Raw genomic sequence first — 144,179 nt, 5'->3', positions numbered from 1 at the left:
GCGACAACAGGTGAGGAAAGGACACTGCCCGAAATTACTTTAGTGGCCTGGGCAGGTAACCGGAACACTAACGGTCACAAGGCAGAAAATTCCGCTGGTACACTTCAATTTGAAATAAAGTATTATAGTTAACTCAACCAAAAGAACACTGCCTGAATTTATGTCAGTGGCCAGGGCAGGTAACCAGAACACTAACGTCCACAAGGCAGAAAATTCCGCTGGTGTACACGAATTGTAGTGAACCAATATAGTTAATTCCACCACACGGTGGCTCGATTTCACCACTACAAACACTCGGTGTTGCTCACAGGAAAAGCTCCCCAACAGCGAACCACCGAAACAAACGACACAACATGAATGGACGTAGCTTGGGTACTTAACACCACTCAACTTTGACGTCGTGGGTCAGTGAGAAACAAAGCTCGTACCGATCGGGCAGCTCCAGACACGCTCCGACACTGTGCAGGGACCGCCAGCGGACCCAGCCGACTGCGCCGCACGGAGATATCCTCCCTGGTCAGCACCAACCGACCGACTCCCCTCAGAATGCCGACAACATCTAGAATAGTCATCAGTGGAAATAACGCCAACTACACACACAACCTGACAAACACTTGCACTAAGACCTGAACAATTCCCAACAGTAACTAAGCACACACACCAAGACAAATCAGGAGCTGATGCACATACACACAGCCGACTCATGAACGACCAGCATGCCAAAACCCGTCGTTCGACTGACGATCCACCAAGACCGTGACCCGGCTCAAGTGATGCAGGGCAGCAATGGTCCGGCAAGCCATGTCAAAGCAGACCTCACAGCTCCAACCTGACTGCACAAGTGCCACATTGCAACTCCCCGACTGGCAGGTCCTGATTGCACTCCATACGAGTTCCAACTGACTGGCAGCCAGAACTCGTGACCCGAACTCGCTTAAGACAGACAACGATCAGGAAGTAATAGCAGTCCAGCAAAGATACTATGGGGGGGGGGGGGGTATATTGATATGCGCTGCTAGCGCCGCTCACAGTCAAGCAAAGCAGCCACTCAGTGACAGTAGTAATTTAAATTAACATAGTGAGGTGGAAGTACGTTAAAAAGAGCGTGTAAAGTACAGGATGGCGGCAACATGAGCTACGCACTGCTCAGTATCCAGTCACCTCCACGTTTGGAGAGCATTTGCTCTGTTTTCTGTATGTCTGTGTATATGAATGCGTTGCGGATGGCCCCCAGGAACCGTAGTCGTCCCGAGTTAGCGTTCGGAGGTGGACCTGCCGTGCATTATATCTGGAGCCGTGTCGGGAAGCAGATCCACAATATGCCGTGCAAGGGATAGGGTTTGAAGGTGGACCCGTCGTGCACAATGAACGAAGCTGTGTTGGGGAGCAGATCCACAATATACTACTTCCGAGTTAGCATTCGAGTGGGGATCTGCCACAGACTATATATCCGGACCGATGTTCAGAGGTGGATCCACCACACGTCACATCTGCGATAGGTTCACAGGTGGAGCATCCACGCATTACGTCCAAACAAGTATTCTATGTTTGAAGTTTGGTCCACCAGTGGAGGCGATGGGTCCTGGGAGCCATCTGCAACACATACATATACACAAACATACAGAAAACAGAGCAAACGCTCTCCACATGTGGAGGTGACTGGATACAATCGAATACAGTGCTATATTAGGCCTCAAAATCAGTGCATTTGGGCTCGGTGTTGACATCTGTGCTACATTTACAAGCAGTTTTGTAACAGAACGAGAGGCTATGCCATGATCGCATGGATAGACCTGACTTTAAAAAGAATCGTTAGAATTGCGAAAAATGATGAGGAACAGGTATAAATTGACCGAATATATACCAAAATGCGGTGAAATAGGGGAAGCACTTGCGTATGTTCTGGTTCGCGCAGAACAATGTGTACATGGGGACAAGTACGCGGCAGCAAATGGAATCCGAGAAAATGTCGACATGGAAGCGAATGGAATCAGGGAAGTGGTCAATTTTTTTTCTGTCGAAGTAGCATTGTACTGTACGTCTATTAATGTGGAAGTGATAAACGCGAGTTGAGTAGTGTATTTGACACTTTTCTGGAAGACAGAGAACCATCCACCTCTAAACTTACTTGTGTCTGCGTTAACGATAACAGAGAGTGGACTGGATGATCGATTGAGATGGAGCTGTAACGAGGTACCATTTAATGGTAGGCTGATGATGAATTCTTGAGAGGCAGAAGTTGCTACAGATCAATTTTTCCACTGTTCTGTCAGGATTCATCAGTTACGTGACATAGCCTGCGTTCGACTCGTATACAGTAACGTGTTCTGTATGTGATTTACAGAACTGTCTACTTGCGACCGTTAACGGTAAATATGTCGGTCAACAGAGGACTTCCATCTCATGTGTGATGAAACTTCACACATTTCTCTAAAATGGCTTTCATTTATGCAATGTACTCCATGCCCCTTGTCGCATTTTGGGTGTAAAATAGAGATTTCAGCGTCATAATTAAGTTAGCAATAGGATGCTGCAATCCCCATGCATATATTTGTGCTGTTTACAGAATTAGTGACAGAATGACTTGTAATCTTCACATGTCGGACGCTGCTGCTATGCGTTTACCTGTTTCCTTGTAGGAGGTATACCCCTCTACTAACGATCATTTTATATTGGCCTAATGCAGGCATCGGATAATTTCTGAACCGTGATAGGATGTGAACAGTGGACACTATATGTATCTGAAAAGCTATATTGTGCTCGTATCATGCAGAACCGATGTTTCAAGGCAGTAGTTTTTTCGTTTTACGGTTCGGTAACATAGCTTATCGTAGAGAAACCGGGGAGAAGGATATATGTCCTGCGCTTGAAATATTTTTCTTACACTGGAATATTAACTGCGCTACGTTCCATACTACCGATAGGTCAGAAACACAATCGATCTAGCATTATAGCCCGTTTTAAGCGCAGGACGCTGTAGCCTTAGGAGAGCGTGTGTTTATGTCCTCTCTTACCAGTACCTTCCAGGTACTGGTCCTAGATTCTGCAATAATACTTTAAAATTGATAGCTTGTTTGATTTACGTAAGAATGCGTCAAACTCCATCAACCTGGAGCTCCATCGCGCATACGGGGGGCGTTTGAAAAGTCGGTGAAACTACTTACGTGTTTGGGGTAAACCTTTTTTATTTTTCTGTATAGTCTCCCTTTAGACTTATGCACTTCGTCCAACACTGTTCTAATTTGTTGATCCCTTCCGAATAATATGAATTGTCCAAGTCTGCAAAATAGCTATTAGTTGCTGCTATCACCGCCTCGTTTGAATAAAATCTTCGTCCCGCCAGCCATTTCTTCTAATTGGGGAACAATAGTAGTCCGAGGGAGCCAAGTCTAGAGAATAGGGAGGATGTGAAATGAGTTGGAATCGTATTTCCATTAATTTTGGGACCACAACTGATGAGGTGTGTGCTGGTGCATTGTCATGATCGAAAAGGACTTTTTTGTGGTCCAATAGCCGGCGTTTTTCTTGCAGCTCGGTTTTCAGACGGTCCAGCAACGATGAATAATACGCACCTGTAATGGTTTTACCCTTTTCCAAATAGTGGATGAGGATTATCCTTTGCGAATCCCAAATAGACAGTCGCCAAAATCTTTCCGGCCGAGCCGCGTGGGATTAGCCGAGCGGTCTAAGGCGCTGCAGTAATGGCTGCTCCTGGCGGAGGTTCGAGTCCTCCCTCGGGCATGGGTGTGTGTGTTTGTCCTTAGGATAATTTAGGTTAAGTAGTGTGTAAGCTTAGGGACTGATGACCTTAGCAGTTTAGTCCCATAAGATTTCACACACATTTGAACTTTTTTTTCCGGCCGAACGATTGGTCTTCGCCTTTTTTGGTGCATATTCTCGCTTGGTAACCCATTTTTTAGATTGTTGTTTAGTCTCAGGAGTATAGTAATGCATCTATGTTAGATCTTCAGTGACGAAACGACACTTAAAGTCCTGCAGATTCTTCCTGAACAGCTATAAACCATCGTTGCAACACTTCACATGATTCCGTTTTTGGTCAAGCGTGAGCAATCGCGGAACCCATCTTGCGGATAGCTTTCTCATGTCTAAATGTTTATGCAAAATATTATGTACCCGTTCAGTCGAGATACCCGCAGCACTATCAATCTGACGCACCTTACTTCTTGTGTCATCCATTATCACATCATGGATTTTATCAATGATTTCGAGAGTCGTAACCTCCACTGGGTGTCCCGAACGTTCAGCAACACTTGTGCCCATATGGCCACTCCGAAAATTCTGAAACCACTTATAAACTGTTCTAATCGAAGGTGAAGAGTCACCGTAATGTTTATCAACCTTCTCTTTAGTCTCCTGAGGCGTTTAGCCTTTCATAAAGTAATGTTTAATCACCGCGCGAAATCCTTTTTCGTCCATTTTTTGACAATCACCCGACTTCCTTGATTTACACGAATGCCAAACACAAAGAAATAGACCAATATGGCTGAGACTTGGTGTGCGTTCTTTCCAAAGATGCTGCTAACTCAACATGACCTCGATACGCGCCGGAGGTGCCATCTCTCGGACTTTGCAACGACATTTGAAACTCCCCTAGTAAAAATCATCCGTTTGTTGTTCTTCTCAACCGTCAGCTATTACATCACGACACTTTCAAATCTGTTATTATACATCGATATGGAGTGATAACTTACTAGGTGTGAGCACACCTCGAGAAATCTTGTGCACTTGGATGGGTGAGGACCCGGTAAGCTCCATTTAGTTACGAGACGTGGAATGTAGCGGTCTACTTCTGGTCGGTTGCAGATTAAATCGGCGACGGTGCTGCAGGGCGGGTCGATCAAAGACAGTGTGAGGACGGTCTTCCAGTCTCTAATATTTCCCTAAGGATGCGAGAATGCTCTGTGACTCCCATAAGCAGAGAGATAGATCGTAAATGAAGCACTACGCTCGAGGTGTTAGAAATATCAGAGTGCTGTCTGATATAGTTTGATGATGTATGTGTTAGAGAATTACCAATCCACATTCGCAATGATACAAAGAGAAGAAGGGGTGGTTTAGCTACGATACTGGAACTGGGAAACACGCTGTCACATTATTGGTCGGTGTTGAAATTATTCTAAAATTGCTAAAATTTTTCGCGCTATGAACTGTGATGCTTATTACTAGAGTACATCGATGGTGTCTTTTCCACCTCATCCATCTACTGGCACGCTGTTGGTTACCACGTAATGATTGACTGATGTCGCTTGTTTGAGTTGGAGAAAGAGTTTTGGTGGGAGTGACAATAGCGTCTGGGGTGGATAGCACCGAAACAGTGATCGCTTACATGACTGCAAGATGAATTAGTCGATACGGAGCGTAGAATCATTAGCTATTCGGTCACTGTGACAGATGAGTTTAAATGTAGAGCTCGTGAATCACTTTCTGACTGTAGTTTGGAAACCATCCACAACGCCGCCAAACGCCCCCAATTTGCTTATGTTGTAACTGTCTTTTGTTTAAAGTCATCCAGTCGCTGTGGCGTGTTATGGTAACAGCAGTAACAATATGATTTACACAGTGCGACGTCTAGAAGTAGTCCAATTGACTTATATTCCCTCCAAAATTCAAACTTCCCGCCAGGGGGCTTGGCACTTTCCAGCCACTTCGTGTAAAGGTACTCATGTCATCACCTGACGTCATAGCAACCATATTGAATGACGTCAATCGCATCACAGTGCGACGTTTTGTATAACTGTACTTTGGGGTGATGTCTGTGAGAGGCCGTGGATCAGAATGTCTTAATGATGTCAATCAAATCATTACCTGACGTCACAGCAGCTATCTTGAATGACGTCAATCGTGTCACAGGCAAATGTCTTGGATAGCAGTACTTTGGGGTGGTGTCCTTGTTGTCTGTGAGAGGCTGTGGATCAGAACCTCCTAATGTCAGTTTAGAACCTGACACACACCTTGAAGTCGTGGCGGAAAGAGAAAATGTCTGGCAGTGTACAAAGCGTGTTAGAAAATATTGTTCCAAACAACTAGACAGGCACACAGGGGGCGTCTCTCGCGACTTACGATATAGTCCGCGGGGTACGATCATCCTCCGAGAGTATGGGCGATGGAACTTTGAATTGGCCTGTGCAGTTGGTCAATATCTGTATATTTAATTGGATCGTCACATGTGAACGATGCCAGCATGCATGCGATATTTGTTTTTGAGATATGGGAGGAGGGAGACGTGGTAAAATCTTACCTAGTTATCTATCAGATGAAGTTAGTTGAGATTTTAAAGTTTGTATTTTTCCTCTGATGGATGGTACACAATAACGAAGATAGCGTGTTGGGGAGATAGATGTGAATGAACGTGGATCTTAGTAGTACTTGTAGGTAGTTTGGAGAAGGACCACAATGCACTAGCAAACTCCATGTCCTTCCCAAGTTCCTGAACTGTCTTTTATACTGCCTTGTGTTGCAGGAGCAGGCTTCGTTTCGGTCGAATGTTCAAAACACAGTTCTGTCGCAGTATCTCATCTTCTCCTGTTTCTTCACAGTTTGCAGGAGGTGATAGATACAGTTTCCTCAGAGCCCTGCTCAGCTCCGACTTACACTGGAGCGACCACGTGCGCAAGGCTGCATGGGTGGGAGCGTAGAGTCTGAGGGGCTACCTAAAACAAGGCGGGAGTTTTACTGCAGCAGATAGGTCCGAGAAAGGTGACTCGTATCGAGATACCAGAGTGCCAGAAATACGATTCACTATAGATCTGGAAAGCTAGTGTACATTTCTTACCACCCCAGTCATCACACCATCTACTACTGTTTGTGACCCTTCTCAATCAACCACTGCCTATAGCCTACTGGTTATATCACCGAGCCTCTGACATTGCATCGAGACAGAATATATTACAAATACTGGAGAAATATCTAGCGGCAGTGGCATGAAGAAGTTGCAAATACCGCTTTCCTACCATGCTCCTTAGCCGAATCGATTTCAAAATGCGATAATTTTATTAAGAGGCTGCACCGTAGGTGTCATTTTGGTCTGATACTATACACTATGGCGATCATCGTCTCGGTATTTATCTAGAAAAACCAGTTCATTCGGAGGTAATGCCATACGTCGATTTATAAAGCCAGTATAGCTTTTAACATGGATGCTTGTGTGCACCTGTAGAACCAAGGACGCTTGTGACAGTAACATACAGAAGTTCTTTGGATCAGGTTTTCTAACATCTGGCGGTCTGTAAGACGATTAAACCTCTCTTTCTAAGACACGGTGGTAGCACTCGCAAGAAAAACTTATGAAACATGTCCACCCATCGCTGATTTTCGGTCAGTATTCTACATCTACATACACACTCCGCAATCCACCATACGGTGAGTGGCGGAGGGTACCTCGTACCACAACTAGCATCTTCTCTCCCTGTTCCACTCCCAAACAGAACGGGGGAAAAATGACAGCGTATATGCCTCTATACGAGCCCTAATCTCTCTTTTCTTATCTTTGTGGTCTTTAAGTTGGCGGCAGTAAAATTGTACTGCAGTCAGCCTCAAATGCTGGTTCTCTAAATTTCCTCAGAAGCGATTCACGAAAAGAACGCCTCCTTTCCTCTAGAGACTACCACCCGAGTTCCTGAAGCATTTCCGTAACATTCGTGTGATGATCAAACCTACTAGCAACAAATCTAGCAGCCCGCCTCTGAATTGCTTCTATGTCCTCCCTCAATCCGACCTGATAGGGATCCCAAACGCTCGAGCAGCACTCAAGAATAGGTCGCACCAGCGTTCTATAAGCAGTCTCCTTTACAGATGAACCACATCTTCCCAAAATTCTACCAATGAACCGAAGACGACTATCCGCCTTCCCCACAACTGCCATTACATGCTTGTCCCACTTCATATCGCGCTGCAATGTTACGCCCAAATATTTAATCGACGTGACTGTGTCAGGCACTACACTACTAATCGAGTATTCAAACATTACAAGAATCCTTTTCCTATTCATCTGCATTAATTTACATTTATCTATATTTAGAATTCGCTGCCATTCTTTACACCATTCACAAATCCTGTCCAAGTCATCTTGTATCCTCCTACAGTGACGCAACGACGACACCTTCCCGTACACCACAGTATCATCAGCAAACAGCCGCACATTGCTATCCACCCTATCCAAAAGATCATTTATGTAGATAGAAAACAACAGTGGACCTACCACACTTCCCTGGGGCACTCCAGATGATACCCTGACCTCCGATGAACACTCGCCATTGAGCACAACGTACTGGGTTCTATTACTTAAGAATTCTTCGAGCCACTCACATACTTGGGAACAAATCCCATATGCTCGTACCTTAGTTATGAGTCTGCAGTGGGGCACCAAGTCAAACGATTTCCGGAAGTCAAGGAATATGGCATCCGTCTGATACCCTTCATCCATGGTTCGCAATATATCATGTGAAAAAAGGGCGAGTTGCGTTTCACAGGAGCGATGCTTTCTGAAACCGCGCTGATGCATAGATAGCAACTGTAAATTTGAGGATCCGTTCTTCTACCTTTCTTATATACGGGCATCACCTGCGCTTTTTTCCAGTCGCTCGGGACTTTACGTTGGGCAAGAGAATCGCGATAAATGCAAGCTAAGAAAGGAGCCAATGTAGTAGAGTACTCTCTGTAAAACCGAATTGGAATCCCATGAGGACTTGGTGATTGATTTATTTATTTTCAGTATTATTTTGTATCACCAGCGATGAGTTATTGAAGTATTATACTCAGTAGTAGGGGGTGCAAGATAGGTTCACCTTGAGCATCAGGCTTATAAAGTGTGTGTTTTTGTTCCGACGTGTGCAAAAGGGAATGACTACATCCATTCGTAAGGAAGGTATGGATCTGACGTCGAGTACTGTGATAGCAAAGGGGAAAGTATGTCAAGTCATAAGAATGGTATTAGTATTTCTATTTCCAGAGCCACAGCCTTCAACAGGGTGTCTTTCAGATACTTTGCTCATAGTCGACTGTCGTTCAACTGAGATCGCGATTGTAACATTTAGTTGTAAGTACAGGGATAAAATATATATGGGACAGATTTCTTAGGATAAACATTCTACCTGTACGTGCTCGGCCTCCAGCGTCGGTGTCCTGTGTGGGGGTGATTCATGATTCCCATTAACGGTAATATCTGTCAGACTGGAGAGTTCTGTTGGAATGTAGGAATGGAGATGAATTAACTGTGTTGTCCTCTAGACGACCGAATAGCGAACTACTACTTAGTATGTGTTGGATAGCTTTCATGATTGCGTGGAAATTTGATAAGATTGAATGTGTAGGTGCGTTGTTCCCTCCCATGTAAACTGATCGGTCCACTGCTTCTGCAGATTTCCCACCTTCATTTAGTTGAGTGAACATGGATTGTGATGTGTGCATCTAGCAGGTGAAGGACACGTTTGCTGGTTCTCTAGAAATGGGAAACAAATTAGTTGACTTTGTAAATTATAGGGATGGTGGGAATCAGTATTCGTGAGTGGAAATATCAGTTTACTCTAATTGTTTCGAGTTCTGACATAAAGGTCATCGCAGGCGGGATAAGCGCTAAAGTTTTGGGTTTGTAGAGAAATAATTTCCAGTCTATATCTTCGGAATTATGTTGCGCGAGCAATCGGTAGGCTACTGCTGATTGCTTGATATCGAGAAATACCGCGAAAATTGTATAAGAATGTGGCAAACCAAGGAAAAATACATGTGTTCTTGTAATCCCAGTCTGGAGATGGATGTAGAAAAGCAAGCAAACAAGCTGGTCTGCACCAGAAACTGTAACGCGTTTGTGCTGAACACAAGTGAGCTCGAATTTGTAAAACAGTTCTGAGAGTGACTTCGTTCTACTGAGGTTGCTCTAGTCACCCATTGGGTGTGGATGACTGCCAACCTTGCAGGGAAATATCTAGTGCCTGTGAGGGTATATACAATGCTGTCTGTCTTTGTGGCATATATATAAACGATTTAAAAGGGATGATTTTGTATGGCGCAGGAAGGAATTTGTATGTTTGCTACATCAACACGGTACACGGTGATAAATTGCCGGGTTGGAGATCGGTTTCAATATTCAAGCTCCTGTCGTCAGTGGGAGAGCAGCGTAATTGTCTTTCCGCATTTGGAGATATGTATGGTACTAGTAGGTTTCAATTGTGTGTGCAGCATGGTGATCTGTATAAAATAGTTTTTTCCTGCTGAAAGTCTCGTCTGCAGAATGAAAAATAAAAGAAAACGGTGGCTGGTGCTTCAATACTCTAGGCATTTGTAATTCAGCGGGTAAAGTCGATAGGAGCCAATTATAATGCACGATTCATTCACAAGACATCCTTTTGTGCTGGGATAGAGGTGTCTCCATATAGTTGTGGTATCGTTTGTGTGTGTTGAAAGCAGGAAGTGTACCATGTGATGGATGGGATACCACGTTAGGAGAGCGAGGAAGACTGCATTCGATGTTATTCTGTGCTATTTTCTTAAACAAGTTCTGTTAGGGGAAGAATTTCCATGCTTACAAGCTCAGACATCACGAAAGCGAGCGTTAAATAATTCTGGGACACTATACAATTTCGGAGAGGTTGTCTCGGTTCTGATTTTACATAGACATGTGACATCAGTATAAGAATGAGAACATTGTTTGATGCACTTCCAGTGGTTTGTAGCTACACGCACATTTTGCAGCTTTACGTCTGTCACACTGCGGCAGGTACACACGGCTGGACACAGCTTGCATGTTCCATTAGGATCGCTAGCGAGAAAGCAGCCTGTGTTATTCTGGAACAGATTTCTATAGCGCTGTGGGATCTGGCCAATGTGAGCGGCCGGATTGATATTTTGTTAGCCTGAGGAAGGGTGGCCCATGGACGCAAGAGTGATGTTGTTGTGTTTGCGTCCGGGGTGGGCTCGAGCCGGGGCAGCGGTGATGGCGGCGGCTGCGGCGGTGGTGGGGGCGTCTGCGGTGTCACGTGTCGAGTGGCGGGATGGCTTTTTTACTTGCGATCTTTTGTGTAAACTGTAGTCCATCAATTTCACTGACCGAAAGGATGCCACAAATTAAAAAAAAACTACCACATACATGTGAAAAATATCGATTTAATTAATTTGCATAAATTTATTGTACCAGTGTTTTGTTAGTGGTACAATAGTTAATGGGAGGGTGTGTGTTAGTGGGTGACATGGAGCAGAACAGCAGGTAATGCAGAAAACTAGGTTAATTTGAGTAACTTTTGTGTAAAACAGAGTACAAATGTTTAAGGGGGTGGGTGACAAAGAAGAATACGCCATAAATGGCGTTCAGAATCATTTGAAATACGAAAAGCGTACCAGAAAATGATGGTAGGACATAACTGATTACTTAATTTGGTATCAAAAGCCGTAGAATAGTTTAAGGAAATGGGGTGACCTGTAAAACCACTTAAGAGAACAATAGGTTAAGTGCCAACAAAGGGCTCAACATTAGGTCAAGACACCCAAGTACAGTGCTGAACACTAGGTTATCTATCATGTTTGCCCCAAGTTATTACTTCCTACAAGGCTTACGTGTTTCCAAACAGCAGAGAATGATGATCAAGAGAAATCCAACCGCCACAAACTGATTTTTTTTATAAATAAACAATATACCACTGAAAATCCTGTTATGAGGCCCTTCCTCTCCACCTTCAGACCGCCATCGTGGATTATATCATGGAAGGGTCGACAACACCCTCTGGTGGTGGTACTGTGTTCTAGACCCAGAACCTGTTGTGAATACACTTGATGGTGGTACTGCCTCTAATTGTTTAAATAAATAGTGCATGTAAAATAAAGACTTATGTCCAGCACAAGTCGGGTCCTCTCCCCACTATGTCTTAGGATGAGGTTGCAGTTGGATGACTTAGGTTAGTGGAGGTAGTTCAAATGCCCTTTCTTTCCTGCCGTTTTCTTAGGTTAGTGGAGATAGACCAAGTGACCTTCCTTTGCTACCAAAATTCAAATTTCCTGCCAATTCCTAGGAAGAGGTGGCAGTTGGATGACTTAGGTTAGTGGAGGTAGCCCAGATGCCCTCTCTTTCCCATCATTTTCTCAGGTTGGTGGAGTTTGGCTGGTTGACCTATCTTCCCTCTAAAATTCAAACTTGTTGCCAGTTCCTAGGAAGAGGTGGCGGTCAGCTGACTTAGGTTAGTAGAGGTATCTCAAGTGTCCTTTCTTTCCCACGATTTTCTTACGTTGGTAGATGTTGCATTGTCTTGATAGAATTATAACTTCCTACCAGGAGATGTGTGGCAGGGGATTATGGCACTTTCCTGCCATCTTGGATGTCGGTACGTGCATCATCAGCTGTCTTCATGGCCGCCATCTTGGATGACGTTATCAACTGACGTCAAATGCCCATGCAGCCGGCCGAATCTTGGAGCAGATTTACACAACTTTCACGCCTGACAGAGTTGGCAGACGTCAGTCTGGTCGCGGCCCTAGCTGGTCACACAGGTTACCTGATCTGTCAGTGTGCGATTACTTTGTATGGGGAGCCCTCAAGTCTAAGGTGTATCGCAACAACCATCATAGTGTTCAAGAACTGCCGCAGAACATTTCGGATGAGACTGCAGCAATTCCATCAGTTCAGCTTCGGTCCACCTTCAGCAAATTTCTAACCAGGGTCCAAAAGTGCCAAGAGGTGAATGGTGGTCACTTTCAACATCTGCTATAGTCAGGTTACTACTGTATTTCCTTTCTTCCGCTGTGTTTCTTTGTACTCTGGAAATCTGTTCTCCGTGTCACTTTTATTTGACCCACCCTGTATAAAGTGGTCAGCGTGAGGTATAGCGATAAAAAATCACGATAAGCCCACCGAAGCATTCTTACCCCAAAGTGCAAAAACATTGTGGTGGACTAATACCTGTTTTCGACTCTAGGTGGGGCGAACAACTTTACCTGATCATAAATAATAAACAAACAGAGAGTAAGCAGCTGTGAACGTTGCAAGAGGAATCTTTAGTGACTGTATTGCGTACACTGAATCTTTTACCACGACGACGAAAAGAACTGAAAAGTGTGTTGCAGTTGCTCTTAACTCGTTATAAAACTTAAGTAGTTTGTCATTTGTGTGTCATGTGGCATCAAAAGCCTGTTTGTGTGCTCTGCACTGATAACTTGAGCTCCTCTCAAAAGACGATGCCCTTATATAGTGGTTGAAATGAAGTTCTTGTTCGAAATACGTCGTAATAACCCCACCGAAAACGACACCCGCTGACACGTTTGAGTTGTGCATCCGCCTTCAGAACCTTCCAGGGAAATCAGTAATTTTTGAGAACATGTAGGAAAACAGCGGCCTGGCAAAAACACTTTAAAAAGGTATTAAAAACAGTCTTCACCGCAATAAAATATTTATTAGCAATGGTTACCAGTTTATGTCAGAACATAACCATCTTCAGACCATTTGTACCATGATGGTAGGTGAGGGTGAACGGAGCAGATGTTGTGATTCCACGAAGGTCATCTGACGAACATGGTTACATTCTGACCGAAACATGTAACCACACCAAATAAATATTATATTGCGGTCAATACTGTTTTTATTCGATTTTTTTAAAAAAAATTATTCCATGGAAATGTTTATCGTTTCTCTTCAGGCAATTCCATCTATTGCTTGAATTCATACTAACAAAGGAAACTCGATAAGTACCCTATATACCTGCAGCGTCGCTGGTACACAGAGCGTAGTAAGGGAGAGTGGACATTTTGTTGTGACTTGTCAAGACAGCCAAGTCACAATGAGAGGAAGCCGAAAGGCACGCGTTAAGCTCACGCAGATTGGCGTGAGGTCTGGAACAGTTAAGGGAATTAATAGTAGCAAATAAAGTACGTAGTTGATATAATACTTAACTTTAATCCATAATTGTAGAACATCTCTCTTGACGGTACATGTTATAACCACAATATAAAATAATATCCAATGCTATGGCGCCTTGCAAGGTCGTAGCAAATGACGTAGCTGAAGGCTATGCTAACTATCGTCTCGGCAAATGAGAGCGGATTTGTCAGTGATCCATCTCTGGCTAAGTCGGCTGTACAACTGGGGCGAGTGCTAGTAAGTCTCTCTAGACCTACCGTGTGGTGGCGCTCGGTCTGCTATCACTGACAGTGGCGACACGCGGGTCCGACGTATACTACCGGACCGCGGCCGATTTAAAGGCTACCACCTAGCAAGTGTGGTGTCTGGCGGTGACATCACACATTTTAGCAGAAGCTAGATGGAAACTGCAGCGGCTTCTGTCACAACAGTAGTGCTCAACTCGACTGACACAGAAGATGGATATAATTTGTACTCGTGCCGACCTCTGTAGCACGATTCATTTTAAAGCATTGTTCTTAAGCAAAGAGTAAACAGATAATGGAATTACGTTAAAAATAACACGAACTATTGTGTTTGTGAATCGCTAGGTCTTGGCGTTACAGTTGGTGTTTTAGCAGTCCTCATTGTGTGATAAACTGTGTTTTGTCTAAGTTTTAGCAGTTTCTTTTGAAATATCGATTTCTTTTTCCCACTGTTGCGCTGCATAAACAAACAAAACCGGTATTCCCTTCTTGTTTTCTCCAGCAACAAAACCACACTCTGCTATGTGGAAATGCAGGACACCACGTCTCCTTGTGTCAGTCACCAGACGAGGACGCACAAGCCGATTCCCTGCGGCAGCAGTGCGGCAGTCCTGTCCTCGCTACGACGCATCTCTCGTATCGGTCACCACAGCAGCATCCAGTGCCCTTTAGTCCTTTTTTAACACTTTCTCTTCTGAAATGTCGGTTACCTTCGATGCGTTTGTTTCTGCATCTGATTAATTGCTTATCGGTTCCAACGCTCACTGTCATCGCATATCGTAACATGAAGTACTACTACACTTGTCTGTGGTTCTGTACTTAGAAGCACAGGCACTCTACAATATTTAACGTGGTTCTGTACCTGGAAGCACAGGCGCTCTAAATGTTTTTGAAGCTTTGAAGCTTCGTCTATTAAAATTTTAATAAAATTTTTTCTTTGTGTTCGGGGTTTCTTACGCTGCCGCACGTCTGATTAATATACCACTGGCCATTAAAATTGCTACACCAAGAAGAAACGCATATGATAAACGGGTATTCAGTGGACCAATATGTTATATTAGAACTGACATGTGATTACATTTTCATGCAGTTTGGGTGCATAGATCCTGAGAAATCAGTACCCAGAACAACCACCTCTGGCCGTAATAACGGCCTCTATACGCCTGGGCATTGAGTCAAACAGAGCTTCGATGGCGCGTACAGGTACAGCTGCCCATGCAGCTTCAACACGATACCTCAGTTCATCAAGAGTAGTGACTGGTGTGTTGTGACGAGCCAGTTGCTCGGCCACCATTGACCAGACGTTCTCAATGGGTGAGAGATCTGGAGAATGTGCTGGCCAGGGCAGCAGTCGAACATTTTATGTATCCAGAAAGGCCCGTACAGGACCTGCAACATGCGGTCGTGCAATATCCTGCTGAAATGTAGGGTTTCTCAGGTATCGAATGAAGGGTAGAGCCACGGGTCGTAACACATCTGAAATGTAACGTCCACTGTTCAAAGTGCCGTCAATGCGAACAAGAGGTGACCGAGACGTGTAACCAATGGCACCCCATACCATCACGCCGATTGATACGCCAGTATGGCGATGACGAATACACCCTTCCAATGTGCGTTCACCGCGACGTCGCCAAACACCGATGAGACCATCATGATGCTGTAAACAGAATCTGGATTCATCCGAAAAAATGTTTTGCCATTCGTGCACCCAGGTTCGTCGTTCAGTACACCATCGAGGGCGCTCCTGTCTGTGATGCAGCGACAAGGGTAACCGCAGCCATGGTCTCCGAGCTGATAGTCCATGCTCTTGCAAACGTTGTCGAACTGTTCGTGCAGTTGCTTGTTGTCTTGCTAACGTCCCCATCTGTTGACTCAGGGATCGAGACGTGGCTGCACGATGCGTTACAGCGATGCGGATAAGATGCCTGTCATCTCGACTGCTAGTGATGCGAGGCCGTTGGGATCCAGCACGGCGTTCCGTATTACCCACCGATTCCATATTCTGCTAGCAGTCATTGGACCTCGAGCAAGGCGAGCAGCAATGTCGCAATACGATAAACCGCAATCGCGATAGGCTACAATCCGACCTTTATCAAAGTCGGAAACGTGATGGTACGCATTTCTCCTCCTTACACGAGGCATCACAACAACGTTTCACTAGGCAACTCCGGTCAACTGCTGTTTGTCTATGCGAAATCGGTTGTAAACCTTCGTCATGGCAACACATTGTCGGTGTCGCCACCGGCGCCATCCATGTGTGAATGCTCTGAAAAGCTAATCATTTGCATATCACAGCATCTTCTTCCTGTCGGTTAAATTTCGCGTCTGTAGCACGTCATCCTCGTGCTGTAGCAATTTTAATGGCCAGTGGTGTATCTTCTTAGTTTTCAAGCCACGTCAGTTCGAAGAAAATTCTCGAGCTTTCGATGGCCAATCGTCAAACCTCCATTCCTGAATAAAGTAATCTACACCCTGCAGTTTCATACGATCAGTTCGGGTTACTTTACCAAATTCGTAGTCTGAGGGACAGAAAATATAATAATTAGCAGGATTTATTCAAGGTTATGGGGCCCTCTTGTCAACTGAAGCTATTGAATACTCTCAAATACTTGAACAATGGGACTACGCTTTCCTTGCTAGATACTGATCGTAAGGTACTCAGGAGCGATTGCGTCAACAGGTTTTCTACCCTGAGAGGTACAATATTAAGAATATTAATTTAAGGAAATATTTTGAGTTGTATGTAAATAAGTTAAAGTACTGGAGTGAACCCACTTTTCAACGAACTGTACTGAGGACACTAAAAACTAATTTACCCGTAGATATCAGGGAGAAACTCGTCAGTGTACCCATAACCAATGTGGAACATTTTTTTTCTCTGCTTGACTCCCTTGATGGGTATTATCAAAATTTCAAACGTGTTCAGATTGGTGATTCCACTAATGTTAGTAGTTTAGGTTATGAAAACGATGTTCATGTCCACCACCTAACATCCAGGAGAGGCAATATTTCCTCAGTGTCAACAGCAGTTGACAGGGGTTTTTGTCCGCCATGGCAAAATTCAGACCCCCTTCGATTTAACCCAGGGAATCCTAATAAATAATGTAGATTTGACAAGTTTTCAACCAGGATACCACAACACGGGGGGCAGTTCCTGGTATAACAGTAGTAACAATGATAATTATGGTCGAAACTGCACTCTTCCTGGAGTAAATCCATCATGTAATAATAATAATAATAATAATAATAATAATAATAATAAAATAATGATAATAATAATAACAACTTTCACCCAGTGACGAACAACACTTACTATCAGCACCAGCGACCTGCCATTGCAGCCATGAACATAACTGAAGTGGCTCAGGAATCATGTCCTCAGGTGGATAACTTGACAAACTAAGGTTGGCCACATCTTGCCCTAAAATGTTGGTGGTGTAAGGAAGTGAGAGCAAAATTCTTAAAGACGTTAATCCTTTGTGATAAAGTTCTGATACCGATATGAGAGAGGAATTATTGGAAGAATAACTGTGTAAACAAACCCAAAACTACAGTTCATGCAATTATCAAAGCAGTGGTAAGCGGTATCCCTACGGTTCGGTTGTCATTCTCGATACAGGTGTGGCTACCAGTGTGGTTTCCCAGGACTTATTTGATCAAATAAATAATACTAAAAAGTATCTGGTACAGAACTGTCGAGATGTTGGTGTTTTTGACAGCGGGTCTCAATTTGTATAGTGTCAGATGTGATCGAAGTAGAAACTGGAAATGGTGTAACTAAATGCCCATTCCTTGTAGAAGGTAATTTAATTACAGGCTGCATTTTCAGGCTTGATTTTCTTAGAGAAAAGGAAACAAAGATTGATCTTTCTTCAAGTGAATGATACTCATTAGCTAAGGGTCTAGAAATTGTAATTGGTCTTTTACATACCAAGGCTTTACAAAGGAAATATTGTCGAGGAATAAAGATTAAATTTGAAAATAATTCAAACGATATCCCAGAGGCCTGTACCTGGCAGCAGCAATGAAGTAAAGGACTTAAAAATGACGCACTTGAAAAGAAAAAAAACAGGTATCATAAAAACTTATGTGTACCATATGGATGTAAGCCCATACCAGAGCTATTTAAAATACACTGCTCCATTCCTTGGTCGAAATGTGAAGAAGTAGATAAATAAATTAAACAAATGATTGAATGGGGTATTATGGAGCCTCTTCTGTCCCCTTGCTGAGCCCATTACTGGCAGTAGCAAAACCAGAAGGAAAAATTCGACTGGTCTTCGATGCTAGGGACATCAATAGAATTATAGTACCTGTCTGTAAAAGACCTTAAAACTTAGAGGAGCAGTTGTAAAAGCTTCATGTCATACAATTTTTGTCTAGTATGGATTTGAGGACCATCTACTGGCAGGTGGCCCTGTTGCCTGAGTCTAGGAAATATACAAACTATATATTTTCTAGAAGGAGTTGCCGATTTCGAGTAATTCCTTTCGGACTAAACATCTGTGTCGGAGTTTTCGTCATTGCATTATATAATGTGTTGGACCTTGATTTGTTAGGAAAAGTAACGGTTTATGTGAATGATTTGTTGATTGCCACACAGACTTGGGAAGAACATGTTAAATTATGGACAAGAACTTTAGAAAAGTTATGGGGTGAACAAGTGTACAAAGGAAATGAGCTTGTATTGTTATTTTTCAACAAGAGAAGATACACACGAAAGCTTTTGAAAACCTTTTTGTTTGTCAAAATATTAAGCCCACCAGTACCAGCAGGCATACTGAACTGCACCCTCTTCTCCCTACAAAACCATTAAATATAGTATCAGTAGACCTTGCACGACTTCTGACTACAAGCTGGGTTCAAGTCTTAATATATCATAGCCATTGTTAAACTTTGTGATGACAAATCTTCAGAAGCAGCTTCTATTATTAAGTACCTGACGGATAACTGTTTTGTAACTACTGGGAAGCCTGACATCCTAATGTCAGGTAATGTGGCCAATTTCACTAGTCGAAAATGGAAGGATTTTTGAAAGAACAAGGAATCAAGCATTAGCTATTCTCAGAATTTCATCCTTCAGCAAACCCAGTTGATGGGTTTCAGAAATTCACTCATTTTATTACAACTTATGCAGCCAGTCACTTCATAGAATAGGTAAAGTACCTTGGTCTTTTTGAAGAAATAGTAAATCAGCTACCGATTAGCTCAATTACACACACTCCAGCCGAAATCGTAGATAAGGTAAAAGAGAGTAATGAGAGTGTAGACGCACTGCTGGAGCTTCCTAGGAATAATATATTCTGGGAAGACAAGTAAGGCAAATTCTAGTTGCATTTACGATGTAGCAAAGTTGCACAAAGATCACGATATGCTTCTTGGTCAAACACACAAATATGTCATAGGTGACTTTGTACTCTTACAGACACATTTCAAGTCTTCTTTCTGGTATCAGAAAAGTGAGAAACGGGAATTACTGTAGACGGGTCTGCATGAAATTGTACAAACACTACATGGTAAGAGCTACTAGCTCACTTTACCAAAAACCAAGAAAATAAAAAGACTATATCCCTTTCAAGACCTTAAGTCATATTACTGATAATGCAGTGTTAAGCAATGAGTGATTCTTACTCTTTCATATTACACTCCTGGAAATGGAAAAAAGAACACATTGACACCGGTGCGTCAGACCCACCATACTTGCTCCGGACACTGCGAGAGGGCTGTACAAGCAATGATCACATGCACGGCACAGCGGACACACCAGGAACCGCGGTGTTGGCCGTCGAATGGCGCTTGCTGCGCAGCATTTGTGCACCGCCGCCGTCAGTGTCAGCCAGATTGCCGTGGCATACGGAGCTCCATCGCAGTCTTTAACACTGGTAGCATGCCGCGACAGCGTGGACGTGAACCGTATGTGCAGTTGACGGACTTTGAGCGAGGGCGTATAGTGGGCATGCGGGAGGCCGGGTGGACGTACCGCCGAATTGCTCAACACGTGGGGCGTGAGGTCTCCACAGTACATCGATGTTGTCGCCAGTGGTCGGCGGAAGGTGCACGTGCCCGTCGACCTGGGACCGGACCGCAGCGACGCACGGATGCACGCCAAGACCGTAGGATCCTACGCAGTGCCGTAGGGGACCGCACCGCGACTTCCCAGCAAATTAGGGACACTGTTGCTCCTGGGGTATCGGCGAGGACCATTCGCAACCGTCTCCATGAAGCTGGGCTACGGTCCCGCACACCGTTAGGCCGTCTTCCGCTCACGCCCCAACATCGTGCAGCCCGCCTCCAGTGGTGTCGCGACAGGCGTGAATGGAGGGACGAATGGAGACGTGTCGTCTTCAGCGATGAGAGTCGCTTCTGCCTTGGTGCCAATGATGGTCGTATGCGTGTTTGGCGCCGTGCAGGTGAGCGCCACAATCAGGACTGCATACGACCGAGGCACACAGGGCCAACACCCGGCATCATGGTGTGGGGAGCGATCTCCTACACTGGCCGTACACCACTGGTGATCGTCGAGGGGACACTGAATAGTGCACGGTACATCCAAACCGTCATCGAACCCATCGTTCTACCATTCCTAGACCGGCAAGGGAACGTGCTGTTCCAACAGGACAATGCACGTCCGCATGTATCCCGTGCCACCCAACGTGCTCTAGAAGGTGTAAGTCAACTACCCTGGCCAGCAAGATCTCCGGATCTGTCCCCCATTGAGCATGTTTGGGACTGGATGAAGCGTCGTCTCACGCGGTCTGCACGTCCAGCACGAACGCTGGCCCAACTGAGGCGCCAGGTGGAAATGGCATGGCAAGCCGTTCCACAGGACTACATCCAGCATCTCTACGATCGTCTCCATGGGAGAATAGCAGCCTGCATTGCTGCGAAAGGTGGATATACACTGTACTAGTGCCGACATTGTGCATGCTCTGTTGCCTGTGTCTATGTGCCTGTGGTTCTGACGTTCTGTCAGTGTGTTCATGTGATGTATCTGACCCCAGGAATGTGTCAATAAAGTTTCCCCTTCCTGGGACAATGAATTCACGGTGTTCTTATTTCAATTTCCAGGAGTGTATATGTGTATTTTTTTCCTTTTGAACTGTTTACCTAATTTAATAAGAAATGGTGTAGCACAAATATGCCGTAATATGTAAATATTCCTTGTAGAACAGATTTTTTATTATGCATAAAATAGCTTTCTCTTTATTTTTAAGATTTTATTTCGTAATAGTAGAGGAAGAATCAGGAAAATCATGGTCCTCACTGGAAGCTGTATATAGTAATTTTAAGAGGGAGTCATAGATCAACCATAACTTAAACAACGTCATAGGAATCAATGTTCCATGAAAAGTAGGAAATAATATCTTGTTGCGCATGCTTGGACTTGACTCTTAGACATTCACTAGAAGATACACACTTGAGAGACTTAGACAAAGAGCACTATAACATCACAGGGATGTACATTGAGGAGCAAGAGAAACTGGTATAACTGGCTATCTCGAGCAGGGCCCCCGCAAGCACGCAGAAGTGCCGCAACGGGGCGTGGCTGGACTCGACAACCTTTCAAGTACTGCTCGAGGGAATTGAAACCGTGACTCCTGCAGGGCTATCCATAAATCCGTAAGAATACGAGGGCGTGGAGATTTCTTCTGAACAGCACGTTGCAAGGCATCTCAGATACGCTCAATACTGTTCATGTCTGGGGAGTCTGCTGGCCAGCGAAAGTGTTTAAACTCAGAAGAGTGTTCCTGAAGCCGCTCTGTAGAAATTCTGGACGTGTGGAGGGTCGCATTGTTCTGCCGGAATATCCCAAGACCCTCGGAATGCACAGTGGACATGAATGGATGCAGCTGATCAGACAGGATGCTTACATACGTGTCAGAGTCGTATCTAGACCTATCAGGGGTCCCATATCACCCCAACTGATCACGTCTAGAGCTTCCTCCAGCTTGAACAGTCCCCTGCTGACATGCAGTGTCCATGGATTCATAAGGTTGTCTCCACACTCATACACGTCCATCCGCTCGATACAGTTTGAAATGAGAATTGTCCGACCAGACAAAATGTTTCCAGCCATCAATAGTTCAGCGTTGGTGTTGTCAGGCCCATAGAAGGTGTAAAGCTTTGTGTCATGCAGTCATAAAGGTTACACGAGTGGGCCTTCGGCTCCGAAAGCCCATATCGACGACGTTTCTTTTGAATGGTTCGCGCGCTGACACTTATTGACGGTCTAGCATTGAAACCTGCAGTAATTTGCGGAAGGATTGCACTTCTGTCACGCTAAACGATTCTCTTCAGTCGTCATGGGTCACAGAGATGTCAGAGATTTGATGTTTTACCGGATCCCTGATATTCACGGTACACTCGGGAAATGGTCGTATGGGAAAGTCACCACTTCATAACTATCTCTTAGATGCTGTGTCCCATCGCTCGCGCGCAAACACCATGTTTAAACTCACTTAAATCTCGATAACCTGCCATTGTAGCTGCAGTAACCGATGTTACAACTGCACCAGACACTTGTCTTATACAGCGTGTCCCATTTATCTTGACCACCCTAAATAACTCTTTGTACAGATGCAAATTGCAAAATAATTCAGGCAAATGTTCTTTAGCCATCAGGGGGACACCAGTCAGCATGATTGCCTTCGTTGTAGCTTTGTTTCTTACAAAGATATGAACAGCGGTATGACTTTTTTAAATGGCACCCTGGATTTTTTATTCGTTAACTCATTTCCTCTCCTAAAGACCTATTCAAAAATGTATCACAGAGTACCATTCACTGAAACACAACGTTATTAATTACATAACACAACGTTGACTTTGAGCCCAGGATCACAAACTCGTCCATTTGCTGGAGTTGTCAGAAAACAAATGAAAACAAAGTAAAAAACATAACACAAAATTGGCTTTGACTCTCCTGTACCATTGCTCAGGAGTAAAACATTCAAAGGTGCTCAAAGTGGTCACCCTGGATGCCGATACACTGATGCACTCGTTGAATGAAAGAATTATTTACTGCTTCCAGTGTTGCTTGCTGAAGAGAATTACAACCAAGCACGATACGTTCCTGCACGTCCTCTGGAGTTGTTGGAATATCGCGATAGATAACGTCTTTAATGCATCCCCAAAGAAAACAGTCCAGAGGATTTAAATCAGGAGACCAAGCAGGCCAAGTAACTTTTCCTCCTGGATCAATCCATCTGGCAGTATACCTTCGGGTCAGAACACGACGTGCACGCAAGGCATTATGTGCTGGACATCCATCGAGTTGATACCACATAAGCATTCTGGTTCTTAGCCTGATTTCATCCAGTAGAGGAGGAAGAATTCGTCTCAGGAAGTTGGCATACGCTGTGCCGTTTAAACTACTATTGACGAAATAAGAGCCAATAATTGTAGTTACAAGCATCCCACAATAGACGTTGACTCTCCATTGATGCTGATGTTCCACTTGTCTAAGCCATCATGAGTTGTCGCTGGACCAATAATGCATGTTCCTTGTATTTACCTGACCTTTGTTTGACAAGAAACATTCATCGGTAAATAGAACGGAGTAGAAGTTCGAGTTGGCGAGAATTTGTTGCTGTGCCCACTGACAGAACTGAACACGATTCTGGAAATCATTCCCGTGCAATTCTTGATGTAGGTGTACATGGTAAGGATGGAATCGGTGACGCGTAAGAATACGATGTTCACTGGTTTTAGGAATTCCGATCTCGTGTTCAAGCTGTCGTGTGCTCACATATAGATTTACAGTAACGGAAGCTTCGTCTGAGAGAGTGCCGCAGCGATTGCGTTGTCGTGGGTTGAAACTTCCCGTTTCCTGAAGCGTTGCAACAAGACGAGAAAACATCCGTCGGGAAGGTGCGTTCTTGTCAGGATAACGTTCTCTGTACAGTTCCGTTGCCTGCATAGCATTTCGCCTACCTTCAACAACAACAACAATTAAAGAAACGTTATGTCGATGCAGTTTGTATGCCTACTCTATACAACAGTTTTTAAAAGGACTAAACTACTGTACTAAATGTACCTGCACATAAGAAAACAGTATTGCAATTACTATTCTGCTATCTCACATTCCCCATAGATGAGTAGCATTTCTACCTTCTCCTCGTTGGTGTACATTCTACAATGAATGTGAGGTAGATGAAGATGTGTCTTGTTCCAAAGGGCTTCCTTATATTGATGTGTGCAGGGGTTTGCAGTTATTTCCTACAATTGAAATTGACAGAGTGGAGAGTATTATCGCCACTGATGAATTTCGCCATCCGTGGTCCATGCTTAGAAGAACTGTGATAAGAGTAATTGGTTCATGTCACATCGCCTTTGCTCATGGCAGGCATGAGAGTATACTCTTGGCGATGCAAAGATGAAGTAATTCTTACATTCAGCCATCACATTCCATAATTAAAACTGCATAAATCATACGTTAACCTGGTATAAAAGATACCAATTAAACTAAAGAGTCTGATGATAGTTAATATGGTGAGTGAAGCAGATGTAATAGAGAAAAATAAGTGATCATTATGTATACCACGAAATCGTGCTTGAAAGCTGTAAATATTGTTAATATGTAGGATTTTGCTTGCTGCCTGGTCATAAGTACACAGAAAGTGAACTAAAAAGATACTGAAGAGTAAATGGTCTGGACCACTTTATTGCGGTGAGAGAAGTGGGACACTGTAAACGTGCTAAACGGAAAGTGACAGATGAGTAGTGAACACATACTGGAAGTCTGACACGGGATACAATTATTACTGTGTATTTGATAACTGCCTAAACGATATTTTTCGTCCTGATATACCAGTGAGTGTGCATCTATATTGGTGATTGCGGTGCGCTACACTTTTGTCACTAACTGCAATGGACGTGGTGAAGCACAGCGAAGATAGATCAAGGTGACTGTTGGCAGAGTGTTTTCGGAGAGTGCTAGCAAGAATAATTCAAACTTCACGACCAGCCTGCTGGGGGCCTACTCGCAATATATCTTGTAACCTGAACTATGTACATTTTTGGATGAGCGTGCATGTTAGCATAAAATGAACTTTCCTTAATGCATAACTATATGTATAATCCATCTAAAATATAGGTAATTAAAATTCTCACACTAGAACAGACTATGCCAGGAATGACACAAATTAATGATGTTGTATGTTGCGTCTATGTGTCTTAATGTGATAGCACATGTTCTCTTACAGACCATAATATGTTGTAAAAATTCTGTACGTGTATTAATGCTCTTGTGTAATCTTACATGTACTCTATGGCTGATGGCGAGCAGCAACGGCAGCTAGTCATAATCTGGGTAAATATGCTGAGAAGATATGAACTATCAGTGGGAGGGAGAGCTGTTCCAGCCCATGGTACGTGCAGACTGGTGAGCCCATGCCACGTACCCCCTGTGACGCTAGGGTCCCACGGTGCACAGCTCTAACTGACCATCCACCTGCTCCATCCATTTCCCTGAGAAGCCTCCTGTCAAATGCGACCGGTTCCACAAAAGTAAACTGTTAAACTCAATACGTTAAATTATGTACTCATAACTGTCCACTATATTTGAACAGAAACTATCAGAGGATCTCATGGAAAAATATTATTATAAGATCTATTAGACGATCGTTAAAATCACAGATTTTAGCGGTAACTTTATGAACCCTTTATTATAATGTAAATTTGATCTATTTGCTGAGCGAAAATTTTTAAACATCTGTAGTAAACGTGGTCTTGCATAACTGTGTTACTAAAGTAAATTACTTAATACTGAATTTCAGAAACTTGTCTCAAAACACACCAATGAGATAAAGTAACTTGATTTTATCTTTACCAAGGTAAATTGATGTATGTGTGACGAAAGAAATTAGTACTATCATATCTGGAAGAAACTTCATTGCTGTATGAAAAGATCTGTAAATCTACCCATCTTCATTGGTAAAAGCCCAAACTGTAAAATATTCCTGCAGTGTAAAAACCTAATTCCTATGTAAACCCAGGCAATAATTCTCTGATTTCTGTATGCTGCGTTTATTATAAATGGTCTCACTTACCCTATGTAATCTAATAACTGATGATGCATAATTTCTTATTTGGAGGTAGAAACAAGCTAACAGGATAAAACCATTGTGGTTTTGTGAATAATTCTGGATAACGAAGAACTAGCTTATAAAACTGAATTAGAGATACATTTTCAGTGCAGCAATATTCTTGAGTTTTAACTCAGTTGTAAGGGAGTATAGCTCTATATAAGACTACAGTACTGATATTTGTATAATGTTTTGAGAAAACTTGACGGAAAATTAGAGTAACTGTCCCTTCTAAAAGTGTACTAAATGTTGTGAAAACCTTTATGCCCCAAATGGACTTGGAAATTTCTCTACAAAATCATAGATTATGAATACTGCATTGGAGAGTGATAATTATTAGTTTTATTATTTTTCCCAAACATGAATTGTAATTCTCTGAAAATCAAAGGAAGGATAATAATACGATTGCGTATCAATATATATATATATATATATAGTGTATAATTTTATTGATATAGTCTCAGTGAACTTCATAATATTTTAATGCACTGTAAGAAGGTACTACTGACTATTGTTCTAGACTGAATTATTTCCTTGCACATACTTAAGTGATGCATTCACTGTGAATTGCGGATTGCTATAAGCGTGGAATTAACAGCAACTAGTGGCACCCAGTGCTTTCATGAATCTGCTTATGTATCATATCTTGCAGTTAATCAATCATCGTCTTTACTTACAGGAAAGTATGTGCTGTGTATTAGTTCTTAAAGTTTTGTTTCGAGTCAGTTAGACTCAATAATCTTTTCATGACCATTGAAATCTTCTTCATATATATCACTAAAATTTCAGGTCACATGTGTGACTGATTTATGCTTAAACAAAAATGTTTGTACTTTTCATGGTCTCTGAAGCGAGAAATTCTTTTTTAATTTTTTAAACAACTCTTTATTACAAGAATGGAATTACACACGCAAGTCATAAACAATAATAATCTGTGACGAATAATTATAAAAACTGTACTGAAATTTGCTTCATAATTTTACTGCAAACTAGGAAATACTATCTGAACAAAATACCTACTTCTTTAAACAAAGTGTCGTATTTATGCACAACCAAGACCAGCTGATAAAATAAACTTCTATGCGCTACCAGTTTTGACAGAAACGATCGTCGTAAGGCTAGCTGTATAGCAATGGAGAGAACACGTTTGAAGAACTATCAGTGGAATCATATGTAACGAACTTATCATAATATAAACATAACATTCATAAAATTGTTATGGCCGCTTATAAGATTCCATTCTGTAGTGACAATGCAAATAAAATTAAATCGACACTGCATAGGAAAGGAATTGACAGTCTTCATACATATAAACGAAATATCCAAGGTTAAAATGCATTTATGGAAACGTATTTTCTTATAAATACAAGTATATCGTGTGAAAGCGGCATGAGATATAGCGATCACATGTGGTCAACAAAAAAATAAGTGCGTTATAGAAGCTTCCTGGAAGATTACAGCAGTATGCCAGACGGAGATTCGAACCTGGGACTTTTGCCTTTGGCGGGCAAGTGCGGCTACATGTGTGCCTACTGGCAGGACTGGTGCTCTGCCACCGCGGTCCACCCCCGCCACGCCTGCTCCTGTATCTTCCTGTCTTCACGAACATTACCCTAGCTTCCTGCCTTCACGAACGTTACCCTATCTTCCTGCCTTCACGAACATTACCCTGTCTTCCTGCCTTCACGAACGTTACCCTAGCTTCCTGCTTTCACGAACATTACCCTGTCTTCCTGCCTTCACGAACGTTACCCTAGCTTCCTGCTTTCACGAACATTACCCTGTCTTCCTGCCTTCACGAACATTACCCTGTCTTCCTGCCTTCACGAACGTTACCCTAGCTTCCTGCTTTCACGAACGTTGCTGTCGGAAGTAAAGTGAAGCGGTGGTCGTGAGTTCTAAGTCGATAGAGCACATGCCTGTGACGAAAGGCGAAGGTCTCAAGCTCGAGTGTCGGTCCAGCACACCGTTTTAATGTGCCAGGTAGTTTCTGATCTACCGACAGTCCTGTGAAAAGTGAAATATAAGTCTGAAATTGTGAGGTATGTGAAAAATCTTAGCATTTATGTGTTCTGTGCTGGGCTGCGGAGAGCTGTTCCCTGCTGCCACGTGGCACACTGAGGAACAGGATAGCAGATTTCTATTTACAAGTCGACGTAAAAACAAAATATGGAAAGAGCTTCTAACTGTCGATAGTTAAGCAAAGAATGCAGCAACAGTTGTGTTCACGATTTTCTTCACACATACAGGCTGCGTAGCAATATGAGAACTACCATCATTTTTGACAGAAATCTAAACAAGTTTCTAGTAAATGCTGCGCAAACACTGTCTCCACATACGCGTACAGCGTAATTACTCTACCACGCAAACATTTTGGGTTACACTCGTCTGGTATGAGACGTTACCGGGGTGGTCAAATGGGGGCCGAACCGCACAATAACCCTGGGTTCGGTGTGGGGTTGTGAACCACTGAGGGCTGCGACGAAACGAAGTCTCCCCGTCGTTTCTAGGTCCCCGGTTCAGTAGACAATAAACAATACACACAAATGCTTATTTCATCAGCAGTTGTCGGTGATACATAATTATCCTTTTTTCAGATATCCAAACACGCACAACATGCAGAATATAAGAAGGCCTAACGTTTGTTAACTACTAGGAGGCACATACTGGGTGTATCAATCACTGTTTATCATGAAATTTGTTGCAGTGATAGAACAACCGTGGTCGCCTATTGCGTCCGAGCGAAGGTAAAAAAAAAAAAAGAACACTTTTGTGTCGAATGCTGTCTATTATTTCACGACTGCCAGTTTCCGGCACTGTCGACCATCATACTCGTGGTTACACAGAGACCATCTTACACAAAAAATGTCAATTTCACATTGATATACGTATGTCAGTGTCTCTCTTTGTCCCACTGTACAGGATCTACTGTTTCGACGCCACAGTGCTCAGTTAGTTTAAGGGAGAGAAGTTGTGTGCTCCATCCGTTTGAGAACCGAGTTAGCAATGAAATGTCTGTTACGTATTATAACTGTTTCGGCGCCGGGCCTGCGGTATAGCATGCCTGGCAACCGAGAAATTGGGGGATCGAATCCCGGTAGGACAACAGCAATTTTCAGTTTGCCTTTACCTCCCAGCAATGTGAGAAGTCTCCACAACCGACACACAGTTGAGAATCCACGTTAAACAGCGAGGAAACTGTGTCGGCTAAGTGGGTTAGGTTAGGGACACATGACAGCGAACTGAAAGACTTCCTCCACCGCATGGAGCCAAACGAAATTCTCTGTGTATCGAATTTTGTAAGGCGCAAATTTGGTATGAGTTTAAGAGTTGCCTAATGGAGGGTGCAAAACCGACTAAAAACTACGACCAGCACTGACTTGTTCGAGCAGGCTAGATCCTGTACGTAAGAAACGTAGTTTTCTCGTGAGACCGGCTACAGCGCCACTACGAATGGGGCCCGAAGATGGGCGACTGCCCGAAACCGGTGATGTCCGCTGAGCGGGCGGGCCGGAGCCGCGCCCTCACAGCTCCTGCTTGGGCGGGCGGGCGCCGGCGTCGCGCCGCCGCCAGTCCTCTGCCACCATGTGGGCGCACTTCTCGCCGATCATGATGGACGGCACGTTGGTGTTGCAGCGCACGACGAGCGGCATGACGGAGGCGTCGGCGACGCGCAGGCCTTGCACGCCGTGCACGCGCAGCCGCGGGTCCACGACGGCGTCGGGGTCGGCGGCGGGCCCCATCTTGGCGGTGCCGGCCGGGTGGTACAGCGTGGTGGTGAGCTGCGGCAGCGCGCACCGCCAGTAGTCCTCGGTGGCGGGCCGGCGGTCGGCGCACGCCGCCAGCGGCAGGTCGCGCACGGTGAAGCCCGCGTCGCGCAGCGCGCGCGTCCCGCCCATGCGGTGCGCGAACGCCACGCCGGCCACGTGGTTGTCGAGGTCTCGCGGGTCCTGGTAGTAGGCGGCGTGGACGAGGGGGCGCAGGCGCGGGTCGGCGCCCGCCAGGCGCACGCGGCCGCGGCTCGTCGGCGCCAGCAGCGTCGGGATCACCAGCAGCGCGTCGTCGCGCTCCGTCAGCCGCGCCAGCGCCGCCGCCGCGTCCTCGCCGAAGTTGTAGTCGTGCGCCAGCGTGCCCACCAGCTCCTTCTCCACGTAGATGTAGTGCATCTGCATGTCCGGGTAGGTCGGCGAGTCCACCTCCGGGAGGCCCACCAGGTTGGGGGGCGCCTCGTCCGTCCGGAGGAACCCGGTGAACGAGCTGACTCTGGTGGTCGACAACGGCCCCGTCCTGTTGAGCAGGTACTGGAAAGCGGTCTCTTCGGGCGACGTCTTCGTCGGCGGCTTTCTCGTGTAGTACAACCCGGTGTACATCAGGTGGTCCTGTAGGTTGTATCCGACCTTCAGATCCTTTATTACGGGTATTCCGAACTCCTCCAGATGATCTTTCGGCCCGATTCCGGAGTGCATCAGTATGTGGGGCGTGTCGACAGCTCCCGCCGATACGATTACCTCCTTCTTGACTCCGACTTCTTTTACCTCGCCGTCTTTCACGTACCGAACGCCGTAGGCCGTCCGCGTCTCCGGGTCGACGAGTACTTTGGTGACGTAGGCGAACTTGGCGACGTGCAGGTTCTTCCTGTCCCTGGCCGGCGCCAGGTACCCTCGGGCGGTGCTCCACCTGGTGCCGTTCTTGATGTTGCAGTGCACCCGGCCGAACCCCAAGTTCGGCTCGGCGCTGTAGTCCTCGATTATCTTAAACCCGAGCTCCCGGGCAGCCTCTACCAGGGATTCCGTGTAGGGCTCGAGGAATTCCGGCATCGTGGCGAATATCGGGCCGCCGCGGCTGTGCACGGACTCTGTGTGCGGCCTCTTCTTCAGTTCCTTCTCGTCGAAGTCCTCGAGCTTCTTGAAGAACGGGAGCACGTCCCGGTAGGCCCAGCCGTCGTTTCCGAGCGCGGCCCAGCTGTCGTAGTCCTGCGGGCTGCCCCGGATGTAGACCATGGCGTTGAGCACGCTGGAGCCGCCCAGCACCTTGCCGCGCGGCCACGAGCAGCGGCCGCCCTTCAGGGACAGGCACGAATGCCCGTCCGGCTCCGTCAGGTAGGCCCAGTCTGCCTGCAACCAGAGGAGGCCCGGGCGCGTTCGTAGTAACAGAGGGCAAACCATCGAGTAAAACTGAAGTGATAGCAGGTGTTCCCCGGGGAAGCGTCCTGGGACCTCTGCTCTTCCTGATCTATATACGAGTAAATGACCTGGGTGACAATCTGAGCAGTTCTCTTAGGTTGTTCGCGGATGATGCTGTAATTAACCGTCTAGTAAGGTCATCCGAAGAGCAGTATCAGTTGCAAATCGATTTAGAAAAGATTGCTGTATGGTGTGACAGGTGGCAGTTGACGCTAAATAACGAAAAGTATGAGGTAATCCACATGAGTTCCAAAAGAAATCCGTTGGAATTCGATTACTCGATAAATAGTACAATTCTCAAGGCTGTCAATTCAACTAAATGCCTGGGTGTTAAAATTACGAACAACTTCAGACCACATAGATAATATTGTGGGGAAGGCGAGCCAAAGGTTGCGTTTCATTGGCAGGACACTTAGGAGATGCAACAAGTCCACTAAAGAGACAGCTTACACTGCACTCGTTCGTCCTCTGTTAGAATATTGCTGCGCGGTGTGGGATCTTTACCAGTTGGGATTCACGGAGGACATCGAAAGGGTGCAAAAAAGGGCAGCTCGTTTTGTATTATCACGTAATAGGGGAGAGAGTGGGGCAGATGTGATACGCGAGTTGGGATGGAAGCCATTAAAGCAAAGACGTTTTTGTCGCGGCGAGATCTATTTACGAAATTTCAGTCACCAACTTTCTCTTCCGAATGCGAAAATATTTTGTTGAGCCCAACCTACATAGATAGGAATTATCATCAAAATAAAATAAGAGAAATCAGAGCTCGAACAGAAAGGTTTAGGTGTTCGTTTTTCCCGGGCGCTGTTCGGGAGTGGAATGGTAGAGAGATAGTATGATTGTGATTCGATGAACCCTCTGCCAAGCACTTAAATGTGAATTGCACAGTAATCATGTAGATGTAGATGTAGATGTAGATGTCGTCTACACTCGGACCACGGGTATGGTTTGTTTTTGCTGGATTAGTTTTTCCCTCCACAATCGTCAATCTGCAGGTTACTGCCAACACCACAGTGTTTTACTTGGACTGGCCTCATTGGAGGTGCATGCCGTGACCTTTGAACTAGCAGTGCCACAGGTGAAAGAAATGATAATTGTGGCATAAAAACCCTAAGACTGCCTGCTGCTCGAACACCACACTTGACATCCGTACTGACCCACTTCTCAATGCATACCACTCTGAAAATAATTGTTCGGCGAGTGTTCTTGTGTTCGATCGAGGCTAAAAGGAAAATTCTAAGAGACTCTCGTCCCAGCAAGATCTTTGTTATTTGACCGCAGCACGCAGTGGTGGAAGACGAAACGTGTGTAAATTCTGAGATTAAACTGTACCGATATTTTGATAGAGATAATGCGAGTACCCCAACTGAAACAGAATACAAAACGCTGTAAAATACGAATATGTGTCTCTTTTACAACACGTCAAGATTATTTATCCTTGATCTTCGTATTTGTGTACAATCATAGTAAATGAAATTATATTAGTCATAAAGCAAAATATTGCCTCGAAACAATATATGTCAACACATAGAGTAATTAGTCGTATTTCCAAATATAAAAATTTCCGCTTTGTTGTACGCGCTTCCTATGTACGTCATCGATGTATAAACGCGGAGTTTTAATGAAATGATTAAAGCATAGAGGGATACCACAGCTCTTCGCAGACTCTGGATAAAGTCATCACAGTGGCTTTTGATGCTGGATTACTGCAGAGTGAATACACTGAAAATGGTCTAGCATGCCGACATTGTTCTCTTTTCATGTCTGCACGCATTTCACTCCACTGTATTTTAATCATTTCATTGAAACACTACCTTCGTACTTCCATCACGAATAAGGGAAGAAAGACCGATAACACAGCAGCTTCTATTTGCGGAGTATGACTCAACAAGTGCTGTATGTGTTGACGTATTGATCCCAGCAAATCCTTGGGATTTGTAAAATAATATCTCATTTATTATACTTGTCATAACTGTTTCTTCAGTGACTTGTGCTTCTACAGCCATTACGTTTGTTAACCTTCAGACATCGAATTGCTACTCAGACGAATGATCTCCAAGTAATTTGTAAGAGACAGATGTTATATTTAAAAATAATCTTATTCATATTTAGCTCTTCGAGTTGGAGTACCTCCTCCATCTCCATGTCTAATACCTATTACAGGATCCCGTCGTTCCGATTAATTGGTACAGCGAAGAATGACTGAGGAGGCCAGGTTGTAGTACTGACTGAAACAAATAGGCATCAAACTAGTATCTAAGTGGGACACATCACAATTTTTATAACGCGTACTTTGAAGCAGCAGCATATTGTGCACAATGTATATCGAAACCCAGCGGCAAAACGTTTACAATGTATTAATCCTGCAGAGAAAACAAAAAAATGTAAGATGAAAACGTATAATAACTATTATGAAAAAGCGAGGAAAATGTTCGTAGATAGCATGTATCTCTTTCAGACGTTAGGGAAATGTCCGATGAGAGCGTGGGTCGTTTTCAGACGTCACCGTGTGGCTATGCGTTTGAACATGCATGTACAGCCCGTAAGCTAACATTCTGTGGTCGGTAGTACTTTGTACTTCAGTCGCTTTCTCAAACACTGGGAGCACAAATGTTGCGAGGAGTAAAGCTTTGTCTGTTTCCTTCGGTACGCGCACTCTGCAGCAGCCTTATTTTCGCAGTCTGCTTGCGAGGTATACGGTAGAGGCAGCAGAGTTCATCCACTGTCTTGCTCGAATAGCAGTTCCCTGCATTTACCTGAAAATGACTTCGAGTAATGACATCGTCTTTCTTTCCATTTCAGTTCTTTAAACTTCTATTAAGTAAACGAAACACGTTTTTTAACCTTATTTCACAATCTTTATTGTTACTATACGACCCAGGTTTCGGGTTATAGTCGCATTTTCTAATACACAACTGATGCCAACGATTGTAACCAAACACAGATCAGTAAATCACGTTCTTAATCTATCGATTCGGGACTTGAACTACAAAAGTTTTCTTCGTCGACAAGTCTGACACAGCTGCAATGGTAATCTACAACATTCACAGCGTTTACAACAATGCATCCAGGAATGGGAATTTGTGTCGTCATCTATTTGTAGGTTGTAACATTGTCTAAATGGGTGAATAACTGACTTGAGTTTGCTCACTAAGAGGTAGATGTGGGGATACACACATCTGATTTTTAATTTCTAATTTTTCTAACCCCCCCCCCCCCCCCCCCCCCTCCATGAACCATGGACCTAGCCGTTGGTGTGGAGGCTTGCGATACAGATAGCCGTACCGTAGGTGCAACCACAATGGAGGGGTATCTGTTGAGAGGCATGACAAACGTGTGGTTCCTGAAGAGGGGCAGAACAGTAGTTCCAGGGGCAACAGTCTGGATGATTGACTGATCTGGCCTTGTAACACTAACCAAAACGGCCTTGCTGTGCTGGTACTGCGAACGGCTGAAAGCAAGGGGAAACTACGGCCGCAATTTTTCCCGAGGGCATGCAGCTTTACTGTATGCTTAAATGATGATGGCGTCCTCTTGGGTAAAATATTCCGGAGGTAAAATAGGCCCCCATTCGGATCTACGGGCGGGGACTACTCAAGAGGACGTCGTTATCAGGAGAAAGAAAACTGGCATTCTACGGATCGGAGCGTGGAATGTCAGACCCCTTAATCGGGCAGGTAGGTTAGAAAATTCAAAAATGGAACAAGACTTTTGGTCGGGTGAATACAGGGTTGTAAATACAAAATAAAATAGGGGTAATGCAGGAGTAGGTTTAATAATGAATAGGGCAATAGGAGTGCGGGTAAGACACTACAAACAGCATAGTAAACGCATTATTGTGGCCAAGATAGACACGAAACCCACGCCTACTACAGTAGTACAAGTTTATATGCCAACTAGCTCTGCAGATGACGAAGAAATTGATGAAATGTATGATGAGATAAAAGAAATTATTCAGGTAGTGAAGGGAGACGAAAATTTAATAGTGATGGGTGACTGGAATTCGTCAGTAGCAAAACGAAGAGAAGGAAACGTGGTAGGTGAATGTAGATTGAGGCTAAGAAATGAAAGAGGAAGCCGCCTGGAAGAATTTTGCACAGAGCATAACTTAATCATAGCTAACACTTCGTTCAAGAATTATGAAAGAAGGTTGTATACATGGAAGAACCCTGAAGACACTAGAAGGTTTCAGATAGATTATATAATGGTAAGACAGAGATTTAGGAACCAGGTTTTAAATTGTAAGACATTTCCATGGGCAGATGTGGACTCTGACCACAATCTATTGATTATGAACTGTAGAATAAAAGTGAAGAAACTGCAGAAAGGGGGGAATTTAAGGAGATGGGACCTGGATAAACTGAAAGAACCACAGGTTGTACAGTTTCAGGGAGAGCATAAGGGAACAATTAACAGAAATGGGGGAAAGAAATACAGTAGAAGAAGAATGGGTAGCTTTGAATGATGAAGTAGTGAAGGCAGCAGAGGATCAAGTAGGTAAAAAGACGAGGGCTAGTAGAAATCCTTGGGTAACAGAAGATATATTGAATTTAATTGATGAAAGGAGAAAATATGAAAATGCAGTAAATGAAGCAGGCAAAAAGGAATACAAACGTCTTAAAAATGAGATCGACGGAAGTGCAAAATGGCTAAGCAGGCATGGCTAGAGGACAAATGTGAGGATGTAGAGGGTTGTCTCACTAGGGGTAAGATAGATACTGCCTACAGGAAAATTAAAGAGACCTTTGGAGAAAAGAGAACCACTTGCATGAATATCAAGAGCACAGATGGAAACCCAGTTCTAAGCAAAGAAGGGAATGCAGAAATTTGGAAGGAGTATATAGAGGGTCTATACAGGAGCGATGTACTTGAGGACAATATTATGGAAATGGAAGAGGATGTAAGTGAACATGAAATGGGAGATATGATATTGCGTGAAGAGTTTGACAGAGCACTGAAAGACCTGAGTCGAAACAAGGTCCCGGGAGTAGACAACATTCCACTAGAACTACTGACAGCCTTGGGAGAGCCAGTCCTGACAAAACTCTACCATCTAGTGAGCAAGATGTATTAGACAGGCGAAATACCCTCAGACTTCAAGAAGAATATAATAATTCCAATTCCAATGAAAGCAGGTGTTGACAGATGTGAAAATTACCGAACTATCAGTTTAATAATTCACAGCTGCAAAATACTAACGCGAATTATTTACAGACGAATCTAAAAACTGGTAGAAGCCGACCTCGGGGAAGATCAGTTTGGATTCCGTAGAAATGTTGGAACACGTGAGGCAATACTGACCCTACGACTTATCTTAGATGAAATATTAAGGAAAGGCAAACCTACGTTACTAGCATTTGTATACTTAGCGAAAGCTGTTGACAATGTTGACTGGAATCCTCTTTCAAATTCTGAAGGTGGCAGGGGTAAAATACAGGGAGCGAAAGACTATTTACAATTTGTACAGAAACGAGATGGCAGTTATAAGAGTCGAGGGGCGTGAAAGGGAAGCAGTGGTTGGGAAGGTAGTGAGACTGGGTTTTAGCCTCTCCCCGATGCTATTCAATCTGTATATTGAGCAAGCAGTAAAGGAACAAAAGAAAAGTTTGGAGTAGGTATTGAAAAGCATGGAGAAGAAATAAAAACTTTGAAGTTCGCCGATGACATTGTAATTCTGTCAGAGACAGCCAAGGACTTGGAAGAGCAGTTGAACGGAATGGACAGTGTCTTGAAAGGAGGGTATAAGATGAACATCAACAAAAGCAAAACGAGGATAATGGAATGTAGTCGAATTAAGTCGGGAGATGCTGAGGAAATTAGATTAGGAAATGAGACACTTAAAGTAGTAAAGGAGTTTTGCTATTTGGGGAGCAAAATAACTGATGATGGTTGAAGCAGAGAGGAATAAAATGTAGACTGGCAATGGCAAGGAAAGCGTTTCTGAAGAAGAGAAATTTGTTATAATCGAGTCGTTTCTGAAAGTATTTTTATGGAGTGTAGCCATGAGTAGAAGTGAATCATGGACGATAAATAGTTTAGACAAGAAGAGAATATAAGCTTTCGAAATGTGGTGCTGCAGAAGAATGCTGAAGATTAGATGGGTAGATCACATAACTAATGAGGAGGTATTAAATCGGTCTGGAGAGAAGAGAAGTTTGTGGCACAACTTGACTAGAAGAAGGGATCGGTTGGTATGACATGTTCTGAGGCATCAAGGGATCACCAATTTAGTACTGGAGGGCAGCGTGGAGGGTAAAAATCGTAGAGGGAGACCAAGAGATGAATACACAAAGCTGATTCAGAAGGATGTAGGCTGCAGTAGGTACTGGGAGATGAAGAAGCTTGCACAGGATAGAGTAGCATGGAGAACCGCATCAAACCAGTCTCAGGACTGAAGACCACAACAACAAAAATTTTTCTAATTGAGTGTGCATTGCACTCTTTCCCTCTGTGTGTAGGACTTCTAACATCTATTACATGTTTGTAGTTTAAGCTATTTTCAGCAAAGGATAAATCTGTCTCCTTTGATCTGCAGCTGCCATGGTATTCTGTGGTTCTGCTACAGGTTGACTTCCCATTCCCTCCTATACAGCGGGACTGACACTCCTGACAATTATAAACCCTAGTTTTCATGACGGCCCGTTGCTTATCTTTTGATTGATGAAACATTTCAAAATCAAAATGTGTGTGAAATCTTATGGGACTTAACTGCTTAGGTCATCAGCCCTCTGCTTACACACTACTTAACCAAAATTATCCTAAGGACAAACACACTCATTCCCGAGGGAGGACTCGACCCTCCGCCGGGACTAGCCGCACAGTCCATAACTGCAGCACCCGAGACCGCTCGGCTAATCCCGCGCGGCGATGAAACATTTGCCCAGTGTCTCTGGGACATAGAAACACACAGAGAAAGCCTTTGGTCTTAAAATGCATTTGTTCAGCATATGAGAGTATACCGAAGAGCATGCACTCCCTTTAGACTTAGTTTCAGGTTAGCGAGGAATTCAGAACTGAGAGAGGAGCCATGGAAGGAGATTACACACTTTGAACTTCTTTATGTCTCTTTTCGCATGAGCTGCAGAGACCTTTTACGTTTCTACATCTACATCTACGCAAGCATCTGTCGGTGTGTAGTGGAGGGTACTTTATGCGACACTGTCACTTTTCCCTTTCCCTGTTGCAGTCGCGAACGTTTCGCGGGAAGAACGACTACCGGCAAGCCTCCACGTGCGCTGGGATCTCTCTAAATCTATTTTCACGATCTTTTCGCGAGATGTACGTAGCAAGTGGCAGTATACTTGTTGACTCCACTAGACCGTACGATCTCGTCGGACGTTTAACAGTAAACCACGCCGTGATGCAGAACGCTTCTGACGCAGCGTCTGCCACAGGAGTCGGCTGATCATCTCCGTGACGCCTTGGTGCTTGCTAAATGAACCTGTAACGAAACGTGCTGCTCTTCTTTGGATCTTCTCTACCTCCTCTATCAATAGTGTTTGGTTCAGATCCCAAGCGTGACGAACGATATTCAGGTGTCGGTCTAGCTAAGATTTTGTAAGCTACCTATTTTCTTCAAGGACTTCATTTCCTGAGGTTTATTCCAATGAATCTGTTGGGCCTCTGCCTTTTCTGCAATTAATTTTACGTGGTCGCTCCAGTTTAAATCGGTCCTTACAAGTACTGATGCATATTTTATGGAAGTAGCCGCTTCTAGTGATTGTTTTGCAGTCGTTTTATCATACACTAAACCGTCTCTCTGTCCGTGTATATCCAGCACGCTATAATTGTTAACGCTGAGGGTCAACTGTCACCTTTCTACGTGTCGCTACAGTTTTCTGGCGTAGCAGCTTCGTGCAGAATAAATAGCATCGCCGCGAAAAGCCTCACGGAGCTTCCGATGTTGTCTGTTCTGTGATTTATATCTATATATCTATCGTGAAAAGTAATGCACCTACAACATTCCACTGCGGTACGCCCGAGGCACTTTTACGTCTGAAGACTTGTCTTAATTGTGAATGACGTACTGTGTTCTGTATGTTGGAAACTCTTCAGTCCAGTCACGCAGCTGGTCTGATATCCCATACGCTCGTATTTTGTCCATTAGGCGGTGGTGCGGAACCGTACCGAGCGCCTTCCCACGTCAGGTCGCCGGTGTCCACCTCCTTCCGCGTCACCTGGACCAACACAGCCAGCTGCGTTTCACACTACACTTGATTTGGATCTCATGTTGAGGGAGTTTCGGTCTCCAGAAATGTCATAATACACCAACTATAAAACAGGTTCGAGAATCTTACGACTGACCGACGTGAGAGATATAGGGCTACAGTTTTGTGCGCCTGTTCTACGATCCTACTTGAAAAGGGGAAATGCCTGTGCTTTTTCCAAATACTACCTCGGGCATGGATGTGTGTGATGTCCTTAGGTTAGTTAGGTTTAAGTAGTTCTAAGTTCTAGGGGACTGATGACCTCAGAAGTTAAGTCTCATAGTGCTCAGAGCCATTTGAACGATTTTGTCCTTACGTTAGTTTCGGCTCCGTTTAGTTTTTGTTCGTCTGTGAAGCTTTGGCTGAGATTAAATTTACAATGAACATCTCTTAGCTTTCGTAGCATATTTATAACACGGGTGTCGACGTAAGGCGCGTCTTCTCCATCCCTCACAACTCGGATTGGCACATACCTGTCTAAAGCGTATTGTCCAGTGTTCTTCAACTTTGTCCATTGATACTCAACGTTGTTAGTGCCAGAGACAAAATTTCCGTGCTGACCGTTTAGATAGTCTGAATTCTGTCTTTTCTTCGCTCTTGCTAAGCAGAAAGGTCTCCCTAACTTTGTTTTTATTTACATGTACAGCCGCATTCAGTGACGCTGTAACGGCCTTATGATCACTGATCCCCTCTTGAACGCTGACTCGAAGTGTTCGGGTTCATCACCAGCTGTTAGCTTCACGAATCGATTCTCTGATTAATTTCTCAAGGTAATTTTCGGACAAGGCATTTAAAAGAATTTCAAACATTTCCTTGTCATTACTACAACCCCTAATTACTTGAATCTCCTAGAATATAGGGGTAAGTTGAAATATCGACCTAAAACTGCAGCATGACCAGAAAATTTACTGAAAGATTCTCCAAGTTTCCCGTCATATGTTTCGCCATTACCGGTCCTTCTCTTGATCCACCACTAACATTTGTCTTCACCCGAATTATTTAGCACTCGGGATCTGCACTAATCTCACTACATGTTATCGTGTTTTTATCACGTCTCCGCCACCAGCATTCAACCTATCTTTGCGATTCACAGTCGTGTCTGAATTTAGAAGGGCCGGCTGGTGTGGCCTAGCGGTTCTAGGAGCTTCAGTCTGGAACCGCGCGACCGCTACGGTCGCAGGTTCGAATCCTGCCTCGGGCATGGATGTGTTCGAAATCCTTTGTTTAGACAGGCTTAAGTAGTTCTAGGTTCTAGAGGACTGATGATTTCAGATATTAAGTCCCATAGTGCTCAGAGCCATTTGAACTATTTTTTTGAATTTAGAAATTTACTGCTGTTGACATCTGATTTCAAAAATGGTTCAAATGGCTCTGTGCACTATGGAACTTGACTTCTGAGGTCATCAGTGCCCTAGAACTTAGAACTACTTAAACCTAACTAACGTAAGGACATCACACACATCCATGCCCGAGGCAGCATTCGAACCTGCGACCGTAGCGGTCACGCGGTTCCAGACTGAAGCGCCTAGAACCGCTCGGCCACTCCAGCCGGCCATCTGATTTCACTCATCTTTCTATTCCTAGTACAATGAAGGCAATGTTACCGTTTATAAGTGAGACTAGTTCTGCGACTCTCTTACAGTTAAATAATACGAAGATGAAATGTCATTCCTGCATCTGGACTCGCAACGCATTTTACCGGGCGTCTAGAGGGTATCCCCTCTCCTAAAAATCCCACTTGTAAAACCGAGTAGCCGCTTCCTGCATGTAGCTCACGCCTGATCTATTAAGGAAGGTCCTACAATTTGTTCAATGTGCCAATGGATTACTGGAACGTCCACTGTCAGGTCTACTTGATGACGACACCACTCTCCGGGATAGGCCGCATCAATATGTTGTATTTGGCTTCGTCAACAGTGGACTTAAATTTCCAGGAGTTTTGCTAACAAAACTGTCTTCCGTTTGCCTTGCCTTCTGGTGATACCTCGAATTTGTTTTACCTCATTTGTCTTCGTTCTATGACGACCAGAGATTTAAACGATGAGCGAGGCTACAGAAGTTTACCGCTAATGATTTAGTAGTATAAAATTGACCTCGTTCTCTTGTTTAAGACAATTCTTGTGGCAGAGAGGTTCTAGGGGCTTCAGTCTGGAACCACTACGGTCGCAGGTTCGGATCCTGCCTCGGGCATGGATGTGTGTGATGTCCTTAGGTTAGTTAGGTTTAAGTAGTTCTAAGGTCTAGGGGACTGATGACCTCAGATGTTAAGTCCCACAGTGCTCAGAGCCATTTGAACCATTTGAACCTTGAAGATAATACAGTAAGTTGGCAAAATCGATCAACTACAACAAATTCGATGTATAGGTGCTTTAAAAAAAGCAGAGATTACATATAACCGAAAAAGTGAACCGGAATTGTGTTGATCGAGTGCGAATTTAAGATAAAGAAATAAGCACTGTATGAGAAACTGAACTTTCAACTCAGAGAAGAATCCCTCAATTGTTGAGTGCTGCAGTGTGTCGCGTCACGTAATGAGGAAAAGAATGGTAGCAGACAGAAGGAAGCTTAAGCCGTGCCGCGTGTAGAGCAACGCCTGGGGCGGAGAGCTAGACAGCAGCGCGACTGGGGAGCACCAGGGAGCGGCAGCCCAGCCGACGCCGCTCCTCGTGCACACTGACTGGCTGGTGTGGGCGGCGCGGAAAGTCCGCAGCCAGCAGGGCGTGGGCGCAGTGGTCGCCGTCAGAGGGGGAGGGGGGGGGGGGCCGCAGTCCGCAGCCAGGAGCGCTCGCGGCGGCCACTTCTCTGACTTGCGCCACGTCACTGTGACGTTCGCAGGTGCCGAGTTGCGGCATCCGCGTTTTTAAAACTGGAACATTTACGGGTCTCGAAGAAGACTTCAAAGACATAAAATATATTGGACTAGTTCAAATAATGGGAAGATAACAAAGCACTGTCTCGTCGTCAGAAATGGGTGTACTACTGCAACAACTGTAAGCATGCTTGACAGGCTGTTGCGGTTCGTTAGTTTATTAACGTAAATGTCATGTCCAGTTCGATGTCCTTCGCCACAGTCGCATTCCGTAAACAGCTCCACTCACACAACTCAGCACGTTGAGTTATCGCAGCCCCGCGCCGCATGTTTATTTCTTTTATTTCATCCTTTGATTTATTTAATCTGGCAATATTAGGGCCATTAGACAATCTAACCACGTGTTCTACATATTACATACTTTACGATAAGTATGATACAAGTTCCATCTCATACACAACATCATAAAACAGCTAGTCGTTGCTATTGCGCAAGGGGAAAATAGACACAGTTTGCATTCGTTGTTGAAAAGCGACAAGTTATAGGAAGGGACAGCAATGGGTGCCAGAGAGGGATCGATAAAAAAGAGGACGTGATAAAACACAGTTAACAACTTTGGCGGAAGAGGAACTGAGGTGAGTCTCTGAGAAATCAAAAGAGGAGTAACGACAGAAGATGGGAGCATTTGCTCCGCTGTCTGACAGGCGGTTAAGTGGCCACGTACGTGCATTTTGGGGAAACATTAAGAATGTGGCAGTAGGGCTTCCTTCTTGAATGGATTTATGAGGAACACTTCATATAAGAGGCGTCCGGCGGGTAGGGATAAGGTATTCGCGAATGTGTCTGTTTCACAGACGGGGACACCACGGGAACTACACAAGTGAGACTTTGCGAAGTTTTACATAAGTTCGAAATTTAGCACGAACTTATACACACGCATCAAGAAAAGTATTGCATCACCTCGGTTCCGAGAGTTCCGGAACCTGTACAGAAAATCGGAATACAGATCAACATAAACATCATTTCCGCCCTTTTTACTGATCATGAAAACCACACATTGCATGTTGTACCACCATACAGCGAGACCTTCAGAGGTGGTGGTCCAGATTGCTGTACACACCGGTACCCCTAATACCCAGTAGCACACCCTCTTACATTGATGCCAGCCTGTATTCGTCGTGGCATACTATCTACATGTTTATCAAGGCACTGTTGATCCAGATTGTCCCACTCCTCAACGGCGATTCGGTGTAGCTCCCTCAGAGAGGTTGGTGGGTCATGTCGTCCATAAACAGCCCTTTTCAATCTATCCCAGACATATTCGATAGGGTTCATGTCTGGAGAACATGCTGGCCACTCTAGTCGAGCGACGTCGTTATCCTCAAGGAAGTAATTCGCAAGATGTGCACGATGGGGGCGCGAATTGTCGTCCATGAAGACGAATGCCTCGCCAATATGCTGCCGATACGGTTGCACTATCGGTCGGAGGATGGCATTCACGTATCGTATAGCCGTTAGGGTGCATTACATGACCACCAGCTGCGTACGTCGGCCCCATATAACGCCATCCCAAAACAGCAGGAAACCTCCACCTTGCTGCACTCGCTGGACAGTATGTCTAAGGAGTTCAGCCTGACTAGGTTGCCTCCAAACACGTCTCAGACGACTGTCTGGTTGAATGCATATGCCTGAACGTGACGCCAATCCTGAGCGGTCAATTCGGCATGTTGTTGGTCCCATCTGCACCGCGCTGCATGGTGTCGTGGTTGCAAAGGTTGGACCTCGCTATGGATGTCGGTAGTGGTGTTGCGCAACGTGCAGCCTATTCCACACACTTTGAGTCGTAACACGACGTCCTATGGCTGCACAAAAAGCATTATTCAACATGGTGGCGTTGCTGTCAGGGCTCCTCTGAACCATAATCCGTAGGTAGCGGTTATCCATTGCAGTAATTGTCCTTGGGCGGCCTGAGCGAGGCATGCCATCGACAGTTCCTGTCTCTCTGTATCTCTTCCATGTCCGAACAACATCGCTTTAGTTCACTCCGAGACGCCTGGACACTTCACTAGTTGAGAGCCGTACATGGCACAAAGTAACAATGCGGACGCTATTGAACCGCCGTATTGACCTTCTAGGCATGGTTCAACGCAGACAACATGAGCCGTATACCTCTTTCCCGGTGGAATGACTGGAACTGATCGGCTGTCGGACCCCCCTCCGTCTAAAAGGCGCTGCTCAGGCATGGTTGTTTATATATTTGGGCGGGTTTAGTGACTTCTCTGAACAGTCAAAGGGACTGTGTCTGTGATACAGTATCCACAGTCAATGTCTATCTTCCGTAGTTCTGGGAACCAGAGTGATGCAAAACTTTTTCTGATGTTTCTAGTTGCCACAACGATACATTGTCTCGAAATCTGACAGAAAACGTAAAGACATTCTGGTCCTATGTAAAGTACACCAGTGGCCAAAATCAATCTGTGCTTTCATTGCACGATGACAATGGTGATATTCTTCATCACATTGCCACTGAAGAGAGTTACTAAACACGGTCTTCCAAAGTTGCTTCGCAGAAGAAGACGAAATAAACATTCCAGAATTCGAATCAAGAACAACTGTTGAGTAACTTGGAAGTGGATATCCGCGCTGTACCGAAGCAGCTAATAACACTTACAAAAGCAGGGCTTCCGGTCTAAATAGTATACCAGTCACATCAATACCCAAGAAAGGAAATAGGAGTAATCCGCCGAATTACAGACCCTTATCGCTGACGTCGATTCGCACTAGGATTTTGGAACATATACCGTGTTCCAACATTATGAATAACATCGAAGGAAACAATTTATTGACAAGCAGCAAACACGAACGCAGAAAATATCAAAAACATGGTTCAAATGGCTCTAAGCACATCTGAGGTCATCAGTCCCCTAGACGTAGAACTACTTAAACCTAACCAACCCATGGACATCTCACTCATCCATGCCCGAGGCAGGTTTCGAACCTGCGACCATAGCAGCAGTGCGGTTCCAGACTGAAGCGCCTAGAACCGCTCGTCCACAGCGGCCGGCCAGGAAATATCTTTCTCGTGAAACGCATCTAGGTCTTTATTGCAACGAAGTAATGAGTGCTATCGACAGGGAACGTCAAACTGTTTCTGTAATTTTAGATTTTCAGAAGACTTTTGATACCGTTCCTCACAAGCAACTTCTAAGTAAATTGCCTGTCCCAGTACTCATCCGTGTGACTTGATTCGTGAGTCTGACGGAAAGTCGTCGAGTAAAACTGAAGTAATATCTGGTGCCCCCAAAGGAAGTGTTATAGGCCATCTGCTGTTCCTGATACATATAAAAGATTTAGCAGTCAGTCTGAGCAGCCCTCTTATAAAGTCATCAGATGATCAAATGCAATTTGAAAACAATTTAGACAAGATAGTTACATGGCGTGAAAAGTGGCAACTGACTGTAAATCATGAAAAATGTGAAGTCATGCACGTGAGTACTGAAGGAAATTTGCTAAATTTCTGTTACACGATAAATTACAATACCCAAAGGTTGTAAATTCAACTAAATTTTTAGTGATTACAGTTACGTATAACTTAAATCGGAATGATCGCATAGATAATGTTCTGTGGAAAGCTAACCAATCACTAATATTTATTGACAGAACATTTAGAAAAAGGCAGCAAGTCTACTAAAGACGCTTCTACGCCTTCCTCTGGAGTATTTCTGTGCGTTGTGATATCCGCATGAGATGGGACTGACGGTGGACATCTAAAAATTTCAAAGAACGGCAGCTCGTTTTGAATCATCGTGAAATAGGAGAAAGAATGCCACAGGTATGGTACACCAGTTGTTTTGGCAGTGATTAAAAGGAAGGTCCTTATCCGCTGCTGCAGGACCTTCTCGTGAAATTTCAGTCACCGGCTTTCTCCTCAAAGTGTGAAAATATTTTATTTGCCCCTAAGTACATAGGGAGATATGATCATTACAATAAAATAAGAGAAACCAGAACTCGCACGAAAAGGTTTAAGTGTTCGTTGGAATGAGTCGCGAATCAATATCCTAAAATATTATAAATAAGATTCAAAAATTATTATTTTTTGCTTGGGCTTGACTGTCGAAGGGTGGTTTCATTAAACGACAGAGTCTGTCTCTTTGAACAATGTAATGATTCGGTGCAGGAGAGAGGAGCTGTAGTAATCGCCAGCGGAGAGCATCGGCTGAACCGAAGGGAAGTAATCTTGAAGTGGGAGTTTCTAGAGATTGCGCAGAACAACGAAGAGCTTGAGAAATTCTTCACACAGGTTCTTGGTAGATTCTAAAAAAATTGACCTTACAGATTTAAACCGATTTTATAAAGGACTGATAAAACTTGGTATGCGAACAGACAGATAACTGGTGACGTGATGTAAAATATAAAAATGATACTCTAGGTTTATTTTACTTGCCTTGATGTTACAATTTTAAAAGCTACGTCATTTAGTTATAAACGTAAAATGAAATGCTTACATTTTTGTTTTAATATTAGTTCACCTACTAATTAATGTATGAAGTTCACTGAAATTTTATACATGTTGTTATTACGTGTCGCAACTTGGAAACAATTTTCGTAGCAACGTACTAGTCTGGTGAATCACGTCGCCGTAAAGCAGTGCAGGTGAGTTGTGAGTAAAGTTCTGCCACTCTGCTTCCTCGTGACGAAACATCTGAAAGCGACTCTAATGCAGCCGTGATTGCATACGCTCAAATAGGGACAGTGTGGACTTGATGTTTAACGGCGAGTAGTCAGTTAGAAGGAACCGGCTAACAGTGTCGCCGAGTTCCTTTATCACTGTTGTCCCTAGCTGTGATGGACGGGCGCACTACGTAACAGCTAGAACTGTTACGAACTTATCATGCTTTCCAGGAGGACGTGATAACTTTATATGCTTGTGGCTACTTAGGGTCACATCACTAAAACAGGGACCGGAGATAAGTTCCTTGAAAACTACGCACCACGCGAACACTGATCAAGGTCGTTGTTTATAACCTAGCGATGATTTTCAACTGTCTGATGGGCATACTGTGAAGACTGATTTGCTAGTGAATTGGTAAAATTCTTCATCCTTAAACCAAATACTGCACGGGAACGCCACATCAATTTGCATCTTTCCTAGACACCATTCGGTGAATTTTAACAGACTGGACACGAAGCCTTTAATGGTGCGAAATGTGGAGTAGATGGAATGCATTGCAATTTAGTAGCCGGAGAACATTTCTCTTGCTAATCGCGATCGCACTTTGAAGCTGTCTTGGAGTGACCGTTTACAGTGTGTGTTACCGCTGCTAAAATAACTTGCAGCTTACAGCGACCCCGCTGCTCCAACAGTCTGGTTATATTCGCCATAGAGACGGTAGACGTGACGAAAATGTGAGTAATTTAAAGAGCAAGTTGTGTTACATCGCTGCAACAGCAGAAGTCAGGGGTATAACCACCTGTCCTAAAAATAGATGACCGCTCATTATGAGCGAACGTAGGTGAAACAACAAACACCCTCAAGTAGGCGCCCCCAGGGGCTCAGCATTCATTTGCTGGGTACGGGCTTGGCGACCCCGAGGTTCCTGAGCTGGGGACTGGTAAGCGCCACCTGTCCCCCGTCACCGTAAGCTCTGAGTACACTTCAGCGACCACCGTGCGGCGCGGCGGTGGAATGTTGTGTGTCTCAGGGAATGGGGATCTTGGCTTGGCCGCCCGGATCGCGAGGATGGAACAAACCTCTATAAAAAACCCCTCAATCTTCCGGAGTGCTCCGCGCCTATGAGATGCATGGCTGTTGAGGTGGAACAGTCGCAAGCGGGCAACCTCTGGGGCACCTGCCACACCCCAGTTGTATACGGCTTACTCAGGCACGCGGGGCTCTGTCTGAGCGGACCTTTAGTTCCCTAGCTGCTCGTGGGACCGCAATGGACCCTTCGACTTCTACATTTCCCCCTACCAGTGGATTGGGTGGGCCGCTGGTAGGCAAACACACCCCTTCGAAAAAGCGACTTCGTGCTTCGAGTCCTCCAGCTCCTGGTGTTGCTAGAGATTTATCAGACTGTTGTAACAGAGCACATGCTGATAATCAGAATGTGTTTTTGATTATTAAACGAAAGGAGGGTAGCTTTGAGAGGGTTTCTCCCTTTTACATCCACAAGGGTCTTGAAGGAATTGCAGGTACACTGAAATCTGTTAAGCGACTGCGCAATGGTACTCTCTTAGTTGAGACTTCTAGTTCCCGTCAAGTCGCTTCTCTTCGGAAAGCACCCTGTCTCGGAGAGTACGCTATCGAGACCGAGCTCCACTCCACACTCAACTATAGTAAGGGTGTTGTGACATGTAGGGACTTGGCGGATATCTCCACAGACGAGTTGAAATCTGAGTGGGCTGCCGAAGGTATTGTTGATGTGCAGAATATTATGAGGCGAGTCGATGGGGACCTAGTAAAATCCGACTCGTTTATTCTCACGTTCAGTTGCCCGCGACTTCCAGAGCATGTTAAAGCGGGGTTCTTACGTTTGCCAGTACGGCCATATTTCCCCAACCCAATGCGCTGCTTTAAATGTCAGCGCTTTGGGCATACTACATTGGGGTGCAATGGGATAGCCACTTGCGGTAAATGTGGTCAGCCTGCCCATGAAGGAGCTGATTGTTCGTCGCCTGTGAAGTGCGTGAATTGCTCTGGGAGTCACCCTGTCTGGAGCCGGGTCTGCCCCATCTATCTCGACGAACGGAAGATACAGGAGATTAAAACATCTAAGCGCATACCCTATGGTGAGGCCAAGAAGCTCTTTAAGGCCATGCAACCTCCTGTGTTTACTACATCTTTCGCTTCCGTTCTGAAAAAACCGGTACAAATGGCCACTGTTGCTACGCAAACGGAGGTTGCTAGTGTTAGCACTAATACCTGCGTTTGCCAGTGCACTTGTGCTGCTGCGGTTGTTTTGCAACCTGCAGCTCTCCCCGCAACGTCGGACAAGGCCGTGGTTGCTGACATTGGGGTACTTCCTGCCTCTTCCCCTATGGCGCCTTCTGCCCAGGCGAGTAAAGCTCCAACTGCTGACAAGGCTCTGCATTCTAAGCCCCCTAAGACCAAGACGCCGAAGGTGAAGATTTTGCCACCTGCGGAGACTGATCAGGGTCGGTCCGATGACGAGACCATCGTACTGTCTGACATCTCCCGTGGGTCGTCATCGGAGCTGATGGACATTGATGTCGACCGGGGGCGCTCTTCTCGCCCCAGGAATAAATCTCCGGCCAGTACGGGCTCTCCTCCAAAACACAGAGGCAGGGTGAAAGTTCAGCCACCCTGATCACTGGCTCCCATCTTACAGTGGAACCTGAATGGGTTCAGGATGCATGTGGCCGAACTACAACTCCTTGTACGAGAGTTCCCTTTGTGCTTATGTCTCCAAGAGACACATTTTCGGGCCACTGATGCTCCTTCTTTACGGGGCTATACCGTCTATCGGAAAGATGATCTGACGGGGGAAAGGGCAAAGGGTGGTGTTGCGGTTTTTGTCCGTGACATGCACCCCTCATCTGAGCTCCCTCTCGTTACAGACTTGCAAGCAGTTGCAGTTAACCTTCTTGTGGGTCGGAGGCTCACAGTCTGTTCACTTTACTTACCTCCTCAGGATGCGATAGACTCTGAGGCTCTCTCAGACCTTATTGGCCAACTTCCCCGCCCCTTTCTTCTTCTGGGGGACTTCAATGCTTATAATGTCTTATGGGGCTCGTCGACTACTTGCCCCAGGGGTCGCATTCTGGAACGCCTCATGGTGTCTGAAGAACTGTGCATCCTCAACTCTGGTGCCCCCACTCATTTCTGTACTGCTTCTGGGTCGTCGTCAGCTATTGACCTTTCCTTTTGCTCTCCAGCACTAGCGGATTCTGCTGTATGGGAGGTTGATGCTGACCTCCATTCTAGTGACCACTTCCCCCTTTGGATTCGCCTCCTGGATGAGGCTCTGGCATTTCCGGTACCGCCCCGGTGGCACCTCTGCAGGGCTGACTGGACACTTTTTAGCCACCTGGCCGTTTTGGACCACCGTGACAGCGTCCACGAATGGGTAGACCATGTTACAGCTGTGATCTCCCATGCTGCTGAATTGTCAATCCCACGGTCATCCGGTCATCCCAAGAGGCGTCCTGTCCCTTGGTGGACCCCTGAGTGCCGCTCAGCCATCCGAGCCCGCCGTGCCGCTCTGCGCCGCTTCAAGTGCCGTCCCACAGCTGACAATCTTGCAGCCTTTCGGGTGGCAAGGGCTAAAGCGCGACGCGTGATTAAAGAGAGCAAACGACGGTCATGGCAATCGTTCTTGAACTCCATCTCCCGCTCCACTAGTTCTACGAAAGTATGGGAAGCCATCAGGAGGATTTCCGGGAAACTCGGCCAGCTACCCGTCACGGCCTTGCTGCATCAGGGAAGTCTCCTCACGGCGCCGAGAGACATTGCCCAGACACTGGCCATGCATTTTGCGGAATCTACCGCCACTATTAACTGTGATCCAGATTTCTGCCGCTACCGCACCGCCATCGAGAGGGGTCACTTGGATTTCCGGTCTCCTAATTCTGAACCCTACAACTGCCCCTTCACAATGTGGGAACTGGATTCGGCGCTGTCTGTGGCTCATGATACTGCGCCTGGTCATGATCAAATCCGGTATAGCATGCTGCGGCACTTGTTACTGCCTTCCAAGGAAGTTCTCCTGAATTGTTTTAATATGATATGGTTATCCGGCACGTACCCTGACTCGTGGAGGGAGGCGATTTTGATACCCCTCCTCAAACCAGGGAAGGACCGAACGCATCCCAGTAGTTATCGAAGTATCGCCTTGACGAGCTGTGTCGGGAAGACGTTGGAACGCATGGTCAACCGTCGCCTGGTTTGGCTGCTCGAGACCAGGCAGCTCCTTAGCCCCTCTCAGTGTGGCTTTCGGAAATGGCGTTCCACTATAGACAACTTGACCCTGCTTGAGGCGGCCATCCAGCAGGCCTTCCTACGTAACCAGCATTGTCTAGGTGTATTCTTTGACATTCATAAGGCGTATGACACTACTTGGCGCCGCCATATCCTCAATCAACTCCATGAGTGGGGCTTTCGTGGCCGTCTCCCCATCTTCATTCGGTCCTTTCTTTCCCACCGCCTCTTTCGCTATAGGGTTGGTAATGTGCTATCTGATTTGTATGTGCAGGAGAATGGTGTTCCTCAGGGAAGCGTTTTAAGTGTCACCCTCTTTGCCGTCGCCATTAACAGCATTACGTCCACTATCCGGAGTCCTGCCCAATGCTCCTTGTTTGTGGACGATTTTGCTGTTTTCTGTTCTTCCTCCAGTCTTGTCACTGCTGGTCGACAGTTGCAGCTTACGATACGGCGATTAGAGGCATGGACTGCGAAGACGGGTTTTACCTTTTCTGCAGACAAATGTGTGTGTGTTCATTTTAATCGTTCTCGACGTGCTTTTACCCCCCCTGAATTGCGTCTGAGGGACACCATTCTTCCTTTTAGCGACACTGTGCGGTTCCTGGGCCTCACTTTTGATTCAAAGTTGTCGTAGTTGCCTCACCTTAAAGACCTCAAGGTGCGGGCCCTGAAGGCACTGAATATTTTGAAGTGTCTGAGCCATCGGTCCTGGGGAGCAGATCGGGCGCGTCTGCTGCAGTTTTATAGGGCTTTCGTCCGATCGCGACTTGACTATGGTTGCACCGTGTATGGGTCAGCAAGGCCTTCGTATCTGAAGATTCTTGACGCAGTACACCATGAGGGTATCAGGCTGGCCACTGGTGCCTTCCGTACTAGTCCCATCCCCAGCCTGTGTGCTGAGGCAGGGGAACCGCCGCTCGCCATCCGGCGGAAACTCCTCATGGTGCGACGGGTGTGTCAATTCCTTGCCTGTCCTACCTCCCCTGCGTACCCTACCGTTGCCCGACCGCCTATGGAACGTCTCTTTTCCAGTCGTCCCAGGGCAACGAGACCATTTGGGATTCGTGCCAAGCATTTGCTTGAGTCCCTTGGTGTGGAGCGTGTGGCCCCCCAACGACAAGGTTTTACTCGCCTGCCTCCCTGGTTGCTCCAGAGGCCCAGCGTCGTTTTAGACTTGTCGGAGTACCGGAGGAGCTGCACTCCTGCGTTTGTTTTTACCGCCTTATTTTACGATATTTTAAACCAGCATCCCGACCATGTACCAGTATTTACGGATGGCTCTAAACAGGGGGACTCTGTTGGTTGTGCTGTTGTTTTCCCTGATCGAGTCGTCAAGTTACGCCTTCCTGCGGCGTTTACCATCTTTGATGCCGAATTGTTTGCGATCTTGCGGGCTTTGGAGCAGATGAGATGTGTTCCCAGTCGTAAGTTCCTCATCTGTTCTGACTCCCTGAGTGCCCTTCAGACCATGCAACACTTGTACCCGGCGGATACGGTCGTCCAGAACATCCATGATGCCCTCCTCCACCTGCAGCGGCAGGGGAAGGAGGTTTCCTTCTGCTGGGTGCCGGGGCACGTAGGTATTAGGGGAAACGAGCTGGCGGATGTGGCTGCCAAAGATGCATGTTCCCTCCCTCACGTTGTTGACTGTGCCGTCCCCCTCCATGCTGTTACCTCCCTCCTGCGTCTTCGCGTTATGCGTCAGTGGGAAGAGGAGTGGCTGGCAGTCAGTGAAAATAAGCTACGTCTGGTCAAGGCCACCACGCGGCCATGGCGTACGTCCTACCAGTCATGCAGGCGGGATGAGGTTCTCCTCACTCGCCTCCGCATCGGGCACAGTCCCTTCACACATGGTTTTTTACTCCGGCGGGAGGATCCCCCAATCTGCAGTGCTTGTGGCGTCCAGATTACTGTCCGCCACATTTTACTTGACTGTCTTTTATTCTCTGACCAGAGGGCGGTGGTTTCTTTGCCACCGGATTTGCCCTCTATTTTGAAAGACGACGCAACGTCTGTGTTTAAGGTTTTACGGTTTTGTGTCCTGTCCAATTTGTTGCCACGGCTTTTAGGGAGAGGTTTTTAATGTGCAGCTAGATGACTGGCTCACCCAGATTTTAGGTAAGAGGTCAACCAGTCACGTCTAACTCCTTGTTTCCTTTCGGTTTCTGTCCTCCTTTCTTTGTGTTTCCTTTCCTTTTTTAGTGCACTCCTTCTCCTCTTGTTTTGCCTCGGTATGTGCGGATTTGGAACTGCGTCAGGTCTGTCTCTTTTAGCTGTTCCCCTTGTTCGTTGTTCGTCTTAGTCCCTTCACTGCATGTGTTCCTGTTTTTTATGCGTTTGGGCGCTGATGACCCTGCTGTTTAGCGCCCGTAAACCTCAAACACACACACACACTCAAGTAGGCAAGTTCGGGTGGCAGCACTTGGCCGGCCTGGAAGGCACGTGGAGGCTCCAGGTGGCTGACCCCGCCTCTCCAGCTGTGCGGGCGCGCGGTCCGCCGTTTCGAATCCGGATACTGAGAAAGGCCTTCAGAATTTCAGCCGTTCATCGTAACAGAAAATATTACTACGAAGTAAGGAAAGAAGATTAGGTTTAAGGTCCCGTCGACATCAAGATAGAGACGGCGCACAATCTCGGACTGTGTCAAGGACGGAAAAGGAAACAGGCCGTGCCCTGTCAAAGGAGCCGGTACTTGCCTGGAACGATTTAGGGAAATCGTGGAAAATCTGAATCCAGGTGGCAGGACGCGGATTGAAGCGTCGTCCTCCCGAACGTGAATTTTGCACCGAAAGGATGAGGAATTTCCTATCGTTAGAATGGAGGAAAACGCCCGCTCTTTCTAAAAAAAGCAGGTTGACGATTGGTCATGGCGAGACAATTTATTTGGGGCGCGAACGGAACGAGTCGCAGGAAGCAGTCGCTGCTCCGTGATTAAGTGCGTATTCCTGTTTCGATGGTAGTTACTTCGATTTTGGGCCAGATTTATCTATTAGAAGTAAATTCATTGGTTAGGACAAGAACGGAATTCTCGCTAGCGGCATTTGCCGTACCGTTTTACGTTAACTTAGATGGACCCGAACGATGACAGTGCACTTCGTGTACTGTGTGCCCAGTCAATTGTCATGGCAGTTTTCGCTCTGAATCACGAGATGGCTTTGACGATTCATTCAGTACTGTAAAGTAGCAAACTTTGCTTCAGAATCTTTGCGTGTGTAAGAAATTTGAGCGTCCATTCTGCGTTTCCTTAGACCACAAATGGTTGCCGACTAACAAATTAACGGTACGTTCTTATCGTTTGCTCATATGCGACCGCAAGGTTTGTGCTTTTAGGTTTGTTCCGTGTAAATGCACTTTCAGGAGCATGCTCCATCTGTTGAATAAATCATGCATCTACTCAGTACGTTAAACTATTTCGCAATGAGCATGCGAGCACGCTTTCCCCCATCCCGTAGTCCCCAGTCACATGTAGACTGTGAGATAGAATTGCGGGAAATGGTTAGTTAAGTGTAATACCTGATCGGTTCTTCTGGAGTTCATTAAATAAATTTTCATTGTAAATTTTTCTGTTTAGGATAGAGACTACGGCTAACGTGCAACAGACAGCACACAGCCACCCATAGTGCTCGTCATAATACGATTTTAACTTCCATCTGGCGACACCTTCAAGACTCTTCTAGACGCTGCGGATCTTTTGGGAAGCGTTAGATAGGTAACACTTAATGTGTAATTTTCCCTTACTGAAATAAGCAGCTTCTGCGTTGCAAACAGATACAGCGTTTAAAGTTTCCAGCGTTCTAACGGCATCATGCTCTTGAAATTTTTAACGTACATTTTTAGGACCTATTTTTTATCAGTGAATAATGTATGTGTGTAGATAAAAAAGCGAGTGTTTTCGTCGAGTTATCAAGGGTTATTAAATCATTTTCTGCTTCACGATGCTGGTTAATTGCTCAGTTTGAGCCGGTGTGGCCCAGCGGTTCTAGGCGCTTCTGTCTGGAACCGCGCGACCGCTACGGTCGCAGGTTCGAATCCTGCCTCGGGCATAGATGTGTGTGATGTCCTTAGGTTAGTTAGGTTTAAAAAGTTCTAAGTTATAGGGGACTGATGACCTCAGATGGTAAGTCCCATAGTGCTCAGAGCCATTTGCTCAATTTGTATATTTTTTATTGCTGGTATGGGGGAGGAAGGGTGATGGCCTTTTGCCGTTTCAGCAGCACATGCTTACCACAAATTAGGACGACTCGCATCTGCCGCACTATGGAGAAAATTTTGCTAACGTGGTAAATCTCATGTTTACTAGACAGAGTGTTGGTTAAGGCAGTCCATAGGTGTGACTAGGTGTTTGATGGAAATGCCGAGACGTTCTGTTTTACATAGCAAAAAAAGAAGAAACATCGGCTAGCTTTCAGGCCCTGAGGTCGGTGGACCGCTTATATGAATATATATATATATATATATACACTCCTGGAAATGGAAAAACGAACACATTGACACCGATGTGTCAGACCCACCATTCTTGCTCCGGACACTGCGAGAGGGCTGTACAAGCAATGATCACACGCACGGCACAGCGGACACACCAGGAACCGCGGTGTTGGCCGTCGAATGCGCTAGCTGCGCATCATTTGTGCACCGCCGCCGTCAGTGTCAGCCAGTTTGCCGTGGCATACGGAGCTCCATCGCAGTCTTTAACACTGGTAGCATGCCGCGACAGCGTGGACGTGAACCGTATGTGCAGCTGACGGACTTTGAGCGAGGGCGTATAGTGGGCATGCGGGAGGCCGGGTGGACGTACCGCCGAATTGCTCAACACGTGGGGCGTGAGATCTCCACAGTACATCGATGTTGTCGCCAGTGGTCGGCGGAAGGTGCACGTGCCCGTCGACCTGGGACCGGACCGCAGCGACGCACGGATGCACGCCAAGGCCGTAGGATCCTACGCAGTGCCGTAGGGGACCGCACCGCCACTTCCCAGCAAATTAGGGACACTGTTGCTCCTGGGGTATCGGCGAGGACCATTCGCAACCGTCACCATGAAGCTGGGCTACGGTCCCGCACACCGTTAGGCCGTCTTCCGCTCACGCCCCAACATCGTGCAGCCCGCCTCCAGTGGTGTCGCGACAGGCGTGAGTGGAGGGACGAATGGAGACGTGTCGTCTTCAGCGATGAGAGTCGCTTCTGCCTTGGTGCCAATGATGGTCGTATGCGTGTTTGGCGCCGTGCAGGTGAGCGCCACAATCAGGACTGCATACGACCGAGGCACACAGGGCCAACACCCGGCATCATGGTGTGGGGAGCGATCTCCTACACTGGCCGTACACCACTGGTGATCGTCGAGGGGACACTGAATAGTGCACGGTACATCCAAACCGTCATCGAACCCATCGTTCTACCATTCCTAGACCGGCAAGGGAACTTGCTATTCCAACAGGATAATGCACGTCCGCATGTATCCCGTGCCACCCAACGTGCTCTAGAAGGTGTAAGTCAACTACCCTGGCCAGCAAGATCTCCGGATCTGTCCCCCATTGAGCATGTTTGGGACTGGATGAAGCGTCGTCTCACGCGGTCTGCACGTCCAGCACGAACGCTGGTCCAACTGAGGCGCCAGGTGGAAATGGCATGGCAAGCCGTTCCACAGGACTACATCCAGCATCTCTACGATCGTCTCCATGGGAGAATAGCAGCCTGCATTGCTGCGAAAGGTGGATATACACTGTACTAGTGCCGACATTGTGCATGCTCTGTTGCCTGTGTCTATGTGCCTGTGGTTCTGTCAGTGTGATCATGTGATGTATCTGACCCCAGGAATGTGTCAATAAAGTTTCCCCTTCCTGGGACAATGAATTCACGGTGTTCTTATTTCAATTTCCAGGAGTATATATATATATATATACTTCTTTACAGTCGTTGCATTGATTCGTATATAAGCATTTGAGGGCAATATGGTGAATGAACGCGTGTAGTTGCATCGTTTTCTGTTAGCTTAAAAAAGAAAAGTGATCGGCGTCGCTGAATGCCATGCCAGAGGAGCGGGTTCGATTCCCGGTTGGGTCAGATATTTTATTCGCTCAGGAGTTGGGGGTTGTGTTATCCTCATCCTCAATTGATTATCATCGCCATGCAGGTGGCAACAAATAAAACAACTTTCACTTGGCGGTCTAATTCCACAAAATGCGACTCACGGTCAAAATATGCCATACACCGATTGCATTACCTAACCATAAGCTCAAACTTTTCGTAATATGACCGAACGGTACGAATTGTTCTTAAAAAACAATACGAGAGAACTTATTTTCAATCAATCAAAACTATGTTTGTCCCTTTCAAACTACCCCTCATAAGGCACAATAAACTTCTGACAGTACAAATCTTAAAGCTTTAGTGGAGGAAAATGTTCGCCGTTACCTTCACCTCATTCAATCCTAAGTTTACCGGTTCAGTAGGGGTAGAAGCTCGTCCTTGGGTGATTATCTTCAGATCCGTGAGTAGGAAATAATCTTTGGAGGCTTTGTTTCGGCTAAAATTACATTCACGTACAATGATAAGTGCGCGGGAACATTGTCGTACTGCTATTTCCATGAATTTTTCTTCCAAAACCCCGGCGGCAATTTCTTTGGGGTAGCACTTTCAGCTCGAATCCTTTATACATAACATATCGTGTTAAAAAACAGGATGGAATATTCTGAGATGTGGAAATAATCACTGAAACAAGAAAAACAATTCCAGTAAATTTGGGTAAAAAAAAAAAAAAAAACGGTGAAGGTGTTAGAAAACCAAACTGCTTGTCCGTGTTCGATTCTTGATTGTGGCCCTTTTTTTATTCGATAAAATTCTGGTTATCCAGATACTTTACTTTGCTTTTATTTAAAGTAAAAGATCCGAAGCTATGATTAACAGTCAAGTAAGTATATAATGTAATGTATTGGCAGCTATCTTCACGTACCTCACTTTGTCAGACGTGTGATGTTTACTTTTTCCGATACATGCAACTTCACAGCAGAGCAGAGAATTACAAGACAGAGAGAGTGGCATAAAAATTCATGCTTTGGTTCGTAAGCAGTTGTCAACACCTGTCTTACAAGATTTTCTTTTATACGCTGGGCACGGACCTGACGCCTGATAGGTCTGTTTTTAGCAGCATGAACCACATATGTTTTCCACGAAGAATGAACCGTAAAACATGCCAATGCGACGATTTTTGTTTGTGTATTGCGCATGGTTCAAGAAATATTTATGTTTCCCTGTTTCTACGAAAAATTTCGTGCCACTGGTTGCGAGAACGCTGACAATAGAAGATCAGTTAGCATTCCTCGATAATATACTTTAGGTATACTTTTGTCCTACGTATCACGCTGAAAATAACTGTCAATAAATTAAATATTTACTTATTTGATAGTTAATCCAATCTCCCGATGTTTTAGTTTTAATAAAAGGCAAAGAAAAGTATTTCGATAATCATAATATTATCCGATGGAAAAAAAATCGAATGAAAGAAACGCCACCTCCAAGAATCGAACGCGATCCAGCCTTCACCGCTTGGCGGCCGGCCTCACGCTGCTGGGGACCCTGAGTCACTGGTACCCAAGATACAGCATGAAAGCACAAACAGCTTAATAACCCGATCATTAACTTTGGACCCCATATTGAACTGATAAGATTTTTTAGACGATCTTTCGATGCTTAGCATTAAAATATGATTTTCCGTCATCAAATCTGCCCTTGATTGTTTTCAAAAAGTACGGAGTGTCTACCACAAAGCCGATATTCGTGCCTCTTTTTATTTTCAATATGGGAATTCCTTGCGAAATTTGATGAAAACCGGTGAGCCACACGTTAGACCCTCTCTTTTAAGTTTGGGGGTGATTCTGAAGAGAAGTGAAATGCGGACAACAGAGGGACGAGAACGGTTTGCCACAAGGAGAACCAGCTGATATGTATAATAACTAACAGCTGCATACCAATGTCGGTGTTGATGATCTTTGTGTCTTAAATAATCATCTGTATTTCTACCACATCTGTTCATGGGACGGGTTCAAAAATCGTTCAAATGGCTCTGAGCACTATGGGACTTATTATCTGTGGTCATCAGTCCCCTAGAACTTAGAACTACTTAAACCTAACTAACCTAAGGACACCACACACATTCATGCCCGAGGCAGGATTCGAACCTGCGACCGTAGCGGTCACGCGGTTCCAGACTGTAACGCCTAGAACCGCACGGCCACACCGGCCGGCCACACGATGGGGTCTTAGCGAGAAAGAATCCAGGGCGATCTCTCTTCGTTACATGTTAAGATGTATGGTCCATGATAGCAAATTTTTTCTTTACTGGTGTGCGTCACAGGTAAACTAACGCTGCATATTCCGGCAGAATACATGGTTAACAGTTGGCAGTTCTAGTCAGGAATCATAACGATGCATTTCTTCCGTTTATTATTGCATAGTTATTTTTACTGTTCAAATGGTTCAAATGGCTCTGAGCACTATGGGACTTAACATCTATGGTCATCAGTCCCCTAGAACTTAGAACTACTTAAACCTAACTAACCTAAGGACAGCACACAACACCCAGCCATCACGAGGCAGAGAAAATCCCTGACCCCGCCGGGAATCGAACCCGGGAACCCGGGCGTGGGAAGCGAGAACGCTACCGCACGACCGCGAGATGCGGGCTATTTTTACTGTAATTATGTCTTTTGTGTATGTACCTCTCGTCGGAAGAACACTCGCGTGTGAGTGCTTTTCGGTACAAGATAACATTGGAGATACATCAGCTAACTGAAATATTGCACCAATCCAGTTCCTTACCCTGTAACTGTTTGCCATTTTTAAGTCCTTGTTATAAGGTGAAATGAACTTTTAACACTTGTTAGATACATTACAGTTAACCAGTTTCGACACTAATGGTCTTCATCTGCATCTATTTCAAAACTCAGCAAGCCACGTTCAAGGGTATGGTGGAAGGTGGTTCATGTACCTCTGGCAGTTCACCGTCTTTCCTGCTGCGGTCGTGAGTGGTTCACAGAAATGATAAGGGCCCGTGTGAGCTCAAATCTATCTAATCTTGCACTCATGGTCTTTTCGTCAGATACATGTAGCAGGAAGCAATATATTGAATGGTTGAAATACATTAGGCGCTGTTGTGCTCAGGAACTGTGAAAATGTTGTAACCAGGGATGAACACACCTGTGTCCCTACATCTACTCTCTCCTCTCTCTCTGTCTGTTCTCCTTATACTCCCTCTCTCTTTGTCCATCTCCTATGGCCCCTCACTCCGACAATAATTTCCTCCCTACGTCACCTGCCAATTTCCTTCTGCCACCCTCTCTCTTTCTTCCTTCCCCCTCTCTCTGAGCATCTCATTCTCCTTCCTTCCTCTGCCCATCTCGTATACCTCCATTTCGTTGCCTACTTTCCCCTCCTCTCTCTCTCTGTCCATCCCATCCACCCCTATATCCCTACAACCATTCCGCCTCTCTGCCTATCTATTTCGCCCTCTCTCTCTCTCTGTCTAAATTCCCCCTCTGCCTGTCCATCTACTCCTCCCCCACTTTCTCTGTCCATCTCCTCCTGCTCCCTCTCCATATCTACCTCCTCCTGTTCCCTTTCCTTGTGTTCTTCACCTCCTCCCCACCTCCACCTATTCATTTTCTTCCGCCCCATCTCCCTATTCATCTCCTCGATCCCCTTACACTATCCACCTTTTTCCCCTTCTTCCTATCCATGTCCTCCTGCTTGCTGCTCTCTGTTCATCCTCTCGTATTAAGCCTCTCTCTCTCTGTTCATCCCCTCCTCTATCCACCTCAACCTTTCCCCAGCCATGCCGCGCGGGTAGCCGCGAGGTCTAGGGGGTCTTGTCACGGTCTGCGCGGTTCCCTCCGTCGGAGTTTCGAATCCTCCCTCGGGCATGGGTGTGTGTGTAATCCTTAGTGTAAGTTAGTTTAAGTTAAGTAGTGCGTAAGCTTAGGGACTGATGACCTCAACAGTTTGCTCCCCTAAGATCTTACCACAAATTTCCGCTTTTTCCAATTCTCGCAGCCATGTCCATTAGCACATGTGGGCTCAGAAAAAATGATTATTGAAGTAGGCCGACACTTTTACCATACACCTGTCGTGCAGGACAGTCTATACGACAAGATCTCATAAAACATATTGCTACCTGTATTTCCACTCCTGTCGCAGTGCGGCTCTTAGCGTCGCTCAGAAAGAACTCCAGTCGTCAAAGATGGCCATCCTATGCACCTTCGAAACGACTGCCTAACTCAAAACAGTTTGACAAAAATTAGGAATATTCTAAAAATAAATACAAAAAATATATGATATATTGAAAAATATGGAAATGTTCCAGGCAATAAGAATTTAAGGTCCAGTTTTCTGTATCTGCCATCGTTTTTCCACAAATAATGTTCTTGGGGCGTGATATTGCTTTCCCCGGATTTTTGATCTTAACATAAGTAAACAAATAAAAATACATAATTACTCATATACCTATTTAAACTTTAGAATGCTGTCGCTAGTTTCGTCTCTTTATATTTATTTATTGACAGAAACACAGTTTTCCTCAGTCGAATCCCATTTTCCGACCTCTCATTCAAAAATGGTACAGATTATGCTAAATCGGCTATGATTTGTCGATGCAGCTCTACTAACCGCATCCGTAGACACTCTGTTCATATTAATCGGTCAAAGCATTGCCGAGATATTAGCTTTTGAACTTTCAAAAATTTACAATTTTTAGACAACAGTAACCTTTAAAATATTACATATTTCTGTGGCGCGTCTAGATAATTTAGTTTTACATATTTTTCTGTCCATTAGTGTCAACTCACACCTCCGTGTTGCTCTGTCTGTTTTTATCAATTTTTCGGTGGCCTATAAATTTCTCCAAGAGCGAAAACAAGGCCACATGCGCCCCTGTCGAGCGTCCACTCTGGTTTTCCCGACGCCGCGTACCCGCTAGCCGCTCGCCACGGCCCCGTAGCAACCGCCAGCCACGTGCTCTGCGGCGGGAAACTGCCGCCCTGAACTCCTGCCACAGTTTCTGCGTTCACACTGGCCAAATGGAGAAAATCGGTTGGTTCTTTTTGTATCTGATGCAGTCTACGGTGGGTCTGATAAGTCTTACGGAGGAATCATCAGCTCATAACTGGTTCCTCAGAAAATCGCAAAAAAGGGTTTTTTCAATATCTTCTCGCCCTCAGAAGTGGACCAAAACACAGCATAGGACTTCAAGATGGCTACGCACAGAAATTGTTAATGTATATTCTTAAGATCCGGATCTCGAACAATCTTGAAAATTTTCTTGATGTCTTTACTCCTTTCCCAGGTACATGTGTTCAAAGCTACTCTACTCGTACACAAAAATATACACGTAAAAAGTAAACAGGTTGACTGATGATGGGCACACCACGACAAACCCAAGGTTTAAATAAGCTGACGGATACACCCCGAAAGAATGAATGAATAAATTAATAAATGGATGAATGATTAACTCATGCGTATGCGTAAATTCATGTGCGTAAACTCAGGTCAAGTGAATACAACTCTTGAAGTGTAAAATTAGATTTACGTTATTTCTATCAAAATTTACTGACTGAGCCGTGTGTGGCTCGCCTTGGTGCCGTTGGTAGGTTGGCATCATGTAATAGGGAGAGTGGCGTCTCGTTTTCTTCTTGTATTTACTGGCGCCACTATGTTTGCTAGCATTGTCTGTCTGCGAGTGGCAGCAGCAGCGTTAGCGATATCTAGTACCGCGGTACTATCTTTGGAAGGACGCGAAGTGTTTTCCGGGTTGGGTGAGTCAGTGAGTTCGGTTGGGATGAATCAGCAGTGAGGTCCAGCGGCAAGAGGACGTGTCAGGATCGAAGGCGGCACGCAGGCATTGCCGAATCGAAGGGCTGTAGTTGCGATGGCCACAAACTCGTTGTCCACCCGACCCAGGACGTTTGAGTTGAGTGAACATTAACCCAGTAGCGAACCCTCCACAATTTTGAGAGCACGCCACTTGCTGATGCACTGCTGCTCGCAGGGTCGCTGAGACGAAGAGCAATGAGTGGAGTGTTTGGAGTTGGCAAAATTAGTTAGCCGTCCTCCGCTTCTTATTATTAATTATTGAATTCCTTGTGTTTACTGGTGAAGTTGAAACAGCGGTATTTTTCTGCCTAGTGGCCGCTAACACCGCAGTTAACTGCCCTGGAGGTTTGCGTACTTCGGCGGCAGTGTACCTTTCCTCGCCTTGCCGCTGCTGTCCGGTAAGGCGTGTAGTTAGACAGCCTCCTTGATTGGATATGTTGTTCCTGTTGGACTGCTTTGGTCGTAGTGGTTCCTTCTGCTTCTGGATGTTCTAAACACCGGATTACGAAGAGACAGTGCTGTTCGCCGGTTCCGCCTTGCCTGGGTTATTCCATCTTTGTGTTGGCTATCACACGTTAGGTAGATTTTGTAAGAGTATTGGTCTGCATTTAAGCTATCACTAGTTCAAGTTGCCATCAGGTCAAGTGAATACAACTCTTGCCTGTCTGTCTCATCGGTTGTGCAGTTGAGCGACTTTCCCAGGCTGATCCTTGGAGCACTGTCTGACGCCCACTTCTATCTTGGTTTGATCAGATTGTGATGATTGTCAATAAGGCCTTCAGCCGTGAATGCAATTTGTCTTAAGAATTTTTTATTATTATCTCTTAACATGATAGTCCTTTTTTATAATATTTTAGTAAGAATTTCCTATCTAGTCCTTAAGCCATCAAATTTTTTTGAGTAATTACTATTGGGGCCTTCAGCCGACAAATAATTTGAATTTCTGGCCCTCAGCTGTGAATCTAAGGACTTTTTAATTAGATATTGTCTTAACAGTCATATTTGATAATTGTTCCTGATGGTTAAACTTATATCTAATTGGTTCCAAACAAAGTGGACGTGATTTTTAAAAAAATCTGAGCAACCAACGGTGAGTGAGTAAGGCCCCGTCCACACCAAATCCTGCCTTTCCCTAAGTCCCGTGTTTCAGTGGTAGCAGCGCGTGGTTGCGATTCTAATATTGCCACCACAGTTACCGTTGGTCTGAATTGTAGCTCTGTTGGTGTTACACAATATTTGTCTTTGCTATTTGGTTGTTTCAGGTGACCAGTTCTATTGGCGGTCAGGCAGTGCCCCCGGATTATGAGCTGGCGATAAGGGGCCAGCCTATTGACGGTTGTGTCCCAGACTTAGCCGTCTGTTTGCGTGCTACCATTCTTCAGCCAGTTGAAATCACGCTGGATGTTGTGGTGGCTCTGAGCACTATGGGACTTAACATCTATGGTCATCACTCCCCTAGAACTTAGAACTACTTAAACCTAACTAACCTGAGGACAGCACACAAAACCAAGTCATCACGAGGCAGAGAAAATCCCTGACCCCGCCGGTAATCGAACCCGGGAACCCGGGCGTGGGAAGCGAGAACGCTACCGCACGACCACGAGCTGCGGACGCTGGATGTTGTGGGCGAGACAGAAGCAGCGACTGAGTTTTTGTGTAAGGTTGTTAGGGAGGGCTTTTTGGAGGGCACTCAACCTAGTGGCAGTCAATTACACAGGATGCGGGCACAGTTAATACATTTAACCAACCGGATAGCGGATTTAAGGAATAAAGGTTAGAGGATCGTTATAAGGAATCAACCGCTGAATGGGGATCTTTGATTAAGACGACTGGGGAACAGGACTTGCTTTTTTCAGGGTGGCGCGCGAGCCAGCCCGCGAATAATGTATTTATGTCTTCCGAGAGGTTAGGCGCAGCGTTTGCTAAATTGTGTAATCCCCTGGTGAATGTGTTTAGAGACGTCACTGAATTAGCTGTAGACCGACTTGAGCAAATTGAAAGGATGTCATGGTTGTTGGTTCACTTTGAGCAACACGCTGATGCGTTTGGTGTTGTCTCTATTGTATATTTTACCTAGAGGCGAATTGAGGACTCTGGTATCCAGGGCTATGCCAGAAGGGTTTTCATTGCAGCAGTTGAGGAAGCTTGTGATCAGCGAAATATTGACCACGGGAGTTCGTAAACAGCTCGAGTGTCGCTATGTTTGGCAGATGCTGCAAGATGAGGAGGACTTGCATCAAATACGTGGAAAGAATTAAGACGGCCTGTTCGGCCTTGTTAATCCACTTGCCAGAAGGGGAGTTAGTTTCAGTTGTCCTGAGGGGAATGCTAGCGGTGGATAAGTCACATTTTGTTTTTCATGGTCGACCCTCCACTTGGGAAGAAGTTCGTGCCACCGTTGTACCGATATCCACATTGCCGCTCTCGGACGATAGACATCGTGAAGTTAAGGTTCAGCCTGTGGGGGTCACCGATCGGAACTTCGCATTACCAACATCAGCTGAATCTGCTAAAGTGGAATTGCGGCGTTGTTTTAGGTGCGGTCCAACTGGCCATTTAGTTATAAAATGGTTCAAATGGCTCTGAGCACATGGGATTTAACTTCTGAGGTCATCAGTCCCCTAGACTACTTAAACCTAACTAACCTAAGGACATCACACACAACCATGCCCGAGGCAGGATTCGAACCTGCGACCGTAGCAGACGCGTGGTTACGGACAGAAGCTCCTAGAACCGCTCGGCCACCGCGGCTGGCCATATTCCTGAAGATGACGGATCTACATCCGTCGAAACAATGGTCAAAGATTGAATAACATCTCATTCTGTCGCAAATGGTTGGCTGCATTTGATTCATTTACTAATAATAAGTCATTCCACTTCAGTAAGAAATGCATTCATCTTTCACCCTTGAACCTTGGACCTTGACATTTGTGTGGTGGTTTGCGTGCCACAGTGATAAAGATAGCCTTACCATAGATGCAACCACAGTGGAGGGCTGTCTGTTGGGAGGCCATACAAACGTGTGGTTCCTGAGCAGGAGCAGCAATCTTTTCAGTGGCAACAGTCTTGATGACTGACTGATCTAACATCAGCCAACACTGCCTTGCTGTGAACATACAGAAAAAGCGAGGGGAAACCACACCAGGAATTTTCCCGAGGACATGCAGCTCTACTGTATGGTTCAATAATGTTGGCATCTTCACAGGTGAGATATTCCGGAAGTAAAACAGTTCATCGTTCAAATATCCGGGAAGGAACTACTTAGGAGGATGTTTTCATCAAGTTGCACATAGAGGGAATTAGTGAAGATCGGTGGCAAGAGGAACAGGACTTCCGGTCGGTTAATATAAGAAAATCAAATAGGGGTAATGCAGGAGTAGGTTTAATAGTGAATGTTGTTGTTGTTGTGGTCTTCAGTCCTGAGACTGGTTTGATGCAGCTCTCCATGCTACTCTATCCTGTGCAAGCTTCTTCATCTTCCAGTACCTACTCCAGCTTACATCCTTCTGAATCTGCCTAGTGTATTCATCTCTTGGTCTCCCTCTACGATTTTTACCCTCCACCCTGCCCTCTAACATTAAATTGGTGATCCCTTGATGCCTCATCGCATGTCCTACCAACCGATCCCTTCTTCTAGTCAAGTTGTGCCACAAACACCTCTTGTCCCCAATTCTATTCAATACCTCCTTATCAGTTATGTGATCTACCCATCTAATTTTCAGCATTCTTCTGTAGCACCACATTTCGAAAGCTTCTATTCTCTTCTTGTCTAAACTATTTATCGTCCATGTTTCACTTCCAAACATGGCTACACTCCATACAAATACTTTCAGAAACGACTTTCTGACACTTAAATCAATACTCGATGTTTACAAATTTCTTTTCTTCAGAAACGCCTTTCTAGCCATTGCCAGTCTACATTTTATATCCTCTCTACTTCACCATCATCAGATATTTTGCTCCCCAAATAGCAAAACTCCTTTACTACTTTAAGTGTCTCATTTCCTAATCACCGAGCAAGGTGGCGCAATGGTTAGACACTGGACTCGCATTCGGGAGGACGACGGTTCAATCCCGCGTCCGGCCATCCTGATTTAGGTTTTCCGTGATTTCCCCAAATCGCTCTAGGCAAATGCCGGGATGGTTCCTTTCAAAGGGCACGGCCGACTTCCTTCCCCGTCCTTCCCTAATCCGATGAGACCGATGACCTCGCTGTCTGGTCTCCTTCCCCGAAACAAAAAAAAGCAAAACAAAAAAAACATTTCCTAATCTGATTCCCTCAGTATCACCCGACTTAATTTGACTACATTCCATTATCCTCGTTTTCCTTTTGTTGATGTTCATCTTATACCCTCCTTTCAAGACACTGTCCATTCCGTTCAACTGATCTTCCAAGTCCTTTGCTGTCTCTGACAGAATTACAATGTCATCGGCGAACCTCAAAGTTTTATTTCTTCTCCATGGATTTTAATACCTACACCGAACTTTTCTGTTTTTTTCCTTTACTGCTTGCTCAATATACAGATTGAATAGTCTCACTCACTTCCCAACCACTGCTTCCCTTTCATGGCCCTCGACTCTTATAACTGCCATCTGCTTTCTGTACAAATCGTAAATAGCCTTTCGCTGTCTGTATTTTACCCCTGCCACCTTCAGAATTTGAAAGAGAGTATTCCAGTCAACATTGTCAAAAGCTTTCTCTAAGTCTACAAATGCTAGAAACGTAGGTTTGCTTTTCCTTAATCTTTCTTCTAAGATAAGTCGTAGGGTCAGTATTGCCTCACGTGTTCCAACATTTCTACGGAATCCAAACTGATCTTCCCCGAGGTCGGCTGCTACCAGTTTGTCCATTCGTCTGTAAAGAATTCGCGATAGTATTTTGCAGCTGCGACTTATTAAACTGATAGTTCGGTATTCACGATGAAAATGGGGTGGAGCCCTATCCTCCTAAAAGATGAACAGAGAGTCTGACTGCATTTGAGGCATCAGCCATTGCTGCAACATGTACAAGTAGGAATATGCAGTGACAGTGCTCTCGGTGAAAAAGAATGGCCCGTACAGTTTTCGACGTGACAAGACACAAAAAACATTTCCCTTTGGAGAATCAAGGTTATATTCAATGCATTCGTGTGGATGCTTCGTACCCCAGATTCAACAATTATGCCTGTTCACTTTCCCATTAGTGTGAAAAGTGAATAGTGAATAAGAAGTTAAAAATGGGTGTAAGATACTATCAGCAGCGTAGTAAACGCGTCTCGTAGCCACGATAGATATGAAGCCGACGCTCACCACAGTGTTACAAGTTTGCATGGCAGCTAGCGCTCCGATGAGATAAAAGAAATTATTCAGAGTGTTAAGGAAGACGAAAATTTAATTGTGATGGGAGAATGGAACTCAATTGTAAGAAACGGAAGAGAAGGAAAAACTGTAGGTGAATATCGACTGGGGGAAAGGAATGAAAGAGGAAACCGCTTGTAGGAATTTGACATAGAGCATAATTTAATCGTCGATAACACTTAGTTTAAGAATCATGAAAGAAGGTTATATCTGTTAAAGAGACTTGGAGACACCAAATGGTCTCAGGTTGATTTTGTAATGGTAAGACAGAGATTTCGGAATCTCATTTTTTCCAGGGGCAGATGTGGACTCTGACCACAATTTATTGGTTATTAACTGCAGATAAAAATGGAGGAAATTGCAAAAAGGAAGGAAATTAATGAGACGGCAACTGGACACGTATCAAGTACGATACGGTGTTGAGAGCTTCAGAGGGAACTTTAGGCAACCGTTGACTAGAACAGGGGAAAAGAATACAGTAGAAGATGAATGGGTAACTTGGGTGATGAACTAATGAGGGCAGCAGAGGATCAAACAGATATCCTTGGATATCACTGGAGATAATGAATTTAACAGACGAAAGGAGAAAATATAAAACGCAGCAAATGAAGCAGGTGAAAGTGAATACAAACGCCTAAAACTGAGATTGACAGGAAGTGCGAAATGGTTAGAAGACTTAAGGATTTACAAGCATATCAAACTTGAAGAAAAGTAGACATCGCCAACAGGAAAATTAAAGAGACCAAGATAGTTATCACGTGAAGGAAAATTAACGAGGTCTTTGAGAAAAGAGGAACAGCTGTATGAGTCTATTCGGTCGAAAACTAGTATTAAGCAAAGAAGGAGTATGTAAATTACTTATGAAAGGGATATGAATTTGAAAACAATATGAAAGAAAAGGAAGAGGATATAGATGAAGATGAGAGGGAGATAGGATACTGCGAGAAGAATTTGACAGATCTCTGAGAGACCTAACAGGAAACAAGGCCCCTGGGATAGGCATTCCTTCAGAACTACTGACAGCCCTAGCAGAGCCAGCCGTCATGAAGCTCTTCTACCTGGCGTGCAAGACGTGTGACACGGGCGAAATAGCCTCAGACTTCAAAAAGAATGTAACAGTTCCAATTCCAAAGAATTGAATATTACCAAAATATCAGTTTAGTAAGTCATGGTTGCGAAATACTAACAAGAATACTTTTCATAGCAATGGAAAAACTGGTAGATGTTAACGTCGGGAAAGGCCTGTTTGAATGCTAGAGAAATGTTGGAACACACAGGTCAATACTGTACCTATGACTTCTCTTAGGAGACAGATGAAGGAAAGGCAAGCCTGCGTATATAGCATTTGTAGACTTACAGGTAGCTTTTGACAATGTTGACTGGAATACTCTCTTTGAAATTACGAAGCCGGCCGGAGTGGCCGAGCGGTTAAAGGCGCTACAGTCTGGATCCGCACGACTGCTACGGTCGCAGGTTCGAATCCTGCCTCGGGCATGGATGTGTGTGATGTCCTTAGGTTAGTTAGGTTTAAGTAGTTCTAAGTTCTAGGGGACTTATGACCACAGCAGTTGAGTCCCATAGTGCTCAGAGCCATTTGAACCATTTTTGAAATTACGAAGCTGGAAGGGGTAAAACACAGGAAGCGAAAGTCTGTTTACAACTTCTGCGGAAACGAGACGGCACTTATAAGAGTGGAGGGGTTTGAAAAGGAAGCAGTGGTTGAGTAAGAAGTGGGACATGGTTGCAGCTTATCTCCGACGTTACTCAATCTATACGCTGGGTAAGCAATAAAGAAAACCAAACAAAAATCGACGATGAGATGGTAATTTTGTCAGAGGCAGCAAAGGACTTTGTGGGGCAGTTGAACGAAAGGACAGTGTCTTGAAAGGAAGATATAAGATGAACATTAACAAAAGTAAAACAAGAATATGGTCGAATTTAATCAGCTGATGCTGAGAAAATTATATTACGGAACGAAACTCGGAATGTAGTAGGTGCGTTTTGCTGTTTGGACAGTAAAATAATTAATGATGGCCGACGTAGAGAAAATATAACATTACACTGGCAATGATATAAAAGCACTTCTGAAGAAGAGACATTTGTTAACGTCGAGTATAGGGTGTTTCGAAGCCTGTTCTGAAAGAGTTTGTATGGAGTGTAGTCATATACGGGAGTGAAACGCGGATGATAAACAATTGAGACAAGAAGAGATTAGTGGTTTTTGAAATGTGCTGCTACAGAAGAATCCTGAAGATCTTAAGGGTAGATGTCGTAACTAAAAAAAAGGCCGTGTGACTAGGGCCTGCCGTCGGATAGACCTTTCGATGGGTGCAAGTCTTTCGATTTGACGCCACGTCGGCGGCTTGCGCGTCGATGGGGATAAAATGGTGATGATTAGGACAACAGAACACCCAGTCCCTGAGCGGAGAAAATCTCCGACGCAGCCGGGAATCGAACCACTCAGCTACCGGGGGCGGACATCACGTAACTGATGACAAGGTATTGAACAGAATTGGGGAGACAGGAAATTTGTGGCACAACTTGACCTACAGAAGGGATGGGTTGATGGATAAATTCTGAGAAATCAAAGAATCCTCCATCTAGGGAAGTGTGGGGAGTAAGAATTGTAGAGGGAGACCAAGAGATGAATAGAGTAAGCAGATTCAGAAGGATGTAGGTTGCAGTAGTTATTCGGAGATGCACAGGATAAGCTAGCATTGAGAACTGCATCAAATCAATCTTCGGGCTGAAGACCACAGTAACACACAAGAAGTGCGTAAATCTAAACCTTTGGAACTACGTAATACGACAAAAACTTGGCGCCATTTCAGTTATATATGTAAGAGAAGATATGCTTGATCTTACGGCATACAATTATTGACGTACTTTAAGGTAAGAATGACGGCGTGGTGCCGGAACGAAACCGAAGTCAGGAAGTGAAGGCTGCTCTTTGAGCAGAGTCCTGTGTACTAATGTAGGAGGGCAGTCGCTCAGTAGCCCGCTGGGAGCCTCCGTGTTTGTGTCACACAGTTGGCGATGCTGCGGAGATACGCACCTCGGTCTTCTGCAGCAGAGGGAAGAGTCCGGGCACGTCGGAGGTGGGCGGCGGGTCGCCGCCGGCCTCGAGCAGCAGCACCGTCCAGTCGGGGTTCTCCGAGAGGCGGGCGGCCACCGCCGCCCCCGCAGACCCGGCGCCGACCACCACGAAGTCGTACTCGGGCAGCGGGCGCGCCGTGTCCGGCGGGTAGGCGCTGCGGTCGGCGAGCGCGCACTGTGCGTGCACCAGGGTGGCCAACAGCTGCGCGAACAGCGCCCCGGCGGCGCCGCCCACGGGGCACGCGCTGCCGGCCTGCGCCGCCCACTGCGAAGCGGCGGCCGCGTCCATAGCTGCGCACACGGGAGCGCTCAACAGGACTCTGATCCGTCGTCGATTTAGATAGGCACGAATGTAAAGAAAACTAAATCAATAAACGCATTGTGCTGACAGGGGGCAATGGCATCGTCTGCCGACGGCGTCGGTAGAGTGCATTGTACGGGGGCGTGTCACTAGCACATTGATATGCGGAAGTCTGCGAATACATACATGCGGTGGGCAGAACTAACGTGGCTCAGTACGGATTTCGTGCACTTTGCGGCAGGCGAGCCAACTTACAAGATCTGCATTTAGAGCAGACGATGTAGGTTTTGTTGCCCATCTTAAGGATATTGTTCTGAGTCAGTTTTGTTCAACCCACTTTGTACAAGAGGCTCGCTATTAGACACACGTAATCGCATTAACATTGCTAGCAAAGAGTGAGTTATGTTGTTCGGTTGAATGCAGAATAAACTCGACTCTGCGCGGATAGATGGGGAACACAAATTACACAAAATAAATAAAGCCGCCAGTGTATGCGCCAACAGTGGTGCGAGGGCAGTAAGACATTTAGTGTTCCTCGACGGATGGCATTGATGACCTTGGTGACGGTCGTAATTTCAGTGATCGTCGTTACCCTAGCTGAGTGAGTAACTGCAACCAGTGAGCAATAAAACCATTACGTTTATTGCTAATTGGAGGCCACTTACATTCCTTGAAACACTGACGCCTCAGCAATCAGGTAAACGCGTTCTGGCTCTCTGAGCTCTATGGGACTTAACATCTATGGTCATCAGTCCCCTAGAACTTAGAACTACTTAAACCTAACTATCCTAAGGACATCACACAACACCCAGTCATCACGAGGCAGAGAAAATCCCTGACCCCGCCGGGAATCGAACCCGGGAACCCTGGCGCGAGAAGCAAGAACGCTACCGCACGACCACGAGCTGCGGACAAAAACGCGTTGTGCAGGCCCAGCTGATCTGGAGCTGATTACACTGTTCGTGGAACGCGAGTTCTCTCAAACGCCAGACCTCTGTTCCAGAGGAAACCGATCGACTGGAGAGAGTGTCAGCACTTTACGTACACATCGTGAGTGAGTGTTCGCAGCAAGTGCCGAGGCGACTACTCTGCTATGTCACTTTGCAAGGCTGCAATACAGTTTACCGCTAACTTCACTTTGCAGAGGATTTTGTCATACAAGACTTGGGTTTAGTGGAAATCACCATCTAGGTGATAGTTCCTAACTTCATACACTATTCCATGGGAATGATTGTCTCCCGCGACCATACTATACTCCAGGACACAAAGGAGGTCAGCACCGGTCGGGCTGATATCGTCAGTGCTATAAACACAGGTAATCTGTGATGATAGCTGCACTGCGACCTGAAATATAGATCTGCTATCCACTAAGGAAGCTAACTTCCTTTCTCTCAATATTTAATATCTCCATTGAGATAGGCCGATAATTATGTTACCTCACAATACATTATGTCCCAGGAGAAATGATCAATGGTCGAGGATATCACGGAGCAAAAATTATAAGAGATTTGTCTCACAGTAGAGAAGATGAAATCTTCAAATATGTGTGAAATCTTATGGGACTTAACTGCTAAGGTCATCAGTCCCTAAGCTCACACAGTACTTAACCTAAATTATCCTAGGGACAAACACACACACCCATGCCCGAGGGAGGACTCGAAACTCCGCCGGGACCAGCCGCACAGTCAATGACCGTAGCACCTGTGACCGCTCGGCTAATCCCGCGCGGCGCGAAGATGAAGAGTTGCGCACAGCTCTTAAGGTATGCAATTGAACAACCACGTTTACTAGAGCCTTTGCTGCAAATAATCGCAGTAATATTCCTGAATATTGGTCATTCGTCTTGGAACAGCCTACATGCGATGATTCGCAGTAAACTTCTTTCGAGCAGAGGAGGAAAGAAGTGAAGTGTTGGCCTGCCTATCCGGCCACCCCAATTACGGATGAGCTTGGTGGGCCCTGCCTCACCTCGCAGTATGGCTGCCAACAGAAGAGCCGCTGAGACGCATACCACCAAGCATTTTGCAAACGGCATAGTTCCCGGGGGCGCTGCCAGTACGTGGCACGCGGATCTGCAGTTGCACCTGCTCGCTTCCGCGTGACACCGCGTGTCTCCACGCCGGCGAGCCACGTGTGCGGCTCCAGCTGGCCGGTCCCACGGCGCTGCCGCTGCCGCCTGCCACGCTGACATCTTGCTCTCGCCGCGAACACCGCAGGTCACTGCAGTTCCGTACACTGCTCCCTAGACTACCACTTGCCAGAAGCTGCACAAACACTGCCCACGAGGAAATCTGTTTCCTGCTGATCACTTGACTGCCTACTAACTATCTGCCTCACAGGATCGTGTCGTTGTTAATGCTTCCTTCCTCCTCGTCAGTATGTATGTGGACTCTGTAAGGGAGCCACGGTCCCTTGCACAACGTAAAACATATTTTTTTCGTGCCGATCGAGGATAGGTCAGGAATCGACAGACTTGTGCCGAGTGCACGCAGCAAATGTTGTTGTTGTGAGATGCAGTCTACACTAGTGTGAATAGTCTGAGCATTTGTCCCATGGGCTGACCTTCTGGCAATCGTAAGAAATCTTCCAAACTGTGACACAGTGTGTTCAATTCGGTAAGCAGTTTCATCTCGGCTACCGTGCATAAAACTTATTCTTACGATAGAACGAAAATGAATGTTAAACTGTGGGGAATGTGATACAACGTAATTTTGAAATCCAAAAATAGTGAGAAAAAACAATACAGGTTGGACTGAAACTTCCTGGCACATGAAAGCTGTGTGTTGGACCGTACTCGAACTCGGGAACTTTGCCTTTCGCGGATAAGTTTTAATCTGCCACGAAGTTTCATATAAGCGCACACTTCGCTGCAGAGTGAAAATCTCATTCTGGAAACATCCCCCCAAGCTGTGTCTATGCCATGTCTCCGCAATGTCGTTTCTTTCAGTAGTGCTAGTTCTGCAAGGTTAGCAGAAGAGCTTCTGTGAAGTTAGGAAGGTAGGAGACGAGGTACTGGCAGAATTTAAGCTGTGAGGACGAGACGTGGGTCGTGCTTGGGTAGTTCAGATGGTAGTGTCGCCTTGCGCGTCGAGCGAGCAGGTTGTCGTTAACTTCCGCCTGTGCCGCAGCGCCGCTTGTGTCGAAGCTACTCAGTCATGTTGGTGTATCGGCCGGAGTCACATCGTAGTTGCGTAGCGGAGTTTGTTGTCGTTTTCCTCTTGGCGGCGGTGTTTTCTGCCGGCGCCATGGTGTCTGTCGAGTCTCCTAAATCTGTTCCTCGTCGAGCTACTGTTCGTTTCAATTTTGACGAGAGTACACGTCGTGTTCAACCTGGCTCCTTAGAAATTCACGATTGGTTGGCTGATGTTATCCGTGTTACACCTGACCAGGTAGATACTGCTTACTTTGATGCTGATTTGTATGCGTTCTTTGTGAAGTTTTATGATCCCGTTCAAGTAGAAAGACTCCCCTCCCGGATTGGTTCTAAAGTGTTGTTTACACATCGCGATGGTTCTGTTAGTCAAGTCCTCCTTGAAAATGCGGTACTCGAGTACACTCCGGTTAGAATTTATAACCTTCCTCCTGAAGTGGACGATTCATTTCTCAAAACAGCGTTGCTTTCGTTTGGAATCATACGGCATATCATATGGGAACGCTGGTCAGCACAACATCGCTTCCACTGTTATAATGGTATCCGGACTGTGGGCATGTGCGTTAAAAAAAATATTCCTTCCCACTTAACTGTTTGTGGTTACCGCATCCATATTACGTATACAGGGCAAGAAGGAACTTGTTTTCTTTGTAACGAAAGCGGTCATCTCATATCTGACTGCCTGCGTGGTACTACTGTTCTGACGTCGTCTTATCAAAAACGTTAGCAGACATAGTAACTTCGCAGTCGGCTGTAAGTCAGTCTCCAGCTTTAAGCGACGTAGGGGCAACATCACCCCCTACTCCTAGCGGATTTCCAGCGTTACCGACGCGTCCCAGTGCGGCCTCTGTCCACGAGGGGACGACGGCTCCTGCAGTGCAAGTCAAACGCCGGCGGACTGAGGACGGTACAGAGTTCGAGGACGCCCCACTCCAGTATCGTTCTTCTGACACGGCGTTGACAGAGGGTGCACGATCTGGCGGTAATGCGTTGTCTACTGGTGTTAATTGTGATTAGCAGATATAGCTGCTTCTGTTGATGTTGAAATGTGCGTTCAATCTGCGTCCCCCACTTCACCCGTCGACGTGACGGTTCCCGTGGGTTCCGTTGTTCCCGCAGAGACGTCGCCTGCTGGCCAGCCTTTACAGTGTTCCAGTGCAGCACCACCCCTCATCCACGCTGAGACGGTCGAGCAACACGATTCTACGGGTTCTCTTCCTGATGTTCAGGAGATGACACCCGACACCGGTACTGCATTACCTCTCTCTTCTGTACCTGATGTTGCTGTTGGTCGCGCGTAAAAAGAAAAGCTAGGATCCCTCGGCGTCAGGTGGGGAGGACTGGCATTATACCTTTTTTCCCCGCCTCCGCACGTTGGGGAGAGACGGACGTGCTGAGAGTTTTTTTCTTAGTGTTGTTTTATTGACCTTACATGTGCTGACGGATGCAGGCGTATATATTTCTAACCCTCAATGTCAATAGGATACGTTCCCACGTACGGCTTGCTGCGTTACACCAGTTTATTTACGATTCCCGAGCTGATATCGTATGTTTACAAGAGGTATTATTTGGCTCAAAATGGTTCAAATGGCTCTAAGCACTGTGCGACTTAACTTCTGAGGCCATCAGTCGCCTAGAACTTAGAACTAATTAAACCTAACTAATCTAAGGACATCACACACATGCATGCCCGAGGCAGGATTCGAACCTGCGACTGCAGCGGTCGCTCGGTTCCAGACTGTATGCCCTAGAACCGCACGGGCACTCCGGCCGGCAGGTATTATTTGATGTGTTTTGTCTTCCTGGATATTCCCTGTTTTTCAATGTCGCGCCTATAGATTCTACCGTATGGCTTTGCTTTATCGAGATGGAATCCCGCTGACGGACTTCGAAACGCTAGATGATGGTCGCGGTATAGGCTGTAGTTTTTATGACCTCACCTTAATTTTTCTTTACACTCCGTCTGGATACGGTCGTGCATCCGATCGCGCGTGTTTTTATAAGGAAGAAGTTGTTTATTTACTCCGATTGAACCTGCTCAAGATTTTGTTTGGGGACGATTTTAACTGCGTCTTACGCCGTGTTGATCAAACCCCCAATTATACATTTTGTCGTGAACTTAATATGGTGACGTCCTTGTACCTCCAGGATGCTTGGGTTTGCAGATATCCTATATTGGTGCGGTTTACGCTTTTTACAGCTACTTCAAGTAGCTGATTGGACCGCTTTTATTTATGTGCCCCCATATGTGGTCAGCTTCTATCGATTGATGTAATTTCTGTCAGTTTTACTGACCACTGTGCTGTTTCATTGAATTTTAACCATGTACCGCAGCGGGTCCATCTCTCGCGCCCTTTATGGAAGCTAAACACTCTACATCTCACAGACCCCTCTCTGGAAGACATCATCGCAGACGTATAGCGGCGGACAACCCAGTCCCAGACGCGTTATTCCTCACTTCTCGATTGGTGGGTTACTTTTACTAAACCCAGGATTCGAAATACACTCAAGTATTTTAGCGCTGAAAAGGCGGCTGAAATAAGGCGCACTAGGGAGTTAATAATGCAGTCCTTCGCGATCTTTACGATAATGCTCGTGATTCCCCCTTGAGGGTCGTCGACGTTCACCGTGTGAAGGCAAAACTTCTCCAACTCAAACGTAGGCAAATAGATGGGATCCGACTGCGTTCCCAGCCTTGTTCAATCGTACAGGGTGAGTTGACCCCTCTCTATCATCTTCTCCGGCTTCACAAGCGATCTCAAAGGACGTGTCCTTCTACCATTCGTTTTCTAGATTGGCGTGAGTGGTCCTCCCAATCTGATATGCATGAACTTTAACAGTACTATTCCGAGCTTTATGCCGAAGTGGATTCAGACGGTCCACCGTCTGTTGATTTCACCTCCCTACTTGATCGTGTTGTTACACCAGCTCTCCTGGAAGAGTTTCTCTCTGTATTCCATCGCGATGATATACTTGATACTGTGGCTCGTTCTCCCTCCCACAAATCACCTGGCCCCGATGGTCTTCCCAAGGAATTTTATATTCGATTTTGGTCCTCAATAGGAGATACGAAAACTTCCATGGTGAATGTAGTGTTCCAGGGAGCCCATTCCCGTGCCAAGCGCTTTGCTTTTCATCGATTTTCACCAAGCGTTCGACCGCGTCAATCATGAAATCCTTATGCGAGTATTGACGACTGTTGGTTTTAACAATGCTGCACGACGTCTGTTTAGCTGTCTAATCACTGGTATTCGGGCGTCCATTGACGTAAATGGCCTTCTTAATTCCCCTATCGCGGTGTGTCAGGGCGTCCTTCAAGGGAGTCCATTATCAATGTCGCTCTACGTGCTGTTTCTGGAACCATTATTGCGAACCATAGCTGCTCGTTTGAATGGCTGGTCGCTGCTGGGAGAAAGGTTTACCGTTCGCGCATATGCTGACGACGCTATGGTTCTTTTCCGTACCCATGATGATATATCACTGCCGAAGGAAGTTTTGCATGCCTTTTGTCGTCTTACGGGAGCGCGGGTTAATGACCAGAAATGTCGTTTACTCAGTTTGCGAGGATTTGACGCTGTTGAAATTCCATGGGCTTCGAAGGTCACCCGATATCGATCGTAGGGTGTTATAATTGACAGCTGTCCGCTAAAGATGGCTACGATGAACTGGAAGTCTGTCACGGATAAGATTCAGGGTGCAATCATTGAACACGAGCGTCGCTCCCTCTCACTTCTTCATAAGGTTCGGGCCATGGAATCGTATGTGTTAAGTAAGGGTTATTTTATTGCACAAATCTTTCCACTTCCTGCGATGTTGTCCCGCAAGTTGCAAAGTTTATCTGGCAGGTTTATCTGGCGCCACTTTGTATTTCGCGTGCGTTATGGGGTCATGGCGTGGCCCCGTTTGCAGGCAGGTTTGGGCGTCCCTGACATTCAGGTTAAGGCTTCTGCCTTATTCATCCGTCGCACCGTGTTAACGTGCCCCCCCCCCCCCCCCCAGTCACTTACAGCTCGCCTTTATGACGGTATCCGACCGGCGAGTTTAACACCTCCAGTAGATATTGGTAGGATTAGTTATAAATTACGGCTCGTCAGGGAATTTTTTCTTGGGGTCAGTTATTTAGGAGTAAATATCCTTTCCCAAGAGAATCTCTCCCTAAAACTGCTGTTAAGCCGCTGGCCAGTGCCTTATAGTCTTCCCTCTGTGGACGCCCTGTCGCCAGAAACGAGCTGGAAGATTGTTTGGTCTAACATCAGCCTCCCGATTTTCCCGATGGAAGTGACGTCCTTGTGGTACCAAGTTGTTCATGATATTGTACCTACCAGCGTGCGACTTTTTCGTACTGGCCTCAGTGTAACGGATCGCTGCAATCGTTGCCATGAAACCGATACATTATCTCATCGGTTGATTTCCTGCGGTCATGACCATTGGAGATGGCTTCGCCGACAACTGGCTTTTCTCCTCAGGACGTCGGAGGCGGCTATCTCGGGGGAGATTCTCGTGCGTCCCGATTCAACTTTCTTTCCTCTATCGAAGAACAATACCATAATGTGGCTTGTTGGTCATTATGTCCACTTCGTGATGGTGAGTGGATATGACGCAAATCCGTGTACCTTTTCCTACTATATGGCCACCGCACATTGGACGTGGTTCCGGATGCCCCGTTATTGTGAATTTTTTTCTAACATGTTGTATCTTGTTTTTCATCGCCAAGGCGTTGGAGGAGTTGCCATGCCCCTTTTTTATTTTTTTATTTTATTTTTGTGGACGCTTCTATGGATTTAGATGTTCCACGATGTAGAAGTGGCGGAAGAAAGAATGTGTGGGAACGTTAAAATTGACGCCCCATTCCTTCGTATACGTGTTCCTGATTTCACCCTTTTGTTTTTGTCGAAATGACTTCTTTTGTTTTATTTTAATTGACTGCCTTCAATAAGTGTTTTGGAAAAAACGAGAATATTTTCGTTTTTTGAATGAATACACTGCCATTTGAGTGTATAGGTCGGTGTGTTTCCTGTGAAAAAAAAAAAAGAAAAAAAACGGAATCGGCAGCGTGATAGATTGATAAATTATTGCATTTCATGGTTGGCTGGTTCATAAAAAAAATTAAATTAAATAAAATCCCTCCCTGGTGTCAATATTATCTCTCTTTTTTCACTTTATTACAATTTTTGTCTGTGTCGTGGTATATATTTAAAAAAAAGAGGTAATCGTTGTGCATTCTGAACTTGTAGTCATGTGTTCGCCTCTAACAATTTTTATCTTCTTTCTCATTTCGGCTACAAAAACAAAAAAAAGTGCTTCGGATGGATAGAGCGTCTGCCATGTGGGCGGGAGATCCCGGGTTCGAGTAAAAAAAAGTTCAAATCTCCCTCGTGTATCTTTGAATAAAAAAATAGTGTATGCCATGTAAGTAGGAGATCCCGGATTCCAGTCCCGATCGGGGCACACATTAAAAAAAAAAAAAAAAAAAAGAGATGGTAGAGCACTTGCCCGCGAAAGGCAAAGGTCCCGAGTTCGAGTTTCGGTCCGGCGCAAAGTTTTAATCTGCCACACAGTCCGCTGCAGAATGAAAATCTCATTCTGAATATGAAGTGTTGGCAGAAGAGCCAACACCGTGTTGCTAGAGGAGGCCGAAATGCACGCTTTTAAGCTCACGCAGATTAGCGTGAGGTCTGGAACAAGGTAAAGTAATTATCCTATAAAGAAAAGAACGTAGTTCTTGGAATACTTAACTTTAATCCACAATTGGAGAACATCGCTCTTGTTTAGACATTATTACAATCTGAATATAAACTGGTAATGGCGCCTTGCTAGGTCGTAGCAAATGACGTAGCTGAAGGCTATGCTAACTATCGTCTCGGCAAATGAGAGCGTATGTGTCAGTGTAGCATCGCTAGCGAAGTCTGCTGTACAACTGGGGCGAGTGCTAGTAAGTCTCTCTAGACCTGCCGTGTGGTGGCGCTCGGTCTGCAATCACTGACAGTGACGACACGCGGGTCCGACGTATACTAACGGACCGCGGCCGATTTAACCTAGCAAGTGTGGTGTCTGGCGGTGGCACCACAGAATACTTTTTGGATTGTTCAGTGCAATATATCTTGCATATCCTCAACAAACTTGTGCATTTTCAACTTCCTGCGGCGTAATGAATAGTCCATTAAATTTCAGGCATGCTGCGGTGCAAATACAATGACTTCCACTGTTATTTCGGCCGCGTATCGTTCGGCCACCCTCAGAGTCAGTCGCAAGACTCACAAGACAAAGTAAGTCTTGTGACTCCCTCTGAAGATGGCCGGACGATACGCCTCCGAAATAGCAGTGGAAGAAATTGCATTTGCGCGGCTGCATAACCGAAATTTAATGGACTGAAAGAACTTATCTTATCAAACAATGGAAACAATGTTAATGTACTGTGTCTTAAAGAGAGAACGTTAAAACCCTTGTATATCGTGTATATAACAGTAAAAGTCATGTGCTGAACAGACACATGTGGACGTTACAGCGATGAAAAAGGTCAACTATTCGTCACGTACGTAGCAGGGAAGTGTTTTCTAGTGATTCTAGGCCTGAAAATGCTTTCTAAGCAGCTAAAATCGGTTGATTTTACCTCGAACCGTTACCTGTGATTTGTGTGTGAGTTCCGACATGAACACGATTGTAGAGTGACAGGCGGTAGCAGAGTAACTCTACACCAGACGCACACACGGAATTTGCAGATCACAGACCATCTGAACTGCACCACGCAAGAGAGGAGACTTTCAAGTGGTGAATTGGGAACTCCAAACACCGAGCTCTGCACCTAGTGGTGCCCTGTGGAACTAGGGTAAGTGCTAATTAACAGAGTTCATGGCTCAGCACATGAAAACATAAAAAGACTATTATAACCCAGACAACAAAATAGATTCAGAACACGTATATGGAACCAGCTACTCTTTTACTGGTATACGAACTGGCGGCTGGTATGTTCCCAGACGGCTGAAACTTTATTTCCTGTTTCTCTTCTCTCCTGAGCTTCGTAGCCTTGGATTAAGAAAACAGTAGCAGTAGATTAAACGGTGGTTGTCCAGGTATTTTAATTAGGAACAGTTTAGACCTGTAGTACATTCATCATAAAAATATAACGTCACTATTATAGTAGTAATCGAGGTGTCAAAAAATCCATTTTTGTGTAATTATCCAAAGTCAAAATTATAAAAATATTAGTCCCAAAATAACATGTGTAAATGCGAAATCAAAAAGTAAACATCTCTTAAAAGGGTGAGTGAAGCTAATCACTAGGTTGGTACGTAAGTTCGTAGTGCTTTTGTTCTGCTCATTCGTATTCTGGTTGCTACAGGTTTTGCCGGCCGCGGTGGCCAAGCGGTTCTAGACGCTACAGTCCGGAACAGCGAGACCGCTACGGTCGCAGGTTCGAATCCTGCCTCGGGCATGGATGTGTGTCATGTGCTTAGGTTAGTCAGGTTTAAGTAGTTCTAAGTCTAGGGGACTGATGACCACATATGTTAAGTCCCATAGTGCTCAGAGCCATTTGAACCATTTTTGCTACAGGTTTATTTATCGATTGTAATTTTTATTTGTAGTTCACTGTTGCTAACTGAGTTTACACATTGCCATTTTGTCATTTGGAGGTAGTGAATGCAGCCTTGGACGATAGAAAATTGAGTATCAAGTACAGTGCCATAAACATTCGCTCTGTGTATGGGAATAATACCACTGGAGACACCACGGCAAGAAAATGGTTATCTAGTTTTAAGGAGCATTGTTTTGACACGTGGTTTGATGAATATCGTTTAAACGCTTTATTGCACAATTACTGGTGTCAGTGTACTCGGTGACTGACAAATGTGATGAACTGTGATGGTTCCAACTTCGTGAGATATTTGCACGCAGTGGGGAAGATTCAAAAATCGGTGTTTGAGTACTGCATGCTCTAAGCGAAATTCACAAAACTCAGTGGCTGGCGATGTGTGCATCTCTGCTTGCTCGTCATCAGTGTGTGAACAACGACGACCATTCTTATCCTGTGTCGTTACTAGTGACGATAAATGCTGTCTTTATGCTAACATAAGGAGAGGAATGGAGTGGTTGAGCCCAAACAAAGCAGCGACGCTCAATGCAAAGGGTTGTGTGCATCCACAAAAGACAGTGTTACGCACCTCGTGGAACAGCGACGGTGTGGTATGGTGCACTACGGGTTGCTTCCCCGTGGCGTAACCATCACTGCTGACAGAATGAGATTTTCACTCTGCAGCGGAGTGTGCGCTGATATGAAACTTCCTGGCAGATTAAAACTGTGTGCCCGACCGAGACTCGAACTCGGGACCTTTGCCTTTCGCGGGCAAGTGCTCTACCATCTGAGCTACCGAAGCACGACTCACGCCCGGTACTCACAGCCTTACTTCTGCCAGTATCTCGTCTCCTACCTTCCAAACTTTACAGAAGCTCTTCTGCGAACCTTGCAGAACTAGCACTCCTGAAAGAAAGGATATAGCGGAGACATGGCTTAGCCACAGCCTGGGGGATGTTTCCAGAATGAGATTTTCACTCTGCAGCGGAGTGTGCGCTGATATGAAACTTCCTGGCAGATTAAAACTGTGTGCCCGACCGAGACTCGAACTCGGGACCAGAAGTAAGGCAGAAGTAAGGCTGTGAGTACCGCGCGTGAGTCGTGCTTCGGTAGCTCAGATGGTAGAGCACTTGCCCGCGAAAGGTCCCGAGTTCGAGTCTCGGTAGGGCACACAGTTTTAATCTGCCAGGAAGTTTCATCACTGCTGACATTTACTGTAGACAACTCAGTCGCCTTGCAGACGCAATCCAAGGACAACGACCACGAAGACCACGTGAAGTGGTGCTACAGCACGGCACGATAACGCCCGCCCGCATTCTGCTAGACTGGCAAAACGCACTGCACGGGAGTTGGGTGGGGAACTGATTCCGCACCCGCCTCATTCACGTGATATTGCGCCCTAGATTTTCACCTTTTCGGGCCGCTGGCGAACAATCGTCAAGCAGCTTCCTTGGCTGATGAAAATGCGCTTCAATCTCGGCTCGATGAGTTATTTGCCTCAAAACCACGTGGTTTCTACTGCCGTGGAATCTAGAAGTTACTCCAGCGTTGGCAGACTAGTAAATAGAGAAGGAGAATATGTTATTCATAACTAAAATCTCTGTTATGTGTATCTGTTGTGACCATTAGACACCAAAGACACTACGAACTTATGCACCAACATAATAATATCAATAAAAAGTTCATGTATTCTTATTCCGTGAGTCATGGAGGAGCGGACAAACTGCAAAAGCTTGGATGACATACTGGCTGATGGATGTGATAAATAGGATAACATGTAAAATGACACGGAGGATTCACTTATTTAGATAAGTGATTCGAAGTAGAAGGATAAATCGTTTAATGTGGTTGATGGAGGAGAAGGAGATTAGCGTTTAACCTCCCGTCGACAACGAGGTCATTAGAGACGGAGCGCAAGCTCGGGTGAGGGAAGTATGGGGAAGGAAATCGGCCGTGCCCTTTCAAAGGAACCATCCCGGCATTTGCCTGAAACGATTTAGGGAAATCACGGAAAACCTAAATCAGGATGGCCGGAGACGGGATTGAACCGTCGTCCTCCCGGTGGTTGATGGTCTTTTAAGTTAAGGAACATACAGAAATCGTTGAGTAATTATTGAGGTAAATAATGATGATTAATAGATGCTTAAGGAGAAAATGTTTCAAATAAAGAAGGTATTGAGTTGAGAGGGATAGGTGTAATGGATGTTCAAGTGAGTAGAGAAGTGTATGGAATATGACGTATTTTAAGAACATTCAATGATGCCAGTTACTTCACACAAGTTGTCCCACTCATACGGGAATGTATGTATCTATAAGTGATCATGAAAAACGTATGATGAGAGGAAGTAAAAGGTATCTTCCAAATGGCAAGTAAATAATGATGTAATGATCTAGTTAGCTGTCGGAGTCGATAGGTAAGAGTTCGTGCCAGGCTTCAGAAGTTCTGATAGTAGTTAACGAGTACCGAATGCTGACACTTCATTTTGAATGACATGTTTATTGAACAAGAATGTACTCTGTCAATTCTTTTGGCAACTATAATAGCTGTATAACAAAAATAAATAACCTAAGGCTGATTAATAACGTCATTTCTGTAAATTTTCTTTATGTATAAACACATTACTTACAATTGTCTGTACTTACTTGAGACATGTTTAGAGCATTGACTTAGAGTAAAAAGTTGTCAATCTGTTGTATATTATGATGTATGAGGACCAACTTTGTTACTCATATGTATACAATTAGTTCAGCAAAGGTAAGAATCAAGTTGTTACTGATTTGTGGTATTTCTTCTCTACCTTTCGTGGGTGGTGCTTGAGTTGAGCTGAAATATTCATGATAGAATGGATGAAAGCCGTGTTGAAAGGGATGAAAATTAAAGGGGTTCCTGAAATAAAAAATGATTCTGTGTGGTGCCGCAAAAACAACAAGTTATGATTGTGTTTTATGGCCATACAAACTATGGAAAGTAAATAATCATTGCAATTTAATGTAAAACAAAGCTTGTGTAAATATTCACCATTTTCCGTTAATGTATACTCAACGTTTGCACGATTTTTTTGTACTTTTCACCATCAGAGTCGAAGGGAATTTATCCCCGGTACATTGTAACTTTTATTACTTGTTCTGAAATTTAATGTTCTTTAAATTCTGTCCTGTAACCCTAAGTTACTTTTCCAGTTTCTTTTCCGACTGTCGCTCCAAAGAAGTCTTTCAGGGTGCACAGAAAAAAACCTATTTTACTCGTGCGGGCCGAGCATAGCCCAAGGATCGATAGTCAAGCGCCGGTGTGATCTTCGAATGTTACTGTTGAGGGATGCAGTGAGCAGTAGTCTACATCTACATCTACATTTATACTCCGCAAGCCACCCAACGGTGTGTGGCGGAAGGCACTTTACGTGCCACTGTCATTACCTCCCTTTCCTGTTCCACTCGTGTATGGTTCGCGGGAAGAACGACTGCCGGATAGCCTCCGTGCGCGCTCGAATCTCTCTAATTTTACATTCGTGATCTCCTCGGGAGGTATAAGTAGGGGGAAGCAATATATTCGATACCTCATGCAGAAACGCACCCTCTCGAAACCTGGACAGCAAGCTACACCGCGATGCAGACCGCCACTCTTGAAGAGTCTGCCACTTGAGTTTGCTAAACATCTCCGTAACGCTATCACGCTTACCAAATAACCCTGTAACGAAACGCGCCGCTCTTCTTTGGATCTTCTCTATCTCCTCCGTCAACCCGACCTGGTACGGATCCCACACTGATGAGCAATACTCTAGTATAGGCCGAACGAGCGTTTTGTAAGCCACCTCCTTTGTTGATGGACTACATTTTCTAAGGACTCTCCCAATGAATCTCAACCTGGCACCCGCCTTACCAACTATTAACTTTATATGATCATTCCACTTCAAATCGTTCCGTATGCATACTCCCAGATATTTTAGAGAAGTAACTGTTGCCAGTGTTTGTTCCGCTATCATATTATCATACAATAAGGGATCCTTCTTTCTATGTATTCGCAATGCAATACATTTGTCTATGTTAAGGGTCAGTTGCCACTCCCTTCACCAAGTGCCTATCCGCTGCAGGTCTTCCTGCATTTCGCTGCAATTTTCTAATGCTGCAACTTCTCTGTATACTACAGCATCATCCGCGAAAAGCCGCACGGAACCTCCGACACTGTCTTGTGTGAGGAGTGAGTGCGGTTGTAATGGCGTAACTGAAGGGCGAGGAGGAATATCGTTCTGGCTGACCGAGCGAGGTGGCGCAGTGGTTAGCACACTGGACTCGCATTCGGGAGGACGACGGTTCAATCTTGTCTCCGGCCATCCTGATTTAGGTTTTCCGTGATTTCCCTAAATCGTTTCAGGCAAATGCCGGGATGGTTCCTTTGAAAGGGCACGGCCGATTTCCTTCCCAATCCTTCCCCAACCCGAGCTTGCACTCCGTCTCTAATGACCTCGTTGTCGACGGGACGTTAAACACTAACCACCACCCACCACCACCACCACCACTGTTCTGGCTGAACGTGTGCACATCCGACGTGGGTTGACCCCCAGAGAATCTACCAAATTTTGAGAAAGTGTTTTTATTTGATAAGTCGTTATAAATACGAAGTCCCGAAATAATGCTTTCGCAACTACCGCGCCGACCGGCAGATTGAAGTGCTGACTATTGTGTGCAGATTGTTCCAACAATGTGTGACGATATTTCAGCATATTTGACCGATGCCGAGCTTAGCCGTGACCAGAGACGTACTATAATGCTGGTCACTGCGTCCATTTGTGTTTGATGGCAATAAATAACTCTACCTCTTGCTAACCTTCACAACCACGATGATCGGGAAACATATAGCATTATTGAGCAGGCAAACCTCGGCTGAAAAAAGGTCTCGTAATCCATTAGGTAATAGTTATTTAAGCCCTCAGGGGCTCAGCATTCATTTGCTGGGTACGGGCTTGGCGGTCCCGAGGTTCCTGAGCTGGGGACTGGTAAGCAAAGCCAGTTCGCTCTCACCGTAAGCTCTGGGCATGCTTCAGCGATCACTGCGCGGCGCGGCGGTGCAATCTTGTGTGTCACAGGGAACAAACACCTTGGTTTGACCGGCCAGATCGCTGAAATTGTAAAAACCGCTATAAAGAAAACCTTAAATCTGAAGGTGTGCTGCTCGCAATTGAGATGCGTGGCTATTGAGGTGGAACAGTCGTTAGAAGGCAACCTCTGTGGAACCCTCCAAACCGCATTTGTATAAGGCTTATCTAGGCATCTGGGATTCTGTCTAGGTGGAGTTACACTTCCCTAGCTGCTACTGGGACCAATATGGAGCCCTCAAAATTCTCTCCTTCTCCTCCCAGTGGAAAACGTGGGCCACTGGTAGGTATAAACACCCAGTCAAATAAGAGGGCACGTGCAGCCAGTCGTCCTAACTCAGTTCATTTCAAAAGCACTGTTTCTAGTAACAGAACTCATGCCGGTTTTCAGAATGTGTTTTTAATAGTAAAAAGAGTACAGCTTCGAGAAAGTTTCACCTTTCTGTACTTAAAAAGAAGGCATCACTAGCACTTTACAATCAGTCAAGCGATTGCGTAATAGAATACTGTCGGTGGAAACTTCTAGTTCCTGATTAAGAATATCCACAAAGCTCAATGCCTTGGGGAACATGCCATCTAACCTGAGCTACAAACCACCTTCAATTAAAGCAAAGCAGTTGTGACGTCCAGGGATCTGATGGACACACCCAAGGAGAAACTGAAAGACGAGTGGGCTCCAGAAGATACAGTCGGTGTGCAAAACATAGCGGAGAGCTTGTTCAGGGACCTTATCGTGACGTTCAGTAGAACGAAACGTACTGAGCACGTTGTCAAGCTACCTTCCTGGCAGGACGAGTCCCGTTTCAGATTGTGTCAAGTAGATAGACGTATGGAGACAACCTCATGAATGCATGGATCCTTCATGTCAGCAGGGAGCTTTTCAAGGTGGCGGAGGCTCTGTAATGGTGTGGGGCGTGTGCAGTTGGAGTGATATGGGACCCCGATAAATCTAGATACGACTCTGACAGGTGACACGTGCGTCAGCATCCTGCCTGATCACCTGCATCCATTCATGTCCATTGTGCTTTCCGACGGACGTGTGCAATTCCATCAGGACAACGTGACACCCCACCCGTCCAGAATTGCTACAGAGTGGCTCCAGGACCGCTCTTCTGAGTTTAAATACTTCCGCTGGCGACCAAATTCCCCAGACATGAACATTATTGAGCATATCTGGGATACGTTGCAACCTGGTGTTCAGAAGAGATCTCCATCCCCCGGTACTCTTATGGATTTGTGGACAGCCCTGCAAGATTCAGGTGTCAGTTCCCTCCAGCACTACTTCAGACTTTAGTCGAGTCTACGCCATGTCGTGTTGTGGCACTTCTGCGTGCTCGCGGAAGCGCTACACGACATTGGGCACGCGTACCAGTTTCTTTGGCTCGTCAGTGTAAATCAAGATTACATGGCAATTTATCTGCGAAGCTCTGTGAAACTGTCTGCGTCTGTCGGTATGCCGACTGTATCAGATAAAAATTATGTCTTCAGCACACCAGAAACAATCAAATAATTTTGAAAATTTGTTTGTTTGGGACCTGTGTTGTTGAGGACTGTGCAAGATAAAACTAAGCAGGGTGCAAGGCGGCTGCACTGCTGGTTAAATGCAGCTTTCCCCTCTTCTCCCTCCTCGTGCTGAGACAGCGTGGCGAGGGGGAGGGGGAAAAGTGAATCGAGGCTGAGCGCTTTGCCACTCGGGCCTGGGCAAGGCCAGCGAGCTTAAATCTTGCCCCACCCTGCTGTACAGAATTCCAACGCAGTTCTGAAAAGAATTGTTCGTACATCCCTATTCAGAGTTTACCTCGCCTCGGTGACGTCATCTCACGGCTAGAACTGTTAGGTTCGTGGAACTTTAACTTCAGGTGGGTGCAACAGAAGTATTGTACAGGGACTTAACAGTTGCGCATGTCAACGCCATCAGTAGGCAAAGGACTCGGTAATGCGTGACATGCATATCTTCAATGTATAAGTTGAGTATTCACAATGTGAGTGTTTTACAGTGATGTTTGTTTACTCATTCCACGTTTGACTTATACTTCAATTCCTGCTGCCTTTCCTGAATACAAATGTATTTTGCACGTATGTCTACCAACTGGGTACATATCGTTTAGTCCCGACGCTAAGCGCCGTAACAGCCGAAAATAGGGCGAGGGAAGAACGACTCCCTATTTGCCCACATAGAGGTCCTAATTTCTCTTACCTTGAGAATGAGATTTTCACTCTGCAGCGGAGTATGCGCTGATATGAAACTTCCTGGCAGATTAAGCCTGTGTGCCGGACCGAGACTCGAACTCGGGAACTTTGCCTTTGGCGGGCAAGTGCTCTGCCAACTGAGGTACCCAAGCATGACTCACGCCCCGTATTCACAGCTTTACTTCTGCCAATACCTCGTCTCCTACCCTCCAAACTATACAGAAGCTCTCCTGCGAACCTTTCGTTCAGGAGTGCTAGTTCTGCAAGGTTCGCAGCAGAGCTTCTGTAAAAGTTTGGAAGGTAGGAGACGAGATACTGGCAGAAGTAAAGCTGTGAGGACGGGACGTGAGTCGTGCTTGGGTAGCTCAGTTGGTAGAGGACTTGGCTGCGAAAGGCAAAGGTCCCGAGTTCGAGTCTCGGTCCGGCACACAGTTTTAATCTGCCAGGAAGTTTCTCTTACCTTGTCTTGCGGTTTTTGCACAAAATGTACGTTCGCGGCATTAGAATCCAATCAGCTAAAAATGCCGCGTCTATAGATTTTCTCAATAGCGTTCCGTGGAAAGGAGGCTCGTCTCCCCTCCAGGGATTACCACCCGAGTTCACGAAGCAACTCCGTAATAATCGCCTCTTCGTCGAACAATTCTAGCAACCTGCTACATTTAGTCTGACCTGGTAGGCCCACCTAGTGCATTCATACTGTATTGATAAACGCCCCACACACTGTCGCACTATTTTGCGTGATACTCAGACGCACAATCATCAGCTGAATACTGTCCCGGATAGTGTCTCGTAAAATAGTGCGACAATGTCTGCGGCCTTTATCGGTGCAACACGAACGCCTTTCATTTTAACTTTACAGTACGTGCAAAGAAAGTGCGCACGAATGCGTAGTAAACAACTCGAGGCGAGTGCCAAGTCCTGAAAGTCTAAACAAGTAAAGGCGACCGTCGAGCGTTTAAATGCCGTTGGAATTACGTTACACTCGTATCACATTTGTTACGTCGACACGATATATAAATGAATCTTTTGAAAATTCAGTTGTAATTCTGTACTGGCAAACATTAGAAATGCAGATATATAATAAACGACGTTTGCACTAGTGCAATGTGTACATCTGTTGGAAACCTATTTACGTATTTAACACTGCGTACTTTGTTTTTGTTTTTATTAATGTTACATCTTCTGATTCAGGTAACGGTTTGAAAATGAACGGAGAAGTTCTAAACTAGTTACCGTTGTGAAAATTGTACACAACTGAGACAGAAAGGCTGATAGACAGTAACTGAAGTGAGCTGCAGTTGCGCGGTGTCGCTGCCGTGCCGCCCGGCCGGCCTTACCTCTGGGAGAGGAGTGAGTGGCTGCTGGCTGGATGGCTGGTGCTGCGGCGTCCGCCGGTGCACTGGCTGTGCCGCCGGGCGCAGCCGCCGCCTCTTATTCTGCCCCCGGCCGCCGCTATCTCAGAGGTCGCCGCCCCCGACCCCTGCCCCCGCCACTCCGCACCCTCATCATCGTCTCGGCTTCGGTGTCTCGCTGTCGCACCTTCCGGTGGCTGCCGGTTGCACCACATGGCGTCATGCGGTGCTCCAGATGGTACGCCGTTCTTTTCAACCCTCTCCTTAAGGGGCCTTTTCACACGCTCGGTATTTATTGTGTAATAACATTGTGCCACTGTATTGAGCGGAGCAATATTACTGCACAATAGGGTGGGGCTCGGAAAAATGTAGGCGCTCTTTGATACCCAATATTAAAGGAAAAAAATCACATGCCGTTACAATTCTTGCACGGTAGAGCGAGTGTGGCAGAAGGCTATTTTATGTGTTCAAAATGACCCCCATTAGCGGCGAAACGACATCGATGACGCTGGACTGTTGGCCCAAGCCGGCCGAGGTGGCCGAGCGGTTCTAGGCGCTACAGTCTGGGACCGCGCGACCGCTACGGTCGCAGGTTCGAATCCTACCTCGGGCATGGTTGTGTGTGATGTCCTTAGGTTAGTTAGGTTTAAGTAGTTCTACGTTCTAGGGGACTGATGGACTCAGTAGTTAAGTCCCATAGTGCTCAGAGCCATTTGAACATTTTTTTTTTTTTTTTTTTTTTTTTTTTTTTTTTTTTTTTTTTTTTTTTTTTTACCCATCTACAACTGCTAGTCATGCCGGTGCGGACGCCTCGATGGTTCGTCGTAGCTCGTTCAACGTAGCTGACTGCTATAGATAAACTGCATTTTTCAAGGTCCCCCATAGTTAGAGGAAGAGTAAGGTCAGGAGGCCGTGGTGGGTCTTTTTCTCTTCGTCCAGGTGGATTTACATCCCAGTAGGCTCTGACATCTCTGTGGTAGAGAGGCGGAGCACCATCTGGCTGTAGGTAAAACCTTACATTTACATTTGTTCTTCAGTGAGGTGAAATGCGTTTTCCTTTTATGAAAACCTAACATCTAACTTTCCCGTAACAGGAAAACGCATTTTATCTCACTCAAGACCAAACTTAATTTACGAATTACACGATTTTCACGTGAAGATGGACCTACAGCATCCTAAATGCGTCGTGTAATTTAATAAAACACAAAAAAATGTGTGGAGGCGTTTTTATTCAAAATTCCTGTAAACAGGGCATATTTCTCTCTGTTACTCGAGACAACGGGATAGACAAATTTGACACGTTTTTTCGTTATTACGAATCGTTTGATATCTCGCCCGTGAAGTTTTCTGGCTAAACTGCACACTAACTGACATATTTCTCTGCTGATACCGATTTTACCAGCGAAGAATTTGTCATCTTATCCAATAAATCGTATGGTAGATAGTCCCTATTGTCAAATGCGTCGAGCGATATTGCACACGGTGTTACGGTTAGTAGAAGATAAATGTATGAATCGTTCGTCGCAGTCGTGGGTGCCCCGGTTAACTATATCGACTGAGAGGCCCTCCAACTTCTGCGTGCATACCAAACACCTCATCCAACTGAACGAAACGTGTCCCACACATCATTTCTCACAGTTAGCCGCCCCTCACTATCCATATGGACACACACACTGCTTTAAAGAATGCCCCAGACGCTTTACTCCCAATTGCGTCAAAAAGTAAAATAAGATAAACTTAAAGAAGCAGACCATTTTATTTGGTGAACAGAAATACAATCTTAACAGTTTTTCTTCGATTTGTCATTACATGAAACAACTAGTCTTTCTTGTAACATTGCACATAGCAAATACTGCACATTCTCGGATGGCAGATAAAATCGGTGTTTGCAGCATATGAAGATACACCTCACCAATTACAGTACCTTCAAAGAAGAATGAACCAACCAAACCGCACGATGACAGACCACACTACTGATTAACACCGTGTAGATGACCGTGTTTGTCCATCTGAACGTGAGGATGTTCAGGAGCCCGGTACAGGTAGTTCATGTGGTTGCTTACAGCACGGTTCACTTTGAACTGCGCCTTGTCTGAACAGATAAGCACCCCTGCGAACTGTTTAGCCTGGCGAAGCATGCCTTCAAACCACTCTCACTTCTCCATCCTTCTATCCGGGTAGTCATCGTCCATACCGTGCAGCGATCTTGGAATGTACACTTTTCACTCTGCAGTCTTCAGAATTCGTCGTACGCTTGATCGACTCACCCTGCTTTCACGTGCACTCTGCTTCGCAGGTTTCTGAGGTGACCTAGTAAAATGTTGCAACACAGCAGCGCTGGAAGCTGGACTTGTTGATGTTTCTGGTCGGCCAGACCTTTCCTAACCGACCATCTCAGCAGTACCGTGGTCTTCACACTTATCTCGAACACGGAAAACGGTTGTACGTGCTGGTGTCTGTGTTCAGTGCACATTATGCCATTGCCGTTGTACCTCCACCATGTTTTCCTACTTCCAGTACCACTTCATCATGGCGTTGTTTAAAAGACAATCTCACTTCATTCACTGCTGCACTGTCATCCGTTGGAAAACGCGCTGCAAGAGCTGTTGAGAAAACAATGGAGTGCACTATAGAGCAAAATTGCATCGATATGTTTAAAGGAAAGATATTACCTATAAAAGAGTGTCTATATTTTTGTTGACCCCTCTGCATCAGTTAGAACTCTGCCTCCGTGACGAAAATATTGGAATTCACTTATATTGCAAACCACAAACAGAAATTACGCAGAAAGGCGAAATAGTTTGAGAATCATCCGGTAAACATTTCAATATTCCACTGGCTCATTTATTGCAGCATAGATTCGTAAAGCACAGCAACTACAACTACAACAACAAATACAAATTGAGTAAGTGTACTGTGTAATTTATCGCTTGCATGTATTGTTCGCCATGCATTTCGGTACGCCAACAGTATACTGAAAACGACATAGAATAATTATTTACCGAATATCGACTGAAAACTTACTTGTCCTTATGTCCGTGGTTTGACAACTGTTTAATAAACATAGCATATATATTTTCTGGACACGTTATGTGACCTTATTTCCCAATTCTGAAAACTGCTACAAGAAAAATTAGCACTTCTGCTTACTGTCATGACACTCTGATCTTAAGTGTCCTCTGCTGCTGTGGGCAACGAAGTGCCGGCCGTTGTGGCCGAGCGCTTCTAGGCGCTTCAGTCTGGAACCGCGCGACCGCTACGGTCGCAGGTTCGAATCCTGCTTCGGGCATGGATGTGTGTGATGTCCTTAGGTTACTTAGGTTTAAGTAGTTCTAAGTTCTAGGGGACTGATGACCTCAGATTTTAAGTCCCAGTGCTGAGAGCCATTTGAATCATTTGACAACGAAGTATCTCGCGTATCCTAAGATTTCAGGAACTTAACTGCTCAAAGTACCGCATGGAGCTTTACTATACACAGTCCAACGCACTCCTAGATCTTTTGTCTCTTACTTTTCTCATTATATTTCCGGAAATTTGTTCACAGTGGATTAAATCTATCTCGGTCTCGGTAGGAACTCTCATTTATTGCGCAATACTTCCCTTCCACTGTTCAGTATACCGCGCAATATATCGAGTGACCGTCAGCATCTCTACAGGTCCGTAATCCACTTCAATATACTGCGGAAACCGTCAGAATAACCCATAGACAATCAATATTGTTGCGCAGTACTCAGCATTCCTCAACAAATATTGACCACGCGAGGCCCCTGTAGAGCAGCTTTTCCACATGCAAACCGCGTTCAGTTCGCAGTAGATTTTTTATACCTAAATAATAGTTTCACTTAGTCAACAATTCAAAAATATGTCTCGTGATACCAATCGTTCTGTTCTACGAACACCTTACGACGTAGTTGCAGGTTTTCCTAATACAGCGCTTAATTTATCGTTCTCTGCACCATCTCGTGCGCTGCCCCATAAGGGAGTAGAAGGTACAAGTCCAAACGAATAAGGTAGTATCAGTGTTTTGCTCAGCCTGTCAATGTCCCAGTTAAAAAATGGCACTGCAGAATAGTGACCGTTTCTTACCTAGTGTTGAAAATCTCCAGAAATATGGCTCATCCAAATAATGTGCCCACTTTGGTGCGGAATCGGGAAGGAATTTCTTTTGCATGCGAGCGACGCTTGGAGTCCAGAATGATGTAGTTAGTCAAGAAGCGGAACAGGGAAATGCTCGGTCGGCCGCTCACACACTCTTTTCAGACAGCGCCCATTGTGGACCCTTGCTAGAGCACCACCGTTGTGGCACGGCCCTCTCGCGACGAACGTGCTGCTGCCCGCCGGCCAGTGCGAGAAAGTAAAATGACACCGCGCGTGCTGCAACCACCACGGATCGCAGTGCGAGATTGGTGAGGAGCTCTTCTGGCCTGGCCTCCATCCCTCCACTCCACCAGCACGGCTCACAACAGCCGGGTGGTCGTTGACACATGTGAGGGTGCTGCAGTACCTTCCCCCAACGCATCCCACACGTGTTCCGGGGCATTTAAGCTGCGGGAATGACAGGCCAGACCACTTGGCGAATATCCAGTCTGTGATGTCACATATGGATACCATCACACAGTCGTCGCGAAGTTGGCAAAGGAATTGCAAGTTTCTGTCAGACATTGACAGCAGTGATGCGCGGTCTGGCGGACCCAATGGCGCACACCTGCTGCGCCACGCCTCCAGCACCTCTGCACCACGAGCGCCATCTGCCGTCGCAATACAGCAGGGCCGTCAGCAGACACACAGCCCGACTCGCGCTTGGAGTCTTTCCTACATCGACATCTACATAGATACTCTGCAAGCCAAAGTACAGTACTTGGCGGAGGCTACCCTGTACCACAACCAGTCATTTCCCTTCCTGTACCACTCACAAATAGAGCGAGAGGAAAGCAACTACCTATATGCCTCCCTATGAGCCCTAATTTCTCGTACCTTATCTTCGTGGTCCGTATGTATAATGTATTTTGGCGACAATAGAATCAACTGGCAGTCAGCTCAAAAACCAGTTCTTTAAATTTTCTCAGTTCTTGAAAATAACGCCGTCATCCCTTCAAGGATTCCCGTTTGAGTTCCCAAACCATCTGTGTAACACTTACATGTTGTTCGAACCTACCGCTAACAAATCTAGCAGCACACTTCTGAATTGCTTCGATGTCTTCCTTCAATTCGAACTGGTACGGATCTCAAACACTTGAGCAGAACACAAAAACTGGTCGCTCCAGCGTCCTATATGCACTCTCTTTTGTAGCTGAACCACTGTTTCCTAAAATTCTGCCAAGAAAGCAGAGTCGACCATTTGCCTTCCCTACAAAAGTTCTCACATTCTCGTTCCATTGCGCATCACTTTGCAATGTTACGCTCAGATATTCGAGCTACGTGAAGTAGTGCGACAGTTTGGTTTCTGGCACACTCTGCATTGTTGCCAGATGTATCCAATATTGCGGCGATGACGTCATCCAAGATAGCGGCGTGCAGACTTGGCAACAGTGCATAACGTCATCCAATATGGCAGCTGTGACGATATCCATTATGGCGGATTTTGGTGGGAAGATAGGTCAACTGGGTAATCTCCACTAACCAGATCCATTCCCATATCCTCCCCCTGAAATATGGCGGGAAGTTCAAATTACAACATGATAGTGCATCACACCTCAGTTATCTCTACTAACCTAAGAAAATTACAGGAAGATAAGTCACTTGGGCTACCTAAGTCATCTGACCACCACCTCTTCCTAGAAAGTGGTGCTAAGTTTGAATTTTGATGGGAAAGAAGAGTCAATTAGGCTATCTCTACTAACCTAAGAAAATGGTGGGGACTGTCACCTCCACTAACCTAAGTCACACGACCGCCACCTCCTCCTAGGGATTCACAGGAAGTTTGAATTTTGGTGGAAGAAAAGTCACTTTGGCTATTTCTTCTAACCTAAGAAAATGGCAGGAAAGAAATGTCACTTAGGCTACCCCACTAACCTGTCACCTGACCACCACATCATCCTAGGGATCGATGGGATATTTGAACTTTGGTGGTAAAGAAAGACCACTTGGGCTATCTCTACAAACCTATGAAAGGGGCAGGAAAGAAAGACCATTTGGACTAACTCCACTAATCTAAGTCATCCAACCGTCACCTCTTCCTAGGGATTGGTGGGAAAATGACTCAGCCTGCTGGAGAGAGGAAAGAGTGTACTTTATTTATTTTGAAAGAATTTATTTAGGGACCGATTTGTGATACTATATTTATCACATTCATAAAAAACACACCCACTCACATGCTTGGGATCACACCGCACAGCCTAAAGACCTGTAAGTTACTCCTAAATAACGCTTTGCAGACAAACAACTCCTAAATTACTAAAATAATTTCAGAACAGAGAGCAAACTCCTCCTAAATAATGCAGCACACAGATGTGCAGACACGAAATCAACTCTTTAACTGTACAAATAACACATAGCACAGCCTACACATCTGCATGAAAATAATGCAACAGACACACACACAATGTATGCAGACACAGCCCACCATCCCCGTCCAGTGGACCTCACAGGAGGCTAGCAGTAGCCCCCGTGAAGTGATGCGGCCATCAACTGCGAAGCCACGCACAGGTGCTCATTCGGGTCCCTCAAGCATGAGGTGGCAGCATCCTCTTCCTACTTGACACCTGAGACATTTCTCTCAAAATATGTGATCACCTAGGCACCATTGATGATGCAACTGGATGGGAGCGAAGACATATTTACAGAGTGCGGACGCTCCAAGGTGGGCATGCACCCATGTGTTCACCACTGCTGATATGAACCCTCCCTCTACTTGCGGTCCGACAAAGACCTAATTGCCAAGCGACATGCAGAAACCCATTCCACAGTAGCATGAGCTGAGCAATTCTAACAGACCATGCATAATGCGTGGATGACGCATCACCATGCGTAACTACATACCATCGGAAGCGCATCTAGCAACATTCCCAACGTTATACTGAAGCCACATGGCTATCTAAAATAATAACCAAGTCTAACTCTAGTAAGTTGCATAGTGTCCCAGAAATATGTAACATGCGATTTTGCAGGAGTTTTCGTAATGTCTCAGCTTGTATGCACGGAAATTCTTGCCCTAACAGAACGTGTTTACGAAAACAGCACAGAATAACATCGACTTCACTTTTCTCAGGGATTCTAACGTGATACCCCATCCATCACGTGTTACCCTTCCTGCTTTCAACACACACAAATGTTCCCACCGGTATGTAGAGACACCTATATCTCCGCACAAAGGATGTCTTGTGAATAAATCGAGCATTATGATTGGCTCTTATCGAATTTACCCGCCAAATTACTGATGCCGCCGGTATCGAAGCACCATCCACCTTTTCTTTCTTTCTGAAGATGAGACTTTCAGAGGTAAAGACTATTTTACACAGATCACCATATTGCACCGACAATTAAATCCTGTAAAGTGCCCCTACATATCGTCAAAGACAGAAAGACTCCTACTCGATTAAATTGCTCTCCCACCTAGGACAGCTGGCCGGGGTGGCTGAGCGGTTCTAGGCTCTACAGTCTGGAACCGCGCAACCGCTACGGTCGCAGGTTCAAAACCTGCCTCAAGCATAGATGTGTGTGATGCCCTTAGGTTAGTTAGGTTTAAGTAGTTCTAAGTTCTCAGGGACTGATGACCTCAGAAGTTAAGTCCAATAGTGCTCAGAGCCATTTTTGAAACACCGAGGACAGGAGCTTGGATATTAGAGCGTGCAACCAATATCCAATCCGGCAATATTTCACTGCCTACCATCTCGATGTAGTAAACATACAATTTGTATCCTGCGTCATACAGAATCAGCCCTTTTATATCCCTCAGCACTGTGTATACTCTTTGCATTAGTTGATATTTACCTGGAGGTTGGGCGAGCATTCACCCCCAATGCATGACCAGAGCACCCTCAGCGGATCGAAGTCACTCTCAGAACTGTTCAACAAATTTGGGCTCGTTTCCCCTCGGCACAAACGTATTACTGTTTCTGGTCCAGACCTGAGTGCTTGCTTGCTTTTCTGCACCCATCTCTGGACTCTGGGCTTAGAAGAACAGATGTATTTTCGCATGGTTTGCAATAGTATGATACCATTTTCGCGGTACTTCTCGATATCAAGCACAAAGCATCACCCAACCGATTGCTCGCACAACATAATTCCCAAGATACAGACTGGAAATTATTTCTCTACAAACTCCAAACTTTAGCGAGGTGGAGCATGCTCTAGACCACTTAGTAAGTAGAAACATATCCCGTGTGGGAGAACCTTTATTTGAAAAAAATTCGACAAAATAAAAATAGAGGAAACTGATATTTCCACTCGCTAATACTGATGTTGGTGTTGTAACATATTCCAAATCTTCCCTATAATTTACAAAGTCAACATGTTTCTCATGTCTAGAGAACCAGCAAACGTGTCTTTCACCTGGTAGATGCAGACACCACAATCTATGTTCCCTCAACTAAATAATGGCTCTAAATGTTCAGAAGCAATGAACCGATCAATTTACATTGGTGGGAATAATGGTCCAGTGCAAACACACCTCCATTTGCAATCTTGTCAGTTTTCCATGTGATAACGAAAGCTATCCAACACATACTAACTATTAGTTCGCTATTCGATCGTCTAGAGGATAACACAGTTAAGTCATCTACATTCGCATGGCTCCTACTGTTAACGAGATTCATGAATCATTCTTGTACAGGTCACCTATACTGCACGCATATACAGAATCATTATCCCAAGAAACCACCCTTATACATATTTTTTGCCTGTTCTTACAACTAAATGTTAGGAGTGTGGCCTCAATTGAACGACATTCGACAGTGAGCAAAGTATATGAAATACACCCTGCTGACGGCAGTGGCTCTGGAAATAGAAATATCTGTACCATTATTATCACTCAACGTATTCTTATCTCTGCTATCACAGTATTCCACAGTCATGTCGGAACACAAACATGTCGGAACACAAAAATGTAGGAACAGAAACATATACTTCATAAGCCTGATGATAAAGGTGAACCTATCACGCACACGCATCCCCTACTACTACTAAGTATAATACTTTGCTAATAAATGATTCCACACGATACAAAATAATACTGAGAGAAAATCAGCGATGGGTGGACATGTCTCTTTTGCGGGTGCTACCACTTTGTCTTAGAAAGAGAGACGCAGTCGGCCAGATGTCAAAAAATACGAGCGCAACAACTACTGTGTGTTACTGTCACAAGCCGTCTTGCTTCTAGAGGTGCACACAAGTATCCATGTTAAAGCTATACTTGCATTATAGATCGAGGTACGACATTACCTCTGAACTAGGTGGCTTTTCCAGACAAATACCGAGATGGTGATCATAGGAATGTGTATTATCAGCCCAGCACTCCGGTTACGCGTAGCCGATGATGCAACCTCGTGATAAAATATCTGAATTTTGAAAGTGATTCGGCTAATGAACGTGATATGTAAGCGATATTTGCGACAATATATTACTATAGTACTTGTAACGTATTCTGACTCGATGTCATGTCAGAGGGTCTACGATATATCCACCGAGTAATAAACGATGACTGATTGAGAGGATCACAAACAGTAGTAGTAGATGATGTGCTGATTGAGTTCATAAGAAAATGTACACAAGCTTTTCAGATGTTTAGTGTTACGCTATCCACTACAAATGATGTCTATAATTTGAAATAAAGTTCTTCCATGCAACCAGATACCTGCAAAGGATCACAGCCACAAGTGAATCATATTTCTATCTCTCTCATATCTTGAAGCGAGTCACCTTTCTCGAACCGATATGCTACAGTAAAATTTCAACGTGGTTTTAGTCAGTCACTACGCATCCTTCAACTGCTCCCATTCTGCAGTTATGCGCATGTGATCGTTCCAATTTAAGTCGGAACTGATCAGAAGTCAGAGAAAACCATATCCAGCACCTTCTGCAACCCATGTGGAAACAGAACAACCTGAGTTAGTGTAACAGGGCAGTGTCTTGACCATTGTGTGGAAATGTGCACAATGTGGTATGTCTCCAAACTATACACAGATCCAACAGTCCGAAGCAGATCCGTGTCCATTCACATCTATCAGCCCATCATGCTATCATCATAATTCTGTACCATCCAACAGAGAAAAATTACGAACTATAAAAGCCACACTAGCTTCATCCGATATAGAAGTCACCTTCTCGCCGTTGCAGGCGCAGTGACGCATCGCTGCGATGTGGATCCGGCGCAGAGAGAGAGCTGTTGCCATGCTTCCCAGAATAGCATTCCTAATGGGACACCTCGTCCGTCATCGAATTTACCTGTCAAACTGCTGCTGCTGCTGATGTGGGACGATTCTATTAAATATACAGCCTTTGATCCATTGCAGAGGGCAGTTTAAGGTTTCATCACCCGTACTGTAGGATGATGACCGTATCCCAGAAACTATACTGTAAGTCGCAAGAGACGCTCCCTGTGATCCTGTGTCGTTGTTTGAAACATTGTTTTCTAACACACTATGTTCACTGCCATACATTTCGTTTTTTGCGACGACTACTTCAAGGTCTGTGTCAGGTCCTAAACTAACATTAAGACGCTCTGATCGCATGGTGTGAATACTTTTGTTACTGCAGTTACGATAACACGCGACACATGGTAGATGATTTTAAACAAAAGACAGTTGCAACATAAGGAAATTGGAAGAGTTTGGCGGCATTGGGGAGAGTTTGCAATTTGATGTCCGAAAGTGATTGATGACCTCTACATTTAAACTCATTTGTCGAACTGATGGTATAGATGATGGCTCCGAGTTCCCTCTGTTTTGCTGCTAGCAACCGCCAGAAGTTGTCACCCATCCACAAAACTCATTCCCCTTCTCAAACAAGAGCTCTCAGTCAGTCATTATGTGGTAAGCAATAGGCTGTCAGTGGATGGATGGGATGGGAAATACAGCACCGATGTACTGTTATAATAAGCATCACAGTTGATAGCGCAATCAATTTTAGCAATTTTACAGTAAGTTCAACACTGGTGAATGATGTGACAGCATGTTTCAGTATTTCAGTATCATAGCTAAACCACCCCTTCTCTACTTTGCGAGTATCATTGCAAATGTAGATAGATGACTGTGCAGTATGTCCATTCATTGTTAATTCTCGAATACATAAATCATCAAAGTATACCAGACAGCGCTCTACATATTACTAACACCTCGAGACTAGTGCATAATTTATTATCTGTCTCTCTGCTTATGAGAGTCACAGAGCATTCCCACAGTCTTAGGATAAAATTAGAGACGGAATTACCTCCTCACACTGTCTTTGACCAGGCCGCCCTGGAGCACCATTACTGACTTAATCTGCAGCTGACCAGAAATAGACCGCTACATATCACGTCTCGTGAATGAATGGAGCTTGCCGAGTCCTCACCCATGCAAGTGCACAAGATTTCTCCAGATGCACCCCTTATCGGTGTACAGTACCAGATTTGAAAGTGTTGTCATAAAATAGCACAGGGTTAAGAAGAACAAGAAAGAGGTGAATTTATGCATGATGGAGCTCCAGACGGATAGAGTTCGAAGCATTTTAGGTAAATAAACTGCGCTATCAACTGTAAAATATGGTTCTGCAGTATGGTATCGGGAAGGTATTGGTATGAGAGAACCTAAACACCTGTACTCCTAAGGCTACAACGTTCTGCACCTAAAACATGCTATAATGTTACATCGCTTCAGTTTCCTACCTATCAGTCGTGAGCGGTGCGGCGCTGTTAATATTCCAATGTAAGAAATATACTTCTAGCGCATGACATAATTCTTCTTGCAGGTATCTCTACGATAAACTATGCTAACAAACTGTAAAACACTGGCTGAGGACAATATAGCTTTCCAGAGATGTATACCGTCCACTGTCCATATCAGATCACAGTTCGAAAATTATACTGTGCCCACAACAGTTCTATATAAAGGCAAAGGTCCCGAGTTCGAGTCTCGGTCCGGCACACAGTTTTAATCTGCCAGGAAGTTTCATATCCTACCCCCTCTAGAATGCATCATCATTCCGCCATTAAATCGTACCTTGTTACATCTCCACCTCAATCGACCACCTCGTCCATTTGCTGTTATCCTTTAATGCGGTTGCAAGTAAGTTTAGAGGCACATTGTTCTCTGTCTTCCTGTGAAACGTAAAATGCAGTAGTCAACTTGCGCGTATCACTGTTACCTCAAGAGACGTACATTTGAATGCTGCCTCAACAGAAGAAAAAGTGACTGTTTCCCCGCTTTAGTTCCCTTCCATGTTGACGTTTTCCCAAGTTCCTCTTGCTGTCACATACTTAGCCCCACGTACAAATTGTTCTGCTCCAGGCAGAAGACATGCAAGTACTTCCTCAATTTCCCCGCATTTCAGCGCATTTCACCGTGTTCTAAAACTGCTTGTAAATGTAGTACAGCTGCCAATGTATAGCGCAAATTCATTGTATTTTTTTCTGAATGGGAGGTGTAATGTAGCACTGTACTCGACTGCATCCAGTCACCTCAACATTTGCAGTGTGTTTGCTCTGTTTTCTGTATGTCTGTATGCGTGCATGCGTTATGGATGGCTCCCAGGACCCAGTCCTCCAGCTGGTAGACCCAACTTCGCAGATATAGCACATATTCGGGTGTAACGCGTGGAATCTTGGTAATTATGATGCACGAGCGACCAGTTGGATGCTGCTGTGTGCTTGATATCGAGAAGTATCGGGAAAATGGTATCATATTATCGCAAAGCATGCGAAAATACATCTTTTCTTGTAATCCCAGAGTCTAGAGATGGGAGTAGAAAAGCAACCAAGCAAGCAATCAGGTCCGGACCAGAAAGAGTAATGCGTTTGCATCGAGGGGAAGCGAGCCAAAATTTGTACAACAGTTCTGAGAGTGACTTCGATCCGCTGTTCACGCGTTGGGAGTGAATGCTCGCCCAACCTCAAGGTAAATATCTACTGCTGCGAAGGGTATAGACTATACGGTGCTGTCGTTCATTGCGATATATGTACAAGTGATGTAAAAAGGGCTGATTTTGTGTGATGCAGGATACAATCTGTATCTTTACTACATCGAGACCATAGGCAGTGAAATATTGTCGGGTTGGAGATCGGTTTCACGCACTAATATCCAAGTTTCTGTCCTTGGTGGGGGAGCAGTTTACTTGAGTAGCAGTCTTTCTGTATTTGACGATATGTAGGGTAATTTACAGGGTTTAATCAGATCTGAACATTTTTTGAGGGTGTTTCACCGACTGAGGGAGACATGCAAATTACTGGGAGAGACACACGTTGCAGATTACTAGGAGAGACATGAAGTCTAATTAATGGATATATTAGAATCTGGAAAAGTTTTCAGAGCACAGTTTATTTTCAAGAAATTAATTAAGAGTGGTCACTAAATCCTCAAAGAACTCATTTTCTTTTTACTCTTCAGAAAGTTTCATTTTACCCCACAGTAAGCTGCCCCATGTTGGGAAACACTGCACTAGACAATAGTGAACGTGTACAGCCCTAGTTGTTCGTCGTAGTTATCATAAAGACAGTAAACGCCAGTATATCATTACCTGGGATGTAATTGCAACAAACTCTGTAGCATTCAGTCATAGGCTGTAAGCTACAATACAGAACACACCACACGTGAACTACAAACGACGAAAGTCAATAGGCGACTTCCGCGTTGTTGCCCGAAGGATATCTTTGAAAGGAGCATAGCTAGAATTCCTCTCGCAACGTACACTGCTCAGCCCAGGCAATAACAGCGCCACTTGACGAGGAATGACTGCTGGCCAAACACACACACGGTGATGTAGTATCAGCGCGTGTGCTAACCATATGTAGAATGGGGATGACACACGATCTATCTGAGTCTGACCGAGGGCAGACTGCGATCGCGCGGAGGCTCGGCACGAACATTTGGGAAACTGCACGACCCGCCGTGTGTTCAAGCAGTGCTGTGGTGAGTATCTTGAACACGTGACGAAACCGAGGTGAATACATTTCCAGACGTCGTGGGGTTGGGCGGCCATCCTTCATTATACATATCGGAGGTCGTACACTGGTCAGATTGGTAAAACAGAACGGCGAACTGTGGTGAAACTAATATCAGACTTTAATGACGGGCAAAGTACAAGTGTGTCTGGACACGCAGTTCACCGAACACTCCTAACAGTGGGCCTGTGCAGCCGACGAGCCATGCATATGCCAAAGTTAACACCACGACCACTGCAACTACAAATGAAAAGGGCACGTGATCATCTGCACTGGACGTTGGCGCAGCGACAGAGCGTTGCGTGGTCTGATGAATCCCAATATCTTACTCATCGTGACGATGGGAGGGCTCGAAACCGTCGTCTTCCAGGGAACCAACTCCTTGACACCTGTACTGTGGGACGGACACAAGTTGGCGGTGGCTCCATTATACTCTTGGGAATATTCACGTGGGCGTCCATAGCTCTACTGGAGCGCGTGCAATGCACAATGACGGTACAGGAGTATCACACACTGGTTGCAGACCACGTACACGGTTTCATGATGATCACGTTTCCTGACGGCAGTGGAATTTATCGACAAGATAATGCACCACATCACAATCCCAGGAGTGTGATGGAATGGTTGCAGGAACACGGTGGCGAGCTCCAGTTGATGTGCTGGCCTCCCATCTCATCAGGTATGGACACGATCGAACACATCTGGGATGCGATTGAACTTGGCGCCAGAGCGCATCCTCCCAGTCCCCGGAATGTACGGGAATTAGGTGACGTGTGTGTGCAGATGTGGTGCTAACTCGCTCCAGCGCCCTACCAAGGCCTCATTACTTCTGTGCCACGACGCGATGCCGCTCTCATCCGTGCCAAAGGTGGACACCCCGGCTACTACGTAGGTTTTCATATCGTTCTGGCTAGTCAGTGCGTATAAAGGTTGGTGAAAGTGCTTGGTCGGCCTGCCCAGACAGAAGCGGTTCCACGGCGGCCAGAGACAGCTGTCACCGCAACCGCCTGCTGAAGTCAGGGGCGGTCGACCTCCTGCCCGCCAGTCTGCCTGAGAAAGGAAAACGGTAGTAGCTACTGAAAAACAGTAATTTGAAATACTCCACTAGCCTGTTTACCCAAAACGTAGACGTTAGCAGCTTGTCATGACTTGGTTACACATTATCTCAGACCTCCTAAAGGTGGCATAAGAGAAGTACAACAAGAAAATTAGAAACGTTGTGACATATGTTACCTATACGGCCTCGAGGACTTCGGGCGTGGAAGGCACTGCGTCTCCATGTTATCTCGTATTACACACTTTCTTAATCTCGTCCAACTTCACTCATCCTCATATTCCTTTGAATGTCACTACAAAATTATCTCATAGTATGACATGATTTCAGAAGCAAATACACTCCTGGAAATTGAAATAAGAACACCGTGAATTCATTGTCCCAGGAAGGGGAAACTTTATTGACACATTCCTGGGGTCAGATACATCACATGATCACACTGACAGAACCACAGGCACATAGACACAGGCAACAGAGCATGCACAATGTCGGCACTAGTACAGTGTATATCCACCTTTCGCAGCAATGCAGGCTGCTATTCTCCCATGGAGACGATCGTAGAGATGCTGGATGTAGTCCTGTGGAACGGCTTGCCATGCCATTTCCACCTGGCGCCTCAGTTGGACCAGCGTTCGTGCTGGACGTGCAGACCGCGTGAGACGACGCTTCATCCAGTCCCAAACATGCTCAATGGGGGACAGATCCGGAGATCGTGCTGGCCAGGGTAGTTGACTTACAACTTCTAGAGCACGTTGGGTGGCACGGGATACATGCGGACGTGCATTATCCTGTTAGAACAGCAAGTTCCCTTGCCGGTCTAGGAATGGTAGAACGATGGGTTCGATGACGGTTTGGATGTACCGTGCACTATTCAGTGTCCCCTCGACGATCACCAGTGGTGTACGGCCAGTGTAGGAGATCGCTCCCCACACCATGATGCCGGGTGTTGGCCCTGTGTGCTTCGGTCGTATGCAGTCCTGATTGTGGCGCTCACCTGCACGGCGCCAAACACGCATACGACCATCATTGGCACCAAGGCAGAAGCGACTCTCATCGCTGAAGACGACACGTCTCCATTCGTCCCTCCATTCACGCCTGTCGCGACACCACTGGAGGCGGGCTGCACGATGTTGGGGCGTGAGCGGAAGACGGCCTAACGGTGTGCGGGACCGTAGCCCAGCTTCATGGAGACGGTTGCGAATGGTCCTCGCCGATACCCCAGGAGCAACAGTGTCCCTAATTTGCTGGGAAGTGGCGGTGCGGTCCCCTACGGCACTGCGTAGGATCCTACGGTCTTGGCGTGCATCCGTGCGTCGCTGCGGTCCGGTCCCAGGTCGACGGGCACGTGCACCTTCCGCCGACCACTGGCGACAACATCGATGTACTGTGGAGACCTCACGCCCCACGTGTTGAGCAATTCGGCGGTACGTCCACCCGGCCTCCCACATGCACACTATACGCCCTCGCTCAAAGTCCGTCAACTGCACATACGGTTCACGTCCACGCTGTCGCGGCATGCTACCAGTGTTAAAGACTGCGATGGAGCTCCGTATGCCACGGCAAACTGGCTGACACTGACGGCGGCGGTGCACAAATGCTGCGCAGCTAGCGCCATTCGACGGCCAACACCGCGGTTCCTGGTGTGTCCGCTGTGCCGTGCGTGTGATCATTGCTTGTACAGCCCTCTCGAAGTGTCCGGAGCAAGTATGGTGGGTCTGACACACCGGTGTCAATGTGTTCTTTTTTCCATTTCCAGGAGTGTAGATGCGTGAAGGGATGCCGCATCATGCCTGGTGTTTAAATTTATCACTTTTTTGTTACTCATTGGTCAGTGAAATGTAAATAAACAGGAGGGAGGTGTGGAATTTGTATTAGTATACGAGGCGGATTACCTAGAAGTTGGATCACTTTTCTTTCGGGACTCGTTCAAGACAGCGACAAGATTTTCGGCATCTCATAATAAGCAAACGATCTCGTAATTTTGTTGCGTGTATTGTACACTGAACTGTCGTTTCAACAAAGCAAGTGTGATTTGTTTCAATGGAAAAGCACTCCGTCTTCAGGCCACAAGTGGCCCATCGGGACCATCCGACCGCCGCGTCATCTTCGGGTGAGGATGCGGATAGGAGGGGCGTGTGGTCAGCACACCGCTCTCCCGGTCGTTACGATGGTTTTCTTTGACCGGAGCCGCTACTATTCGGTCGAGTAGCTCCTCAATTGGCATCACGAGGCTGAGTGCATCGCGAAAAATGGGGCAACAGCACATGGCGGCCCGGATGGTCACCCATCCAAGTGCCAGACACGCCCGACAGCGCTTAACTTCGGTGATGTGACGGGAACCGGTGTATCCACCGCGGCAAGGCCGCCGTCCCGTTTCAGTGGAAGATCATACATAATTTTAACGGCATTCGCATGCTGATGAGAAAGCGCGTACAGTGATGTTGCGCGTGTTAATGTTGCCGTTGAAACGTATCTGTATGTCAGAAACCTCATTTCCACATCTTGAAGGGATCACGAAATAAAATCCGGTGCAAGTTGTAGGTGGCTCCCGCAAGAAAAGCTCTACAACGAATGCAAGAAAGTGGTGGTGCCGACTCGAAACTAAGTCTGGAAATGAAAAACAATATATCAGCAACATTTCGAAAGGAGAATAGTGAAGATCAACATTGAAATAACAGGAGCAGGTGACGATATTTTGGGCTTAGGGCAGTTGGCAGAGACTGGATGGGCAGAAAAATAAGTGAAAAAAACGGTCAACTACGTTTCACAAACTAAACAAATAGTCTGTTCAAATGTACGATTCCAGTGCGTCTGGAAAATGAGAGTTTACCATCAGTTACGATTTGTAGCAGTGGAGCTTGGCGGTTTGATGCGGCAGTCATTCAAAAGCTGATGGTTGAGGATTTGTGGTAGACACAGAGAAGAGAAGCAAGTGGATTTGAGAACGAATTAGGGATCAGACGTAGTTACGGCTAAAGCCAAAATGAAAAGCGGGCGCGCAGAGGCTAATCTTTCCTACATGGACAAAGGAAGATCCTGTCTGCATTCCACGAGACAAGGAAAACAGCAGAAAACATGAGTGTATGAAATCGGTCCGCGTGGCTGCAGACAGGTAAGAGAGTGCATATATAGACAGAGGCAGAGAGACAGAGAGGGAGGAGAGAGAGAGAGAGAGAGAGAGAGAGAGAGAGAGAGAGAGAGAGAATTTCTGTTGTGATTGACGAATGGATGTTGTTATGGAACAGCAACACATTCACGTTTCCTGGCGTGTTCGTCAGTAACTGAGATAACTTATTACTAGCATCTGTCGTTGTTCACCCTCGTTTTCGGAACGCCTTTTCTTCGGAATGAGCAGCATGGCAGACAGACGCAAATGGGAGACGTAGTCAAGCGGGCGGTGGTTAACTGAGGTCGTGTAAAGATATGCTCTTCAAGGTTTTAATATTTTATTCTAACATTGATGCAATTTGTGGGGCAAGACCGTAATTGTTCTTTTCCTGCAATAAGTTTTCCGATATAAATTATAGCTGTTGACGTAATATACTTCCATCCACAGTTATAGGACGGCAAGAAATGCGCCATATATTACTTCGAGAATGGTTCCAGAAGACAGGCAAGATATTGTGTTTCGTCTATCTAAATAATATGAGACACGAAGATACTTCGGAAGCAGATTTACCCTAACTCTGACAATGTAAGCTACCCACAGCTTATTTCGTAACTAAACATTTAACACGAAAGCCAGAGTTTTGTTAAACTGTGGAAATTGTGTTTTTGGGATTAATACTTTAACAGTTCATCTTCAGAAACATTACCTTCTTAATTAAAGCACCATTTGCTTTGCTTCAGTTCTATCTTAACCCTAGGACGCCCCAACCTTTTTTTCTAACTTGAATGACTAAGAAGGGGGGGGGGGGGGGGGTTCGGCGAGCCCACAGGTATTAAATAAGTTTACTGACGAAAAATTACAACTTTCAAAATGGTTTATGTATTCTAACTAAGGCATCGGTTTATAAATCTTGCTAATTGTAATAAATATTGGATTGAGTGAATAAAAAATTGACATATTACAATACAAAATACAGATGTGTTCAAATACAATCTACATCTACATCCATACTCCGAAAGCCTCCTGACGGTGTGTGGCGGAGGGTACCCTGAGTACCTCTATCGGTTCTCCCTTCTATTCCAGTCTCGTATTGTTCGTGGTATGCTTCTGTGTGGGCTCTAATCTCTCTGATTTTATCCTCATCGTCTCTTCGCGAGATATACGTAGGAGGGAGCAATATACTGCTTGACTCTTCGGTGAAGGTATGTTCTCGAAACTTCAACAAAAGCCCGTACCGAGCTTCTGAGCGTCTCTCCTGCAGTCTTCCACTGGAGTTTATCTATCATCTCCGTAACGCTTTCGCGATTACTAAATGATCCTGTAACGAAGCGCGCTGCTCTCCGTCGGATCTTCTCTATGTCTTCTATCAACCCTATCTAGTACGGATCCCACACTGCTGAGCAGTATTCAAGCAGTGGGCGAACAAGCGTACTGTACCCTACTTCCTTTGTTTTCGGATTGCATTTCCTTAGGATTCTTCCAATGAATCTCAGACTGGCATCTGCTTTACCGAAGATCAACTTTATATGATCATTCTATTTTAAATCACTCCTAATGCGTACTCCCAGATAATTCATTGAATTAACTGCTTCCAGTTGCTGACCTGCTATTTTGTAGCTAAATGATAAGGGATCTTTCTTTCTATGTATTCGCAGCACATTACACTTGTCTACATTGAGATTCAATTGCCATTCCCTGCACCATGCGTCAATTCGCTACAGATCCTCCTGCATTTCAGTACAATTTTCCATTGTTACAACCTTTCGATACACCACAGCATCATCTGCAAAAAGCCTCAGTGAACTTCCGATGTCATCCACCAGGTCATTTATGTATATTGTGAATAGCAACGGTCCTATGACACTCCCCTGTGGCACACCTGAAATCACTCTTACTTCGGAAGACTTCTCTCCATTGAGAATGACATGCTGCTTTCTGCTATCTAGGAACTCCTCAATCCAATCACACAATTGGTCTGATAGTCCATATGCTCTTACTTTGTTCATTAAACGACTGTGGGGAACTTTATCGAAGGCCTTGCGGAAGTCAAGAAACACGGCATCTACCTGTGAACCCGTGTCTATGGCCCTCTGAGTCTCGTGGACGAATAGCGCGAGCTGGGTTTCACATGACCGTCTTTTTCGAAACCCATGCTGATTCCTACAGAGTAGATTTCTAGTCTCCAGAAAAGTCTTTATACTCGAACATAACACGTGTTCAAAAATTCTACAACTGATCGACGTAAGAGATATAGGTCTATAGTTCTGCACATCTGTTCGACGTCCCTTCTTGAAAACGGGGACGACCTGTGCCCTTTTCCAATCCTTTGGAACGCTACGTTCTTCTAGAGACCTACGGTACACCGCTGCAAGAAGGGGGGCAAGTTCCTTCGCGTACTCTGTGTAAAATCGAACTGGTATCCCATCAGGTCCAGCGGCCTTTCCTCTTTTGAGGGATTTTAATTGTTTCTCTATCCCTCTGTCGTCTATTTCGATTTCTGCCATTTTGTCATCTGTGCGACAATCTAGAGAAGGAACTACAGTGCAGTCTTCCTCTGTGAAACAGCTTTGGAAAAAGACATTTAGTATTTCGGCCTTTAATCTGTCATCCTCTGTTTCAGTACCATTTTGGTCACAGAGTGTCTGGACATTTTGTTTTGATCCACCTACCGCTTTGACGTAAGACCAAAATTTCTTAGGATTTTCTGCCAAGTCAGTACATAGAACTTTACTTTCGAATCCATTGAACGCCTCTCGCATAGCCCTCCTCACACTACATTTCGCTTCGCGTAATTTTTGTTTGTCTGTAAGGCTTTGGCTATGTTTGTGTTTGCTGTGAAGTTCCCTTTGCTTCCGCAGCAGTTTTCTAACTCTGTTGTTGTACCACGGTGGCTCTTTTCCACCTCTTACGATCTTGCTTGGCACATACCCATCTAACGTATATTGTACGATGGTTTTGAACTTTGTCCACTGTATTGAAAACAAACACTAGCACTACTGGCACTATGGTTGACTAAAGGGACTCTCTCTGACTGTATTCAAAACAAACACGAAATCTATGGAACACTATTAATAGCACTCGACAATTAAAACTTCCTAAAAGCAAAAACACACGGAAGAAGAAGTGACAAGTAAGAAAAATACAGTTAATACTCAAATTAAGGTAGCTCGCTGCACAGCAGACGTGAAGCAGACGGCGGTTAGGACGACTACTCTGACTACTCTGAGTCCTCAACTTCGAGGCAAGAGACACACTTCACAATTTTTTCTGAGTGTGTGTTACACACATGTTTATGACACTCTCCACAATACTGTTTTGGTTTACTTAGATTCTTGTACTTCTGTTTATTTGATTTAGCTTCTCCTACACAAATATGGCAGCGGCCTTTCCCTGCAGGAGGCTGACGTGCTTCTGTTGTCACTTCTTTGATTTTCTTTTGTAGAATAGTCTCCATTGATTGAACAATTTGGTTAGATAACCCTCTTGCATTGGCACTTCTTTCTTCTACCTCTAATTTCACTAGTTCCATCCCAGCTTGCAGAAGATAAAGTTTCCGTTTGTTGTGTTTCTTTTCTTTCCATCTTGGATGTTGCTAGATGAATATGGTAGTTGCATTGATGGCTCAAATGTCGATGAGAGAGTAAAATACACATAGATGCGATCTCTTTGTTCCCCTCTTGCAGTTGTACATACGTGTCATTTGATCAATGGTATCAGTTCCATCTTTAGCGGAATTATAATATGCATTTATCTCGGTTTAATTCTTCTCTCCTCCAACAGTGCCTGTATCTTGGTGCATTGTTGACAACATCATTAAGTTTTTACTTGGTTTCGTTTTTGATATGTAGAACACCAAAGTTACTGGAGGCCTACCTGTTGATGGGTCTGTGAACAAGAACATTGGTGAATATAGATCTCGATTTGACGTATTCTTCATTATGTCTGGAGAGTTCCTACTGTAGTAACTTTGTAGTCTTGGTATATCTCTTCCGCCAAATCCACCGATGTGTAGTATCCGTCGGAAGTAATATTTCGACCAGTATTTTTCACAGGTGCTACCAGACGTTTGACGACAACTGATGAACCCTGTTCCTCTTTCGACAAATTCTGAACATTATCTGCATAGGGTTCCATATTCAAGACGTATCTGTCAACTGCATGGGACACCATTCGTATAAGGATGCCATACTTGCCCAGTTTAACCTTCATAAATACTTCTCCAGGTGAATGGCAAACACCAGCTGGAGTTACTCCTGCCTGCTCTCTTACTATATTAGCAACAGACCTCCGAGGAACTCTAGGCTGTGTGGTTACGTACCTTCTTCCAGACTTGGCTACAATAACATCCTGATGGTCACTGCCTGAAGCTGCGCTAACTTCATCTTCTCTAACATCCACATCACTTTCCCGATCTGAATCATACTCCATAACACCATCCTCATATTCACTTTCACTCCCTGAGTCAGAATCTTCATCTAAATTTTCGTTCATAACTCTTTCTAAAGACGAGTATTTATTCTTTTAGTCATTTCTAAGTCTGGGTATGAACAGTAGGGAACTGCACTAACTAACTGCAAGTTTACAAGATAAATAACAGCTGACTGACATCAACAATCACTTCCTCTGAAAGTAAACCGATTGTTGTGAATATCAAGAATACCAGTCAGCAAGGAACTAACTTGCATTGTTGTAGAGATGAGAAATACGAAATCCTACTAAGGGAAATTTTCTATTGCATGGAAGCCTGGTGGCGGGAGGGGGGGTATTGGAGCCATAATAAGTTTATTTATTTTTTCTTTCAAAGCAGGAATTTTCTATAAAATATATTGACACTAACGTTTCATAAAATAGCCAACAAACTATAACTCAAAGTGAATATGTAGTATGAAAGTTACCTGGGCAAAAGCAGGGAACATAAAAGAAATGTGGGTTCAACGAAACCCCCCCCCCCCGCACCCACCCCCTTAGGTGTCCTAGGGTTTAAATTCTTGTTTGTTAAGTGGAAAAGAAATTGCAGTTCAAGTAACGTTTCAATGGTTCATTCACACTATAAAAAGGAGACATGTAGCTTTGATGTGTCGCATTGTAACAGTACTTGATTAAATTCATTTGCTTACCTTTCTCAATACTAAGGTACAATCAGTACGGACCGAATAACTAACTTTATTTGTAAAGTTTCATAATGTTATTGTTGGAAAGGAAGTCGTTAAAGATATTTCGAATTTCATTCTGGTACTAAAAGATAAATTACATTTATTTAAAGATTAATTCATTAATCCATTCAAGTTTAATGAACAGCAGTGTCCCATCAGCAGTGTTACAAGATAGAATTATTTATTTTGAAGAAGAACTGTTCCTTGGGTCAGTGGTATATATATATATATATATATATATATATATATATATATATATATATATATATATATATATATATATATTAGCATTGTGTTTTAATGGGAAACACTAATTATCAAAATAATAATGAAAGGTAAGGAGTGAAGTGCTGCACTTCATTTCAGGATAGAACAATCCCCTGATTTTCCACTAAATGCTCTGGAACAAGTATGATAGCATGAATAATACTGACACAGATGTTCTTGCGGTTAACATTCGAAGTATGGTTGAGTTCCACTCAAAACAGTTTAAATAAATCTGTATTAGCAACTGGTTTAAACTCTGCATTAAAAATAGATGAGCGCAGTCACCACAAACTTTGCGTTTTCGTACTACATATTGTTCCTTTCATGATTGAATGCTCTGCTGACGGAGATATCCAAAAAAGACTCACGTCCCGTCCTCACAGCTTTACTTCCGCCAGTACCTCTTCTCTTACTTTGATTGATATCATTAGGAAGACTGAAAGAAGAAGAAAATCAGTGTAACTCTTCCAACCAGTTCACATCTTCAAACAAACGAGAAAAATAACCGAATTAATTCCACATCAAAGATATTAAATCCCAGCTGTTTGGAGTATGTACGCTGAGATGTGAAACTAACAACTGATGTTACTAGCAAAAAGGCACACTTAAGTGACTTCATCTTCAGACTGCACAGTCAGGACGGGATGAAAGCCAGGAAGTGAGTGGTAAGAATTCTATGTTCTCAAGCCAAACTCTATTGGAAGGGCGACAGCGCACTTTTGGGCAATGTGACAAACATGAAACAGAAGTTTCCCTGATGGGGCAATAAAAAATATACACATAAAAATTTATTAGTTTGGTACTGAGTTAGAACTGTCTTTTGAGGTACGACTGGCTGCACAGAAATTATGTTAAGGTGGAATGAAGTTACTCTTTCTTCATAGGAAACGAAAAGGATTGGGTTTCCTGTTAACATTCATGGGGAAGGGTACTCGACAGATCTGAAGTGATGAAGTCGGCCACGCACAGACCGACGAGCCGGCCAACTGCCCTGCTGAGCAATTTACCAACCTGTCTGACACTGTGTGGGCACACAGTGACTGCGTGATCCCTAACTGCGGCGAGTCGTGCGGAAATTTTCGCTGTGCGAAAACAAAAGCGAAAAGGGCAGAGTGTGGGATGGCAGGTAGAGGTTGGGGCTAGCAGGTAGCTGATACATCCGGACCCTGGATCTGACCGCTGTGAAATCCTACACCAAGGGGCCAACGTGTCAGGGCGGACCAGATCGCCAGCGGGGTTGGCCAACTGGTTAGCCTGTGAATGGAACTGCTGTTTCATAGTAGAGCGAGAAGACATGAGCAAAGCTTTCCTGCCGCTGCTCTAAATAAGCCGAAGTAGTCCCAGAATTTGCTTGTTTATTTGAGAATCTCTCATCCATCACCCAGTGGTATGTAATGCCCGCTTTTATTTATGAAATAAATGTAACTGAGCTGTAACTGAACCAGCCATGGTACGCAAGTCTCAAAAGATTTCATCAACAAGCGAGAGACTTCGTGAACTCAAATGGGAATCCATGGAAAGAAATCGACGCTCTTTTCGAGGAACACCACTGAGAAAATTGAGAGAACTGGCATTTGTAGTTGACTGCAGAGGACTTCTACTGCCGCCATTGTACATTTCGCGTAAATACCACGAGGATAAGATAAAAGAAAGTAGGACACGTAGAAAGGCATACAGATAGTCGTTTTTCCCTTGCAGGATTTCCAAATGAGGAGGAAATTAAATAACTAGTAACGCTACAAAGTATCCTGCACCACGCACCATACGGTGGTTTTTGAGCACGTGTGTCGATGCAGAAGCGTAACTATTTGGATGTAGTCTGTACCAATTTCTTTCATTAGATATTTCTGTCTGTAAGAATAAATTATTCACAATACATCCAGAGAAAAATTGCAACATTACTTTCTCAATACGTAAACATTACTAAAAAAGGTCACTGGAGACCCAAGAAAAGACGCATATATTGCAGAGAACATATTTCAGAAGTGATACAAACAGCTCAGCCTTTCAGCCATTAAAGTTCGAATAGTATGAGCCAAAACATTGGATTGCCTGCTTAATAGCTTGTTTGTCCATGTTTGCAATGAAATACACCACTAATTTTGCATACCAGGGCTCCGACAGTTTGTTGGTTGGTTTTTTGGAGGTACATGGCATTAATTACCTATGAACAGGTATGTACACTACTGGCCATTAAAATTGCTACACCAAGAAGAAATGCAGATGATAAACTGGTATTCATTGGACAAATATATTATACTAGAACTGACATGTGATTACATTTTCACGCAATTTGGGTGCAAAGATCCTGAAAAATCAGTACTCAGAACAACCACCTCTGGCCGTAATAACGGCCATGATACACCTGGACATTGAGTAAAACAGAACTTGGATGGCGTGTACAGGTACAGCTGCCCATGCAGCTTCTACACAATACCACAGTTCATCAAGAGTAGTGACTGGCGTATTGTGACGAGCCAGTTGCTCGGCCACCATTGACCAGACGTTTTCAGTTGGTGAGAGATCTGGAGAATGTGCTGGCCAGGGCAGCAGTCGAACATTTTCTGTATCCAGAAAGGCCCGTACAGGACCTAAAACATGCGGTCGTGCATTATCCTGATGAAATGTAGGGTTTCACAGGGATCGAATGAAGGGTAGAGCCGCAGGTCGTAACACATCTGAAATGTAACGTCCACTGTTCAAAGTGCCGTCAATGCGAACAAGAGGTGACCGAGACGTGTAACCAATGGCACCCCATACCATCACACCGGGTGATATGCCAGTATGGCGATGATGAACACACGCTTCGAATGTGCGTTCACCGCGATGTCGCCAAACACGGATGAGACCATCATGATGCTGTAAACAGAACCTGGATTCATCCGAAAAAATGACGTTTTGCCATTCGTGCACCCAGGTACGTCGTACAGAACACCATCGTAGGCGCTCCTGTCTGTGAAGCAGCGTCAAGGGTAACCGCAGCCATGGTCTGCGAGCTGATAGTCCATGGTGCTGCAAACGGCGTCGAACTGTTAGTGCAGAAGGTTGTTGTCTTGCATCCCCAGATGCCTGTCATGTCGACTGCTAGTGATACGAGGCCGTTGGGATCGAGCACGGCGTTCCGTATTACCCTCCTGAACCCACCGATTCCATATTCTGCTAACAATCATTGGATTTCGATCAAAGCGAGCAGCAATGTCTCTATACGATAAACTGCAATCGCGATAGGCTACAATCCGACCTTTAACAAAGTGGGAAACGTGATGGTACGCATTTCTCCTCCTTACACGAGGCATCACAACAACGTTTCACCAGACAACGCCGGTCAACTGCTGTTTGTGTATGAGAAATCGATTGGAAACTTTCCTCATGTCAGCACGTTGTAGGTGTCTCCACCGGCGCCAACCTTGTTTGAATGCTCTGAAAAGCTAATCATTTGCATATCGCAGCATCTTCTTCCTGTCGGTTAAATTTCACGTCTTTAGCACGTCATCTTCGTGGTGTAGCAGTTTTAATGGCCAGTAGTGTAATACACATAATAATGGACCACTGATTTGTGTACGCGATGATGGCGCCCAATAGCAACCCATATATGTTGCATAGGGTTTACATCAGACGAATTTGATCGTCGAGACGTCAGTGAGAGTTCGCCTCAAGCCACTGTGGTACGGTTCTGGCTCAGACACACGGACAATCTTCTCAAGCTCTGCGTAATAATAATCTGCCCTTTGTCAAAGTCGCTTATCTCAACTGATTTCGACATTTGCAGCCCATAACTTCGCTGGAGTGATCCCCCATTCGTGTCTGCTCCGCTTACGTGTTTTTGTTACTGCGTCACGTGCCCACAACATCACTAGGCGTCCAAAGGCGCGGTGGGCAGTTGTCAAAATGTTTTGGTATGTCAATGTGTTTGTTGCCATCTGCATGACAAATATACTCGCACTGTTCTCAGATTTTCTTGTATTGTGTTAATCTTGACATTTGGTACCCAGTCTGTGGTTTAATCTTTGTATAATCCACAGTCCTTCTGCTATTCATGTGATCCTTTTTCTCACTTGCCATCGACATTTCTTTCTTGACACGCTCCCCTGTTAGACCCTTCGTCGCCTGCCTCGTTACCGTGACGCAGGCTTGGTGACATTACTCGGCCATCCGCACACGAAGCGGGCCGGCCATCTACGTGGGCAGCTGGTTGCCGACCAGCCGGCAGCGCAGTTCCGCGCGCGGGACAGCTCAGAAGGGAGAAACTGCACCTGACGTGCGCGAGCAGTCCTGTCTGCCACGGCCGAGCCTCCGTCGGTTACACTCGGCATGTCGAGCGCAGATTCAGGCTTGATGTGGTTTCCTGTTATTCTTACACCCACATTAGAAAACTGTCGATTCGACCCTACATAGAGAGAAATATAAACTGCAGGCCCTATGTAGCAACTAAAGAGCTGTAACAGCTTCGAAATTCACAGCTTTTTATGGAACGACTAAATAGTGCTACAATGATGTAGCTCAGACATGAAATACGTGCCCATATACAGAATTCGTGGCTTTTAATGAGCCAAAAGTAAGTGCACCCATCAAGCGATGAGGTGACAAGGCTTCTGGTCCTGACCGAATCTGCACCCCATTTCCCCCTCCCCCCCCCCGCCCCCTTCCGCCTTAACATACCTATGAAGCGTCTACAACGCTTGCCTCAAACTAACATACTTCCTCTCAATGGGGAAACCTGCGAAGGTAATCACTCTCCCCAAACATATCAAAAACCTCCTCCTCCTTCCATAAAGTTGCAGACCCATTTCCGAACTGACTGGCCTCAGCAAAATCTTTGAACTAATAATGCCCACACCATCAGGAAAACCCTTACCGAAAACAACATTCTTATGTTTGGGCAGTTAAGTCCCCATTGAACACTCCACAATCCAACACATCCGAGGCGCAGGTAACATCTGTCTGGCCAGGGCGAACAGAGAAGCAACAGGAGCAGTATCTCTAGATATTGAAAAGCCATTTGACTGTGTCTGGCACGATGGACTAATCTACAAATTAGATCAAACACGGTGCTTATAACACGTAATAAATATCATTCATTTCTTTCTCGCAGAGCGCCAGTTCTTCGTAAGGTACGGAATAGACATTACCTATAGCGGCCGGAGTCCCACAAAGATCGGTTTTGGGTCCTGTCCTGTACTTTTTTTACACGGACGACATACCTAGGCACGTCGGCAGAGAGATCGTGTCCTGCGCCGACGATACAGCGATCTATAGGAGCTGTAGCAACCTTCTGTTCATACTCAGAAAGCTGCAAGAACATCTAGATAAAACAAACCGGTGGTGTAATATCTGGAGGATTAAAGCTAATCACACCAAGTGTCAGGCGATACTCTACGAACAAGGTAAACCTCCCAGATTGGCAAATAACCATTGACGGTCGAGACTTGCCGTGACATAACTGTATCATCTACCTTGGTCTGGATATTGAGAGACCTTTAACGTAGATAAACCACATAACAAAAGTAGAAAATACGGTTTCGCGTTCCTAGCCGAACACTACCTCCTTCTGAAGGGTGAAGAATTGATCTTGAATTGCAAAATTTTCCTTTATCGCCAGCTCATAATTCCGGCCATCTTGCCCTATGGCTCGGAAGTGTGGTTTTCGGCTCCAGCCCCTACCCTCGTTCATATGGAACGGATCCAAAACAAAGTTTTTCATGTCATCACAGGTGCTGACAGATACGTCCGCAATGCACAAATTACAGAATCGTTAGGATAATCCTCCATCCGTTCCTTCGTAAAGGACAAATCCATCAGACATTATTACAAATCACAAACTTCGCCCCGCTAACTCATCCAAACTTTAGGCCATGAACCACCGAATTCCTCTAGCAGAATTTGTTAAATTTCCTTGATCACTCATTTTCTTGATCACTCCAGCGCATTCTGAAGTAAGACAGTCACAGCCCAGTGAAACTTCATTACAAAAGACCAAACAAAGAGCATTGGCTATAGTGATTTGATGCGGTTGATTTCTTCTGCGATAACACATGGTTAGTTCTATTTTGAAAACCCAAATATCTTGAGATTTATATATATGGAGATGTGGTCATGGTGGTTCGTCATCATTAAATCACTTGTATGTGAACACCTTTTTACTTACGTCTCGAAGATTTGTGCCTTTTGACTGTTGATATCCACTTGATAACGTAATGTCACAATAATGAAAAAGGCTGCTAGTCATACAAAAGGGTACTGTCGGAATGATTTAGAACATATTGCACATTTTCTTACACTGATGAACCGGCAACTTTTTTTGTATTAAAGAACGTATGTACAGTACGCTACAACGAAACCAAGTTGGTAGGTACTCGGTCGACCCTCTTCGCAAAAGAGCCCTGCGGATAATATGGTGTAGCTGTCACATGCTTGACACCGTTTTGAAAACAGAACGCCTTGAAGGGAGCCGAAAGGAAGGCCGACGCGTTATCACTCACTGTTTGTTTGCGGGGTCCAAAAACACTGAAAACATTAGTTAAGTGCGAAATACTGTTGGTAGCAGTTACGTTACGACTCGGAAGGAGCCAGGTAAATCTCGAAAACGCATCAATAATAACCAATACGCACCGATGACTTATCTTGGTACGAGATAAGGACCCCACAAATTCGATGTAGAGTTTGTGCATAGGACAGTATTCACGCTCAGAACACAAGAGACCCTGTTGAAGAGCGTTCTTAGCTTTGGCCACAGTACACAATCGACAAAGAGAAACCATCTCTCTCACGTCACAGTCTATGGAAGGCCAAGTCAAATGCTCCTTAATTTTTTGCATGGTCTTGTAAGTTCCTAAGTGCCAACCAACCAACGAATCACGAAAGTAATGAGAAACTGGATGCACCAGAGCTACTGGTAAAGAAACTTTGAGTTGCTTAGCACGTCCCACCCTTTTACACAAAATGCCTTTCTTGATAATGCACTCATCCAATAGTTACCCAGCCAACAGGCGTTGCTTAACGGGTGCCCAAGTAGGGTCCGGATCCTGATGCTGAGCAACACCATCAAATAAATGAGGAACCTCGAATAACACGATACGACTAAGTCAGTGAACATACGTCTGAGGACGTCCGCAAGGACATTTTCAGTCCCTTTTATGTGTTTAACCTCAAATTCAAATGCACAAATGCGTACTGCCCACCTGGCGATACGGCCAGTTTTACGTGGCCTGGCTAACACCGAGCTTAATGCTTGATTGTCGGTTTCTAGCTGAAATAACCGATGCTTAAGGTAAAAGTGGTAGTTCTCCAGCGTGAACAGAACGACCAATGCCTCACACTCGTAGACAGAATATTTAAGTTGGGCACTTGTTAATCGACGAGAAGCGTACGGTAATGGCTGTCTCTGACCTTCGAATGCCTGGAGGAGGACAACCGAAATACCCGCATTAGAAGCGTCAGTTTGGGCAGTGAACTTTTTATTAAAATCCGGCACTCCGAGAACGGGAGGGTTCGCTATAGCTGCCTTAATGTGCTCAAATGCGGCTTCTTGGGCAGGTCCCCATTCAAAACGCACTCCTTTCCGGCGCAGTTCATTTAAGGGAGCCGCCAACTGAGCAAAATTAGGGACAAAACGCCTAAAATAATTCGCCATGCCTATGAACCTGGCAATTCCACGCTTATCAGTAGGCGGAGGAAGAGTTCTTAACTCCTTAGTTCTTTCCTGGTCGATGCGAATACTCTGACGTGAAACTAGGTGACCTAAAAAGGACACCTGCTCCCTGGCCAACGTCAATTTACTGGGTTTAACAGTTAACCCGGACCCCTGCAATCTCGCAAAAACTTGCTGGATATGATCCAAATGCTCCTGAAACCAACAGCTATAAATCACCAAGTCGTCCAAATAATAACCGAAAGGAACCCTGTTAAACTAAAAAAAAAAGTCCAATCCGTATAAAATACTGTAACATGTTTACATTCTTCAGCTAAGGGAATTTGATAATAGGCTTGATTCAAATCAAGTACAGTAAACCAATTAGCACCGGCAAACCAATCAAAGGAGTTATGGAGATAAGGTAGAGGAACAAATTCAAGGATAACCTTGGTGTTCAGGCGCCGATAGTCAACAACAGGCCTAAAATCTCGGCCCTGATCCTTAGGGGAAAGGAATATGGGGGAAGCATAGGCAGATTTAGAAGGCCTAATAACCCCTTGCTCAAGCATTTCGGATATTTTAGCTCAGTATCTTCATGTTAGGGGGTGAGAGACGATATGGGGTGTGCCTGGCAGGAATATCGTCAGATAGACGGATATGGTAGTTAAGAACATTAGTAACGCCCAACCTATCACGAAGAAGCTCAGGGAACCTCTGTACAAATCCTGTAATTGAGAAGCCTGATGTGGCGAGAGATGGGTAAGATCAAACTCATTAGGCACAGCCTCAACAGCCATAGCGCTGGCATTTCGATGCACAGTACGTTTAGCACACTCGCAGAAACCAAAGTTCTAAGCAGGAGCGAACTTTAAGAAGAAGGTGTGCCCAGAATAATCCAAGACTAAATCAGTTTTATTGATGAAATCACACCCCAAATTTAAATCGACCGGCAGCTGCTTGACAAAGGTTAATGAAAAGGGCTAAGAGAAATCCCCAACCGATATACTCCCTCGGACCCAACCATGCAGACCTGGCCATGGGCCACCCGGCATCTCTGCACCAGAGAAGGGACCGACCAAAGTTTCGTGAGATGACCATATTCAAAAAACCTTTCCAAGCTCAATAGCGAAAAGGAGTTACCAGAATCCAAAAGAGCACAAATAGGTTCGCCACCTACTCGAGAACAAATATAAGGCAAGGGCAGTGATGAGGGAGCGACAAAACGGGTACGTTAAGGTCTAAAGGCTCGATCCCGAGGTCGTTGCCCAGCCTGGCGTCATTTATTGGCTCTGGGCGTGCGAGGTTGAATGCAAGAGCGCACCAAATCAGCCGTGCTACCGAACCCGAAGCAACGCCGGGGTTCCCTTTTAACGGCATCAGCCGATGTATACAATTCGAAATTTCCCTTGACAATGCCTCGGCCTGACGCTTAACTTCACGACATACATCGTCCGCAAGCAGCAACGCAGATACCGCTACAACAGCAGCACGAAGCTCTTCCCTGTTTGAAGGACGATCAGGAGAAACAAAGTGCGACTTGTCTGCCGCTCGCATCCTCCTGAGAACAATAGACACCAACTTCCGTTCTGGCAAATCGATCAACAAGGCCAGGCAGGCCGTCTGAACTCTGTCCACATACTGATGTAACTCCTCTTTATCCTGCTGCATCTCCCAAATGTAACAACACTCAAGCGTTTTCCGAACTCCGGTGGTCAATCTCTGGCCAATGACAAGCTGCCTCAATTGCTGCAAGGAAACCCTTCAGTCATGGCTTGGGATATGAGGTTCCTCAACTCTCCTCCAGCTGACGGGTTCAATAGTGACAAAACTACTTGGTGCGGAACGCGAAAGGGAGCAGCATGTTGCTCAAGACGAACCAACAACCATAATAATTTTTCAAACTGCTCAAGTCGATCTACAACTAATTCATTTACATCCCGAAAGAAATATGCCAGAGGATTAGGCAATTTGGCAAACGCTGCGTCTAACTTCTCAGAGGATATAACAACACCACACCTGGGCTGGCTCCCGGCTCCCCCACGATATATCAGGTCCCGCTCTTCAATTCTCTTTCCATCCAGTGCTAAACATGTAAGCTTAAACTGCAGTGCATTAACCAAAGACCCCAATTCGGCGATTAATTTTTTATGATGGTCCTTCAAGCCTAACATGCCTAAATCGGCTATCCAATTGGTTAGATGCACTAACTGTGCCCGCACCCTGCCTAACTGACTGCCGCTAGGTTGAGTGCCTTCTAAAACACAAATGGTGTCCTCAAGGCGCCTAATAGACTTAAACAAAAATTCAGTGGCTGCTTCTGTCTCACCCACCACATCCGGCATGACGTCAACCAAGTGAAGAACAGTAACACGCAAACGGGCTACTAAGTCCAGAACACTGCCCTCAATCGACTGGCGCCTTATCGCCAACTCATAAACAAAATGGTCCTTCCCCAACAGGCCGATCCCTGGGCACTGCCCCACTGCCATTAAAATAGACACCTGAAACAATCAACAACTAAGACAATATAGAGCAACACTAACAGAAATACCATTCAAACCAACAGTAACTGTAATGGAAGTATCACAATCGTAACCACGCTCTGCTACCACTTGAAAACAGGTTGGTAGGTACTCAGAGGGCGCACAAGATAAGGTTATGATTGTGGATGGGGCCATGAACAGTTACTATGAGTTGCACACACCTTTATTTTTCTTCGAACCACCCACTTACACTTTGACTTAAAAGATCACAATTAAACAATACGGCTGAAGACTTTGTTAAAGAATTTTAGATGCTGTCTGGGCTGAAGGTCCAAAACCATACTAAAAAAAAAGAACAGCTGAATGCCGGACTTAGAAATCAAAAGCAAAAAAGGAGGTAAAAATTTATTTCCTTTAAAAAGAACATGCCATTGAAAACAATTAGCGGCAGAAGGCCTACATTACACAACTGAATGACAACTATAATTAAAACAAATTAATAAACAATTTTTCCAACAAAGAAATTTAGTTTTAAACTTACAACAGAACGGTCACAAGCTTAATTAAAGAAATATTAACTTATTGCACGGCTGAGGGCCACAAACAAATCTGAAACAATGGCTGAAGGCCTGAACAACAGGCCAGCCAAACAATTTAAAATAAACCCATTCCTTCGTATGAAAAAATTCCTTTAAAAAATGCACACTGCGGATGGCCTTATTAAAATGTGTTCACGTAAATCTTCGGCTGAAGGCCCTACATCGAACAACTAAAAGTTTAGAAACAATTTCAGATAGAAGCAATTTTATGGAAAAAATTTTTTTCTTTTTTAAAATAAAATTAATCTTCAAAATTTTAATTTAAATGGCTGAAAGCCTCTATGTAAAATTTAAAAAGAACTGAATTAATACACAGCCGAAGGCGTCGCACAATACTTCAAACTAAAATGAAAATCACAATGTAAAACAAACAGAATTAGTGGGGCTCAGAAGTGTTCCAAGGGTCTGCCTCAGAAGTTAACTCAAACGTAAGATGACGTGAGACAGGCAGCCAAGAGTTGACGTTAAATAATCGGATGGCAACCCAAACTAGGGATGCCCCAAGGACCATCCAACAATTTAACCAATGCCCTTCCATCCGACCAACAGTACAGCAATGGAAAATATCTGCCGAGAACGAGGATACGAACAACACTACATCTTCAGAAATTGGCGTTTAAAAACAGTCAAGGGGGCAATAACCACTCTGAAGCAAATATTAACCATACGACTTAAAAGGCTGTTGAACTACACACTGTCCCGGACAGCATCAACACAACGAGGAAAGGCACACTGTTGGAAAAGTACGCAAACGACTAGGGCAGGTAACTGGGGCGTTAATGGACACGGAGCAGAAAATACCGCTGTTGCACTACACTGACAAGAAACAGTCGATTTAATAATCCATCACAATATAGGAAGATGGCTGCAAGATTTCGCCAACTCCAACACATCATACTTTGCTGCTAACCTGAACGGCCCAGGGAGTAACGACCCGCAAATGATCAAAGAGATGTCACAATAGTTGAGGTTTCATAACAGGTTAACTGATCACTCACCTTCAGCGTCCAGGTTCGGTGGGCAACGAACCTTGTCGCTCTCGCAGCTAGCGCCTCACGATCCAACAATGTGTGCACGCCGCCGGCGGTCCCTGTCTGGCCTTGCCCCACGGAGACTTCCTCGCTGCTCTGCCCCAACCGATTGACCACCACACACACAACTACCACCTGGAAATACTAGCAGTCACACCAAAGATAGTACAACAGAACTAGTGTCGATAAGCGCTGCTGCTGCCACTCAAGGAGGCAAGCCAGCAACTTCGTTATGCCAGTAAGTAAGGAAGAAACAAGACGCTACTCGATGTGACAAAATGCCAAAGAACAAACCGCATGAATGCGAGCCACACACGGCTCACACACATGTAATATAAAATCTCTTTCTCACATCACAATACGCCTTCTCTAGCAAATCTCTCCTGCAGTAACTTGGGAGCGGTAGTTGTATAAAATGGCATGTTATTCGGCTTTCTGTACGAAGTTAATGTTCACAACCTGCCCGTTCATCTTCAAACTAAACGAATGCAGAGCTGATTGAGGACAAGACATAAATCACATCGCTTGACAATACAGTCGTTGAGTCACTGGAAACCGCATGGCATCGCAATGTAAGCGGTCGACTGGGGAATCACTGTGCTGTCGCACCAACCAACCACTCTTATCCTAAAAGACAGTCTTCACTGTCCCCTTCATGCAGCTTACGTTTTCGGGAAACAGTTTCTGCTTTTCCTTAAAGTGTGCTCATATGTATGCCTAACGTATGTGTATTTCCACTCTGTTTATGAACTTGTTGACAAATTTTTATTTATCTACCGACACTGCCGCAGTAGGCCTGGCCACCTCTCGTTCTTCACCTGTGATACTGGTTTCCCAGACTTGAAATCAGCCTGTTGTCATACTGCCGCTACGTTTCGTAGAATTGTCGGGTAATCTGTTTTATTGGCTCCCTCATTGTGGGGATGCCTGTCTCGTAATGCAGTTGCCGGTTGGTGTACAGCCGCAGTGGGTGCATGGGGAGTGTTAGAGCTCTGCCCTGCACCTCTGGAATCGACGAATGTGGCAATTGGCCGCGTTTCCGCACACTGCGGCCACGTATTCTAGGACTGGTCGGATCAGTGCTAGATATAGCATAACGCCACAATGTGGTGGAAGCGTCGACTCTGGGTTTAGCCAAGGAGTAAAGCACCTTCAGATGGGCATATGCTTTACCCCAAACGGCGTGGATATGTTCCACGTGAGGTGCCTATCGAAGGTTGCCTCGAGGTACTTTGCAGTGCGAGACCATGGGCTGGGGCCTCTCATTCTCATGGAGTAAACGTAGAACACTGTATTGTTATCAGAGAGCGTTAACTATACCTTCTCCGTGCTTGGGATGTTAGCGTCATACAGAGAGTACATCAGGGACCAGGACAGATCCCTGCGCCACTCCCACTTTTATTGGCGTAGCTGTCCAGAAGCCGTCTTCGGCACAGACCTTGGAGGTCCTGTCACGGAGGTAAGATGCACTGAGTCTGACGTACACAGTCGGAACCCCGAGTACAAAAAGTCTGTAGAAGAGTCCCTCACGCCAAACGCAGTCAGAAGCCTTGGAGACGTCCAACAGAACCGCCCCTAAGTACTCCTGACGCTACAGGGCACCCATCACATCATCCACAAATCGCAATGGTTGGCATTGTGGCGCACTGGAAACCAAACTTATCTGGAGCAATCAATCCCTCTCTGTCTATATGCTCCATAAGCCTACGTGTATAAATACGCTCAAAAACCTTATACAGGATAGGGGATAAGCTTATGGTTTTGAGGGAATCATGCATCTTTTCCATGTTTTGAAATGGCATCTACCTCTGCATATTTCCAGGCAGTGGGGTATTTGACATAGTATATGCCTGAAAATCTCCATGATAGATAGTAGGGCGTCAGGTTGTTTAAGCATAAATGACTCCACCATGTCACAACGTCCGGCATTCCTAGCGTTAAATGTTCGAAGTTGGACTTCGATTTTGTTACTGTCGTGATGACCTCTCCTGCTGCTTCATGGGCGAGAAATGCTGCAGAATTTCTGTCATGTTAATCACATAGATATGGTAGTTCATTACGAAATTAAATGGACTTGCATCTAAATTGCACTCCAACTATGTAACTCATCTAAAACAATGAAATGTATCATATGCCTTCAGAAAACTATTTGGTGGATCCAAGTCCCACATTTGTTGAGGGAATATTCTAAAGTTTAATATGATCATATAACAATGAATCAATGAACTGATTATTTTTTCGAGTAGTTTGGAACACAACAAAAATAAAATAAGGCGTATTGAACGCTATTAAATTATAGTAATTCGTGATATCTAGATTGAAAGAATTATTCGTGCACATAATCCTGCTACTTAACTGCATGTAGTTCATAGCAGTACTCGTATATTGGAATTTTACGATTTTTCAGTATATTTCCTCATTGTTCAAGCTCATAATTCGGCTCGTATTTAACAATAGGTACATGAATTTCCATACATCCTACCACAATTTTATCTTTTTTTGGAAGTGTATCTGACTGGCTGTAGTGTGATGTCCCTAGGTTAGTTAGGTTCAAGTAGTTCTAAGTTCTACGGGACAGATGACCATAGATGTTAAGTCCCATAGTGCTCAGAGCCATTTGGGAGTGTATCTGTTACTTCTACTACAGCATTATTGTAGTAAGGCAATCTAAGAAGAGCATCTCTAGTGTGAAATTCCAAATAAAAATTATAGCAATTTCTCCTTGCCGTAACATTTCTTTATAGTCCCTAAAGAAATCATCAAGCATATTCAGAATGGATAAAGCACCTCACTTCTCTTACTCTTTACTTTACCATTATTAGCTATATGTCCTTCCATATTATTTTATCATTAAGAGATGAAGTCAAATACAACAAAACTGATGATGTAATAAAAGGATGCTCTATTGCAGACATAACGTTATTTCCTTTCTTTACATTTATAAAATCACATAGCCTTGCCACATAAGTGTCAGTAAACTTTTATTACGTTTTCCATCATAAGTTGGATAATCTTTACCATCAGCTTTAATAATACTGAAGCTCATATACAACTTAGCATGATTAGGATGAAACCATACATCTATGACATCTATTTTAATTTCTGTGTCTTTGTTAGGAATATTTAGATTTTTTTTTGATTTCTCATTCACAGGGAATGAGTAGAACTGATTGCTCTCTATTTTATTTGTTATTTAATAAACATAAAAATTTCATAAATAACTGTTACAGTAGCACCACTGAAATCAATCAAATTATCATTTTTCATGAAACAATAACATTAGTTTCTGGACGAAAATAATCAGTATACTTCACAAACATTCCATAAGCTATATTAAAACTTATATTGATTATTATGAATGGAATAAATTTAGGAACAGCATTCATAATAATTTTTTATCAGCTTCAATAATTTGGTTACCTAATCCAAGCACAATTCCAATACTATATTTTATATTCATATGTAATTTATCATCACTCTCAATAAAAAATGTATTTAAAATTTCATCTCCTTTAATGTGAATATTTGCCTTTTCTGAATGAATGAATTTTTCCAAGCTTTCCATACTATATTAGCCGACAGTAATTTATATTATTTCTCCAGCACAATATAATTTATTATTTATTGTGTGACAGTTGGATTTAGAAATGTTGTATAATAACCAATTAGAGTAACATTATTAAAACTTTCTTGTATAGGTACAGTCAATCTGTTTTTGAGAACAGATGACATACCACTCAATTGAAATAGGTGAGTCACTTAATATTAATAAAATCTTATTTAATTAAATGAAAACAGGAACAGATTATGAAAAATATAAAAAAGAATATCCAATTGAAAATTTAAAGAAGGAACTGAAGGATTAGGCTATAAGATGCAGTCTTTGACTGCTATGCTGTTGCTTCTGCTGATTGCTGTAGAAGAAAATAGAGAAACTGAAAAACAAATTGTACCATATGCTCATAATCATAAAGAAGAATTTGGAGAAATACCACAAATTAAACAATTGACATTCTTAAATGTGACTATCCACTAAGTGAATTAGAAATGCAAGATCTACTGATTAAATATGATGAAGAGGTGAAAGATACAGAAAAGATAGCTCAGGCTCAGAGCATTGTTAAAAAAATAAAGAAGGGTGTTGCCAGAAAAATAAATATAAGTGAAACAATATTAAAGTATATCAACCATAGTGAAGACACAGTTTTGGATTATAACCTGCCAGTACCTTCCAATGTATTGGTAAATCACTAGTAACACTTGATGGAGATAAAGTGACAGATGAACTAATGAATCTGTTAACTAAAAACACATTAATGTACATGTCATAGGTAAAACTCTGATGGTATTGATTGGAGATATTGTGTACCCTTCAGGAGCATTATATTCTGAGAAGAATTTAAATAATAGATAGTCAAGCAAAGGTAATAAGTGGGGACATCTGATAAGGAAACCGTTAATGATGTTTTTTCAGCATTGAGGCAAAGGAATCTAGATGATTCACTGGAAAGTAAGGCAAAGAAAGAGGTTTTATTTTTATTTAGCGTATGATACATAACAATCACAATAACTCATAAAATGCAGTACCACACACACATTAAAATACAGTTTAGGTCTTTATATCTAAGCCATTGATCCAATCCACCACTTTGGAAGTAACTAAGTTCGAATTCACTAGATTTCTAGGGAAGGCACGGAGGGGGCAGTTCACTGCAATATGCTTCGTTGTTTGTGGAGCGGCAGCACAGTCACAGTATGGGGTGTCCACCCAACCCCATTTATGAAGAATCGAAGCACTTCTTCCCACACCACATCTGAAATGGTTAAGCCTGCTCCAAGTGTATCTTGGCAAGCTGAAATCATTGAGCCTTACTGTTGGATCTTCCACTTTCAAGATGCCCTGTGGAGCAGAAGATAGCCATTCTTTCAGCCATCTGTCTCTGTGGTCGACTGTCGTCGAAAAGGTTGCTTAACAATTCCATGGCCGGCTTACAGGACTTCAACCTGGATAATTCTAGCTGTCTCACAGCTTCGTGAATTGGGAATGACGAGTTATTCAGTATTCTTGACCACTGATGACCCAGATGTTTTTGTCTTCTGATGTGAGGAGGTGGTGTGTTACACAATACTGGCAGCCATTGGACTGCAGTAACAAGTAATGTTGCAGATATGATACGCATAGTATGGCGAAGTTGAGTGTTCATAAGGTGAGTATGGCAGCTATTAGGCCATACCGCAGAACAGTACTCTGCTGAGGAATAGACGAGTGCTGTAGCAGATGTTCTCAATGTGTTGGCGTCATCTCCCCATGACGTACCAGTTAGATGCTGAAGAAAGTTGTTACAGCTCCTCAGTTTTGCAGCAGATTTAGTTGATTGGGCTTTATATAAATTTTAACGGCGAATATTTTGAGATATGACGAAACAACTAGTAGCAAAGAAATTAATTCCCTCCTAGATTTTCGTCAAGAGGCTGAACAAAAGGGAATGGTGTAACAGACAAGGTGACCCGTCACCATCTCTCGCAACGCGTCCCACGTCCCAGTTGCGACACCGCGGCGACGTGCCAGCGGCGCGCAGCGCGCGGTGGCGCGGAAGTGTCGGCCCGCCGTGACTGTGCACTTGGGGCCGGGCCGGGCCGGGCCGGGCCGCCTGCCGCTATCTGCGCCGGCCCTGGCCTCTGGCCGTCACGAGGCCACAACAAACACTGGACCCCCAACTCAGCAACTCGGCCAGCGGCCTCCGGGGTCCCGCCCCGCGTGCACAGCTATCGTGTCTCTGATTACACGCCAGCACGTAGCGCCAAACTATGATTCTGCATAAAATCCCGATGTACTGTCGCCACACAGATTGTAATAAGCGCGTCATAGTTTACATCCCCGTCATCAGGGTGGACCTCCAAAGATTATGCAAATATAAAAAAGTTTAAGAAAACACACTCTTTTAGCTACACAATGTTTTTTTAGAGTCATCCGTCGTATGACTATTTCAATGCGACACACCAAGAAGTCTGCTCCTGCGTAAACCTCTCCGTATAAGAGTAGCACATGGGCGCTACGTCCTCACTTATTTGTTCGATGCATTCCAATCTCTGATTTATATCACAGATTTTACCCTCTGCAGTTCCCTCTCTTTGTTGGTATTTTGCACATGTACCATTCTCCGCCGATTGTGCGTAAAACCCCTTCGCTGTTATCTTAACAGTCCTAGGTTTTAACAGCTTTCTATAGCTTTACACATCAGATGATTCGATTCTCTTCTTTTTCGGTTTTGCCACAGTCCATGTTTCGCTACTATGCAATGCTGTGCTCCGCATGTACATTCTCAGAAACTTCTTCCTGGGGTTACTGCCGATGTTGGATACTAGCGGACTTGTGTTCCCCAAGGAACACCCTCTTTCCATCTACTAATCTGCTTTTTGGGCCTTCCTGGCTTCGTCCGCCATGTGTTATTGTAAAATGGAAGACTTCTTTGCATTCAAAATTGTTAATGCTTTCCTAGCTACTTGTTGACAAACTGCCTGTTGGCTTCTATCTCGGGTTTTTCGGCCGACGTTTCTTCGACGGTTTTCGTGACCTTTCGCCAGCACGGGTGACTTCGCCCTACGTTGTTCTTGTGGACTGGAGTCCAGCTCGCGGCCGCAGATTGTGTGCACCTGGCGACCCGAAATCTGAGGGCTTTTCCGCGGGTATTTCCGGTGTGATTGTCCCCTTGCTACCTACAATGGCCGTTTGCTGCAGCGCGAGAATCAAGCAACCGTTCATGTTGAGGCTTTCTTCTTTCTTGTCGAACCTATTCTCATGTTTGTGCATTTCTATAGCTTCTCTAAATAAGTTAGTGTGATAGCTCGTCTCTTACAGCAAGAACCGTGTTGGCGAAATGTACTATGTGGTCGGTCTCATACAGTGCGTGCTCCACCACGACCGATTTCTCCATCTGCTGGCCGTTTCTACCACCAAAAGAGCTGAAACCGACAGATTCTTAACTATTCTCTAAAACATGTCGAAACAATGTGAAACAAGTTTGAACTACTTTCTAAGCAGAGAAAGAAAAACCATTGAAGGGTGTCAGAGAAGTGTGAAGTTTTAAACGGCCCAATGCGTTGCAGAGATGCCGCCAGAGCGAATGCTAGCCCTTAGTGTTCTCCACAACTAAGCTATGTGCTCAAACGAGAAGGGTCACATGCAAAAAAAATCATGAAACCGCTAACTATCTTGCAGCTCAAAACATTACAGTGTGTGCTAATTCATCAATAACTGTGTTCAGAAATTAGCTATCGGTAGCAGATCACATTGCGACACATGGTGCGGCAGCGGAACTGCTCCATTTGATTGTCCAGTTCATGTAGACCTAAGCTAAATTATGAGAATGAACACAAAATAAATTCTTTTCGACTACTTTTGTGCTGAACTGTGGTTAGTGCTTCTTACATTATTTGTACGTGAACACCAATGTGTTTGCATACAACGGAGATTTCTGGCTATTTGTCGTTTACCCGCCGCTTTCACGATTCTTTTGCACGTAACGCAATTTTACGAAACGAAACAAGCACTCCCAGTAAAAAAAAAAAAAAAAAAAAAAAAGAAAGAAAAAAAAGAACACTCCCGATATGGTTTACATTCTCTTGTGCATTTGCTTCCATTGACGTATTTTAAGCAATAGTACACTGCGTATCTACGTGTCGTGCGATCTTTTATCACCATTCCACACTACACTGCCTATGCCAAATCCCTCCTGCAGTAGCGTGGAAACTCGTAATCCCATAAAACGGGATGTTTTCCATTTCTTGTACAGAGCTAATGTCCGTGACCTGAAAACGGCATGTTTTCCATTTCTTGTACAGAGCTAATGTCCGTGACCTGTTAGTTCCTCCCATATTAGACGAATATAGAACTGTGCCCAAGTGCACGACGCAACGCGGGCGCCGAGTCATTGGCAACGGGTTGGCACGTGATTTACTGGCGACTCAGGCACCCTGCAGTTGCGCCCTCTACCGTGCCCTCTTCCGCTACACTGGAAGTCATTCCGACTGGAATGGCAACCAACTCGCTTAGGCAACGTGTTCCGCTTGAGACGCTTCGTATGCGATGGGTTTACGAACATGATTGATTCGTGAACGGAATTGTTACCCCACCGAGTTTGCATTGAGTTCAACAGTTGGCAGTACAAGCGCAGTACCTTGACATGGTGGCGAACCTACAAAGACTTTTTTTGTGTTGGAATATGCGAGATGCTTATCTGTTAAAACAGCACAACTTGCATTCAGATGGAGTTGTGCAAAATAATCGTCATGATAACAAAGCATTGTGCATTTCTATCGACAGTTTAGGATTCTATCTTTGTAAACAGGAAAGTACCGATCGGCCAAATGTGCCAGAGGCAAACGTGGAGAGGGTGAACCGAAGTTTTGTACGCAGTCCAACAAAGTCAACGGTCAGCGCAAACCACGACATTGGAATACTACAGCGAACTGTGTGAAATATTTTGGGACGGCGTTTACATTTCATACCGTATCGTGAGCAGCTCCTGCCACAGTTAAACCGGGAAGATCAGGGCCTCTGCCTGTAATTTGCCATAACAGTGCAGAAAACACGTGAGGATTGACGATTCTCCTCCAGGCTGCAGTTGGGCGGCAAAGCAACGTTCCATCTACCTGCAATGGTTGACTGCTACAGTGTGAGACAATGTGGGGCGCTGAGAACCATCATGAAACTTGTGGCTCTTGAACGAGATTCGCCGAGGGTTCATGTTTTCTATGCAACATCACAAACGAATTTGTAGACGCCGTTTATTTTTTCTGTGAGAACACTGTGACGAGTACCCCTTACCTTAATCTGTTGCAATTGTGGTTATCTCCACAACTGACCGTTAATTTCAAGAATTTCATCTTCCGCAAAGACGCCCCTTAATGGGAGCACCGATGTTCGCCGCTACCTAAGCGACGAATTATGTCATCATTGAATTGGGCATACTGGCTATCACAAGGATGTCAGTAGTCCAAATGGAATGTTATCTACTCCCGGGTGCCTTGTTTCGACTTTGGTCTTTCAGTGATGTGTCGAACTCTTCATGCAGTATCGTGCCGGCCGCGGTGGCCGTGCGGTTCTGGCGCTGCAGTCCGGAACCGCGGGACCGCTACGGTCGCAGGTTCGAATCCTGCCTCGGGCATGGGTGTGTGTGATGTCCTTAGGTTAGTTAGGTTTAAATAGTTCTAAGTTCTAGGGGACTTATGACCTAAGATGTTGAGTCCCATAGTGCTCAGAGCCATTTGAACCATTTTTTTTTTCATGCAGTATCGTATCTCCCATTTCATCTTCATCTACATCCTCTTCCATTTCCATAATATTGTCCTCCAGTACATCGCCCTTGTATAGACCCTCTATATACTCCTACCACCTTCCCGCTTTCCCTTCTTTGCTTAGAACTGGGTTTCCATCTCAGCTCTTGATATTCATACAAGTGGTTCTCTTTTCTCCAAAGGTCTCTTTAATTTTCCTGTAGGCGGTATCTATCTTACCCCTAGCGAGATAAGCCTCTACATCCTTACATTTGTCCTCTAGCCATGCCTGCTTAGCCATTTTGCACTTCCTGTCGATCTCATTTTTGAGACTTTGTATTCCTTTTTTCCTGCTTCACTTACATTTATATTTTCTCCTTTCATCAATTAAATTCAATATTTCTTCTGTTACTCAAGGATTTCTACTATCCCCCGTCTTTTTACCTACTTGATCCTCTGCTGCATTCACTATTTCATCCCTCAGAGCTACCCATTTTTCTTCTACGGTATTTCCTTCCCCCATTCGTGTCAATCGTTCCCTAATGCTCTCCCTGAAACTCTGTACAACCTCTGATTTAGTCATTTTATCCAGGTCGCATTTCCTTAAATTCCCACGTTTTTGCAGCTTCTTCAGTTTAAATCTATAGTTCATAAACAATTAATTGTGGTCAGAGTACACATCTGCCCCTGCAAATGTCTTACAACTTTAAACCTGGTTCCTAAATCTCTGTCTTACCATTATATAGTCTATCTGATACCTTCTAGTATCTCCAGGCTTCTTCCATGTATACAACGTTCTTTCATGATTCTTGAACCAAGTGTTTGATTAATTTATGCTCTATGCAAAATTCTATCAGGCGCCTTACTCTTTTATTTCTAACCCCAATCCTTATTCACCTACTACGTTTCCTTCCCTGCCTTTTACTACTATCGAATCCCAGTCACCCATGACTATTAAAGTTTCGTCTCCTTTCACTATCTGAATAATTTCTTTTATCTCATCATACATTTCATCAATTTCTTCGTCATCTGCAGAGCTAGTTGGCATATAAACTTGTACTACTGTAGTAGGCGTGGGCTTCGTGTCTATCTTGGCCACAATAATGCGTTCACTATGCTGTTTGTAGTATTTTACCCGCACTCCTACTTTTTTTATTCATTATTGAACCTACTCCTGCATTACACCTATTAGATTTTGTATTTATAACCCTGTATTCACCTGACCAGAAGTCTTGTTCCTCCTGCCACCGAACTTCACTAATTCCCACTAGATCTAACTTTAACCTATCCATTTCCCTTTTTAAATTTTCTAACCTACCTGCCACATTAAGGGATCTGACATTCCACGCTCCGATTCGTAGAACGCCAGTTTTCTTTCTCCTGATAACGACGTCCTCTTGAGTAGTCCCCGCCAGGAGATCCGAATGGGAGACTATTTTACCTCCGGAATATTTTACCCAAGAGGACGCCATCATCTTTTAACCATACAGTAAAACTGCATGTCCTCGGGAAAAATTACGGCTGTAGTTTCCCCTTGCTTTCAGCCGTTCACAGTACCAGCACAGCGAGGCCGTTTTGGTTAGTGTTACAAGGCCAGATCAGACAATCATCCAGACTGTTGCCCTTGCAACTACTGAAAAGGCTACTGCCCCTCTTTAGGAACCACACTTTTGTCTGGCCTCTCAACAGATACCCCTCCGTTGTGGTTGCACCTACGGTACGGCCATCTGTGTCGCTAAGGCACGCAAGCCTCCCCATCAACGGCAAGGTCCACTGCTGATGCGAGGGTGGTACAATGACAAAAAACCTAAAACAACAAACAAGAAAAGCACAACTATTATCGGACCCACCAAAAGTCGAAAAAAAGAGAGAAAAACACACACACACACACAAACAAAACACAAATTAACTGTTCATATAAAAACACAAAATGTGAACATGCCATAGAATATTACACATACCACAATTTACTCCCTCCGTGACCGTAATTCATACAGAACGTTGTGTGTCCCCTGTTGTCCATCCGCCGAGGCCTCTTCCTCTGATTGCTTTGCCTAGCCTCTGCAATCGGGTCACTTCCTTGTAACTGAGGTAACCCGTCCACCATTCCTTTAAAAGGCTTTGCTCTACTCACGTGGATAATGAACGTTTTTGTTGGCAGCTGCACTGTAATATTCACTGGCGAAGTCATGTCCATGACCTGGTACGGTGCATGGTACTTCGTCAAGAAATTTTTCGTCGTATAAGGATTCGTGAATAATACCCATTAACCTACCCTGTACTGCGGTAAAGGTTCCAACCGCTTTTTCTGTTCTTCCTGCCTCTCTAACGCTTTCGTATTGGCCTTCTGTACCCTCTTCCAGACTTCCCGTATTGTTCGTGCAAATTCCCTCACTGCATCGCCTTTAGCTCCCGATTTCGAACATAGAACGACAAATGGCGATGGCATCTTTCTTCCATAGACCACCTCGAATGGTGACATTCCGACCCCCGAATGTATTTTAGAGTCATAACTCGATACTACGTATGGAAGATAAACGTCCCAGTTATCATACACATAATAACTTAGCATTTTCGAAATTGTCCTATGTACTCGCTCCGTTCTCCCATTCGCCTGCAGATGAAATGGACTAGTCTGTAATTTTTTAATTCTCAACAAACGACACAACTTAGACATTAATTCGAACATGAAGATCGTTCCCTGATCCGCAGTTATAGTATCAGGCACTCGATACTTCAATAACCAGTTTGAGCCATGGAGGGCTCATGTTTATCCCATTTATTGTTTGTCATCTTCTATTACAGTACTGTCGCCTCGCTTTCTTATTCCATTTGCTGGCGTCACTAACCTCCTGCCTTACTTGACCGTGAGCGGCAGTAGCAGCGCGTGTCGATAAGTTCACTGTCGTACCATCTCTGGAGCGACCGATAGTATTCTTGGGTCGTCGTGTGTCTGGTAGTCAGTTCGGGACGGACCAGCAGTGCAGTCGGGCCGCAGCAGCAGTGGAGTCGGGGGACGGAGCACCGGTGAGGCGCGGACAGCCAGTGCCCGCCGACCGCTGGCGACACACGTGAGCCGTCCGACGAAGGGAGACTGGAGTGGGAAGACCGATGGTTGGTCGTTCGGTTGGTCGTCTCATCGGCCGACGTATACTTCGTCCTTTCACCGTTTCCAGGTCTGGGCAGTCGGTCGGTTGGCGTGGAGCAGCGAGGAAGTCTCCACAGGACATAGTATGGCCAGGGCCGCTGGCTGTCTCTACGCAATGACGGAGAGGTGGGGCTGTTCCCACTGCTACCAGGTCCGTGGCTCACCGACCCTGGACACGAAAGTTGAGTTTTAATCTACCAGCAAGTCAAGGCTGTTCACATTGTGTCGTTTGGAGTTCGTTGTCGGCTGTTGGGATATTTCCACGAGTAACAACGTGGTTTCCAAGTTTGAATATTCTAGCCACCCTGTGGTGGAATTTCACTGTATTTGGTTATTTGAATTGAAGAGCACCAGCGGAATGTTCTGTCTTGTGGCCGTTAACGTTCCTGTTACCTGCCCTGGCCGTTGACGTAAATTTCAGGGAGTGTAGTTTCCCCATCGTGTTGGGTTGGCCCAACTGCTTGTCTCACCTAAGTGAGCGTTAGTGTTTGAATTCCAGGGCGAACCTCGAACATCTGAGCGCCCTTGGGTGTACTGCCTTTTTTATTTTCTTCTTGTTGTTTGTACTTGTACGGCTTCTAGCCGATTTTTTTAAAAATTAAGGTGGTTTTGCCCTTAAAGTGTCAGACTCTTCAGGCCTTCAGCCTAATTTAAAGAACTGTTTCACGTAAGACCTTTGGCATTTTAAAAGTTTTAATGTTGTTGAATTTTAAGTATTGGGCCTTCAGCCGATTTTGAGTTTGAGTTGTTTGGCTCTTAAGACCTTCAGCCTAAATTAAAGACCTGTTTCACATAAGGCTTTTGGAATAAAAAAAAATAATGTTATGGAGTTTTAAGTGTTAGGCCTTCAACTGATTTGAATTTAACTTGTTTGCTCTTGAAGTGTCTCATTCTTTGTGTCTTCAGCCTAACTAAATAACTGTCTTATGATAAGGCTTTGGCTTTTAAATTTCTATTTTGGTTAAGTTTTGCCTAATTAAGAACTGTTTTATGTAAGACCTTTGTTTTCTTAATTAATGTTGTTTAGCCTTAAGCGTTGGGCTTTCAGCTGATTTTGAATTCAAATTGTTTGCTCTGAAAATTTCCGATTCTTTGGGCCTTCAGCTTAAATAAAGAACTGTTGTAAGATGAGGCTTACCTTTTTAATTTCTGATTATGCTTGCGTTTTATGTTATTGGCCTTCAGTCGTTTCTAAATTAAAGTGGCTTTCAGCCAGTAATTAAGTCCCAAAGATTAAAGCTGTGAGTTTACAAAAAAAAATTTTCGGGCTCTTATAATGTTTGATCAAATAATGAAGTTGTATATTCGAGTGTAACTGACAGCCCCTTATTTTGGCCCCTTTCCACCACTTAAACTACCTGTCCTGTCCTGCGAGTTTTGCTGGGCGTTTCACAGTTATTGACTAAGGCTTGTGCTACTGTACTTGCCTGTTGGTATTGCGACCATGGCTAGAAACCGCGAAAAGTGATCAATTATAATTAAAACGTTACGATTCCCTGCCGGTGTTTTATTGTGTGGCCCGCAGATATCTAGCCGGGTAAACACGAATGTTTTCGAAGCCTGTGGTAACCGTTACAATGGAATTCTTGTGCGCTTCACATCCGCTCGCTGCGCACACGGCACACAATTTGCTACGTATTGTTCCACACCCCTTCTCTGAGTGCGCCACCAAAATCGTTCTGCTACTCGTCTTCCTGTTGCTCGACGACCACCATGCCCCGAGAGCACATGACCATTGGCCTGCTTTAAGACTTCCTCTCACAAACTCTTTGTTACCACTACACGTGATCTGCACATGGCAACTCTACACAAGAAATTTTCCTGCACAACGAAATCTGGTTGAGTTCTGAAACTCTGGCACCCCTCCTTCTCTGCTTGTGCCCTCTGCCATTTCGCGACACTCTTACCCATTACTTCTAATTCGTCTAATTTGTGACTTAATGCATCTTCATTCCCATGTTTCTTCCCTGGCTTGAGTCCCAGCATCATCTCAACGCTGCATGATACGTCACGACCTTAAACTTCCTACCATAAAGGTAACAACGAAAATACGTTACTCCATATATTACAGCCAAAATCTCCTTTTCCGTTGTGGAATAATTCCGCTCTGCCCTATTTAACTGTCTAGAAGCATAAGCCGCCGGTCGCTCCTGTTCATTCAACATTTCATATACTACTGTACCATTTGAAGCAACACGAATGTGCATCTCGTGGAACTGTTTCAGCATCACGATCGGCCTCATCTTAATACAGCCGTCAAGCGTAATAACATGAGACTTGGCGGAGCGCTGATGACAGAAGGCATGAGTCACATTTCAGTGGTGTCGGTGGAGTCTATCAGCAGGACGGGTTTCACTAGACATGGCCTGCACCTCAACAGGTATGGGAAGGGGAGGTTGGCAAAACTTATAGGTGACAGCATAGGTGGGGGTGGTGGGATCACTCATGGGAAAATTCCGGTAGTTGTGGGTGTTAGAGCTGTACCTTTTTTAGATTGAAGTCAGCTGATAGGTATTCCTGCTTAAGGGAAGTCTCTCTAACAAAGAAACCACTTTCTACAAAGCTTGGGTATCCGATTAATGAGGGAATTAGTATATTTCATCAAAATATACAAGGTATTAGAGATAAAGTTAGTGAACTGCTTATAGATGTTGACTCTGAAATTATTGGTATATCTGAACACTTCTTAAATAAGGAGATAATTCAGAGGCTTCCTTTACCAGGATACAGGTTGGCTGGCAGCTTTTCTAGGAGCTCTTTGCGGTGTGGGGGAGTAGCCATGTATGTGAAAAACGGTATCCCATTTGAGTCAATTGATGTTTCAAAGTACTGCACTGAAAAAGTGTTTGAATGTTGTGCAGGTGTGGTTAAATTTAGTGGAGCTAAACTTCTAACTGTTGTTATTTATAGATCCCCAGACTCCGATTTCACAACATTTTTGCTAAAGCTAGAGGAGGTTCTTGGTTCACTTTATAGGATATACAAAAAGTTAGTTATATGTGGTGACTTCAATATGAATTGTATAAGTGATTGTGCAAGAAAAAGGATGCCGGTAGACCTCCTTAATTCATATAATCTTATGCAAACCGTATTCTTTCCAACGAGAGTGCAAGGGAACAGTAGAACAACCATAGACAATATTTTTGTTCATTCGTCATTATTAGAAGGGCATTCTGTTAGCAAAATGGTGAATGGCCTTTCAGATCATGATGCACAAATTTTAAGTCTAAAAGATTTTTGTGCTGCAACACATGTTAAATATAGTTATCAACTTTTTAGGAAAGCTGATCCAGTTGCTGTACAGACTTTTGTAAACCTTATCAAGGAACAAGAGTGGCAAGATATTTATAGTGCTGATACAGTAGACGATAAATATAATGCCTTCCTCAAGACTTTTCTCGTGCTCTTTGAAAGTTGCTTTCCGTTAGAACGTTCAAAACAGGGTACTAGCACGAACAGGCAGCCTGGGTGGCTGACTAAAGGGATAAGAATATCTTGTAGAACAAAGTGGCAACTATATCAAAACGTTAGAAACAGTCAAAATCTAAATGCAGCAGCCCATTACAAACAGTATTGTAAGGTGCTTAAAAAAGTTATTAGGAAGGCAAAAAGTATGTGGTATGCAGATAGAATAACTAAGTCTCAGGATAAAATTAAAACCATATGGTCAGTCGTAAAGGAAGTGGCTGGTCTGCAGAGACAGGTCGAGAATATAGAATCAGTGCGTAGTGGGGATGTCCGTGTTACTGATAAGTCGCATATATGTACAGTACTTAATAATCACTTTCTGAATATAGCAGGTGAACTAAATAGAAACCTAGTCCCAACAGGGAATCATATAGCGCTCTTAGAAAAAAGTGTTCCGAGACTGTTACCTGAAATGCTCCTCCATGATACTGACAAGAGGGAGATTGAGTTAATAATTAAATCACTAAAGACCAAGAACTCTCATGGATATGACGGGGTATCTAGCAGAATACTGAAGTATTGTTCCACGTATGTTAGCTCAGTACTTAGCCATATCTGTAACTTTTCCTTTAGGAGTGGTCGGTTTCCTGACCGATTAAAGTACTCGGTAGTGAAGCCACTTTATAAAAAGGGAGACAGGGATAATGTTGACAATTATAGACCTATTTCTATGCCATCGGTGTTTGCTAAAGTTATCGAGAGGGTTGTATATACAAGGTTACTGCAGCATTTAAATTCACATAATTTGCTGTCAAATGTACAGTTTGGTTTTAGAAATGGCTTAACAACTGAAAATGCTATAGTCTCTTTTCTCTGTGAGGTTTTGGACGGATTAAATAAAATGTTGCGAACGTTAGGTGTTTTCTTTGATTTAACGAAGGCTTTTGACTGTGTTGACCACAAAATATTACTGCAGAAGTTGGAACATTATGGAGTAAGGGGAGTAGCTTACAATTGGTTCGCCTCCTACTTTAAGAACAGAAAGCAGAAGGTAATCCTCCGCAATATTGAGAGTGGTAATGATGTTCAGTCCCAATGAGGCACTGTTAAATGGGGCGTTCCCCAAGGGTCGGTGCTGGGGCCACTGCTGTTTCTTATTTATGTAAATGATATGCCTTCTAGTATTACATGTGATTCAAAAATATTTCTGTTTGCTGATGACACCACCTTGGTAGTGAAGGATCTTGTGTGTAATATTGAAACATTATCAAATAATGTAGTTCATGATATAAGTTCGTGGCTTGTCGAAAATAATTTGATGCTAAATCACAGTAAGACTCAGTTTTTACAGTTTCTAACCCACAATTCAACAAGAACTGACATTTTAATCAGACAGAATGGGCATGTTATAAGCGAGACGGTACAGTTCAAGTTCCTAGGCGTACGGATAGATAGTAAGCTGTTGTGGAAAGCCCATGTTCAGGATCTTGTTCAGAAACTAAATGCCGCTTTATTTACCATTAGAACAGTATCTGAAATAAGTGACATTTCAACACGAAAAGTAGAACACTTCGCATATTTTCATACGCTTATGTCATATGGTATTATTTTTTGGGGTAATTCATCTGATTCAAAAAGGGTATTTTTGGCTCAAAAACGGGCTGTTCGAGCTATGTATGGTGTA

General features: G+C 44.8%; 1 protein-coding gene across 1 annotated transcript; it reads right to left on the bottom strand.

The window, feature by feature from the left end:
- Positions 1–27,078: 27,078 nt before the first annotated feature.
- On the bottom strand, positions 27,079–91,303 carry LOC124796230 (glucose dehydrogenase [FAD, quinone]-like). Its single transcript, XM_047260321.1, has 3 exons — positions 91,252–91,303; positions 71,572–71,903; positions 27,079–31,297 (listed from the first exon to the last, which is right to left on the bottom strand). The coding sequence occupies exons 2-3, from the start codon at positions 71,899–71,901 to the stop codon at positions 29,708–29,710; spliced, it is 1,920 nt and encodes a 639-aa protein (XP_047116277.1). The 5' UTR covers positions 71,902–71,903; positions 91,252–91,303; the 3' UTR covers positions 27,079–29,707.
- Between the last annotated feature and the right edge of the window lie 52,876 nt (positions 91,304–144,179).

The sequence above is a fragment of the Schistocerca piceifrons genome, chromosome 4, assembly GCF_021461385.2.
Source record: "Schistocerca piceifrons isolate TAMUIC-IGC-003096 chromosome 4, iqSchPice1.1, whole genome shotgun sequence".
Taxonomy (NCBI): Eukaryota; Metazoa; Arthropoda; class Insecta; order Orthoptera; family Acrididae; genus Schistocerca; species Schistocerca piceifrons.
Note: the sequence above shows the minus strand (reverse complement) of the source record. Positions and strands in the feature narration are given on the sequence as shown.

Coding starts and splice junctions, on each gene's coding strand:
- LOC124796230 (XM_047260321.1), bottom strand. CDS start 71,901: ATGGACGCGGCCGCCGCTTCGCAGTGGGCGGCGCAGGCCGGCAGCGCG. Junction 31,298..71,571: donor CTCTGCTGCAGAAGACCGAG/GTGCGTATCTCC, acceptor CTCTGGTTGCAG/GCAGACTGGGCCTACCTGAC.